General features: G+C 44.8%; 2 protein-coding genes and 1 non-coding gene across 5 annotated transcripts; 2 read left to right on the forward strand and 1 right to left on the reverse strand.

The window, feature by feature from the left end:
- Positions 1 to 6,906: 6,906 nt before the first annotated feature.
- On the forward strand, positions 6,907 to 98,332 carry PLA2G4A (phospholipase A2 group IVA). Of its 3 annotated transcripts, XM_028732514.2 has the most exons (18): positions 6,907 to 7,036; positions 44,466 to 44,595; positions 56,340 to 56,421; positions 60,979 to 61,127; positions 65,380 to 65,493; positions 69,524 to 69,561; positions 70,915 to 71,044; positions 72,471 to 72,607; positions 74,042 to 74,264; positions 76,619 to 76,733; positions 78,174 to 78,311; positions 79,310 to 79,402; positions 82,934 to 83,002; positions 88,067 to 88,309; positions 90,615 to 90,799; positions 92,816 to 93,011; positions 93,279 to 93,436; positions 95,954 to 98,332. In XM_028732514.2, exons 2-18 carry the CDS (start codon positions 44,563 to 44,565, stop codon positions 96,080 to 96,082), a joined length of 2,232 nt encoding a protein of 743 aa, XP_028588347.2. In that variant the 5' UTR covers positions 6,907 to 7,036; positions 44,466 to 44,562; the 3' UTR covers positions 96,083 to 98,332. The 3 variants fall into 3 exon arrangements, with proteins under 3 accessions (XP_028588347.2, XP_077784461.1, XP_077784460.1); XM_077928335.1 differs by lacking the exons at positions 6,907 to 7,036; positions 44,466 to 44,595 and adding an exon at positions 45,011 to 45,177; XM_077928334.1 differs by lacking the exons at positions 6,907 to 7,036; positions 44,466 to 44,595 and adding an exon at positions 55,944 to 56,196.
- On the forward strand, positions 36,716 to 36,788 carry TRNAK-UUU (transfer RNA lysine (anticodon UUU)). The gene has a single exon. It is a non-coding gene; the product is annotated as a tRNA-Lys (tRNA).
- A 3,228-nt stretch (positions 98,333 to 101,560) lies between the features above and the next one.
- LOC144327754 (uncharacterized) lies at positions 101,561 to 108,610 on the reverse strand. Its single transcript, XM_077928336.1, has 2 exons — positions 106,815 to 108,610; positions 101,561 to 103,428 (listed from the first exon to the last, which is right to left on the reverse strand). Exons 1-2 carry the CDS (start codon positions 107,494 to 107,496, stop codon positions 102,854 to 102,856), a joined length of 1,257 nt encoding a protein of 418 aa, XP_077784462.1. The 5' UTR covers positions 107,497 to 108,610; the 3' UTR covers positions 101,561 to 102,853.
- Positions 108,611 to 144,179: the final 35,569 nt, after the last annotated feature.

A 144,179-nucleotide genomic window follows, 5' to 3' on the forward strand; every position in this document is an offset into this window, starting at 1 on the left:
AGGCCAAACTTAGATTCACAAATTGTTTAGGGGTATGTGTACCCCTGCGTCGCCCCAGAAAAAAGCACTGCTCTTATTTGAGAATATATTGGCAGGCCACAATATATTGCCACCTCAATGTAAACATCAGGGAGGATTTTTTGACAACAGAGGAATCAACTCCCTCTGGAGATGGTGGACTCTCCATCAATGGAGGTTTTTGAGCAGAGGTTGGATGGCCTTCTGTCCTGGATGCTTTTGCTGAGATTGCAGGGGGTTAGACTTGATAATGATTCTATCATTCCATAAATAGTGGTGGCTGGATTGGCCAAAACAATTTGGCTGGCAACCCTGCCCTTAAATGTGATGCAATGCAGACTTGCTGAACTAGCAACTCATGAAGGCAAAAGCAGACTACCTGCATCTCACCAGGGGGCTCAGTCTGTAGGTTTCGCTGTCTGCCTGAGACTATAAAAATGGAAATGGAGGTGGGAGGGCTGTTGTCAACTGGGCAGCCCACAATATATTGTTACACGCCAGGGACGCAGGTGGCGCTGTGGTCTAAACCACTGAGCATCTTGGGCTTGCCAATCAGAAGGTTGGCGGTTCAAATCCCCGTGACGGTGTACGCTCCTGTTGCTCTGTCCCAGTTCCTGCCAACCTTGCAGCTTGAAAGCACACCAGTGCAAGTAGATAAATAGGTACCACTGTGGCAGGAAGGTATACGGCGTTTCCGTGAGCTCTGGTTTCTGTCATGGTGTCTGGTTGCACCAGAAGCTGTTTAGTCATGCTGGCCACACAACCCGGAAAGCTGTCTGCGGACAAACGTCAGCTCCCTTGGCCTGAATGCGAGATGAGCGCCACAACCTCATAGTTGCCTTTGACTGGACTTAACAGTCCAGGGGTCCTTTACCTTTATTATTATTGGTGTTACACGCCATCTCCGAGAAGTGCAAGATTTCAGGGGTACCAGGGTCTGTGTTTTCTTTTGGAACAATGAGACGCAGCAGAGTCTGTCGCATCTTTATGATATATAGTTTATTTACAAATATATTTAACCTGCATCTCAGTGGCGATGTCCCCAAATACCCAAACAGGTAATCCTGTTCCTCCCATTGCTGCAACCTCGGATTCTAAGAGACTCCAAGCACCGCTCTCTCTGCAGCATAAAACAGAGGGGCTTTCCCCATTTTCTGTTTGGCCCAGAAAGTCTCTGTTAATGGCCTTCTTAATAAGTTAATGGCTCTGCCAATCCGGTGGTTTGTTGTTGATCATCTGCCAGGCCGTTTCCTGGATATGGAAAAACTGGTTTAAACTCTAGCCCCCACTAGAGCAGGGAACTTAGGGGTTTACTTAAATACTAACCCTTTGCCAAAACCAGATGTTTTAGGGTAGTCTTGCCGCCCCACAAACTTATAACAATATTTGTGGCCTGCATCTGGCATGGTTTGCCACATGTTGTGCAGGCATTGTGAAGAGTGTCTTGATCTCGGTAATGGTGCATGCTCTAAGGGGAGAACATGCTTCTGGTCATTTTAATTTAAAATGCATCTTTTTAGGAAGTAAAATAAGTGTGCTGTTATTCTTTAACTGTAATACATGCATCAGGAAAGCCAAACAGTCTTTTGAAAACTAATGACCTGTGTTGCAATTAATAAAGTGCTAAGAGGCTACCAAATGTCATACAAGGTTATTCATACAATTCATTGAAGTAAAATATCCAATAATAGAAACTGTAACCAGCATCTGCTAGAGAAATTTAAACAACACTGGGGCCCAAGTGGTGGTTTTCAGCAACCCAGGCTTTGATGAATGAAATCTCTGCCCAAAGCAATGTGTAAAATGTGCATTTGAAAGTTTCAGTTCAAATCAGGGAAGTTATAGAATATACTTCATACGTGGAGGAAGCTGAATGTGTATTTAAAATAAAATTGTAGTCAGTGTAAATGCAGCTGACACTGTGATGCCATGCAATTGTTTCAAAACACTAACATAAAAAGAATTAATCTAAAAAGAATTAAACTTTGACAGGAAGTCAAAGTTGAAGAAAAGATTTTGGAAGACAAAAGGGGGAGAATATTTACTTTCATTATTATCATTTTGTGTGTGGGTGTGTGGGTGTCTGCACATATGTGTGTTTTTGTATGGAATGTTTGGGAGGAAATAAGACAGTAAATAACAAATAACAAACTAAATATTGATGTATGTAATTTTTATTTCTTAATTATATTTAGTGGTAGTATGGTTGTATTGTTTTTTTGTAACATAAAATCATTCAATAATTTTTTTATTTTTTTAAAGAATTACCTAATCTAAATTTCCTGGTGACACCATCATAATCCTGTCAACCAATAGGGGTTATTCTCACTTTCTCACTAGGAAATTTAGATTAATTCTTTTTATGTTAGTGCCTGCAATTGGGTTTTCTACTCTCCTTTCTCCCCACTTTTTTCCCCACTTGACACCACCACAAAATCTGGTCAGGCCCTTAAGGAAGATGGCGGCTCTGTGCCTCTCAGGCCTCCTGCCTTTGCTATTAATCTACTGCCACAAAGTAGGCCATGGAAGACTGGGAATTAATCCAGGGCCTGCAACAGGTGGAGAAACAAAATAATAGCGCCCCAATTAAATTCTGTACCCTGGATTTAAAAGGTACCCTTCCAAACAAGAAGATTTATGGCAGGCTTGACAGAAATGATGTTGTCTTAATAATATTTGTTTTACTTAATAATAGTTTTACACAAGGTGACGAGTCTTTCCAAAACTCCGTCCAGTATGTAAGAGACCATTTGATACTGAAGGAAGGTGAGGACAGGTGACCCCACCTAGGCCCGAAGTCACCCCCCCTCCCCAAAGCAGGCTCAAAGCTTCTCAAAGCTTTTCAAAATCATTTTCTCAGCAGCTAAGCATCTGCTCATTTGCTCTGCTGTTGCAAGGAAAACCGTTACTTTTTATCAGCACGCGAAGGCATCAAAAGGCTAATGAATAGGCTCTGTTCAAAGCAGGCCTGAGAAACGAATCTTATCTCATTCGGTTGGACATGCTGAACCACTCTCACTCCCCTTTCCTGGGAAGGGTGCCAAGAGTCCAAGAGTCCTAAGACAGCTTTCTGTTCATGCTCAGAGGAACTCATGGGGCAGGACTCTGGAAGAAGGGGGAGGGAACTGGAAAGGGGTATATATGCTTGTGCACATGACTGTGAACTCATGCATGCTTTTTGTGAATTATCACACTTGCTCCTTCTACCAGTTCATGGATGGTAGAAATAAAAGCTTTTTCTCTGAAACTATTCCTTGAGTGTCTGTTGACTCCCACTTCCCTTCCCCGGCCGCAATATTTTTCCCACCCGAGGGCAAAGCTTCATAAGGCTACAATACGGAATGACATTTTTGAAAATAATTATACCCAAACAAAAGTCCTGCAGAGAGATGCAAACAGTCTTTAGGGCATGTGATGGTTTTCTGATGCTCCTGGTTTGCAGACTGGTAGATATAGGACAGGAAGTTGATGTTATCTGCCCACAAATTTCACAGATGACAGAAACTGATCTGTGAGTCTAGCGAGAAAGAAAGTTAGCCCAACAGCAAATGACAGAAAACCACAAACTAAAGGCCACCTTTGTGACTACCTCTTGTTCAGCAGGATTATTAAATTTCCCATTTGCATTCCTACTACTGAAGAACTTCTAGTTATCCCCCCCGATGTTACCACAGGGATACCTGCACCATTAGTTTCACATTTTCATAAACTCAAAACTTTCAGGCTACAATGGCCATTGTGTAAGGATGGAAAGGGTTCAGAAAGACAATGTTATATTGCCAAGAGGATATGGCAACAATACTCCAGCATCTTCTTTTCCTTCCAAAACAGGTTACTTGTTTAATTGAGCTCTGATTTCAGCGAATGCAGCTTTGGTTCTCTACATAACATCACAGACATCTCCTTTTCAGCTGGCAATTTCTAGAGACAGACTTTTTCCAATCAAGTAACCTGCCGGACAGGAGATAAACAAGGACAGGAGAAAAACAACATTCAAAATTTCTGTTTTAGACCGCCTTTTCTGTGATGTAGGTGTGATGTATCTGGGGGGTGGTCTCAGGTTACACCCCTTCTGTGATGTATGTATGATGTTTCTGGGTGTGGTCTTGATCTACAGGGTGGCAATTTCAAAAGTCTTTATAAGGCTTTGCGCATCATTTTTATGGGTTCCTCCTCCTCTCCTGCGTGTGAGGGGAGCACCCTGTTGCAACAGATCAATAAAGATCAAGCTTACGAGCTGCTTTGCTTCTCAATATTCTCTGGTTGGCCTCTGTTATCTTCTCCTACCAACAGGTAACCTATGTAAGGACTCTATATGGACTCTTGGATACCCCATAAGGGAAAAGGGTAATTTTTGTTTACAACACAAGCATAGTTGGCATTCAGCTTGAATCTCCAGCAAGTTTGATCTCATAACCTACGACATTGAAGCAGCAAGGATTTTAGAGTCAGGTGACACCTCTGTTTCTAGGAAGAAAAAAGAAACCACTAGCTAAACCCAAGCAGGCCTGTCTAGTACCTCTTTGGGGCACTAACTGAAGCACCCTAAAATGTGGATTGCCCTCCCTAGTACAGGGGCAGACTTTGGTAATATGTATCATAGAACTATATCACAGCAGTCTACAACAATATGAAAAGATAAAACCAAATGTTCACATAGCAGAAAAAAATAAAAACAAGTTAAAGGCAAAAAGAAATAAAGCACACATCAAATAGACCATTGTGGTGAGCGAAGATCTACATCAGAGCAAGAGAGGACTAATGGGAGGAATAAAGATTTCCATTGGGATCTTCTGCCCTTGTGGTTCCTGCCGCCTCAGACGGTAGCTGCATGGACCAGTAACTCATAATTGCTGCTTCCGTTTTGTTTTTGCTATGTTAGCAGCACCAAAGTGATCTCTCCAGGGCACATGCCTGAGCAGTATGTAAAGGACCCCTGGATGGTTAAGTCCAGTCAAAGACAACTATGGGATTGCAGTGCTCATCTCGCTTTCAGACCGAGGGAGCCGGTGTTTGTCCCCAGATAGCTTTCTGGGTCATGTGGCCAGCAGGACTAAACTGCTTCTGGCGCAACAGAACAACGTGACAGAAACCAGAACACACGGAAACGCCGTATACCTTCCTGCCGCAGCGGTACCTATTTATCTACTTGCACTGGTGTGCTTTCAAACTGCTAGGTTGGCAGGAGCAGGGACACAGCAATGGGAGCTCACCCTGTCTTGGGGATTCGAACCACCGGCCTTCTGATTGGCAAGCCCAAGAGGCTCACTGGTTTAGAGCACAGTACCACCCACGTCCCCTCTTGAGCAGTATGTATGGAGGTCCTGGGCTACCCAGACGACAAGACGCCCCTCTTGGCCTTGTTGATGTGGGCCAAAGGAAAGCAGAGCCAAGGCGTTTGACAGCAGCTTAGGGACTCCACTCGGGATTTGTGTCGGGTTTACTCCTTAGCCTTTTCCTGATCCAAAGATACCCCACAAGGCAGCGGGTACAGATTTTTCCTTGAGGTTTACTCCCAAAGCCTTTCTCACATAGCAGTACAGTAGAGTTTCTCTTCTCCTAGATGGGCTACCTCCCCAGCTTGACAAGCTCCACCTGCCCCTCACTTCCCTCCAGAGTGCATGCAGAAACTGCCTTCTTGACATTGGACCCAAGTGTCAACAAAAACAAATGAATAAAAGAGAACCTACCCACAGGATGCTGACACCAAAACCTCGCACATACACTATGTAAAAGAACAAAAGTTTACGTCCTTCCTGCTCTCTCTCTCTCCCCCCAACTTTACACTATACAGTGGTACCTCGGGTTAAGTACTTAATTCATTCTGGAGGTCCATTCTTAACCTGAAACTGTTCTTAACCTGAAGCACCACTTTAGCTAATGGGGCGTCCTGCTGCCGCCAAGCCGCCGGAGCAAGATTTCTGTTCTCATCCTGAAGCAAAGTTCTTAACCCGAGGTACTATTTCTTGGTTAGTGGAGTCTGTAACCTGAAGCGTATGTAACCCGAGGTACCACTGTATATAACATTAAAGTCTTATGTTGCATGTAACTGATCTGTAAAAATGACTTTTGTGATATGAAAACAAAGACAATATATGTGCTTTTGTACCCCAAGAAAATCTTTAATAAAAGCAATAAACAAAATCAAAAAGAAAGAAAAGAGCGGGCGGGAAACAGCAACATAGAGGATCTATAAACATTAAAGAAAATACAATACATTCATTCGTCAGCTTTATTTGAGTGGCAGCTTAGAGGTTCAGGTGAGCAGGGGGGCCAATTTGAATAAAATATTGGGGGGCAGGCAAGTCCACGCTTGCATAATGAATCGCATGATGCAGCACATGCACACTATTTGAATGGCAATGTCCTTCAACTTTGGGGGTTCTCGGCCCCCTCAAATATTTTAGGGGGGGGGCAAATTGACCTCAGCCGCTAGGAGTTGGCTCCTATGAAAGTGAGCCTGGAGCAAGGATGATAATGAATGAAGCGTAAACGTTGGCAGCATTAAGATAAATTCAACAGTGTAAATAAGTTTTGATGGATGTAATAATGGAATACTGAATGGTTTGGTTTATATAAAATATGCAGGGATTTAGGTTATGCAAAATGAACCATGGAAAGGAGGAAGTCAAGGATATTTTAGGCTTAGATGTGTTTGCGCGAGTGTGAACATGAAGAGAAGGGAGCTGGCCCCCGTTTTAAGAAGGATTTCCTTTGTCTTTTTCGGAAGCCCAAAGCTGGGCTGCCGGGGCTTCTCCTCTCCGCAACCTGAGCGCCTTCTCGCGCCGCCTTAAAGTTGGAGGCAGCGGCCGGCTCACTTGGCCCGGGACTCCGCCCGCCCCCGCTCGGCTCGCGAATGGCAATTCGTCCCGGGCAGCCCGCCTGAGAAGGGGAGGAGACCTCAAAAGAAAAAGAGAGACACAGAGACGCAGTGCATGCGTGTGCGCGCGCGGCTCGCAAAGCGGAGATCTGCGCGCCACCGGAGGATCCCTGAGCGCTCCAAGACGGCGCTGCAACTGTAAGTAGGGCGACTTTGGAGAGGAAGGAGGCGCGCGGGGGCGCACGGGGCTTCCTTACTTAGGTTAGGGTTGGGTTGGGTTGGGTTAAGGGTAGTTCGTTCTCAAGAAGCTGGGACGGGAAGGAAATAAGGAAGCGCATCGCCCGGTCCCTTAAAAATAACTTGAGAGGGAGGAATGCAAAAACGAAACACGAATTCTGCGGTTCTGTCAGTTATTTCTGCAAACAGCTGGTCAGATTGCGATTGGCACGGGCTAGAGGAGATGTTTGGGTCGCCTGGGCAGTTGCAAACGGGGTAGGCTCTCGTGCTTTGGGTATTACGGAGCTTTGATTTGTTGCGTTTGTTTGCGTGGGTCAAGGATGGGGGGGGGGGAGTTGCATGTTATTTACCTCTCTAGGGACCAGAGAAAAGTAAGGAGCCTGTCATTACGGAGCTAATAATCGTCGATTTGTAGAGTTGGGAGGGACCACGAGGTCATCTATTGCAACCTCCCTTTACTGCAGGAATCTTTTGCCCAGTGTGGGTCTCGAACCCACGACCCTAAGTCTCATGCGCTAACCACTGAGCTATCCCAGGTGCATCCCAGCACGTGATGCTGTTCTCCCGTGCTTTTGTGGGGATGGCGATCAAGCGCGTAAAGTATCCACAGCCTTCCTTTCTACGCGAGGGCAAGCCTCTGTAGGGTGGCCTCAGCTTCTCCGCCTGCAAAATGGGAAGAAGCGATTCGATTAGAAGCCGCCCTTAACTGATGAGAGGCAAGCGCACGCATGCCTTGGCTGAAGCAACTGCTGAGCAGGGAGACTTCGGGCCAGGAGGCAAAAGGTTTCGCAACGGCCACGGAGATGTTTTAGCAAAGGAGCGGGCAGTTTCTTCATTCGCTCTGCGCAGCTTCCTAATGCAAAAGGAGGAGGGCGGGGGAAGCCAGGATTTTTGACCTGAAATTGAAAATATGCCCAGTGCGGAGAGAGCATTTCTGTCACTGAGACTGCAACTCTGCACACACCAAGAGGAAGTTAACCCCGTGGAATACGTGCAAATACTGATTGATATCTGCCTCTGCTTCCTCTAGCATCCACATAATTTGTAGATTGCTTGCGTGTTCTTTCCCTCAGTTTATCTGGTGACCCTGATGTTCACATTCCAAGCGTGACTTCATTCTCCTTTGATAAAAAACAGCATGCAATCTAATATTGATATTTGCATTTCTAGGTGCTGCAGAAAAGACTCAGGAATAGTGTGCAAAAGAGTTTTAATGCCTGAGATCTCGGTGTGGAACGTAGATTTTCAAAAGTGTTTTCAGTGTAGGGCTAAATCCAAGCCAAGATGTGCAGCCTTATAACCTAAGGAGCCCTAGTCTCTGTGGCAGGGTCATCTGAAATAATTGTGCATTTTAAATTTATTCTAATTTTGTCTTTATTCCACCTGTCCTCCTTGACCTACATTGTTCCTTCCTGCACCCACTTTTCCCCTCACAACAATCCTGTGAGGTAGGTTAAAGGTAAAGGTAAAGGTAAAGGTACCCCTGCCCGTACGGGCCAGTCTTGACAGTCTTGACAGACTCTGGGGTTGTGTGCCCATCTCACTTAAGAGGCCAGGGGCCAGCGCTGTCCGGAGACACTTCCGGCATCTGGCGAGCCAGAGCCGCACACGGAAACGCTGTTTACCTTCCCGCTAGTAAGCGGTCCCTATTTATCTACTTGCACCCGGGGGTGCTTTCGAACTGCTAGGTTGGCAGGCGCTGGGACCGAGCAACGGGAGCGCACCCCGCCGCGGGGATTCGAACCGCCGACCTTTCGATCGGCAAGCCCTAGGCGCTGAGGCTTTTACCCACAGCGCCACCCGCGTCCCTGTGAGGTAGGTTAGGCTGAGAGAAAAAGAGTCACTCTGAGTGGGCTGTTTCACAGCTGAGTGGGGATTTGAAACCAGGCCTCCCTGATTCTAGTCAGACAGTCTAACCCAGGGATTGGGAGCAGGTAGATCTGCTGATCTCTAGGCATTTGGGAGTAGATCAGCAAGGGTTTCCAACTCCTATTAATTTAATACAGTGGTACCTCGGATTATGGGATGCAGGTGGCGCTGTGGGTTAAACCACAGAGCCTAGGGCTTGCCGATCAGAAGGTCGGCGGTTCGAATCCCTGCGACAGGGTGAGCTCCCATTGTTCGGTCCCTGCTCCTGCCAACCTAGCAGTTCGAAAGCACGTCCAAGTGCAAGTAGATAAACGGGTACCGCTGCGGCGGGAAGGTAAACTGCGTTTCCGTGTGCTGCTCTGGTTCGCCAGAAGCAGCTTAGTCATGCTGGCCACATGACCCAGAAGCTGTACGCCAGCTCCCTCGGCCAATAAAGCGAGATGAGCGCCGCAACCCCAGAGTCGGTCACGACTGGACCTAATGGTCAGGGGTCCCTTTACCCTTTACCTTTTACCTTGGGTTACAGACGCTTCAGGTTGCAAACTCCGCTAATCCAGAAATAGTACCTTGGGTTAAGAACTTTGCTTCAGGATGAGAACAGAAATCGCGCAGTGGCAGCGGGAGGCCCCATTAGCTAAAGTGGTACCTCAGGTTAAGAAAAGTTTCAGGTTAAGAACGGACCTCCAGAACGAATTAAGTTCTTAACCCGAGGCACCACTGTAATACCAAGCGAAATGGCAAGTGAAAACAAAAACCTGTGACTTAGCCTTGTGCTAATTGCTTATCAACCTTTCTGTACCTCTCCTTACTGCAATTTTATGAATGTAAGTTGGTTTGCCTTTGACCAGTTCTTTTGGCACTTCCACTGGCCTGTTGGGGAGTTTGGTTCTCAAATCCCTGATCTGTTGCAACTCTGTAGTCGATTCGTACTAATACACACAGGTTATTTTGCTGTATTCCTTCTGGCATGCATAGGCAAACTCGGCCCTCCAGATGTTTTGAGACTACAATTCCCATCACCCCCGAACACTGGTCCTCTTAGCTATGGATGATGGGAGTTGTAGTCCCAAAACAGCTGGAGGGTCAAGTTTGCCTATGCCTGCCTTCTGGGATGCAGTAGAGGAGTGGCTCCGCCCCCCCTTTTGCAGCTGGCTCTGATTGGTAGTTTAAGCAGAAATGCAAACATAGCCCGAAAACCTGCCCACCCTGCTCTAACCACAGCACCACATTGGCATAAGTAGCGCCTCTAAGCTAGTTGCACATTTAAAGGCACAGATGCTGCCAATTCGGGAGTGAAATAAAACCAAAGTGACCTCTCCGAGGCGCAAGCCTGGGCAGTGTGCGTGGAGGTCCTGGGCTGCCCCCTCACTGATGTAGTCCAAAATAAAGCAAAGCAAGACATATGAACAGCAGCTAAATCAATTAGAACAGGGTTCCTCAACCGCCGCCCTCCAGATGTTTTGGGCCTACAACTCCGATGATCCCTAGCTAGCAGGACCAGTGGTCAGGGATGCTGGGAATTGTAGTCTGAAAACATCTGGAGGGCCGAGGTTGAGGAAGCCTGAATTAGAAGGTGTGGAAGGATATGAAAGACCTTGAAAGGATATGAAAGACCTTGAAAGACCTACACTGGCTCCCAGTACGTTTCCGAGCACAATTCAAAGTGTTGGTGCTGACCTTTAAAGGCCTAAACGGCCTCGGTCCAGTATACCTGAAGGAGCGTCTCCACCTCCATCGTTCTGCCGAGACACTGAGGTCCAGCGCCGAGTGCCTTCTGGCGGTTCCCTTGCTGCGAGAAGCCAAGTTACAGGGAACCAGGCAGAGGGCCTTCTCGGTAGTGGCGCCCGCCCTGTGGAACGCCCTCCCACCAGATGTCAAAGAGAAAAATAACTACCAAACTTTTAGAAGACATCTGAAGGCAGCCCTGTTTAGGGAAGCTTTTAATGTTTAATTGTTGTTTAGTCGTTTAGTCGTGTCCGACTCTTCGTGACCCCATGGACCAGAGCACGCCAGGCACTCCTGTCTTCCACTGCCTCCCGCAGTATGGTCAGGCTCATGTTTGTAGTTTCGAGAACACTATCCAACCATCTCATCCTCTGTCGTCCCCTTCTCCTTGTGCCCTCCATCTTTCCCAACATCAGGGTCTTTTCCAGGGAGTCTACTCTTCTCATGAGGTGGCCAAAGTATTGGAGCCTCAACTTCACGATCTGTCCTTCCAGTGAGCACTCAGGTCTGATTTCCTTAAGAATGGATGTGTTTGATCTTCTTGCAGTCCATGGGACTCTCAAGAGTCTCCTCCAGCACCATAATTCAAAAGCATCAATTCTTCGGCGATCAGCCTTCTTTATGGTCCAGCTCTCACTTCCATACATCACTACTGGGAAAACCATGGCTTTAACTATCCGGACCTTTGTTTGTAAGGTGATGTCTCTACTTTTTAAGATGTTGTCTAGATTTGCCATCGCCTTTCTCCCAAGGAGCAGGCGTCTTTTAATTTTAATGTTTAATAGGTTATTGTATTTTAGTTGTTGGAAGCTGCCCAGAGTGGCTGGGGAAACCCAGCCAGATGGGCGGGGTATAAAAAATTATTATTATTATTATTATTATTATTATTATTATTATTATTATTATTACTACTACTACTACTACTTATTATTATTTAGCGCAACTAAGAGTAAAAAGGAACCCATGGTGGTGCGGGGAAGTCAAACAACGTAGAAGGATAATGTAGAATATTGTGACATGGATGTACAGTGGTACCTCACAAGACGAATGCCTTGCAAGACGAAAAACTCGCAAGACGAAAGGGTTTTTGGTTTTTTGAGTTGCTTCGCAAGACGAATTTCCCTATGGGCTTGCTTCATTCTCCTTTGATAAAAAACAGCATGCAATCTAATATTGATATTTGCATTTCTAGGTGCTGCAGAAAAGACTCAGGAATAGTGTGCAAAAGAGTTTTAATGCCTGAGATCTCGGTGTGGAACGTAGATTTTCAAAAGTGTTTTCAGTGTAGGGCTAAATCCAAGCCAAGATGTGCAGCCTTATAACCTAAGGAGCCCTAGTCTCTGTGGCAGGGTCATCTGAAATAATTGTGCATTTTAAATTTATTCTAATTTTGTCTTTATTCCACCTGTCCTCCTTGACCTACATTGTTCCTTCCTGCACCCACTTTTCCCCTCACAACAACCCTGTGAGGTAGGTTAAAGGTAAAGGTAAAGGTAAAGGTACCCCTGCCCGTACGGGCCAGTCTTGACAGTCTTGACAGACTCTGGGGTTGTGTGCCCATCTCACTTAAGAGGCCAGGGGCCAGCGCTGTCCGGAGACACTTCCGGCATCTGGCGAGCAAGAGCCGCACACGGAAACGCTGTTTACCTTCCCGCTAGTAAGCGGTCCCTATTTATCTACTTGCACCCGGGGGTGCTTTCGAACTGCTAGGTTGGCAGGCGCTGGGACCGAGCAATGGGAGCGCACCCCGCCGCGGGGATTCGAACCGCCGACCTTTCGATCGGCAAGCCCTAGGCGCTGAGGCTTTTACCCACAGCGCCACCCGCGTCCCTGTGAGGTAGGTTAGGCTGAGAGAAAAAGAGTCACTCTGAGTGGGCTGTTTCACAGCTGAGTGGGGATTTGAAACCAGGCCTCCCTGATTCTAGTCAGACAGTCTAACCCAGGGATTGGGAGCAGGTAGATCTGCTGATCTCTAGGCATTTGGGAGTAGATCAGCAAGGGTTCCCAACTCCTATTAATTTAATACAGTGGTACCTCGGATTATGGGATGCAGGTGGCGCTGTGGGTTAAACCACAGAGCCTAGGGCTTGCCGATCAGAAGGTCGGCGGTTCGAATCCCTGCGACGGGGTGAGCTCCCGTTGCTCGGTCCCAGCTCCTGCCAACCTAGCAGTTCGAAAGCACGTCCAAGTGCAAGTAGATAAACGGGTACCGCTGCGGCGGGAAGGTAAACTGCGTTTCCGTGTGCTGCTCTGGTTTCGCCAGAAGCAGCTTAGTCATGCTGGCCACATGACCCAGAAGCTGTACGCCAGCTCCCTCGGCCAATAAAGCGAGATGAGCGCCGCAACCCCAGAGTCGGTCACGACTGGACCCTTTACCCTTTACCTTTTACCTTGGGTTACAGACGCTTCAGGTTGCAAACTCCGCTAATCCAGAAATAGTACCTTGGGTTAAGAACTTTGCTTCAGGATGAGAACAGAAATCGCGCAGCGGCAGCGGGAGGCCCCATTAGCTAAAGTGGTACCTCAGGTTAAGAAAAGTTTCAGGTTAAGAACGGACCTCCAGAACGAATTAAGTTCTTAACCCGAGGCACCACTGTAACACCAAGCAAAATGGCAAGTGAAAACAAAAACCTGTGGCTTAGCCTTGTGCTAATTGCTTGTCAACCTTTCTGTACCTCTCCTTACTGCAATTTTATGAATGTAAGTTGGTTTGCCTTTGACCAGTTCTTTTGGCACTTCCACTGGCCTGTTGGGGAGTTTGGTTCTCAAATCCCTGATCTGTTGCAACTCTGTAGTCGATTCGTACTAATACACACAGGTTATTTTGCTGTATTCCTTCTGGCATGCGTAGGCAAACTCGGCCCTCCAGATGTTTTGAGACTACAATTCCCATCACCCCCGAACACTGGTCCTCTTAGCTATGGATGATGGGAGTTGTAGTCCCAAAACAGCTGGAGGGTCAAGTTTGCCTATGCCTGCCTTCTGGGATGCAGTAGAGGAGTGGCTCCGCCCCCCCTTTTGCAGCTGGCTCTGATTGGTAGTTTAAGCAGAAATGCAAACATAGCCCGAAAACCTGCCCACCCTGCTCTAACCACAGCACCACATTGGCATAAGTAGCGCCTCTAAGCTAGTTGCACATTTAAAGGCACAGATGCTGCCAATTCGGGAGTGAAATAAAACCAAAGTGACCTCTCCGAGGCGCAAGCCTGGGCAGTGTGCGTGGAGGTCCTGGGCTGCCCCCTCACTGATGTAGTCCAAAATAAAGCAAAGCAAGACATATGAACAGCAGCTAAATCAATTAGAACAGGGTTCCTCAACCGCCGCCCTCCAGATGTTTTGGGCCTACAACTCCGATGATCCCTAGCTAGCAGGACCAGTGGTCAGGGATGCTGGGAATTGTAGTCTGAAAACATCTGGAGGGCCGAGGTTGAGGAAACCTGAATTAGAAGGTGTGGAAGGATATGAAAGACCTTGAAAGGATATGAAAGACCTTGAAAGACCTACACTGGCTCCCAGTACGTTTCCGAGCACAATTCAAAGTGTTGGTGCTGACCTTTAAAGCCCTAAACGGCCTCGGTCCAGTATACCTGAAGGAGCGTCTCCACCTCCATCGTTCTGCCCGGACACTGAGGTCCAGCACCAAGGGCCTTCTGGTGGTTCCCTTGCTGCGAGAAGCCAAGTTACAGGGAACCAGGCAGAGGGCCTTCTCGGTAGCGGCACCCGCCCTGTGGAACACCCTCCCACCAGATGTCAAAGAGAAAAATAACTACCAAACTTTTAGAAGACATCTGAAGGCAGCCCTGTTTAGGGAAGCTTTTAATGTTTAATAGGTTATTGTATTTTAGTGTTTTGTTAGAAGCCGCCCAGAGTGGCTGGGGAAACCCAGCCAGATGGGCGGGGTATAAATTATTATTATTATTATTATTATTATTATTATTATTATTTATTATTTAGCGCAACTAAGAGTAAAAAGGAACCCATGGTGGTGCGGGGAAGTCAAACAATGTAGAAGGATAATGTAGAATATTGTGACATGGATGTACAGTGGTACCTCGCAAGACGAATGCCTCGCAAGACGAAAAACTCGCAAGACGAAAGGGTTTTTGGTTTTTTGAGTTGCTTCGCAAGACGAATTTCCCTATGGGCTTGCTTCGCAAAACGAAAACGTCTTGCAAGTTTGTTTCCTTTTTCTTAAAACCGTTAATACTGTACCCAGGGTGCATTGCTTGAAGAGGTGCAGTTGCGACTTGACTTCGAGGAGCAACTCATAGCACGCGGTGTGGTGCTATGAGTTGCTTCTCCTATGGGAAACCGTGCTTCGCAAGACGAAAAATTCGCAAGGCGAAAAAACTCGCAGAACGAATTAATTTCGTCTTGCGAGGCACCACTGTACTCATTTATTATAAAAGCATAAAAAAGGGATGTTTGGCACCAGTTTGGTTGCAGGAGTTGCCAGAAGGAGGTGTACAAGGCGCTATCCAACTGTCTTAGGGACTCCACTCCAGATCTGCTAGCATTTTCTTCTCCCAAAGATATCCCACAAGGCAGCGGAGATTTAGGATTAGAGTTTTCCTCCTCCCAGATGGGCTACCTTCCAAGGTGGATAAGCCCCATCTGCCCCTCATTTCCCACTACGACATGTGCTGAAACCACCTTCTTGACCGCTGGACCAACTCTTGGTCTCGTCTGCTCAGTTGGCTGTCTTTGCACACAGGGGACTTTCCTAGTTCACCAAGAGCTTGAGACCCATCGACTACCATCACCTGGTTTAGCAGACCAATCAAAGCCGTTCCAGGGATGTGGCCGCTGTCACATTCTGGCAACTTCCAGGATTCCAGAATTGGATTTTTTAAAATAAAATGGTTTTGGAGGAAAAATCTTCCTAAATATCATTTTCTATTTAAATTACATTATAGTCCAGAGGCTATTCATTAGGAAATAAGTTTTTCATGTGCGCTAAAAGGCAGTCTAATTTTTTTTTGTTTTTGTTTAACCACATTAGTTAACAAACATGGATACACATGCTATAATGTTACTGTTTAAGTTAAATAAATTGTTTAAATTGTTCTTCAGGAAATGATCGTTTTTCTCCCTCCAATAAAGTACAGCAGAAAAGTCGTTCAAATATAAACAGTTAACTTATTAAACTTATTAAAGGTGAGATCTGAGTGCATGGTGGGGACCAAAGGTGGTCAAATTCCCCCAATAGAGGGACTACCCCACCCTTTACACCCCATTTTGTTCTCAAAGTACAGACAAAAACTGCTTTATTTAAAGTAGTGCTGACAGCCGCTAGCTTAGATTGTTAAAAACAAAATACTGGGCAAGTTCATGGAAGATTAGGTCTGTCAAGATGTATTGGTCATGGAGGCTAAAGAGAATCTGTGTTCAAAGCAGATTTTGGGGGCAGGTAACAGTTGAAGGTTGTGACCTTGATGCTTTGCTTGTGGCTGTCTTGGAGGCAAAACGGTGCTGGACTAGACTGACTGGTTCTGATTCAGCAGAGATCCTGTATGGCAGGTTGTCCGGGCTTGTCTTGAACTTCTGAAACCTAACTGTTGTCCACTTCTGCCCTGAGAGTTGGTTTAGGGTCAGGGTGAATAAAAATCAATGATTTTTTTAAAAAAATAAATTTAAAAAATCAGATTTTTTAAAATTTAAATCAGATTTTTTAAAATTTAAATCAGATTTTTAAAATAAAATGCTTTTGGAGGAAAAATCTGCCTAAATATCGTTTTCTGTTTAAATTACATTATAGTCCAGAGGCTATTCATCAGGAAAAAAGGATTTGTTCAAGTTTTTCATGTGTGCTAAAACTCAGTCTAAGTTTTTTTTTGTTTGTTTAACCACATCAGTTAACAAACATGCTATAATGTTATTGTTTTAGTTAAATAAATTGTTTAAATTGTTATTAATGAAATGTTTATTTTTCTCCTTCCAATAAAGTACAGCAGAAAAGTCATCCAAATATAAACAATTAACTTATTAAACCTCACCATAATTTCATTATCGGTCTATGTATTTCTAAGAGTATAATCAAATCAGTAATTTTTGATATAATTACTATTATTATTCCAGAAATGAAACCTTCATCTGGTTGTAAAGATTAAGATTATACCAGCAAGAATGAGTCTTTCTGTAAAAAAATAATGATTTAAATCAAGTCTTACTGACTAGCATTTTAAATCGTGATTTCAATCGATTTGATTTCAATCAAATCCACCCTGTTTAGGGCACAGAATTTAGGGGAGGTCCTGGGCATCAGTACAAAAGCAGCATCTCATGTCTTCGTAGGCATCACTGTCCAACCATCTCGTCCTCTGTCATCCCCTTCTCCTTGTGCCCTCCATCTTTCCCAACATCAGGGTCTTTTCCAGGGAGTCTTCTCTTCTCATGAGGTGGCCAAAGTATTGGAGCCTCAGCTTCACGATCTGTCTTTCCAGTGAGCACTCAGGGCTGATTTCCTTCAGAATGGATAGGTTTGAGCTTCTTGCAGTCCATGGGACTCTCAAGAGTCTCCTCCAGCACCATAATTCAAAAGCATCAATTCTTCTGCGATCAGCCTTCTTTATGGTCCAGCTTTCACTTCCATACATCACTGCAGTGGTACCTCGGGTTACATTAAAACATTGAAATGCAGCCTCGTTTCAATGGAAACTCAAATCAAAACCTTTTTTGGGGATGAAAACATCAGGTCCTCACCAAGGCTAAGGATCTCTCTAAGGATCTCAATGTGGTGTACAAGTTTATCCTCAGAGCAACGCTGCGAGGTAGGTTAGGCTAAGAGATGCTGACTGGCTCACGGTCACCCAGTTAGCTTCCTGGCTGGGTGGGGATTCAAAGACTGCTCTCCCAGGATTTTGCTCTCCCAGACTAAGTTGCAAATGCTATGTTAGACATGCAGTTTGCAGCCATGCCTGTTTTTTTTTTTTACTTTAATTAATTAGAGGAAGAGGAGGCGGGTTGTCATTGGACCACCACCAGCATGCAGGGGACAGAGGTGTAAGCCTCAAACCCGTTTGAGGGGGTGGAATTTTGTCCTGGATGTGTTGGAATGGTATAAGCCACCTCTTCTGCCAGTCTCTGTGGTCCCAATGATTGTTGGCTCCAGTGCCTGTAATTAAATAAAGTAAAACACAGATGTTTCTGCTTACTGCACAAATTAAAGTTAGCACCTCGTTTGGCCTTTAGCGTCAGCTGTTCAGCAATGTTCAATTTATGTGGGTCAGTAATAATCTTATGGGGACACGGGTGGCGCTGTGGGTTAAAGCCTCAGCACCTAGGACTTGCCGATCGAAAGGTCGGCGGTTCGAATCCCTGCGGCGGGGTGCGCTCCCGTTGCTCGGTCCCAGCGCCTGCCAACCTGGCAGTTCGAAAGCACCTTCGGGTGCAAGTAGATAAATAGGGACCGCTTACTGGCGGGAAGGTAAACGGCGTTTCCGTGTGCGGCTCTGGCTCGCCAGAGCAGCGATGTCACGCTGGCCACGTGACCCGGAAGTGTCTGCGGACAGCGCTGGCCCCCGGCCTATAGAGTGAGATGGGCGCACAACCCTAGAGTCTGGCAAGTCTTGCCCGTACGGGCAGGGGTACCTTTACCTTTACCTTAATAATCTTATCCCCCCTCCCCTCCCCGCCCCAACCCCATCTCATCTCTTTTGAGGACAGTACAGCAATTCAGCAGCGGAGTGGACTAGAAAACACAAAATATTATAATATTTAACATGCAAAATGCGGAAATATTTTTGGGAAGGGGAATAATTTACCTCAGCCTTGATGATACAGCGGGTTCGTGCCTCCCTTCAATGGATGAAAGCTGTGCGTTAGTTGCGAAGACTGCAATCTATCTTCTTTAGCGTTCCTTGTTACGCTAAATCGAGTTGAGCCATAAAACAGCAGATAATAAAACAGTAAAACAATAAACCATTAGGCTAAAAGCAAAGGAAACAAAATGACAACTAAAAATATAAACATAGGGTCAGAAGATGGCTAAAACTTAATTAAAAGCTTAATTGAAGACGGGAGGTTCTGGCTAGGCTGCTACCTCCGACCCCATTTTGGAGCTCCTCCCCTATTTAACATGCATTTTGCTTCATTCAATAAGATGGTCTTCATTAAAATTGACAGACTCAATGGGTTGGGGGTACTTTTGTTTTTAAAAGTCATCTACATTGTGTTGATCTGTAAAAAAGGAATATTGATAACTACATTTTTTAAAAAAGCTTCCTTTCAGTTGCCTGATTCAGCTCTTTCACCACTGACTTGAAACAGTTTATTGTGAAATATGAAGAGAAGCAGCAGGATGATTCTATGAAGAAAGAGTCTTACAAAATTTCCTGCTACGTCAATTATTTGTGAGGGAGAGAAAGATCTCGACGGCAGCTGCTGATAGCTTCTCAAATATACCTTGTAGTTTAAAGTAAGCTCACAAGTTAGGTGGGAATTATGTTCCTCAGATCACCTCTAAACATAGCTGTCAATGTTTTCCTTTTTTAAATGGAAATTCCCTTATTCCGAATAGGATTCCTCGCAAGAAAAGGGAAAAGTTGACAGCTATGCTCCTAAAGCCCAAATGGTGTATAGTAAAAACACATTGGATGCAATGGTGTCTGGGATTGCCAAAGTTTCTTTTCCTGGAAGCCTGCCCCTTTCTATTTATTATTTCTTCTTCTCCTTCTCCTTCGCATATAAAGCTGAATGTACACAAGTTAAAATCACAAAAGTTGCAAGCTTACTGTATACTAAAGCAGTGCTTCTAAAAAAAATTGAACTACCTCCACTGCCTTCTGGAATTGCCTCCTAAGACTCGGATGAAAGTGGGAGAGCACTACAGTCAAACCTCGGTTGTCAAACTTCATCCGTTCCGGAAGCCCATTTGGCTTCCGAAATGTTTGACAACCGAGGCACAGCTTCCGATTGGCTGCAGGAGCTTGGCTGTGTGTGGAGGTCCTGGGCTGCCCCCTCACTGATGTGGTCCAAAATAAAGCAAAGCAAGACATATGAACAGCAGCTAAATCAATTAGAACAGGCTTCCTCAACCTCAGCCCTCCAGATGTTTTTTTGGCCTACAACTCCCATGATCCCTAGCTAGCAGGATCAATGGTCAGGGATGATGGGAATTGTAGTCTGGAGGGCCGAGGTTGAGGAAGCCTGCTCTAATAGATCATTCTTAATAACCATGCCAAACTACATTTCCTGGGACACTGTGGGAGAAAATTGGCTAAAATTGGTATGAAGTTGATATGTAGATATACGGAGGGAGATCTTCCAGTTCTTTCTCCCAGAGGAATTGCCCCATAGTTTTAGAAACTAGGCATTAAAGAACAGATGCCATTTTTTTTTAAAAAAATCTCCAACTCATGGAGTTCTTAAATTTCTAAAGAAATGTTGTACAGTGGTACCTTGGGCTAAGTACTTAATTCGTTCCGGAGGTCTGTTCTTAACCTGAAACTGTTCTTAACCTGAGGCACCACTTTAGCTAATGGGGCCTTCTGCTGCCGCTGCACCGCTGGAGCACGATTTCTGTTCTCATCCTGAAGCAAAGTTCTTAACCCGAGGTACTATTTCTGGGTTTGCGGAGTCTGTAACCTGAAGCGTATGTAACCCGAGGTACCACTGTAAAAGGAAAAACAGCCCACCTATCATTCATCTCCTGTCATACTGCTGTCAGGTGATTGACAGGTGGACAGAACCACCCGCCTGTCAAAGATGGCCAGTGTGGGTAGGATTGAACCGCTCTACCCATCAGCAGATGGGTGAGAGACCAGTCCTGCTTTCTTCAGAAACAGAGTTTTGTATGGGTAGCAAGTGTTCACAGCAGAACCAAGCAGGACTGAACCCTCTGGCCGTCAGGTGATGTCACTTGATTGATAGGTGGTTAAAAAAATGGCTGCAAGGACCAAGCTGGAAACTTGGGCAGGCCAAGATTAGCATGTGGACTGAGGATTCCTCACCAGTGTTCTAGCTTTTGAAATGCATTCCACTTCATTCTGCAAATTCCTCTACATGTAAACGGCCAGACTAATCTAAAAAATAGCACTTGAAAAAATTGAGTCCTTTATTTGTCTAAGTTAGGTATGTGGTGCAATCCTTTACATGTTTACTCAGAAATAAGTCTTGCTGTGTACAGTGGTGCTTACTTCCAGGTGTGTATAAAATTCCAGCCTAAGAGTTTCTGGAAATGCACTTGTCAATTGGCACTGTGCCACAAGGTCCCCTTGCTAAGCAAAATAAATAAACCGTTGTGTTCATGTGATGCCAACCTCAGCTCTAACTATGTAAGGAAAAGGATAAGTACCAGTCTGTATAAAGGAGTAGCAGCTGATTTGATCTTTAGTAATAAACTGCGGAATGATCGCTTTGTATTAGCCCTAGGTTACAACAACGTGTTTCAACAGAGCTGCCTAATCTTCCTTCACCTATCTTACTATCACTCTTCTTTTATCATTTTACTGATCAGTTGAATTCTATTTTCATCCAGATGCACTGTGCCAATAAGGAACGAAAAGCATCTGTTCAAGAGGCAGGGGTCTGGTGTGCCAGTTCACTCGTGAAAGATCCTATTGAAAGCTTTATTTATTTTTAGACAATCGTAGAGGTAAAAATGCTCTATAAATACCAGGTACAAGATAATTCCCCATCTCCAAACTAAGCTATGATTTGGTTCCCCTCTCTGTCCCTCTCTAGCTATTGTTGGACTCCAATGCCCATCATCCCTAGCTAGCAAGACCAGTGGTCAGGGATGATGGGAATTGTAGTTCGGCACTAGCAGTTGGAGACCCAAGTTTGAGAAATATGACTCTACAGCCATTTACAAACACACAAAGTTACCATGTAGGTGAGAGTCCTAGCTCCATGCTGTTGCATCACCAGTTCAGACCCATTCCAACTCTTTGAATGAGACTTATATGCAGAATTCATCATGCGAAAGGCTGGGCTGGATGAACCCCCAGCCGGAATTAAGATTGCCGGAAGAAATATCAACAACCTCAGATATGCAGATGACACAACCTTGATGGCAGAAAGTGAGGAGGAATTAAAGAAACTTTTAATGAGGGTGAAAGAGGAGAGCGCAAAATATGGTCTGAAGCTCAACATCAAAAAAAACACGAAGATCATGGCCACTGGTCCCATCACCTCCTGGCAAATAGAAGAAATGGAGGCAGTGAGAGATTTTACTTTCTTGGGCTCCATGATCACTGCAGATGGTGACAGCAGCCACGAAATTAAAAGACGCCTGCTTCTTGGGTGGGAGAAAAGCAATGACAAACCTAGACAGCATCTTAAAAAGCAGAGACATCACCTTGCCAACAAAGGTCCGTATAGTTAAAGCTATGGTTTTCCCAGTAGTGATGTATGGAAGTGAGAGCTGGACCATAAAGAAGGCCGATCGCCGAAGAATTGAGGCTTTGAATTATGGTGCTGGAGGAGACTCTTGAGAGTCCCATGGACTGCAAGAAGAGCAAACCTATCCATTCTTAAGGAAATCAGCCCTGAGTGCTCACTGGAAGGACAGATCCTGAAGCTGAGGCTCCAATACTTTGGCCACCTCATGAGAAGAGAAGACTCCCTGGAAAAGACCCTGATGTTGGGAAAGATGGAGGGCACAAGGAGAAGGGGATGACAGAGGACGAGATGGTTGGAGAGTGTTCTCGAAGCTACCAGCATGAGTTTGACCAAACTGCGGGAGGCAGTAGAAGACAGGAGTGCCTGGCATGCTCTGGTCCATGGGTTCACGAAGAGTCGGACACGACTAAACGACTAAACAACAACAACAACAACATGGGACGCGGGGAACTGTTTTTTATCCGTGGAGGCTACCCACACATTTTGGAAACTTGATACTTAAATTTTTAAAAGGTTCTAAAATGTGCACAGAGTCGGCATGTTTAGAAAAGGCACCCCAAGTCACACAGTTGCCTTTTGTGAATGGATAAGGCAACTGCGCTGGGCCTTGGTGGGGCGGCAGAGCTAACTGCATCCTCGCTGCACCCCTTGCATAATAATTTTGCCAGAGAGTGAATGTCTGATGCAGCCAAATCTTGGGAGAGAAATGTGAGGTGCAAGTACTCTACAGAGTCCTCATTTCTCACAGGATGTTGCCTCGTACCGAGTTGGGTCATTTGGTCAATAGTTCCGTAACATGTGCATTATTTTAGCAGTGATTCTCCCAAGATTTCGGATGAAGCTTTTCCCAGCCCTATTTGGCGATCTCAGGGGTTGAACCTGGAGTCTTTGGCGTTCAAATCATGTGTTTTGCCCCTGCGCTGCATCTCTTCTCATCGGGCCATGTTGACGCAGTTAAGATATTATCATATCACCATTGTGTGGTGGCTTCCATGTTACGTTATGGAGAGCCTGAGAAACTCAAGTTCTAGACGGGCTGAAACGTTTTGATATACAGTGGTACCTCGGGTTACATACGCTTCAGGTTACATACACTTCAGGTTACAGACTCCTCTAACCCAGAAGTAGTACCTCGGGTTAAGAACTTTGCTTCAGGATGAGAACAGAAATTGTGCTCCGGTGGCGCAGCGGCAGCAGGAGGCCCCATTAGCTAAAGTGGTGCTTCAGGTTAAGAACAGTTTCAGGTTAAGAACAGACCTACGGAACGAAGTAAGTACTTAACCCGAGGTACCACTGTAGTTCCACTTTTCTAACTGGTTTGGTTATGATGACTAGCTTTATGTTGGAGATACTTCTCTTTTTCTGAAGCATTGATTAGCTGCAATTTAAAGGCATCCAGATACAGGAGTGTGAACATGAGCCTCATGCATGCTCAAGGTTTTGTTTGAATTGCTGTGTTCTGAGGCAGGGATGTGGAAATGCACATGTGAACCAGATTTGCGTCACATTTTACGCTGGCTGCTTTGCTTCCCGAAACAACATTTTTTTTCCCTATGGAGGAGATTCATTTTCCTCTTCACAGCAGGGGTAGCTAACCTTTTGCTCCCCAGATATTGCTAGACTACAACTCCTATCATCCTTGACCATTGGGTATAATGGCTGGGGCTCATGGGAGTTGGAGTCCAGCAGTATACAGAGGGCCACAGGTAAGTCACCCCTGTTTCAAGCAGAAAAAGCTTATTGTACTTGTTTTGAAAAAGTTGCACCCTTTGATACATTTTTTTTAAAAAAAATTCATAATAATTTTTATTAAGTTTTCCATTTAACAATCCAATCATATCACATTGATTATTCCAAATTATACCAATACATATAATAAAGTCCATCTATTTTGCCAAATTATAAAATTTTGTTGGGGGTTCCCATGCTTCGAGTTCAGTAGGGTCCAATCATCTCATATTTCTGCTGCTTTTAGTGTTCACCAGTCCCATCTTTCAATCTTCTTGTTATCCTTTTTATTCTTAATAGCCTCTGAGTTGTTTCCACAGGCGAGTTAAAGTAAGCAATATTATGCTTCTGTGTGAACTTTGTAAGGCTCTCCCTTTTTTTAAAAAAGCTGGTAAGTCTTTCGTTTGCAAGAAATCCTCACACGCTGATCCAAAAGTCCTCCTCGAGTGGCAGACGCCACATTTCTCAGTTCCGATGAAATAAAATCTAGGCGTTTGCTCATTAATTTTCTCAGACAAGCCTTTGATACATTTTAAGGTGCCAATACTCTTTGGTCCTTCTTTGTGAAGTTGATTGCGTGTACAAAATATATTTAGGCTTTTTCAGAGAGACGGATCTTGCAAGGAAAGAGGAAACACAATTCAACATATCCCTCTTGTGTGCTGGTGAATGGTATATTTGGCTTGGATTTGTGTTCAGATTTTAATTATGGGCTGATGCACAGATTTTATGGAGGTAAACTTGGGTTTGCTACTTGGGGATTTCTAATGACTTTTTATTGCTGCTGTTGAATTATTTCTCGCTGCCGTTTTAACATTCGATTGTGTGGGATATTTTACAGGGTTTCATCTTCATTGCTAGTTGCCTCGAGCTCTCTGAAAGCAAGGCTGGGTTTAAGTGTTTTAAATAAGTATGTTGTTCTCTGACTTAAGTTGTACTTAGACCAGATCCATTGAAACCGGTGGTTTCAGTTGGTCATGATTAACTTTAATCCATTGGTTTAGTTTGCGTATGACTTAGGTGGACTCTGCCCATAATATAAAAACATCTGCTCAGCTGAGAGCTGTAGCTACTGCAAGGAGACTAATGTTACATTGTGCTCCTCTGTTTTTTCTTTTTGTTGGATATGTTAAGTTTAGCCCTTTGTTCTTTGTTTGCAAATATTTGCATCCATATACAAAAGAAGTATATGGGACGCGGGTGGTGCTGTGGGTTAAACCACAGAGCCTAGGACTTGCCGTTCAGAAGGTCGGCAGTTTGAATCCCCGCAACGGGGTGAGCTCCTCTTGCTCGGTCCCTGCTCCTGCCAACCTAGCAGTTCGAAAGCACATCAAAGTGCAAGTAGATAAATAGGTACCGCTCCAGCGGGAAGGTAAACGGCATTTCCATGCGCTGCTCTGGTTCACCAGAAGCAGCTTAGTCATGCTGGCCACATGACCCGGAAGCTGTATGCCAGCTCCCTCGGCCAGTAAAGCAAGATGAGCGCCGCAACGCCAGAGTCGGTCACGACTGGACCTAACGGTCAGGGGTCCCTTTACCTTTACCGTACAAAAGAAGTAGCTCAAATGTATCACTGTAGCTCCATTTCCCAGAGCCAGAACTCTGGAAGTTGTCCAAGTTGTTGATTCCTTATGGAATCGACAAAATAAATTACAGGTGGTGACCATTTTAGGCGTGTCCAATTGACGTGTGATCGCCAGTGAGCGGGTCCTTTTGGACTTGGAAGAAGGCAGATCAGGGACGGAATATGGTGGAGCAGAACAGAATAGGGGCATAACAGGGTGTGGTTGGTCACTGCCTGTATTCAGACTATAAATATGGACACATTTATAGGCTGCCATGAATGAATGAATGAATTTATTAATGCAGTCACAGACCAGCATCCAGGCTGCCATGAAAAACGTACATTTTTTGGGAAATTTATTTATTTGGTTTTTCTGATTAAAATTTTACAGCCATATATTGAACATAGATTTCCAAGGAATCTCCTGGACTTCCATCCTCCCCTTTGTGGGTCCTATTTATTACTCATTTACTCCTCCATCTTTTGTGATGATCCAAATCTTTTACATCTCCATTATATCCAAATTTCACTATTAAATTACAAGTGATATTCCAATCCTACTAACGAGTCTAACTGTTTACAATGGTCTTTAAGATAAGTTATAAATTCCCCCCATTCTTTATTAAAAATTTGGCTTCCTGATTTCTGATTCTTCCGGTCATTTTAGCCATTTCGGCATAGTCCATCAACTTCATCTGCCATTCTTCTCTGGTGGGGACTTTATCTTCTTTCCATCTCTGGCCCAATAACATCCGTGTAGCCATGGTCATGTACATAAATAGTCTTTTCTGCTCCCTTGGGATTTCGGCACTTAGGGTTCCTAAAAGGAAGGCTTCAGGTTTTTAAAACTCCCCCCCCCCCTCAGGTTAAGAACCTCAGGTTAAGAACTCAGGTTAAGAACTTAATTAGTTCTGGAGGTCCGTTATTAACCTGAAACTGTTCTTAACCTGAGGTATCACTTTAGCTAATGGGGCCTCCCGCTGCCACTGCGCCACTACTGCGCAATTTCTGTTCTCATCCTGAAGCAAAGTTCTTAACCCGAGGTACTATTTCTGGGTTAGCGGAGTCTGTAACCTGAAGCATCTGTAACCCGAGGTACCACTGTATATCATTTCCCAAAATGGGCAAAAAATTACATTTTGGGGGGAAATGTACATTCTTGGTGTGACACTTTTTTGTTCCTGTATGGCCTGCTTTTGTGGCATGTACAAGAACAAAGTACAGTGGTACCTCTGGTTAAGAACTTAATTCGTTCTGGAGGTCTGTTCTTAACCTGAAACTGTTCTTAACCTGAAGCACCACTTTAGCTAATGGGGCCTCCCGCGGCCGCCACGCCGCCGGAGCACGATTTCTGTTCTCATCCTGAAGCAAAGTTCTTAACCTGAGGAAATATTTCTGGGTTAGCAGAGTCTGTAACCTGAAGTGTCTGTAACCCGAGGTACCACTGTAGTATCGTTCCTGGGGCAATGTGCAGAAGGAAACATGACAGCCTCCATTGGCAATCTCTACTACTTCTTCCCACAATGCTTCAAGACCATTGGTAGTGTTGTGCTATTCCCAGTGGGCATGAGGTGGCGAGGAGGTTGCAGCAGTCTAGTTAGCACCTACTCTGCTACCACTGCTTGTGGGGCAAGTCACTAAAAAAGAAATGAAACTGGTACAGCTGACACTACGATATATTTTGCATTGAAGAGCACATGAGGGGGTTGTATAGCCCTATCTTTCACTACCACATGCGCACCAGAAAAGCCCCACTGGCCAGCATATTCAGGGGCCATGTTCAGAGGCCCTATGTGTTATGTCCCAAAGTTCTCACCCTGGGCCAGCAGGGGGATACTGTAGATAGTTATGCAAATAAGGGATCGAAAGTGACGTTCAGTGATTGGATAGCTTTAGAAAATTGTTACAGTTACGTTGTACTGGAGCTCTATATAAGCAGACTGGCTGTACCCTTCAGTTCAGTTCTGTTCTGGCCTGTGAATAAACAAGAGCTGTTTGAAGAATCACTGTGTCGTCTGATGTGTTCACCCACAACTTAACACTATGCATATCCGTGTGTGTGTGTGTGTGTGTGTGTGTGTGTGTGTGTGTGTGACACAGTTACTGAATGAGTGTGACCCCTTTGTGCCTGTGATGACTGTGGGGATTGTGTGTACCTGTGAATAGCACTCAAGAGACTTCTGATAGGCTTCCTCTCTGTGACATGAGGGCAGCTTTGCCTTTTATCGTAATCAGCACCACAAAACTGCACACTCCTTTCTCCATTATGGTATAGAATAATTTTATAGTGGTACTTTAGTTGTTGAACTGCTAGATAGGTCAAGCATAACATCTTGCAATCACATGTAAGCTTTTTACCTGCTCACGTTTAGTGCAGTTCTCTCTTTCATTTTTTCAAACATTTGCGCAATAACCTCAAATATTTATCAAATATCAACCTCAGAAATCAAATACCTTGTTTCATAAGTTGACTTCCCACTCTCATTTCCACAGTGTTTTTATCCAAACCTTTTCTGTTGCAAATCTTTATCTATTATAAAAAAAAATCTTTTACAATTATTTTGTCATTCTCCTTCTGCTGCTTTTATCTCAAATCCTGCCTGTGATTTCATCTGGCTGTAATATTTTTTAATTAGTTCATCATTTTGATCTCTTAATTTCAAGTTTGCCATTACTTTCAAAAGCCACTCTTCCTTTGTTGGAACCTGTTCACCTTTATTTCTGTGCATATAATATTCTAGCTGATAGGTTTAGTGCGGTTCTTTACCTATGTCTTACTGCATTTTAAGACATTTATGTACTTGCTTAATTATTCACATTTCAACATGGTGGTTGCCTAATTGGTTTCGTAGCCAACAAGCTAGGCAGGTCTTAGCTGAACCCAAATACCTTGAGCAGAACAAAATTTCAAGCTGCTCTGCATCTTAAAGCATCTGAAAAAACCTTCTCAGACATTCTTGTTTCCAGCACATATTTTTAGATGGGTAAACGAGGTGTATAAATGCCAATAATCTCTATTTTCCAAAATTGGCAGGTATTGTGTGTTTAAACGTGCCAGGGATCTTAGTGTCTCTGTGTAAAAGGTGCATATTGAGTTGCATTGTAAGATTTTGCCTAGGGTGCCAAAATACTACCTGCTGCCCCTGGGGATTTAATAACAGGTCTGGGCCAATGCCAAGGGCTGGAATGCATTGCCCTGTGGCACCTCAGTTCCTGTTGCTGCAGTCAGTAATAAACACTGCATAGTGCTGATGGTAGAAGCAGCCAAGAGCAAGTTGAAGCCAGCCCTCCCGTATTTCTTGGGAGATTTTTGCAGCAGCAATAAGCCCTTGTTAGCTTCCTCTGTGGGTTAAACCACAGAGCCTAGGACTTGCTGATCAGAAGGTCGGCGGTTCGAATCCCCGCGACTGGGTGAGCTCCCGTTGCTCATTCCCTGCTCCTGCCAACCTAGCTGTTCGAAAGCACGTCGGAGTGCAAGTAGATAAATAGGTACCACTCCGGCGGGAAGGTAAACGGCGTTTCCGTGCGCTGCTCTGGTTTGCTAGAAGCGGCTTAGTCATGCTGGCCACATGACCCGGAAGCTGTACGCCGGCTCCCTCGGCCAATAAAGCGAGATGAGCGCCGCAACCCCAGAGTCGGTCACGACTGGACCCAATGGTCAGGGGTCCCTTTACCTAGCTTCCTCTTCTAACTAAAGAATGAAAAAGCAAATGCTGGATTGCTCATCATTTGCCAGATTTAAAGGTGGCAGCCTTATTCTAGCTGTCTGTTATAACAACCCAGCCCCTTGTAATCCGCAATAGCTGGGGCTCTTCTCATCTCAGAGGTATGTGTCATTCTTGGATTACACAATTTATGGACCATTTCCCTACAAAGCGTAACCATGATTCAGCCTTGAGGTTAAAGCTTGTGTCTGTCGGGTAGGGTGGGGAAAGCCCTCCGTCACCATTTGTAGTAGATTTTCCTGCAGATGTGATTCCTAGCACGATGCGATTTTTGGAGAGGAGTCAATAAGTCAGCCTTTTACAGGTTTTAAAAACAAGGCAGCAGTTAAACTTCCACATGTTACCGATTTCTTCCGGTTTTCTTTTTGCGGGGGAGGAAAGCGAGAGGAATCTGGATCAAGTTTTTACGTGTTTTGTGAAGTTAACTGTTGCGGACATTGAGGAAACAGAATGCTGCCGTTTGTAGAGCAGAGAGACAAAAGTGAGATTAGCATTAACAAAACGTTGGGCCAAAGCCTGAATTTTTGCGTTTTTGATCTGTCCTGTATGATAATAGTTTTAAAGTCTTAGAAATATAATAAATGTTCATAAATGTACCAACCAAACACGTACATAGATCAGCACAGGAAGACCGACCTGAAACCATTTTTGATTCCCAAACTGACCAAATGTTTTCTCTGCAAGGTCAAAGGAAAATGGAAAAGCCTCCCCATTGTCTTTTCCTTCACAAATCCCGCCTTAAGGGTATGTCTGTCTGTGTTTGAATAGGGTGAGCCTGTGACCTGGCTGAGGAACTAAGTATTTATCATTACAAAAGACTGGCCAGGCTCCCCAGGGTATCCAATCAAGTGAGCATTAACAGGCAACCTGTCAGACGAGATAAACAACAAACTCAGATTTCTGCTGTAGACCGCCTTTTCTGTGATGTATGTATGATGTATGGAGGGGTGGTCTGGAGCTCCAGGGCAGGGAATTTAAAATGTCTATATAAGGCCTTGTGCACCGTTGTTCAAGGTCCTCCTCCTTTCCTGCGTGTGAGGGGAGCATGTGTGAGGGGAGCGTGTTAGGTTATATGCATCATTTTGTTGTCCAGATTTAGCATAGGTACGCCTCTCAAGTATCTTTGGGAAGACTTCCTCTTTCTTTCTTTCTTTCTTTCTTTCTTTCTTTCTTTCTTTCTTTCTTTCTCTCTCTCTCTCTCTCTCTCTCTCTCTCTCTCTCTCTCCTCTTCTCTTCTCTTCTCTAAGAAGCGATGCTCTACTTTCCTGTAGGACTTTTGGATTCTCTGGGCTTACAGGAATTTGTGAAGCAGTAAAGGTAAAGGGACCCCTGACCATTAGGTCCAGTCGTGACCGACTCTGGGGTTGCGGTGCTCATCTCGCTTTATTGGCCGAGGGAGCCGGCGTACAGCTTCTGGGTCATGTGGCCAGCATGACTAAGCCGCTTCTGGCGAACCAGAACAGCGCACGGAAACACTGTTTACCTTCCCGTCGGAGCAGTACCTATTTATAGCAATGGGAGCTCACCCCGTCGCGGGGATTCGAACCGCCGACCTTCTGGTAGCAGACTTATATTACTATTGGGAAGCAGTCGGAGGTCTTATGAAGAGCTTCGCAGGATCACACCAAAGGGCCACCCAGCGCTTCTCAACCTGTGGGTCCCCAGATGTTGTTGGACTACAACTCCCATCACCCCTGAGCTCTGGCCTTGCTAGCTAGGGATGATGGGAGTTGTAGTCCAACAACATCTGGGGACCCACAGGTTGAGAACCGCAATGTGCTGTTCTCACAGTGGCCAGCCAAATGACTTGTCTTAGCTTAACATGGCCCATTGTGGAAGGGATGGAAAGTATGCTTCCTAGTTAATTTACAATTGTAGAGTTGGAAGTGATCCCAAGGGTCACCTAGACCAAGCCCCTGGAATGCAGGAATCTCTGCTAAAGCATCCATAACAGATGGCCAAAGAACCTCTTGGGTATGGGGAACTAGTTGCACAGATCTTGGTTTCCTAGCTGGAATCACACACTGTTCCATTACTGTAGTCAATAGGCTTGCTTATGTGTCATTTCTGTGTGGAAAAATGGAAGAAATATTCTGAAAGCCAATTTGGACTGATCGCTGCGCTACAGTGGAAGGTGCAGAAACCATTCCCAGCCTGGAGGTGGCATTCACTTCTGGCCAGCCTGCCAGGGACAGAGGCAGAATTAGTTGGAGCAATTTACACAAATCTTTCCTTTCATACACGAGGCTAGTTTTTGTGCACACTCGCATGCCCTGCTCTATTATCGATGAAGCGGTTTGTGCATTTTTTCAATTTATTTTAAAAATGTAACTTTAAGGCGACATTCCTAAATGCTGGATTGAAGTGTTCTGGAGTTGAAATGAAGTGTTTGTGCAAAATAGATTAAATGCTGGCCAAGAAAGCTAAATGCCGATTGCAAAGCAGTTCGTGAATTGTGTGAGCTGCTAGCTCCATCCAGTGGTCCAAACAAAATGGCTGCCACAGGTTCTCTGCCTGTACCCGTACAATGCTAGTAGGTTTTCTGTCCAAATTGTGCAGAGATGCTTGCCATCCTTTCCTTCGCTCTTGGCACTGTTACTTTGCCCTTCCTTACAAAGGCGATTCAAGGATTTCTTCACTGATCAATTAGGTTAGTTTGTGCCCAGTGCTGACTCCAAAGCATACATTAAAGGTAAAGGTAAAGGTACCCCTGCCCGTACTGGCCAGTCTTGCCAGACTCTGGGGTTGTGCACCCATCTCACTTAAGAGGCCAGGGGCCAGCGCTGTCCGCAGACACTTCCGGGTCACGTGGCCAGCGTGACAAGGTGCATCTGGCGAGCCAGTGCAGCACACAGAACGCCGTTTACCTTCCCGCTTGTAAGCGGTCCCTATTTATCTACTTGCACCCGGGGGTGCTTTCAAACTGCTAGGTTGGCAGGCGCTGGGACCGAACGACGGGAGCGCACCCCGCCGCGGGGATTCGAACCGCCAACCTTTCGATCGGCAAGTCCTAGGCGCTGAGGCTTTAACCCACAGCGCCACCCATGTCCCTAAAGCATACATTACTTGGACAACCCCCACCCCCCTATTATTCTGATTCATTCAATCTTAAATTTGATGTATGGCTTTGTGGGGTAATGCAAATTCTAAAATACAAGGAAATACAGTACATCCTATGCCCTTTTAAAATGTGTTTTTTGGGGGGATGGCGTGGGTGGCGCTGTGGTCTAAACCACTGAGCCTAGGGCTTGCTGATCAGAAGGTCAGCGGTTCGAATCCCTGCGACGGGTGAGCTCCCGTTGCTCGGTCCCTGCTCCTGCCAACCTAGCAGTTCGAAAGCACGTCAAAGTGCAAGTAGATAAATAGGTACCGCTCCGGCAGGAAGGTAAACGGCGTTTCTGTGCATTGCTCTGGTTCACCAGAAGCGGCTTAGTCATGCTGGCCACATGACCCGGAAGCTGTACGCCGGCTCCCTCGGCCAATGAAGCGAGATGAGTGCCAGAACCCCAGAGTCGTCTGCGACTGGACCTAACAGTCAGGGGTCACTTTACCTTTATTGGGTTGGTGTTTTTATTTTTATGATGTCTTTTGTGGTTTTATATCTTGATTTTATTCTGTGAACCGCCCTGAGACCCCCTTGGGTATAGGGCATTATATAAATTCAATAAGTAAATAAAATAAATATTATCCAACCAGGAAGTGAAGGCGTTCCAAGGACACGTTTCTAGCCAAGCAAAAAACACTTGGGGTGCGGAGCAGGGCTGGTGAGAGGATGTAGCTAGGGAGAGGGTGTGGCTTGGGGACGGTTTCAGGGGCCAGGTTGAGGGGTCTGGAGGGCCACCCCTGAGGTTTCCCATCACTGCCATAGTGGCCATATGCAAAGGGATGCAGGTATTACATGCCTTCAAGAGCTCTGTAGAAAGAAAGAATTTCGGCAAGTTCCTCTTGTGTTCATGTGGAGGTTAGAAAAAGTGCAGCTGCCAGAAATTCCCTGTTACTTACTTACTTACATGCCTTTCCACAGGTCAAACCATGCTCAAGACTGCATAACTACAACATAACCAAAGTACAGTGGTACCTTCGTTCTCAAACTCAATCTGGTCTGGAAGTCCGTTCGACTTCCAAATCGTTCAAAAACCAAGGCGCGGCTTCTGATTGGCTGATTGGCCTCGGAAACAATACCGACAACCGAAACGGACGATTGGCTTCCGGAAAATGTTTGCCAACCGGGACACTTACTTCTGGGTTTGCGGCATCTGGGAGCTGATTTGTTCGTCAGCTAAGCCGTTCGGGAACCAAGGTACCACTGTAGTCGCAAACAATAAATGAAACGTTAAACAAAAATATAAAACCAAACTGAACAATTTCCACATATATCACAACAAAATCTAAAATAAAGATACAACAAACCACCTGCAGCAACAACCCTCACCCACCAACAACTCCCCCCTCCCCATTGTGTCACTTTGCTTTGTCATTAGTGTCTCCCGGGAAGGGAGTTTGAGAAAGCCAGGAGTGACGTGGCTGGCATATCTAGTCAGGGGATCTATTTCATAGAGTGACCAAGGTTGGATAAATTAGGGGAAAGCACTTTAAAACCTTTAAAAGTACTTAATTGTGCAATACCCTATGCAGCAAAATGTGAGAAAGCTGGGTTTATTATCGAACCTCTTCAAGAGTTATCAGTTAGTCATTAGCTGTGGCTGCATGAGCCAGTCGGACTGGTTTGATTGCATTCCCAAAGGATGATGAAGACAAGTAGCCTTTAAGGATCATTGGAGTTCATTTTTAAAGAAGACTTTCAACAGGACTGGACAACTCCTGGCCCACCAAGCCAAGTGCAGCCCACCAGTTGTATTTTGTGGCCTGTTAGGTGTTTGGTACTCCCGTTTTGTTGGTCCAAGGTAAAGGAATAGGTATAACATGAGAATTCCTGGATGCCAAGACCCAGGGTTGATGCAAGCATTCTTTTGTGAGAGAATTTCAGTAGAGGTTTCAAAATAACAAGAGTTGCAAAAAAGTGGAAATATAAGCTGTTAGACCTTTAAACTATACCATTCAAAGTTCCTTCCAAAATTTCCCACTCCCCCTAGCATAGAAAAAGACCACATGTTTGGTGAGTTAAAAATGGTTTACTTACAAGCTCTCCAAAGGTCAGTTTCATGTGCGACAGAAAAGTTGCCCAGCAGTAAAACTTAGGTTATTTACAAAGTGGTGAAAGTTCCTAAATTACTGGTATAGGAACTCAAGAGTGGCTTGTGGTTGCCATATGGTCTGAGCTGGAGCAACCAGCTCAAATCTCTTTATATGTTCAGCTTCTCAGGTAGACTGAGGGTGAACAAAGGCTTGATTACTTAGTTCCTCCCAAGGTGAGGGGAAGTGGACATTGCTAAGCCTGACAGGACAGTTTACTCTATGGTATTAACCCCTTCATGCATTGGTTAGAGTTAAGCATGTTGATTATATGAAGCTGTTTATCCAACACATTTAACTGCTGAGGAGGTAAGTGTGGAAGGAGATATTCCCTAAGATAGTCAGAACCCAGGGAGATGAGAGCTTTAAGACTGAAAGCAGTACTTGGTCTGGAAACCTGGTAACCAGTGCATATTTTTCAGAATACAGAAGATACGGGTACAATATGCTGACTCTAACCTGCCAATAGTCAAGCATTTTGTGCTAGCAGGACTTTTCCAACAATTTTCAAAGGCATTCTTATGTTGAGCACAGAGCTGTGCTGCAACCTGGGAAATTTATTTGTTTGTTTGTTTATGTTATTACATGTAAAGCTCACCTGTACTCCAATTTGCTGGGCTGAGGGGCAGTGAGTGGCTCACCATCACCCAGGGATCTTCACCGCTGAGTGGGAATTTGAACCTGGGTTTCCCAAGTCCTAGTCCAGTGCTCCTAACCACTACACCACACTGGATTTCACCAGTTTGAACAATTTTTTAAAATGTATTTTTATTAAAGGTTTTATTGATTTACAAAGACATGTGCAGTTTCTCTCTATCGTTCCCCCCTCATGTAACTTTTTTTTTTTTTTTTTTTTTACAAATCAGTTTCATTTGTTGAGACATTAGGAAGAATAGGGGGAAAGAGGTGGGGGGGAAAGATGAGTGGGGGGTCGGGTGGTGATGTTTCTATTTTACTTAAAATATGTGGGGTTTTGTGTCAGCGTTGCTTGTGCAAGTTCTCTGCTGTTCACTTGTGTTCCTTTGGTGGTGAGAGAGGTTGGGGTTGGCCTAGGGTGTGGCTGTTGTTCATTTGTGGTTGGCTGTGATGGTCTTTGTTTTCATGTGTGAGTGGGGTGTGTGTGTGTTTTGGATCAGGTTAGCCATATTGATTTGTATGCTGTTGGTGGATTTTTGTCACTGTCCTGTTGGGCTGTGTATGTGATAAAGGGGAGCCATACAGGGGTGAAGGCATCTTCTTCTATTTGTCCCAGTGTCAGTTTCAGTTTACAGTGGTACCTCGGGTTAAGTACTTAATTCGTTCCAGAGATCCATTCTTAACCTGAAATTGTTCTTAACCTGAAGCACCACTTTAGCTAATGGGGCCTCCTGCTGCTGCCGCGCCGCCGGAGCACGATTTCTGTTCTCATCCTGAAGCAAAGTTCTTCACCTGAAGCACTATTTCTGGGTTAACGGAGTCTGTAACCTGAAGCATATGTAACCTGAAGCATATGTAACCCGAGGTACCACTGTATTGGTTAATTTTTCTAGTAAGGCCGTTTCCCATACTATTTGGGACAGCATGAACAATGTTGGCCGAGTTTCTGTTTACCTGAAGCAGCTGTAGCTGGCACAGGTAGCCCAGGCTACAATAGGAGCAGTGTGGAACCCAGAAGTTGAAGCCATCAACCTGAATCATATCGCCAGCCAACGGATCTACTGAGTAAAGTTCAATCCAGATAAATCAAAACTGATAGCAAAGCACTCATTAGACCAGTTGGCTGGGGATACGTCTAGTCTGGGTGGAGTCACACTCCCTTGTTATGGTTCACCCATATCCAGTTCCAGGATTTCAGCTTATTCTTGAGAAGATGCCAGCAAGTTGCAATAATACTTCATAATAAATGACTACTATAAAGGGCATAGCCTTTGTTACTTTCCTTTTCCATTTATTTAAGGAGCAGACATTTAGAGCTACCTAATGGAAATGACACAAGCTTATTTTTTAAAAATTGTGCACTCTGACCAAGGGTATCACATCATACTTCAATAAAAGCAAATATACAACTTCAAAGTAATACCATTGTTGAGTCACAATGAGCGGAAGTTCTGAATGGTGCCTGACGTACAGAGCCCTTTCTTCCATTGTTGAGTTTTACTGTTATGAGAAAAGTATTTAACCTTCTTGTGGCTAATTATCGCTGACTTAACACCTTTGAACTGCAGAGTTTTACAACTTTTGTTTTCATTCTCATGGCAACCCTGTGAGATAAGTCACTGGGAGAGGTCAATCCTAGGTGGAAATTTTAACTTGGAGTCTGCACCACATACTACTGTACAGCCCATTGGTTCTGCACAATTGAATAAAGTCATCCAGTGTCTGTTAATTGTCATTTAGTTTGGTCTCCCGAGGTGACAATGTGTAAGTGTGAAACATATGATTAGACAGTTCTTTAAGAATTCGTTGTGATTGTGTAGTTCTTTCGAAACACCCATATCGGGGGTGGCATGCAGGGGATGAATAGCTCAGTTGGTAGAGCATGAGACTTTTAATCTCAAGGTTGTGGGTTCAAGTCCCACGTTGGGCAAAAGAGTCCTGCATTGCAGGGGGTTGGACTAGATAACCCTTGTGGGCCATTCTAACTAAACAATTCTATGATTCTAGGGAGGTTTATATACAGTATTAAAGGTAAAGGTAAAGGTACCCCTGCCCGTACGGGCCAGTCTTGACAGACTCTAGGGTTGTGCGCCCATCTCACTCAAGAGGCCGGGGGCCAGCGCTGTCTGGAGACACTTCCGGGTCACGTGGCCAGCGTGACAAGCTGCATCTGGCGAGCCAGAGCCGCACACGGAAACGCCGTTTACCTTCCCGCTAGTAAGCGGTCCCTATTTATCTACTTGCACCTGGGAGTGCTTTCGAACTGCTAGGTTGGCAGGCGCTGGGACCGAACAACGGGAGCGCACCCCGCCGCGGGGATTCGAACCGCGACCTTTCGATCGGCAAGCCCTAGGCGCTGAGGCTTTTACCCACAGCGCCACCCGCGTCCCTCATATACAGTGGTACCTCGGGTTAAGAACTTAATTTGTTCCGGAGGTCCGTTCTTAACCTGAAACTGTTCTTAACCTGAGACACCATTTTAGCTAATGGGGCCTCCTGCTGCCGCCAGAGCACGATTTCTGTTCTCATCCTGAAGCAAAGTTCTTAACCCGAGGTACTATTTCTGGGTTAGCAGAGTCTGTAACCTGAAGCGTCTGTAACCCGAGGTACCACTGTACTGTATTGCAAGACTCTTGAGAACAATTGTCAAGGTCCGGTTCATGGGCGATTAAAGTCCCGGCTGGGGGCGTCGGAGCTGGGGGCTGGATGGCGGGGTGGGAGCAGGAACGGGAGTCCAGAAGCCAGGAGTCAGGAAGCCAAGAGTCCGAGGGTCAGAGAACTGGGAGTCAAGAAGGCAAGGGTCCAAGGTTCAAGAAGCAAGGAGTCATGAAGTCACAGGTCTGAGGATCAAGAAGCAAGGAGTCAAGGAACCAAACGCAGCAAGGCAGGGAATGTGTTGCTGTGGCAAAGAGCCGAAGGGAAAATGCTGACCTTATATCCCTTCCTGGCTCTTGCCACCAGGTGCTATGTGTTACCAATCGGCCTCACCTGTGCAGCCGCGCCTTGCCTCTTCAGAACAAACTTAGGAAGGCCCCAGTCCTGCAGAGTCCTATTGGTCACAGACCCTGGCTCCTGCACACACATCTGACAACAATATAGTACACTTGCATATTCTGCACAGGCTTTATTGTGCACACAGCTTTTCCTTTGGGTTTGTGCATGAATGTATACTTGGGCAAACTTCTGTTGACCCATATTTCTTGCGGCGGAGAGGGGAAGCAGGTTTTATCCCTCCCCAATAGTTGCCCTGATTGCCCAGTGAGGTAACGCAAGCAAAAGAGAACAAACACCATCTTCATGGTCCCATCTTTGGATTCATACATTGGAGTAATGTGCTACAGCAGGGCTGGGGAAACCTAAGACTTGTAGGATCTACTTTGTATTGTACTGGGACCGTGAGAGCCAAGTGCTCTTGAGCCAAGTGCAAGAGACATAGACTAAGTAAAGAATCCTGAGCCCAGGAATTTGTTCTGAAGCCCAGAACTGAATGGAGCTCATAGTCTTCCCACACACAAATCTGTTCTTGGTTACCCCAAGCTTTCTTCATTCCAGCTGTATAATTAAAGACAGAGCAGGGTTTCCTTTGGTAGATAGCTTTGCTAAACAACTGAACCTCAGAAATCCTTGCTGATCAAGCAGGAATCTAGCAGAAGATTCAGATCTGCCTTACACCCAACCATGTGTTATGATAGCGAGTTGGTTTAATATAGCGATAAGAGATGGAACTAGAAATCAAGTCAATCCCTGGTTCAACTCCATCTACTGCTATGGCGTTAGTAAGTTGGTAGCCTTAAGCAAACACACTCTTTAAGTCTCGTATGTAAACATGATGGGAGTTGTTAGAAGTCTCCTTCCACCCTCTTTCAGATCACCCCAAGCACCACAGCTCTGGATCTCTTTACCGCTAAGACCCATATAGTTTTAAAATGGAAAGTGGTGACAGCAATACTGAGGAGCCAATGACCTAAGGAGCACTTGCTGACTATTTTACTTTGCAGGAGGGTGTGAGTGCGCACACTCATTCTGTACAACATGCACCATATATGTTGGCATGGTGTAAATCTGTGAACGGCATGAAAAGCAGGAGGCATATATAAAAGGACGAACCGTGTGGACCAAAAAAATGGAGTCTCAGTGTTTTGAATTCTAGACTACAAAATGTAAGGTTATGTCTTCTGGGTCAGATAAATATTATTGCTAATGGTATGAGACTGATGGATGGGAAGACAGATCTTAGGAGTTGCTTGATAACAACAAGCAGATTTGCCTGGAGGTAATTTGTCCTGCAATGTACCAGCTCTTTACCCTAGCTGGGATCGTATTTGTTGGTGTGTAGGGAGGTGAATCTTCCATAAGATGAGGTTGGATTCAGTGACCTTTATGGTGTTCTCAACTATGTGACTTTATGAGAACAATTTTTTTAAAAGCGTAAAGAGAGTACTGAGAATTTCATGTATAAAACACTCTTACATCTGATTTTTTTTTGCTAAATTTGGTTAGAGTTTGGAAAGGGTCAGCACACCATCTTGATTTAAAATTGTATCCAAATATAGACCAGAACCACCTTGATCTCAAGAACCACTACACTTAGTGGGGTGATTATATCTTTAGGGGTGTCCAAATCAGTGCAGTTTATAATGTTTTGGTCTTCCATCTTGATCCAAAATGGCACCCAGTGGTTTCTAAACATAGAACAAAACGCACTCCTTGATCTTGGAAACCATTGTACCAAATTTGGTGATGGTCCTCTTCAGGAATGTCCAGATCATTACAGTTTGGAACATTTTGGTCTTCCAACTTGATTCTAAATGGTACCCAACATTGTCCAAACATAGACAAAAATCTGCACCTCCATCTTGGGAACTGTCATGCCAAGTTTGGCAACAATAACTCTATAGGTGTTTGAACGGACGGGGAACAGACAGATAAACCATTTTCCAAAACATTGATGTACCCCAATCTCTGAGCAGTGCAAGATTCCAAGGGTTCCAGGAGATTACCCAGGGTTCAGTTTCCTTGGAATGGGGGACAGTGGAGCCTGTGGTGTCTTTAGGATGTATATAAGATGGAGGGGTTCAGAGCTGGTGGTGCTGTGGTCTAAACCACTGAGCCTCTTGGGCTTGCTGATCGGAAGGTCGGCGGTTCGAATCCCTGTGATGCTCCTGTTGCTCTGTCCCAGCTTCTACCAACCTAGCAGTTCGGAAGCATGCCAGTGCAAGTAGATAAATAGGTATCACTGTGGCAGGAAGGTAAATGGCAATTCCATGCACTCTGGTTTCTGTCACGGTGTTCCATTGCACGAGAAGCGATTTAGTCCTGCTGGCCACATGACCCGGAAAGCTGCCTGTGGACAAACACCAGCTCCCTCAGCCTGAAAGTGAGATGAGCGCCACAACCCCATAGTCGCCTTTGACTGGACTTAACCGTCCAGGGGTCCTTTACCTTTTACCTTTTGCCTCACAGCATTAACACCCCAAGAGGGTCTTGCTTCTCCCACAGCCAAGACAGGATATAAATGAAATAAGTAAATAGTAAATAAATGTTAATATTAAGTACATGACTACCTATATTTTAGGGCTACGGGTGGCGCTGTGGGTTAGACCACTGAGCCTCTTTGGCTTGCCGATCAGAAGGTTGGCGGTTCGAATCCCCACGACGGGGTGAGCTCCCGTTGCTCGGTCCCTGCTCCTGCCAACCTAGCAGTTCGAAAGCACATCAAAGTGCAAGTAGATAAATAGGTACCGCTGCGGCGGGAAGGTAAACGGCGTTTCCGTGCGCTGCTCTGGTTCGCCAGAAGCGGCTTAGTCATGCTGGCCACATGACCCGGAAGCTGTACGCCGGCTCTCTCGGCCAATAAAGCGAGATGAGCGCCGCAACTCCAGAGTCGGCCACAACTGGACCTAATGGTCAGGGGTCCCTTTACCTTTACCTATATTTTATACAGCTTGCCTAATGCTTTTTCTCAGCTTTTTGAGTGAAACTATGGGAAACTTGTTTAGCATGTTGTAACAGGACAATCCTGTGCATGTTTACTTGGAGCTAAGTCCTTCAGTGTTCTTTTTTTTTAAAAATAATTTTTATTAACAGGCCAATCACATCACATTATCACATTGATTCCAAATTATACAGCCAAATTTTAAATTTTGTTGGGGGTACCCATACATCAAGCTCAGCTCGAGTCCAAAACAGCATCACTTATCTTACTGCATTAATTAGACAGTTCTGTCCAGTTTGATCCGGCTAGTCCTTTATTACTTCTTTTCTCTTCTTGTTGTTATCATAAATTCCTTTCTTTGCGATCTCTGATGATTTTCACAAGCAGGTTAAAAGCTGGCATTCTATGTGGATTTTGTACTTTTCCAAAAATCATATCGATCCGGGACAGCCTCTGTACAACGCTTCCATAAACAAAATTAATCTCCGATCTGTCCTTTATTTTTCTCAGGCTTACCAAATAAATCAAATGAGTCTGGGGGTTCTGTCAGGTCAAACTTACAACCAGCATTCCTTCTCATTCAAACAATCCTGATTCTCCTCCCCCAGTCCTTCTTCCTCCGGCAAACCTGTCATGGCGAGACGCCATTTTTTAACTGCGTCATAAAATTTTTCCTCTTTTCTCACCGTTCTCCAGTCTTCTTTCCTGTTATACTCCGTCCCACATAGTTCTTAAAATCCTGCCTGTGATTCATAGAAACGCAACGTTCTTGTTTCTATCTGGGGTGAAGGGTTATTAATGTCACATCATGCAGAGAAAAAAAGGGTTTTTTCCTCCACCCCCCCCTTCGTTCCAAACATACAGTCTCCTTATGGTGATTCATCAGAAGATTTACTTATCTGTCCGTCACTCCTGGTCGCAGAGATCCATTAATCAGCAGCCTTATCAGTCGAGCTTTACTTGATGTATGTGCTTTCAGCTTCATTTCCAAACGTATGTTTCCAATTATAATTCCAAGCTGCAGCAACCAGCACGCGCTAATTGGAATCGGCGTCAGGAAGATCTGACTTCACCGAGGGCCTGTGCCAAGTGTTCAGCACCCCAACACTCGTTTCAGGGGGTGCATTGTGAACACCGCTGGCAGGACAGTTCTCCCCCACATCCTGGGGGAGTTTAGGAAGGCTGCATACTTCCCATAGCAGCCCCTTAGTACCTCGTATGGGTCAGAGAGGTGTTATTGTCAGCCATCTTCCAATGCGCCACCTGGTGGCCCCCCAAGTCCTTCAGTGTTCAGTGGCACTTGTGTATCAGCTGTAATTAAATATTGGTAGTGCTATCAGAATCTAGGTAAAATGACTGGGATGTGATATGATATGTGGGGCACAGGTCATTATCTCCAGCACCTGGAAATGTGTGTAGAAATGGCATAATATAATGGTCTGTTTTGTATAGCTCTTGATATTTCCTGAAATATATGTTTGCACAATTTTGCATCTCGCCTTACTGCTTACACGGAAGATGTCTCCTTGTTTCCCCTTAATCTTTCCATTATTGTTTTGAGAGATGACTCTTCGCAACACCTCTGAACAAAGCATTTGCTGTTCAGACACCAGGAAGTAAAGCTGCATACATGGTGTACCACTACAATTTGGTTTTGCTCTAACAATAAAAGTTTCAGAAGTATGGAAATACCAAAGCTACGTCAACAATTGGCATGGGGTTGTCCTAAGAACACAAGAAGATGCCCTCTGTGGGTTAGACTAGGGTTTTTGGAAAGGAAAATTTAGAACTGCCCAGTGGTTATAATTCATGTGCAAAGTGTGTGATGATACAACACCTACGGATTTTCCTTGTGTGCATATACGGTGGTACCTTGGTTCCTGAACGGCTTAGTTGTCGAACAAATCGGCTCCTGAACGCCGCAGTGTTCCAGTTTGAGAATGTTTTTCAGAAGCTGAATGACGCAGCTTTCGCTTGAGTGCAGGAAGCTCCTGCAGCCAATTGGAAGCCGCGCCTTGGTTTTCAAACTGTTTTGGGAGTCGAATGGACTCCTGGAACAGATTAAGTTTGAGAAACAAGGTACCACTGTACATGCTATCTTGCTTAGAGTTGCATTCCATGATAATTTAGAAGCCTACAAAGAGTGGGAGGAAATCCTCAAAAATGGGTCTGTGTGTCTCTGTGGGCTCTAGAACAAGTGTGACTTTTGATGGGTAAGAAGCACTTCCAGATTCCGTATAAATGCCTCTTTGAGGTCAATACAATGTTGACTTTTGTTGCAGTGATAAATCTAGCTCTCCATTTTTCTTTTTGAAGCTCAAATTCAATAATTTTATGCTGTGGTGATACTTTCAGACATAAATGTTTCATGTAGCTTTGCCCCCAAAAGATTCCTGTTAAAAATGCCATGTTGGAGATTTTTGACAATGCCGTCCTTATCATGACATTTCAGGAAAAGGCAGTCCGTGTTCTACAGTACAATTATTTGCTTCATATTATAAATATTGGTGAATGCTCTGTGGAGAATAGCAGTGGAGTCTGTGGGGAGTGGCTCTGGCAGGGAGAAGGGAATATGGATTTGCTTGTTCAGGGTCTTCTTCCACATTGTTCCCAACAGCTTTTTTGCATCACTTAATACAATATTTGCATGGCTTGAATTATGGAACTGTCCAAGTGTTCTTTTTGAACTGCTCATAAATATGGCCGGCACATCAGTAAACAAAAGCAGCTGCTGACATCACCATATGATTTCAGGCTCCCTCAGCCTGAGAGCGAGATGAGTGCTGCAACCCCATAGTCACCTTTGACTGGACTTAACCATCCAGGGGTCCTTTACCTTTTACACATAGATCTGTCACTTCTATTGGAGATACGGTAGTTGGCTACATGCCCCACTGGACAATGAAAACCTTGCAATAGTTATCTCAGTTAATTCTGAAAGACAAGTTAGAAATATTTTTAAATATATAAGTGAAATACTTGCAGGTATAGTGACTACCTTTGAAAAACGGACAGCTGTATTTTCTGCATTTTATTCAGAGTAAGCCCCAATCAGATACAGTGGTACCTCAGGTTAAGTACTTAATTCGTTCTGGAGGTCCGTTCTTAACCTGAAACTGTTCTTAACTTGAAGCACCACTCTAGCTAATGGGGCCTCCTGCTGCTGCCGCACCGCCAGAGCGCGATTTCTGTTATTATCCTGAAGCAAAGTTCTTAACCCGAGGTACTATTTCTGGGTTAGCGGAGTCTGTAACCTGAAGCGTATGTAAACTGAAGCATATGTAACTTGAGGTACCACTGTACACTAGGGCTTCCTTCCTTCCCGTTATGCCTGCTTAATTTTACACGTGGAACTCCATAAATTTCCACCTTAGTTGAACTGAACTTTGCAAAGCCCCTTCTCAACGAAGAGAGAAAAATGAGGTCCTGGAACACAAACTTGCCACCGGGACTTTTACACTAGCAGCCCGAAAGATGGCAGGTAAGATTTCAGCCTGTAAGCCCAAACTATTGTTTTTGCTTGTCTTTCCTTAAAGCCAGCAGGAAGTTGGTTTGGCACAAGAGAGGGTTTTTTTGGTGGGTGGTGCATTAGGGGCATGGTATTATGTCTGGAGATTGGCTGCAGAAATAAAAAGAGTTAAAACTTTTTTTCTGGCTTTTTAAATTATACAGCCCTTAGAAGACTGCGTGAGTCCAGTGTGAAAAGAACATTACATCAGCAGCTGATAACATCGTCCACCGCCTGTTTCAGGCAGTTACCGAAACCAAAATGTCTTCTACAGATCCTTTTCAGCAAATTATGGTGAGTTGATTAGACTTTCTATTTCCAGTGCTCAGGATAAACTGCGGCTAATAACAATGGCATTAACTACCACAAATTATTTTAACGAGGCTTGCAATTTTAGGGATTGTGTGTATAAGCATTATGCACTGTAAGTTTGGGCGAGCCGGGAAAAATGTGAAAAAAACTTGACGTGAAAATATTTTAAGTGCACTGAGTAAGGAAAAAAATATTCCAGCTGGCTTCAATTCATGTATTTCTGAAGATAAGGGGATATAAACTCTGTAAAAAAACAACTGTAAACGCGAAAGCTGATATGTTTAGTAAGATAAATTCTGTACTAGCGTGTAACTAGGTAACTAAAACTTTAATTACAGATTAAACTCATTAGTTGAGGGGCTGAAAATAAGCAAAGACTTCAGGATTCTGGTTTGCTGTTCGCTTTTCAAGAAGACAGTTCCCCCTCTGACAAATTACGGAAACTAGATGTGGAAGGCTTGTATTGAAAACTTGCGAATGACCTTCCTTCAAGCGAGAAGAACCAAAGGCAGAGGAAGTTGAAGGAGCTCAACCGCAAGAAATAGTTGATTTCAAGTTTTAGAGGTGTAAAATTTGTTGAATTATTGAAGCCGTGGAAAAATACCTGTGCCTCAACCATGGGCGTAGCCAGGAGTTTTGTTAGGGAGGGGGCAGGCCTTTTGTTAGCTATGTATTTTTATTAATTTAGGGTGGGGGCAATTGCCCCTCCCTGCCCCCCTTTCGCTATGCTCATGGCATCAACATGGGCGTGGGGGGGGGGAGGATGACATTTTTGGGAAAAACCAAAATATCCGCTAAACTTACTTATGAACCCTGCACCATAGCTGTCAACTTACAGATTTGAAAATAAGGGACCAGCAGCCTCAAAAATAAGGGATTAGCAGCCAAAATAAGGGATTTTGCTTAGTTTATACAGAAATCCGGCACTGATGGAGCCATGCTGCTTTTGCTGCCACTAACTGTGTTTTGCAGGGGGTTGGACTAGATGATCCTAAGGGTCTACAGCTCCGACCAAAGAAGAGGGGCAGACAAAACTGATGAACGACGTTGAGATGCCAAAGCTTACAGGCAGAATTAGAAACCAGGAAGAGGACCTCTTTAATAAAGAATGGGGAAAGTTTATAATTTAGTTGAAAAGCTATTGTAAAGAGTTACATACATTGGTAGGATTGACAGAAAACTTGTAGTAAAAATTTGAACTATGGATGGACAAATGATTTATAAAAATAGAGTTATGAAAGGGATGCAGAGGGGGAAATCACTACATTAAGATGCTGCACTGGTTGGAGGGTATGCTAAAGAGCACGTCGGGGCTGCCGTCGTCCTGGCGCGAGGAGTTCCATCGGCCATTCCCTGCCCGGGGGGGGGGGGGAGAGACTCTTGCCCACGCCGCCCACGAGCCCAGCATGAGGTGGTTGCGGCGCCATGGCAGCCGCTGAAGTGCCGCCCTTCTGCGTCCCTCCCCATCCCCTCCTCTTCCTCCTCCCTCAGGACGCCTCCTCAGCCGCCGCTGCCGCCTCTGGCTTCTCCTGGCAGCGCGGCGGAAGTCTCGCAAGAGCAGGGCTGCCTGCCCGCCCACTGCCACCTGTCTCCTCACGACAAGCCCCTGAGGGGGAAAAGGGAGAGACGGAGATGCGGCAGCTCGTGTGTGTGCTCTCTCTCACGGCAGAGGACCCCGAACCGCTGCTTCCCTCCCGAGCCGGGCGAGCATGAAACCTGGGAAATTTAAGGGACATCATCAATAAGGGACAGCATTGGGAAACGGCACTGGGATAAGGGAGTTTCCCGCCAAATAAGGGACGCTTGACAGCTATGCCCTGCACCCATTTTAGTGTTTTAACTACTTAAGTGTGTTATTTTATTACTTGTTTGGAATATAAAATTGTACTACTTGGTATACAGTTGTACCTCGGGTTAAGTACTTAATTCGTTCCGGAGGTCCGTTCTTAACCTGAAACTGTTCTTAACCTGAAGCACCACTTTAGCTAATGGGGCCTCCGCGCCGCCAGAGCCCAATTTCTGTTCTTATCGTGAAGCAAAGTTCTTAACCTGAAGCACTATTTCAGGGTTAGCAGAGTCTGTAACGTGAACCATATTTAACCTGAAGTGTATGTAACCCGAGGTACCACTGTACAGGCAAAATTGCACAAAGTCAGAACACCCCCAGAATGACCACAGCCAGTGCTGAGTGGGACTTATTCCCCTCATGCAAGGTGGGTAGCTTTTTAAGCCCCCTTTGCCTTGCTTACTGGCTCTGGGAAGGTCATGCGAGGCCTCTGGAGAACCTCTCACAAGATCTTACAAGATTGCAGAAATCTTGTGAAATCTTGCAGGAGGTTCTGCAAAGGCGTCACATTATATTCCCAGAGCCCTGTAAGCTATACAGAGGCTTTAAAATGTTCTTTCTGCAGCAAGAAAGCACGTCACAGAAAGAGTTTTTTTTCTGGAAAATGTCTCTTCCCCACTCCCTAATTTTTCTGGGGCCTTTACAACTCTATATCGTTCAGATGTCATTTTACAGACTTGATCAGGAAACACCGCTTAAGATTGGGAGGGATGCCAGCTGAGTAAATTGGTCAAAAACCAATAAATAATTAGAAACTTAGCGGACAATCCTTGAGTATCTAAGGCTCTCCCTCTGTCCTTTACTGAATGGGCTGAACAAGAGTAGTGCAAATCAACTATTGTTTATGGATTATTAATTTTTAGTTAAGGCAAAATGGTTCAGTCTGAGTTCTGTTTGCTTCGGTTCAAATCATTATGGGCAAATACATTTTAACTTTTTTACTGTGAAAATTAGTAATTGCACCCTTAAATGCAGGTGTACCTTTGCTGAAATTAACACGTGGGTTCTTATTCTCTCGAGAACTGTATGAAAATATTAGCTGTAGTATATCCAGACTCTCTGGAAATAGCTGGTAGCAGGAAAAGAAAGCGGCATCTGTTGAGAGGTAGCTGCCAGATTATTCATAATAATGCTAAACTACTGGGGTGCTAAAAATACTTTTCTGTGCTTCCTTGAAGTGATCCTTTTATCATCTCTGTGGCTTTGGGTTTCCCTCCACATACAGTCACATCCTTTTCGGTGAGTCTGCTGCAAGGAGGCTGTAAAAGCGCGTATTTCACCACTCTTGTGGCTTTACCAATGGCAGTCTAATGTGTGCATGTTTCTTTGTGAGTGAGGAATGGAGGACGAACATGATCATATTAGGGGTTTATCCCATTGCAGGTTGTCACATAGTAGTAATCCTGCGCAATGGCTTGCATCTTTTCTGTAAGAGGATGAGGTTAGCTACTCCTGCCACCTCCTGGATGAAAAGTGTCACTTGGCATATTTGAATATCTGAAAGATTTACAGTGTGCTCAAACACTTCCAGCGACTTCCAGATCCAGCACTGTCTACTGTGCTGCATAAGCAGCTCATTGTTTTATTCTTTTTTGAGGTTTTATTTCAATCGAGCGGTAAATAAATGTTGTGAGATGAAACAAAAAAGCAAATGACTGATGCCAGGTAGCCAGAGTCAGGATAAAAGGTAAAGGCAAAGGGACCCCTGACCATTAGGTCCAGTTGCAGGTGACTCTGGGGTTGCGGCGCTCATCTCGCTTTACTGGCCGAGGGAGCCGGTGTACAGCTTTCGGGTCATGTGGCCAGCATGACTAAGCTGCTTCTAGCGAACCAGAGCAGCGCACGGAAACGCCGTTTACCTTCCCGCCGGAGTGGTACCTATTTAACTACTTGTACTTTGACGTGCTTTTGAACTGCTAGGTTGGCAGGAGCAGGGACCGAGCAACAGGAGCTCACCCCGTCACGGGGATTCAAACTGCCGACCTTCTATTGGCAAGCCCTAGCTCTGTGGTTTAGACCACAGCGCCGCCTGCGTCAGAATACCAAACACATAATACAAAACAGCTGAAGCTTTACATGGTAACAACAACCAACTACTATGAAGTACAGTCCTGGTCACCACCATCAAATAGCATTAAAAGGCAGAAATTTCAGTGAGTTCTGTTTTCGTTATGGTCCCTCACAGCTACTTAGGCCTGCATTTTGCTCCAAATAAAGCAAACCTCTGCAATTGTTTTAGAAATTGTCACATGTTCGATTTAGAGCTGGCGCATAAGAAGAATAGGAATCCTTTTTTTAAAAAACCCAGCCATCTTATTATCTGCATGCAAAGGACTGATTTTACTACTACGGTTCGTGTTTTGTTAGCCCCAAAATGGAAAACGAGCAAAGTCCCAACTAAAGAAGAATGGCAACTTAAACTGATGGAATATGCGCAGCTCACAGACCTAAGATATAGAATAAGAGAACAAGAAGAACATACGTTTAGAGAAGATTGGAAAAAGTTTATTGAATATATGGAGGAAAATTGTGTGTATCTGAAAACGTGGGCAGCATTAAGATGAATTTAACAGTGTAAATAAGTTTTGATGGATGTTATAATGGAATACTGATTGGTTTAGTTTATATAAAATATGCAGGGATTTATGCTGTGCAAAATGAACCATGGAAAGAGAGGAAGGGAAGTCGCTGATATTTTGAGGATGTTTAAGTGAATATTCTAAAATGTAAAACAGAAATTTAATAAAAATTATAACAAAAAAAGATGATTTTACCAATACTACCAATCCATCAGTTTAGCTGATAAATCAGCTCCTTTTGGCTCCTCCAAGCCTCAGTTGTCACCTATTAGCAACTGTTCCAATTGGCTGGAGTGAAGGGGAGAGAGAACTTTCGGGCCACTCAATTGGCTTCCTTGACAGACCAGCTCTGATTGGCTCCCCTTCTCCCTGCCTGTTTCCATTCAAGCTGCTCACTATTAAAAACAAATGTAAGAATTGGTTTGCTTGTCATGCTCTTCCTTCTCCAGACTTTTTCGCTTCTGTGTTTTGTCTTTTAGGATGTGAGCCTGCGGTAAGGGATGTCTTGATTGTTACTGTCTAAGGAACACTGGGAACCTTTTTGGTTCTAGAGCAAAGCTTTTAAAAGTTTTAAAATACATAAATAAATGTAACCACTCTTATGCAATTTTTTTTAAAATGGTAGGTTTTCCTCACTCTTTCTGTGCATGCAGATGGGTGAGGCATAGTCTCCAAATCCATATACAGTGGTACCCCGCAAGACGAACGCCTCGCAAGACGGAAAACCCGCTAGACGAAAGGGTTTTCCGTTTTGGAGGCGCTTCGCAAAACGAATTTCCCTATGGGCTTGCTTCGCAAGACGAAAGCCCATAGGGAAATCTCCGGGACAGCGGGGAAGCACAGCGCGTCTTCCCCACTGTCCTCGGACCTCCTCCCGCCGCCCGGCATCGGAACGAAGCTCCGATGCCGGGCGGCGGGGCGAGGACGCCTCCTCCCGCCGCCCGGCATCGGAACCAAGCTCCGATGCCGGGCGGCGGGGCGGGAACGCCTTCTCCCACCGCCCGGCATCGGAACCAAGCTCCGATGCCGGGCGGCGGGGCGGGGACGCCTCCTCCCGCCGCCCGGCATCGGAAGAAGCTCCGATCGGAAGAAGTCCTCCGCTGTCCCGGGGTTTTTTAAAATGCTGGGGGTGGGAAGAAAAGCCCTTGTCCCCCCCCAGCCTTCAGAAGAGGTCGGGGGACAGACTGTCCCCGGACCTGGTCTGAAGGCGGTTTCCCTAGGAACGCATTAATTGATTTTCAATGCATTCCTATGGGAAACCGTGCATCGCAAGACGAAAAACTCGCAAGACGAAGAGACTTGCGGAACGAATTAATTTCGTCTTGCGAGGCACCACTGTACCGTATTTTTCGCTCTATAGGACACACCTGACCATAGGACGCACCTTGTTTTAGAGGGGGAGAACAAGGGGAAAAAAATACCCCCCCCTCTGCTCAGCCCCCCCGAGAGTCTTGCTCTCCCGGCTTCAGCAAAAGGAACCGAGCCTGGAGAGCGAGAGGGGTTGGTGCGCACCGACCCCACTCGCTCTCCCGGCTTCAGCGAAAGCAATGCAAAAGCAGCGCTCCCTCTGAGCTTCGGAGGCTTCGCGTTGCTATCGCTGAAGCCAAGGAGCCTGCATTCTCTCCATAGGACGCACACACATTTCCCCTTCATTTTTGGAGGGGGAAAAGTGTGTCCTATAGAGCGAAAAATACGGTAGGTTAGTGTGAGTAGAGAACCAGGATGGTGTATGGATAAATGAATGCAGGCTGGAAGAAAATGATGTTGTTTATGCACATTCAAACACTCCCCTTTCCTTTTGTGCAACAACTGCTATCTGGAAAGACGGGGGAGAAGCTATTTTCAGTTCCAGAGTAATGTTGAGGTCTCTGAGTTTATCCTCTCTGAGTTTAATTATGCAGTATAGCTGGAAGAAAATTGACAGTTACCATTCAGCAGAACCTGTATTTATCTAAATCTTATTTGCAACAGAAGCATAAGCCTGCAGGACACATGCCACCTTTTATACTCACTGTAGGGGTAAATGGTTGCATTTTCCTCTGCCTAACCCTGGCATAAATGTGTGTGTGTGTGCTGGGTGTTTGTGTCTGATAGGATTGTGCTCTAACTCTGTCTTTTTAAAAAAAAGTTTTTGAGTTCCTAAGACAATAAACAGGAGCAACAGAAGTAAATATTTATAGTAGACCAAAAGAATAAGCTTAAGATAAACAGGCTGAGAAAAAGGAAGCCTGTGCAGGAGGAAAAGTGATATGATTAAAACGAGAAGTAGAATGTTCATGGAAGGTTTGGATGACATATAAACATAGAAAGCTTAGTCTGAGTGAGATGATTGATCCATGTTGCGTTCTTCTACTGAGCTATAGCCCTTCCTCTCATGAGTACACACCAGTCAGGAAGCTGGGCAAGAACTTTGAATCTTGAAGTTTTTCTGAAGTCTAGATTGAGTGATGATCTTCCATTGTTGTCAGTCAAGCGAAGTCTTGAGTACAAAAGACTTCATAGATGTTTGTGCTTACTGAGGGCTAGTGGTAATGTGGCAAAAAGTTGTAAGATGCACAGAATGGCTGAAATTCTACTGCCATAAGCTGGGTTGCATGGTTGGTCCAAGCTCTTCTGAAAAGCCGAAGTAATCAAATATACCTTGGGTTAAGAACTTAATCGTTCTGGAGGTCCGTTCTTAACCTGAAACCTGAAACTGAAGCACCACTTTAGCTAATGGGGCCTCCCGCCACCGCCGCCGCGCGATTTCTGTTCTCATCCTGAAGCAAAGTTCTTAACCCGAGGTACAATTTCTGGGATAGCGGAGTCTGTAACCTGAAGCGTCTGTAACCCGAGGTACCACTGTATTCTTCAGTTGTGCAACAATGCTATGGCCGGTAATGTCAGGCAAGGGGAGTATCTCAGTACAGTGGTACCTTGGGTTACATACGCTTCAGGTTACATACGCTTCAGGTTACAGACTCCGCTAACCCAGAAATAGTGTTTCAGTTTAAGAACTTTGCTTCAGGATGAGAACAGAAATCATGCTCTGGCAGCGTGGCGGCAGCAAGAGGCCCCATTAACTAAAGTGGTGCTTCAGGTTAAGAACAGTTTCAGGTTAAGAACAGACCTCCGGAACGAATTAAGTACTTAACCCGAGGTACCAGTGTACTCGAATAGTACGTAATCCACAAAAACCCAATAGTGCTGGGCTCCCAGCTGCTAGCCTTTTTCAAAATTTATTGGTAAGGTGTAGCGATGAATGGTTCCTTTTCTTCCGATGTGTCAGCAAAATTGTTTCTATCTTAATCATTGAAAAACAAGCAAACATGAGAGCCTGGCGACCAGATCGCTTCTGTTATCTACTGTATATGCCGTTTAACACTGTCGGAGAACTCTCAGCAGTTAGTGAGACAGGACTTGCCCTCACAGAGGCCATTTTGGTTCTTCCTCAGCAAGACTTGTGCTTGGTAATTCCACCTTTTACAATGTTTCCCACCAGTTCTTCCAGAATGGGCGTTAAGTTAACCAGCCTATAGTTTCCAAAATCCTCCCCTGCTCCCTGGATCCCTTTCTAATAATTGGTGTTACATTGGCTGCCTTTCCCTGACAAATGACTCAGTAGTTTCTCGAGGCTTTTGAGCAATTTGATAGAAGTAGGGCCCTCTCATAAACCACATTCTTCTTGGGAGTTGTGTCAGAATTGGCCAGAACAGTCTCGCCTTACAGCTGTGCTTTTGGCCCTCTGCTCTTCTCTCCTGTTGGTCTTCAATATAAGGATAATAATAATAATGGCCTACCTTGGAAATTAGTTATAAGGAATGTATGTGAAGTGTTCTGAATGGTCTATAAAGTGCTATTCGTGCATGCTAAGTAATTATTATACTTAATATATACAAGTATATAACTACCATAAGTGTTTCTGAGGAGAGCCCAAAGAGAAGGGAGCACATAACCACCAGTGCCTGAAGGAGCCCATCGGTGGCCTGAGAAGACAGTTGGAGAAAGCCCACCCGCCATTTTCCCTGGGGCCATTCAAGACCTGGGTGGCTTGAGGGAAAACAGAAGCCAGGGAGTGTCATAAGCTGCTGAAGGCCGGCTTGAGAAAAATCTGTACCTTTTTTTGCTTGTGTTAATGCTTCGCATTGTAAACTGCCTTTGGTTCAGAAAGGCAATATATAAATGTCATTAATAACCAATTAATAAGTAATTGGGAGGGACGCGGGTGGCGCTGTGGGTTAAACCACAGAGCCTAGGGCTTGCCGACCAGAAGGTCGGCGGTTCGAATCCCCGCAGCGGAGTGTGCTCCCATTGCTCGGTCCCTGCTCCTGCCAACCTAGCAGTTCGAAAGCACGTCAAAGTGCAAGTAGATAAATAGGTACCGCTCTGGCGGGAAGGTAAACGGCGTTTCCGTGCGCTGCTCTGGTTCACCAGAAGCGGCTTAGTCATGCTGGTCACATGGCCCGGAAGCTGTACGCCGGCTCCCTCGGCCAATAAAGCGAGATGAGCGCCGCAACCCCAGAGTCGGTCACGACTGGACCTAATGGTCAGGGGTCCCTTTATCTTTAATAAGTAATTATTTTATCCTTAGTTCTCTCTGTCCCTGTGCAAAGAAGGAAACGTGCTTTTGTGAAGGGAGCTGTTGAAACAAAGCTTTCCCCCTTTCTTAAACGTCTCCGTAAACTTCCTTGCTACTCCCAAGGAAGTAGAAGGAAAATGCGGGTGCGGACATGATGCGTTCAGTTTCAGCACCATGACTTAGCGTTCCTGTCACAGACACTGTGGGAACGGTATGGGCAAACTCTGGGCTTTTCCAGTAGGCCTAGAAAGCTTTGGTTGGCTTTACACTCTATCAATAGAGGTTTGAGAGGAATCATCACTCCCTTCTTGGAAACTTTTTGTTTTGTTTTGCAAAGCATATTGTTTAGACAGGCCTTTGAGGTATGAATCTTCTCTTTTTAACCAAACAGTATTTATTGATCTGTTTAAAGATCTGTTTTCATGAATGAATGGTTTTCACTGTTATACTCACATGCTGTTTGTTTGTTTTGGGGAGTTTTTCTCCTGTACTTCCTCCCCAAGGCTACATTTGAACAAAAGTGCTGATTATATAAAGAGAAGCAAGATCAGTGTGCTTTCCCTAAGGAAGTTTGCTGGTACCTTGTTAGCCATGCAGTACCTGCTGAGATAGAAGCAAAGGACCCTTCACACCCCAGATATTTTTCACTTCTGTTCATGGCATGAAGGAAGAAGAACAAACTTTCACTCCATGAAACAGGAGTGGGGACCTTTTTCAGCCTTGTAGTTGTGTTCCCTCATGTTCCCACCTTGTTCTGGGTGGACTCTTGAGGGCCAGATACAAAGGCCTAGGGGCCTGTATTTGGCCTGAGGTCTCCCACCCCTGTTATAAAAGGTTCTCTGCCTACTTACTGGAGTGGATCCTTATTTGCCCCAGGCAACTAAGCTAGTTAATAAACTAATATTCTGGCAATAATGTCAAGTTAACCCTGCCATTGTATTGTTAAAACCCAGCCTTGTTTATGGTGTTTGAGGTGCGTCAGCTGGGCAGATACTGTCGGAAAACAGGAATTCCTAAGCAGCATTTCTTTTAATTTATTTGTTTTTTATCCTCATTATGTTTTCCTCTTATCAACCAGCTCCACCCCCCCAATAAATCTGTTCCTAGATTAGCTGTTGAAAGGACAATAAAGTTGAGTGTCCTCAGTACGTTGGGGACGGCTACTCCACAAATGTGTAGGGCCTCCCAATTGCAGATTCAGTATGGTCCTACACAGTGCTGGGTTTACATATAAGCTAACAAACTATAGCTTAGGGCCCCACTCTCTTGGGACCCCCCCAAAAAATTAAAGAGGAAAAGAACTGGATGTACCTTTCCAAAATATAAGATAAAAAGACAAATAAAATAAGACCTACATACAGCAACAGTGTTTTGTGTTGTGTAGGCGCCTGTGATGTAAGTAATGATAGCCTGCTCCCTAAAATATCACTGGTAATTATTTCACTATTAATAAACTACTTCTTAATTGTATTTCACTATTCATATACAGTACTTCTTCTTAATTGTATTTCAGTTCAACAATTACTTTGATAAAATACATATTTTGTTATGTGCAAATGGCTTTAGATACCTATTAGGTCCATAAATTACCATATAGCATATCTTCTACACAAAAAACAGTGGCAATTTGTTGTTGACAAAGGACAGCTGGACATATAAAGGGCCCCATTACCTTCAGTAGCTTAATCAAACTTAAATCCGGCCCTGGTCCTACAAAATTGCAGAATATATCTTGCCAGGGTCCAAGGAGGAACCTGGGGCTATTAGAAAAGAAGCTGGTTGTTAAAGAATGCTGATGGCACAATACTGAACTTCACCCTCAGCTAAAACTCATAGTTGGGCTGATACAAGAATGCAACCCACTGTGTCAAAAGCCACTGAGAGAGGAGACCTGGAAGAGGCAACAGAAGTCAATTTCCCTTCCAGCCAATTTCCCTTCCAGCTGATGTCAAAAGCTGCCTTGATTGCGCATGCAAACTGGAAGGTGATTTGGGGTAAAGCAGAGAGTCTGGCCTAACAGGTTAGGGCAAAACGTTGGGGTACTACATCACAGAACACAGTGTTACTGGTGGCGTCAATAAAGCTGCCTGTCTTGATAGGAAAGGACATTTGCATGGTCCTGGCAAGCCGTTGTGTGGCTTAGCATGGGGTCTGAGCCGTGTCAGTGTGGAAAGGATCCTGTGAAGTTAGAAAGTTGGAAAACAACTGCTCTAGTATATGTAAGTATCCTGAATGTAAACCCATTTCCACATGCACGTAGGCATACGGTATGCCTTCTGCAATATAGTATTTAGGTATAATTGTACCTTTCCCGTAGGAGGGAATTACAAGCGCAGGGTAAAGTTAAAGGCATCTATAAAACAACTTTTGGCTTCCCCAGCCCCTGCTGTGTTTTTTGATGACTAACGAAATGTCTGTGCAATACCAGTGCTTGGAGGGGAGGAGTGTTGAATTCATTGACGCTAAAAATTAAAAACACAAAGGTGTGGTGGCGAGGGGAACGAGCAGTTGTGTAGGAGTAGTTCTAGTCAGTTACGCTCAATGTAGTCTCAATGTTCAGTAAAGCTGAAGACTTCTGATTCAGGATGCTGTGTCTTCCAGTGGGTGCTTCATTTGCTTTTGGGAAAACAAACTTGGGGAGTGTCTTAGACAAGTTGAAAATGGGTTGGAGAGGGTTGTTTGATTTATGCGCTCTGTGGCTTTTCATTTCCTTCCTAACATCAGCTGTTGTTTTGGCATGCAGGTGGAACACCAGTATTCGCACATCTTTACCGTGACGATTAAGCAAGCCAAGAATGTCACCAAAGGGTCTTTTGGCGACATGCGTAAGTATCACTTCAGCTTTGTTCCTATTGCTCTGTGGGGTATTTTGGTGTGTGCATGCGCTCCAAGTTACACATGCTGAGTTCTTCCCGTATGAGAGGGGTCTAATCTTAAGCTTGCTATTTTTATCTGGCTTTTAAATTGTAATCAGCCAGTTAGAATCAATGACTAAGGTAATGCGGGTTCCTTAAACAGCATTTTTGTTGACTGTATTTTTTTTTTTAATGATAGGCTTACTTGTTATTTTACACTTCCCAGTACAGTGGTATCTCGGGTTAAGAACTTAATTCGTTCTGGAGGTCTGTACTTAACCTGAAACTGTTCTTAACCTGAAGCACCACTTTAGCTAATGGGGCCTCCTGCTGCCGCTGCGCCGCCGCTGCACGATTTCTGTTCTCATCCTGAAGCAAAGTTCTTAACCTGAGGTAGTATTTCTGGGTTAGCAGAGTCTGTAACCTGAAGCGTATGTAACCTGAAGCGTATGTAACCTGAGGTACCACTGTAGCAGCAAAGTCAATGAGTGTGTTTGCTGCCTTTACTCTTCTTAGACTGACTTAGAATTCAGCAATTCACTTACTGAAACTTAGAGGTTGCTGCGGTCAAGAAAGGGGTGTGTGCAAAAGTTTTGCTGAGTCCTTATGGCAAAACAGAAAGTAAAGCCAAAAGTGTGCTTTTTGTTTGAAAGGCACTCTAGTATGAGCTCTTAGAATAGGAGTGACCACTGCTCTTCCTCTCGGATGTTTCAGGCTACAATTCCCATCACCCCTGACTATTGGCCATACTGGCTTGGACTGGTGACAGTTGTGGCCCACAACATCTGCTATATCCCCCCTTTAGAAATTAATGTGTGATCATTTAATTCATCAACGTGCTGCTCTTTCCTATGCATTCTCACCCTTGCTCAACAATACCAGGGGCTGAAGTTTTGAAATTTCGGCACATGTTGCTTAACTTTACTACTGATGAATTTTCAAAGTAATTGTGTGCATAGGAAACCGGGTGGGTAAGCAGAGTTATATCCCATCCAGAACCCTGTGCGTGTGTTTTTTGTTGTTAGTTTCTGATCTATTTTTCCTTCCTTCCCTGCATATATGAATATATGTTTTTTGGAATTGCAGCAGAGCTAGAGGTTTATGCAATACTTGTGGTTTCGGTGGCAAATGCTGCCTCATATTCCTTCGAATGAAACTAATTGCTTGTGAAGGGTAACGTATTCATATGGCACAAAGCACTGTGGGGCAGTCTCACTCTTGCCCTACAGATTGCACAGAGAGGCAAGTTTGCTCTCATATCGGTAGCTGATAATCTCGAGACTTTATTGATGATTGTGAAGGAGGCCAGTGATACTATTCCAAGGAAGTGTTGAGGGCAACCTTTGATGACACATTTTGCAGAAAACCTTTCTGCAAAGAGAAAAAAGTAGTCATCTAAAGATCCTTGAGAGTTGCCATTACGTCTTGGCTACCTGCTGAAGTGAAGTTGCTGCTCACCTAAAAACATTTGCAGATGTAATTGGAGTCTCAGCAACCTCAAAAGCTAGATTAGTAAATTTTGTGCAAGATGATAACTACAATGAAAAGTGATATCTTTATAAGTCCTGTAGGTACTGGGGTGGGTATGTTTGATAGCTTCTCCCTGGCAACTCTTTTGCCTTGACTGGTTATTGGTATCACCTGCTGGTGATGGGACGTGGGTGGCGCTGTGGGTTAAACCACAGAGCCTAGGACTTGCCAATCAGAAGGTCGGCGGTTCAAATCCCCGCGATGGGGTGAGCTCCCGTTGCTCTGTCCCAGCTCCTGCCAACCTAGCAGTTTGAAAGCACGTCAAAGTGCAAGTAGATAAACAGGAAGCGCTCCGGTGGGAAGGTAAACAGTGTTTCCGTGTGCTGCTCTGGTTTCGCCAGAAGCGGCTTAGTCATGCTGGCCATGTGACCCGGAAGCTGTCTGCAGACAAACGCTGGTTCCCTCGGCCTATAGAGTGAGATGAGCGCCGCAACCCCAGAGTCGTCTGCGACTGGACCTAATGGTCAGGGGTACCTTTACTTTTACCTTTATCACCTGTTGGAAAACCCTGGGAAGAAGGAGGTGGAGAACGCTGGAAACATTTGGCCTGTCTCAGGGCTCCTTGTTCTCTAGCCTTGTATACTACCAAGGCCTGTTGGGCTGCCCTGACAGGGTGACCTCAGACTGTGGACATTTTTGGGTCACTGCTTTTGCCATTTTGGAGAGAATGGTTCACTCCTGAGTGGGAAACAGGAATGGCAGACTGTGTCAGGTGTGTATTTCCAACTCAGCGAGAGGGGGAGTCCTGAGGGGGCCGACACTTCGCTGAGATCATAGTTGTGGTTATACACTTGAATAACTGGAAAGCCATCAATTCCCCCATTGCCTGGGGGATTCCAGCCATGTCAGAGCCCGGCCAGCCCATCCACTGGCCGGAGGGGCGTGGCCGGGACCATTTAAGCGGAGGCGCGAGCCGGAGGACTTCCTCTTTGGCTCGCTTCCTTAATCACTCGCCCTCCCTCCCTATTTTGCAGGTTTAGGCACTGGCTTTGCTATGGACCTTGGTTGGTCACCGTTGAGGGGTCTGGCAGGAATTTTTCCACTTGGCAAATTGGCACTGGCCATTTGGTTTTCGCCTACCACGTAGCAATCCTCACAACTTTGTTAGGGTTGTGGTGTGTGTGTGGGGGGGGAGGTGTGGCCATCACCTGCCCCTCCAAGCTTAAGGATAATCCGTTAAAGGAATCCGGGGGTGTTGATCTTTTCCAAAGCCCGGGTTGGGGGCTAGGGCCATGACATGACCCCGACGGGAACACCAGGGGGAGCTTGAGTTGGTCTGCATTGACAGGGCTTCCCCTTCTGGTGGTTTACCCTTACCAGACTTCCTGCGCATCGGGCAGGAGTCAGATATCGTCGGGTCCATTCAGTGCCTAAGCCAATACCACTCACATTCTGCAATCAATAAAGCTGTGGCCAAATTTGCCCAATAACATTAACCTAATATCCGTGTCTTTGTGTGCGTTATTTCTCAACGAGGTCGTGGCTTCGGGGTCTTGACACGCAACTCCTGCAGCCAAGCTGGTGCCAAACACATTGCTCTATTTCACTCCTGGAGGCAAACATTCCATTGTCTATCGAGACAGATGAATACCAACAACAACTACTGTTGTGAAATGGTCTGCCTGCTAAAATATGCATTGACATTCTACCAGCTTCTCAGATGAGCATTCCTTTGATCTCCTGACCTGAACCTCCTGCTTTAATTGCCGTATTAGCAATTATGATTTTTGAGCTCTTTTAATAGGCTTGTTTTATTGGATGTTTAGCTTAATGGTTTGATGGACTTGTTTTAATGTGTATTTTAATTATGTGTGTTTATATATATATTTAGGTAATTGGTTTTATACTTCTAAATCACTTAGAAGACACGTTGGCAATTAAGCGGTATATTAAGTAAATAACACCTGTTATTAAAAGGCCAGTGTGGCTGTGCCCTAAGGAAGGTTCTGGCTGGGAAAGAAAAGGCTGGAGCAGATCTGGAGCCAAGGGAGCCAGGTTTCTTCTTCCTCTGGCAGTGGAGATGCAGGGAGGTCCTCCATGTGGGGTTTCCCCAGCTTTCAGACGGCAGCTGTTATCTGTGCACAATTTTGCATATACATGCTGTCCCTGGAGTTGTGGAGTTGAACCCTTTCATAAGAGGTGACTGCACAGTAGGTGGCGCTATGGTCTAAACCACTGAGCCTCTTGGGCTTGCCGATCAGAAGGTCGGCGGTTAGAATCCCTGCTATGTAGTGAGCTCCCGTTGCTCTGTCCCAGCTCCTGCCAACCTAGCAGTTTGAAAGCACACCAGTGCAAGTAGATAAATAGGTACCACTGTGGCGGGAAGGTAAACGGCACTTCCATGTGCTCTGGTTTCCATCACGGTGTCCCATTGCGCCAGAAGCGGTTCAGTCATACTGGCCACATGACCCGGAAAGCTGTCTGTGGACAAATGCCGGCTCCCTCGGCCTGAAAGCAAGATGAGCGCCACAACCCCATATTCGCCTTTGACTGGACGTAACCGTCCAGGGGTCATTTACCTTTACTGTACTTGTTTCACGTATTTTATTGATGTTATGTGCTACTGTAGGAGCAAGGTGAGGGCTCTGAGCAAGCAAAATATTTGACATTAAGACTACTCTTTCCGTGCTAGCCTGCTCTGGCCCTTTCACTGGCAATGGTGATCAGTCAACACTGCATTCTGTGCTTCAAATCCTGTTAGTGTAGGGCCATGGTGGGAGGTGTATTGAAGATGCACCAATGTAAGGACTTCTGCCAAATTTTAGCTCTCCCTAGCCAGCACCTCTTGGGCACAGGGCTGTGCCCTTAACTCGATTTGTTGTCTTATGTGCAAAATAGCATCTGTTCAGCCCATGGCTTCATATGTCTGTGCAGAACAAACACACAAACAGAAGTGCAGTTGGTGAAGATTCTGTTGAGTGTATTTGGCCATTCGATTTACCTCCATGTTTTTGAAGAGTCTGTTACTGATTCCTGCTTGTTTTTGTGTTATTTCAGTGGACACTCCCGACCCCTATGTGGAACTGTTCATCCCAACAGCCCCAGATAGCAGAAAGAGAACGACACACATCAACAACAACGTGAACCCCGAGTGGAACGAAACCTTCGAAATAATTTTGGACCCCAAGCAGGAAAATGTTTTGGAGGTACCAGCACACATTATATTGGCTCTGGGGATCATATGTGCAGGGCTGCTTATATCTTTCGCTGGTTTGTTCCAAAGATATTTAAACTTACCTCAGGAAGACTGTAGTATTCAGAATAATTTATACAAGTTTGCATTCTTTTAAGTCTATCCATCTTTTTTTGCTGAATTTGCAAAATGGTGTCCGGAAGCATGGTTTGACAGAGGGAGGAAGAATGTAGCATTGGCAATGTGCTTGCAGAACCCTCAAGCTTCCAGTCCACAGTGTTCTAGGTATGAATTTCCTGAGTTTACAAGGGACTGAAGAAGGACTTTGCTACAGGCTGGGGAGTTCAGGAAAAAGTGAGCAAAAATATTACTAGACTAAGGCATTTCCTACAGAGACAGTACTCCTGTTTGTAGTGTAGTGAGTGATGCTGTGGTCTAAAGCACAGAGCCTCTTGGGCTTGCCGATCAGAAGGTTGGCAGTTCAAATCCCTGCGGCTGGGTGAGCTCCCGTTGCTCTGTCCCAGCTCCTGCCAACTTAGTCCGGAAGCACACCAGTGCAAGTAGATGAATAGGTACCACTGTGGCGGGAAGGTAAACGGCACTTCCATGTGCTCTGGTTTCCATCACGGTGTCCCGTTGCACCAGAAGCAGTTCAGGCATGCTGGCCACATGACCCGGAAAGCTGTCTGTGGACAAACACCGGCTCCCTCACCCTGAAAGTGAGATGAGCGCCGCAACCCCATAGTCGCTTTTGACAGAACTTAACCATCCAGGAGTCCTTTACCTTTTTACATCAGGTTACAGGTGAGAGCTCACATAATGGAACTCTTCCCCCAAAAGGTATCCTCATGTGGGAAATGAATACATCAGGCTTGGCTTGAACTCTTACCCTTTACATTGAGTTTTCTATGGTCAGCGAGTTAATTTGTTTGGAGGAACATGTGAATCCCCATCGGCAGTCTGAAGTGATATAACCTAGCCAGGAGTCCCCCACCTCGGTGAGATCTGGCTCACTCAGTATGAGGAGAGAGAGCAATCTGTTGGCTTCTTGAGAGATTTGGAGAAGAGAAGGTCATCTGAGGACCTGCCGTAGGCAACTAGCCGTCTCACAACCTTGTTCCCCATTTGTAAAAAGGTAAAGGTAAAGGGACCCCTGACCATTAGGTCCAGACGTGACCGACTCTGGGGTTGCGGCACTCATCTCGCTTTATTGGCCGAGGGAGCCGGCGTACAGCTTCCGCGTCATGTGGCCAGCATGACTAAGCCGCTTCTGGCGAACCAGAGCAGCGCACGGAAACGCCGTTTACCTTCCTGCCAGAGTGGTACCTATTGATCTACTTGCACTTTGACATGCTTTCGAACTGCTAGGTTGGCAGGAGCAGGGACTGAGCAACGGGAGCTCACTCCATCATGGGGATTCGAACCGCCGACCTTCTGATCGGCAAGCCCTAGGCTCTGTGGTTTAACCCATAGTGCCACCCATTTGTAGAATAGCTTTTATATCTCAGCAGAACTGAGCCTTTGAATTATTTTTTTAATGCTGCAACTGGAACAAACATAATGAGTAAAGAAATGAGCAACTCTGAGAACATAACTGAGTGTTGTTCTCTTCACTTAACACTGTGTAACCACATCCATTCACCACATTATCTAGGACATTATGAGTAGTAGCAAGGGGCCTGCAGAAGGTCTACTTGTGTGCTTGTGATAGAAGGAAATCCAATACTCTCATGCATGGTATATGTGTGCTGAGCTTAAATGAGTATATCTGTTCCAAATTGGGGTTTTCATTCCAGAAACATCCTGTTTTACTTCTCTTTATGCTGTTCTTAGTACGCATTATGTGAACTTCCCTTATTCTCGTAGGCAGAAAAAAAATATTGAAAGGAATTTTCTTAAGGGGCTAGCTAGTTTGCTCATTTCTGTTGCTATGACTATGGTGAATTGAAATAATTTCCCACTGGGCAGCTTTAAAAAGGAACATTTAGAAACCTGCTTTTATTGTAATAGAACTTCCTGACAGTAAGAGCTGTTCGACAGTGGAATTTGCTGCCAAGGAGTGTGGTGGAGTCTCCTTCTTTGGAGGTCTTTAGGCAGAGGCTTGACAACCATATGTCAGGAGTGCTCTGATGGTGTTTCCTGCTTGGCAGGGGGTTGGACTCGATGGCCCTTGTGGTCTATTCCAACTCTATGATTCTATGATTCTATGATTTAATAATTTAAATTGACATGCTCAGCTGCTTATGGAAACACAAGACGAAAAATCTGAAAGCTAACACTAAAGAACCAATAATGTTGTGTAGGCTGGATAAGAGTGTTTATCTGACAGTAATGCAGTGCCATTTGCAAAAATGCTTTCCCTCTACTATCACATTTCTATAATGTACACATTATTAAATTTAGTTTGTAATTCAGTGCTAAGAAACGTATCATTGTGGAGGTCTACCCTTCTCTGCTTAAATTCTATTTTTCAAGTAAATTTGTTAACCAATGTTGTTAGTTTGACAACTGAAAGAATGACGCCCATGAACTAGCTAGTGATGGGGGAAATGCAAAGCTGGTGAAATTTGAAATAAGGATTCAAAAAGATGGAAACACTCCATTCTGAGCTGTGCCAAGACCCTTCTGAATTTGGTGTAGCTGGAAATGGGCTTTGCCAGCCATTCCTACTGGTCTCATTCTCTCCCCAGCCCTATTCCCAAGCAAATAAACCTGGCCTTTGAGAAGAAGAGGGGGAAATCTAACAGCAAGAAGAGCTTAAAAGTGGCAGGCAAAACCTTGTCCACCACTCTGTAGTTGGAAATGATATTTCTGAGCATACTTACCAGAGTTCATGAAATTTAAAGTTTCCTTTACCTCTTGAATTTAATTGCCATTTACTTTCTCCTGCCTCTGGTGTATGGGGCCAGACTGAAGTATCCGCTTCAGCTGGTGTTAACTACAAAATAATAACACAAAATTTTGCAAAATTATATGGTCATCAGGGTAATGTATATGTTTAGCGTTTCATTTTACATTCCCCTGCTTTTGAGGCCGCTTACTGATGCTAGATCTCCATTCTACACTGTGAGAATGAGTATAGGAGGGAAAAGTAAAGAAATGGCTATAGATCAACATCTTTATGATGTTGGAATGTCATAATCTGTGCAACCATTGGCACACACCTGCGAGTTAATTATTTTAATAGCTGCACCACCAAGTACAGTGGTACCTTGGTAGCTGAACGGCTTAGTTGTCGAACAAATTGGCTCCCAAACGTCGCAAACTTGGAAGTGAGTGTTCCGGTTTGCAAACATTTTTTGGAAGCCGAACGTCGGACACGGCTTCCGACTGAGTGCAGGAAGCCTTGGTTTTCAAACCATTTCGGGAGTCGAATGGACTCCTGGAAGGGATTAAATTCGAGAACCAAGGTACCACTGTAGTGAGTTGTATGCATGAATGGACCATTACAGATAAGATTCACATATCACCTCAGAATACAACACTGTTTCAAGGGAATCAATTCCCACAAGTCTCAATTCATACACTGAATACCCAACTGATTAAAAATCATATCATCATATTGCATTTTTGAACTGGCCCCCAGATGCATGTCTTGGTCTCATAATACTTTCCATGCCTCATTCTAGTATGTGGCTGCTCTGACGTTTGAATAGTATGTGTCTTTGGGCACTTTTTGCCCACTATTTCAAAATGTTTTTGTCTACTGATGGTGAATCTTCATTAAGCATATTTCTGCCAGATTTTAGTATTTTGTTTTTCTTCATTCATGCTCTGTTTGTTGTACGCTAATGTATACTAATGTACACAAATGCTTGAATTTTCCTTTTTCCTGCTTAATTTCTGATTTTTTTCTACATTAGTATTTTTAAACAACCCATCATGGCTTAGGAATGAGGTGGGCAAATTTGCAGCTGTCCTAGACTCCTGGCAAGATATATTGAAAAATAGGTGGTTGGTGCATTATCAGAGTGTGCCCATTCATACTGAGGAACAGGAAGCTACCCTGAAACCAGATATCTATACTAGTGGTCTAGATATAGAACGGGACCAAAAATATATATATCAGAAATGGCAGTAGAGAAAGGCGATTGGATGACAAAAGAAGAAGAAAATGCTTAGATATATCAAGTTTGGTCCCCCTGTGCAATTGCTTTGCCATATCTGACTAATAATTGCTTGGCAAATATGTTGCCTTTAATGAATGTTATCATAAAGGCAAATAGGTGGTTTTTTAAAATAAAAAAAATGTTTATCTTTTGCAGGTCACTCTTATGGATGCAAATTATGTGATGGATGAGACAATTGGTACAGCAACGTTCCCCATATCTTCTTTGAAAGTGGGAGAGAAGAAAGAGGTCTCACTCATCATCAATAAAGTAGGTTTCAAAATGCCGCTGGTAGAATATCAGTTCCATTGATGTCAGTGGCAAAACTGGCATTGTGCAGTATTATGGAGGGCTAAGAGTGTCTCTAGTCATTAAAGTATTTCAAATCTGCTCCGCGCCTGAAGGTCCCAGGGTGGAAGTCCAGAAGCTTCAAAATCAAACTTTTCAGTAGGACTAACAGCAGCCTACTGTAAAATGAAACAAATGCAAAATACAAGTTAAAAGACAGCAGTAGAACCCAAAACATATAAATACATTGATTCAACGAGTGTATAGAAGCAGTTCTTTTATATAATGTATCCCATGTAGCCATGTCAAATGGTGATATCCTTTTTTAATCATGGTGGATTTTAGTATGACGAGAAGGATGCTATAAAGCAGGGCCCTTTCAAACAATAGTAACTTGGCTTACAAGGCTGTTGTGATTTACTTGTATAATGAGACAACGTTATTAACTGTGCTGTTAATCACAGGAAAAGATCACAGGAAAAGAGCATGATGTGATTTAAAAAATGATTAAAGCTAGATCCTTATTGCCGTTGGATTAGCTTGGTAATGCTTCCCCAGGAGAGAAAGAGCTTGGGGAAATGGCAAGGCAATTGCAACACTTTTTATACTATTAGTAATATTACCATTTTCCTTGGTGAAGACTTTATTTCCCGCCCATCTGGCTGGGTTTCCCCAGTCACTCTGGGCAGCTTCCAACAATATATATATATTAAAAAAACATTAAAACACCAGTCATTGAAAAAAACCCTAAACAGGGCTGCCTTCAGATGTCTTTTAAACGTCAGATAGTTGTTAATTTCTTTGACAACTGATGGGGGAGGGGGTGTTCCACAGGGCGGGTGCCACTATCAAGAAGGCCTTCTGCCTGGTTCCCTGTAACCTCACTTCTCGCAGTGCGGGAACCCCCAGAAGGCCCTCAGCACTTGACCTCAGTGTTTGGGCTGAATGATGGGGGTGGAGACGCTCCCTCAGGTATACTGGGCTGAGGCCATTTAGGGCTTCAAATGTCAGCACCAACACTTTGAATTGTGCTGGGAGCCAGTGAAGATCCTTTATATATATATAGTCCCGGCGGCCACTTCCAGTCACCAGTCTAGCTGCCACATTCTGGATTAGTTGTAGTTTCCAAGTCATCTTCAATGGTAGTCCCACGTAGAGCGCATTGTAGTAGTCCAAGCGGGAGATAACTAGAGCATGCACCACTCCTGCGAGACAGTCTGCGGGCAGGTATGGTCTCAGCCGGTGTACCAGGCGGAGCTGGTAGACAGCTGCCCTGGACACAGAATTGACCTGCGCCTCCATGGACAGCTGTGAGTCCAAAATGGCTCCTAGGCTGTGCACCTGGTCCTTCAGGGGCACAATTGCCCCATTCAGGACCAGGGAGTCCCCCATACCCACCTGCCCCTGTCCCCCCAAAACAGTACTTCTGTCTTGTCAGGATTCAACCTCAGTCTGTTAGCCGCCATCCTAATAACCACCACTGAGAAGGTTGATATGGGGGAAGGCACACTTCTAAAATGTCAGTGAAAAGAGAGAAGGGCGATATTTATTTTTATGATCAGCACCATCAATGTATACGGTGCTTTCAGGAGCTGGGCAGACCAAAAGAAGAAAAAAGACTTTATTTTTGCCACCCAGGGAGAAACAATTGACCTGGAGCCAGGCTGCTTGTTTGGCTCACCACTTGGCAAAGAGAGCTGGAGGGGAATCTAAGTTAAGCACAAAGGAAGGGAGGAGCTGTCGGCTGGCTTTTCGTTTGTGGTTTGCCTCTAATTATGTCTCCTTAGTGCTAAATATTTTTAAGGAGTTGGGAGCTGATGGAGCTGGGGAAGATTATCCACAAAGGGAAGAAGGCTGTGGACGGAGTCGGTCCAAGACACTTGGCTGCCCGAGGCAGAAGAAGTCAACCTTTTCTTCTGTAAACTGCCTTGGGGGAGCCTTGTTTAAAGGCACCAAACAAACAAATGACCCAACAAGAGCAGAGAAGGTGGTCCAAGTTAAGGTGGTGCTGTATTTGCAGTAGTAAATGGATACAGTGGTGCCTTGGTTCTCAAACAACTTGCAACCCAAACACTGCAAACCCGGAAGTAAGTGTTCCGGTTTGCAAACTTTTTTCAGGAGCCAAACGTGCTCCACTTTGAGTGCCACACTTCCGTTTTGAGTGTTACGCTGAGGTCTGTCTTGTTTTTGCGGTTTGTTTTGCGTTTTTGTTTTTGCGGCTCTTTTTGTTTTGTTTTTGTGACTGTGTGGAACCCAGATCAGCTACTGGTGGATTGATTGTGCGACTGCAGTACATTGTTTATTGCTTTCATTTTATGGATCAATGGTCTCGTTAGGAGGAGGAGGAGGAGTTTGGATTTGATATCCCGCTTTATCACTACCCTAAGGAGTCTCAAAGTCGCTAACAATCTCCTTTCCCTTCCTCCCCCACAACAAACGCTCTGCGAGGTGAGTGAGGCTGAGAGACTTCAGAGAAGTGTGACTGGCCTAAGGTCACCCAGAAGCTGCATGTGGAGGAGCGGGGAAGCGAACCCGGTTCACCAGATTACGAGTCCACCGCTCTTAACCACAACACCACACTGGCTCTCTTTTTTTTTAGACATCTTTACTATCTTTTAGATAGTAAAATTCATGTTAAATTGCTGTTTTAGGGGTTGTTTTTAAAAGTCTGGAATGGATTAATCCGTTTTGCATTACTTTCTATGGGAAAGCGCGCCTTGGTTTTGGAACGCTTTGGTTTTGGAACGGACTTCCGGAACCGATTAAGTTTGAGAACCAAGGTACCACTGTATAGTGAAAGTAAGGTGAATTGTAGAAGTTAAAGAGGGTATTTTGCAGCAGTTTAGGATTAAAGCACTGTCCTGGAAGTTGGAAGGCCGCTACACCAGGTGATGGTTTCAGGAACAGGTGACAGGAAAGGTCAGCAGCACAAAGCCACCAGGGCGGGAAAGATGAAGAGCAGTAGGGAGTTCAGTGCTGTACGCGCACACCAATGGAAGCATGACATGCACTGCCACCCCTTTTCTCTGGCCACTCCTGCATTGTCATAATACAGTGGTGCCTCGCAAGACGAAATTAATCCGTTCCGCGAGTCTCTACGTCTTGCGGTTTTTTCGTCTTGCGAAGCACGGCTATTAGCGGCTTAGCGGCTACTAATGGCTTAGCGGCTTAGCGGCTATTAACAGCTTAGCGGCTTTAAGAAAAAGGAAACAAACTCGCAAGAACTCGCAAGACGTTTCGTCTTGCGATGCAAGCCCATAGGGAAATTCGTCTTCCGGAACGACTCAAAAAACGGAAAACCCTTTCGTCTAGCGAGTTTTTCGTCTTGCAAGGCATTCGTCTTGCGGGGCACCACTGTAATAATAATAATAATAATAATAATAATAATAATAATAATAATAATAATAATAATTTGTTATTTATACCCCTCTCATCTGCTGGGGTTTTCCCAGCCACTCTGGGCGGCTTCCAACAGAATATTAATAACATGACAAAACATCAAACCTTAAAAACTTCCCTAAACAGGACTGCCTTCAGATGCCTTCTAAAAGTCAGATAGTTGTTTATTTACTTGGCATCTGATGGGAGGGCGTTTCACAGGGCAGGTGCCACTACTGAGAAGGCCCTCTGCCTGGTTCCCTGTAACCTCACTTCTTGCAGTGAGGGAACCACCAGAAGGCCCTCAGAGCTGGACCTCAGTGTCCAGGCTGAACAATGGGGGTGAAGTAACCTACAAGCTTTGGTCTGTTTCTTTAAACTTGCTGGAATTCTGTCTAGCCATTGTGAGAAACAGGACCTTTGGGTCTGATCCTATGAGGGTTTTATTTTTAATCTTACTTAGTAGCCCTCTTAAGTTCTGTAGTTTCTGAAAGTTTCTGCCATTCCATAGCTTAATTAATTGCATCGTTGAGTAAACTACATTTTTGTTGTTGTTGGTTATCATTAAACTGCAAAGAAAGACCATGATCTTTCCTCACAAGAATCTGATGCTATTGTAACTTGTCTTGTTTAGGTCATTACCGTTACTTTGGAGGTATCTCTTGAAGTTTGGTAAGTCATCTTGATGCAATAAAAATAGAAATTTAGAGATTTCAGAAGCAGTGTGGTTTTGAGAGTAGGTTTTGGTTGTTGTTGCCTTGCTATGTTTTGTAAATTTTAAGTGTGAAGCTGTAAAATTAACTGTGTAGAGCTAACTGTTAGAATAACTGAGCATTGAAAATATCAGGTAGGAAGTTCGTATTATCCAGCAAGCCCCATTAATCTTCAGGGGAGGTATTTGACATGTGCTTAATTATCCCACTTATTTAAACTGATGGGATTCAAATGTACCATACTAGATTCTAAGCAATATTTGCAATATTCTAAAAATGTTGCAGATTTTGGGTACATAGAACTAGAAAGCCTGGAAATCTGCTAGACTATAACCTTTCTGCAGAACACAGAATATGACATCTAACGTACAGTTCAAGTTTAAAGGGCAAATGTCTAGTTTTCATGGTGGTTGCTGTTTTCCCCCCTAAAACACAGAGGGAACAATTAAACACAGTTAAATGTGCTTGGCCCATTGATTTTAATAGGATTAAAGCTGGTTAACAGTCTTTGTGTTGAGAAAATAAAGTCTAAAAGAAGTCTCTTGGTGGTCGCAGAGTATCAGCAACTACCAGCCACTCCCATATAAAAATTTATAACAGCACTGACATATAATTGCCATTAGTTATCATAGTCATTTCCACATTACAAGTGTCATTACAACCCTGCCAATGATTTTAACTGTTTACAGTGGGTTTTTTTACAAAATAAATTAAGAATTTTACTCCGATCTTTAAAAAATCCTTGATCTTCCTGGTTTCTGATCTTCCCCGTCAGTTTCACCATCTCTGCGTATTCCATCAGTTTCGTCTGCCATTCTTCTTTTATTGTTACTTCTCCTTCTTTCCTTCTCTGGGCTAGTAGCATTCTCACTGCTGTTGTTGCATACATAAAAAAGTATTTTATCCTATTTTGGTAACTCTTCAGCTGTTAATACCTCACAAAAGGGCATCTGGTTTCTTAACAAATGTATTCTTAAACATTTTCTTTAATTCATTATATATAATTTCCCAGAAAGCCTTTACCTGTATACATGTCCACCGCATATGATAAAAACAAAATTGAACTTGTTTTATACATTTTTGCAATTTTACTTGGTGTTATGCAGGCATAGGCAAACTCCAGCCCTCCAGATGTTTGGGACTACAATTCCCATCATCCCTAGCTAACAGGACCAATGATCAGGGATGATGGGAATTGTAGTCCCAAACATCTGGAGGGCTGGAGTTTGCCAATGCCTGGTATTAAATATCATTGGTACATCTTTTTCATATAATTTCATGTTGTAAAACTTCTCTGTTTTTTGCCCGGCAGCTCATCAACAGACCTCCGTTTCAGCATGGCACTGTGTGATGAGGAAAAGGCTTTCCGAGAGCAGCGGAAAACTAAAGTAATGCACCATCTGAACAATTTCCTGGGGACAGACCTCACCTCTACCCGTGATGTAAGTTTGGAATGCTCATGTCAGTAGCCAAGATGGCTGTTGCTGTCAGAATCTCAGTAGTGAGTTTTTTAAATGCAAATACTCATAAAATGAAGTTACTGAACAGGTGTGTCTGTAGTCCAGACTGTTAAAATACCAGCAGCATATCTGGTGCTGAGCATATTTACTCAGTTGGCTTTGTTAATGCTTGGCTTTGAGATTTATTCTCTGTTCCTGCAATCTATAGTCCTGCAGTTTCTTGTTTCAAAGTTCAACACACTCATTTTTTAGCCTCTGCTGGCAAAATCTGGATGCTAGGATTTGTTTTCTGGAAGTTGTCGCATGTTTGGGACTTAATTTTAATCTTAATTTTAAACAATTAGACCAGTCTCTCCCTCCCTCCCACCCACCCTCATTTTTATTTTTCCTTTAGGCTTAGGAGAGTGGGAATCTTAGTTTAGATGGTATGATATCTAATGTAGCATCAGACTCTTTTGTATAAACCTGAAAAAGTGACTGTGGACCACCAAAAAGGGCAGTACAACTGTGGGAGTTGAGGAGAAACCAGCATCTAAATAGGATCAGATTGTTCAGCTGAGTCAGAAGCAAAACTGCTATCAGAGGTGTACCAGCTGAATACTGTTGGCAGCTTGCTTTAATTCTAAGGTAAAGGTAAAGGGACCCCTGACCATTAGGTCCAGTCGTGATTGACTCTGGGGTTGCGGCACTCATCTCACTTGGCTGAGGGAGCCGGCGTACAGCTTCTGGGTCATGTGGCCAGCATGACTAAGCCGCTTCTGGTGAACCAGAGCAGCGCGCAGAAACACCGTTTACCTTCCCGCCGGAGCAGTACCTATTTATCTACTTACACTTTGACGTGCTTTCGAACTGCTAGGTTGGCAGGAGCAGGGACCGAGCAACGGGAGCTCACCCCGTCACGGGGATTCAAACCGCTGACCTTCTGATCGGCAAGTCCTAGGCTCTGTGGTTTAACCCACAGTGCCACCCACGTCCCTGTGTTTTAATTCTACAGCACCATAAATGTATAATTTAATTTACAAAGTAACATAAAGAGGGGTTTGCTATGTATTTCCACTCTAAGGAGCTTACATTGTAAATTTTGACAACTGGGAGGGCAACAGAAAATGGAAGGGTGAGGCATGGATAGAAAAAAAGAATGGAAGAGAATGTTTTTATTTGAAGCTGAGGAATATAGTTCTCACTGACCCACAGTCTTTCTCAGAGGTGATTTTATTGCCTCTAGGTGATCCAGAAACTACTTAGGTCTGTAGGAACAAAGGAATTTCAGTAGGCATAATATTTCAGTGTTACGTTGTAAATAAAATTTCCAATAAAAATTCATTAACAAAAAAAATTCAGTAGACGGATAAACTAAGCCACACACATTGAATGTTTAAAAATCCATCTTTATTGTATGCTTATCCAGGTACCAGTGATTGCAATATTGGGATCTGGTGGTGGATTCCGTGCCACAGTGGGGTTTGCTGGGGTGATGAAAGCATTGTATGAATCTGGAATTCTGGACTGTGCAACGTATATCGCTGGCTTATCTGGATCTACATGGTATGTTTCCCCACTGAACTGTCCTCATCTCAACTTTCTTATATAATAATAACTTCCTTCAAATCTCATTCTTTCTAGATGTAGGTCAATGTATGAAAAGTTGAAATGGTTTTGAATAGGAACATCCTGAGTTCCTTATCTGCAGATCCTGTTAACCAGGTTGCAGGAATGGAAACCAATGCAGAAGCAAATCCCTTTTCAGTTAATAGTTGATGGAGCGTCTGGCTTGTGCCTCTAGGCCAGTGATGGCCAAACGTGGCCCTCCAGCTGTTTTGGGACTACAGTTCCCATCATCCCTGACCACTGGCCCTGTTAGCTAGGGATGATGGGAGTTGTAGTCCAAAAACAGCTGGAGGGCCAAGTTTGGCCCTCACTGCTCTAGGCTTTTCTGGTGCTTTGATTCTGTGATTTTAAAATGCTTTCTGAATGAATGAAATTGAAAAAAGGGACCCCTGGATGATTAAGTCCAATTAAAGGCTACTATGGGGTTGCAGCGGTCATCTTGCTTTTCAGGCCAATGGAGCCAGCATGTGCCCACAGAGAGCTTTCCAAGTCATGTGACCAGCAGGACTAAACCACTACTGGTGCATGGGGGAGTCACAATGAGTGCCAGAGTGCATGGAGACGCCATTTACTTTCCCACTGCAGTGGTACCTATTTGTCTACTTGCCCTGGCGTGCTTTCAAACTGCTAGGTTGGCAGGAGCTGGGACAGAGCAATGGGAGCTCACCCCTTTGCATGGATTCAAACTGCCGACCTTCTGATCGGCAAGCCCAAGAGGCTCAGTGAATTAGGCCACAACACCAGCGGCCTACCTACAGGAATGTAATATTGTAGGAAATTTTGTAATTGCATCTTCAGATAAAACTGAACCCCCCCCCCCAAATATGTTTGCTCCTGATTCATGTATTTTACAGTACAGTGGTACCTTACAAGACGAATGCTTCACAAGACAAAAAACTCGCTAGACGAAAGGGTTTTTTGTTTTATGAGCTGCTTCGCAAGACGATTTTCCCTATGGGCTTGCTTCGCAAGACGGAAACGTCTTGCAAGTTTGTTTCCTTTTTCTTAACACCGTTAATACAGTTGCGACTTGACTTCGAGGAGCAACTCATAGAACACGGTGTGGTAGCGTAGCCTTTTTTGAGGTTTTTAAAGACTTTGGTGGTTTTTGAAGCTTTTCCAAAACTTTCCCGACACCGTGCTTCGCAAGACGAAAAACATCGCAAGACGACAAAACTCGCGGAACGAATTAATTTCGACTTGCGAGGCACCACTGTATATCGTTTCTCTTGCCATCTTAAATCATCTGGAGGGTGGAGTTAATCAATATTCAATATTTTTACCTTGGTTCTGAAACATCTTCAGCTGCTGCTGGAAATGATTTCAGATGTTTTGCTCAGTAACTCTAAACTTGGTTGTGGCCATTTGCAGGTATATGTCAACCTTGTACTCTCACCCAGATTTCCCTGTAAAAGGACCAAAGGAAATAAATGAGGAACTGAAGAATAGTGTCAGTCACAACCCATTAAAACTGCTCACTCCTCAGAAAGTAAAGCGATATATTGAAGCATTATGGAAAAAGAAGAGGGCTGGGCAGCCTGTTACATTTACAGATATCTTTGGCATGTTGATTGGAGAAACTCTCATCCAAAATGTAAGTTTGCAAATAAAACTTGGAGGCAGGCGCAGGTTTTACTGTAGCATGGTCAAAAATCTTTTGGGCCGATTAGTTTACTTTTTGCTTTGCAAATCAGTAAATCTATCTGCGGTTTTGTATGTGTGATGTCAAGTTTTGTATTATGAGCTTATTTCTCTCTCAAACCTTCAAAAAAGTTCACAAAGTCCACATACTTATTTATCAAGACTCTCCCACAGTGTTTATGCCGTATAATAATGTTACAATTGATGAACAATTTGTGTAACTTCAGTGTCCATTGAGGCAGTGTCTGCTGTTAAAGCCCACAAGTATGGCATAAAATTCTATTATGTTGCAGTTCTAAAACAACATTTGTTTATGATGCAAACATTTATGTGGAGATGGAAAAAGGTGCCCCAACAGCTCAAGTCTGCTTTGTGCAAAATCTTTTCGCTCATTGACACTGCTGAAATATTTTAAAATTTGCCTTGGTCTTGAAGTTTCGTTTATGGAATGTTTTATGATGATCTGGTGTATAATTGGTGCTTTAATGCACATATAGGATACGTGTGGCCTTCTAGATGACGTTCAGCTCCAATTCCCATCATTCTCAAGTAGCAATGCCAGTGATTTTAGTTGTCATCATTATTAATCCAGCAACATCTGGAGGACCACAGGTTCTCCATTCCTGTTTTAATTACTGTCTTGTTGTTTTAATTAATTAAAACGTTAATTAAAATGAGCACTAGCAAATAATCAGCACAATAGTTAATTAAAAAGCCAATTGAAAGTATCTATTTCCTGTTGGACTGAATTGCACATATGCTGTTTTGTAGTTTTATTACTGCTTTAATCTTTGTATATTGTTCAATAATTGATTCTGGGCAAGGCTTTTGAGAATAGGGTGGGCTTGCTTGGCTTATTATTATTAATCAAATCTCTATACAGTGGTACCTCGCAAGACGAATGCCTCGCAAGACAAAAAACTCGCTAGACGAAAGGGTTTTTTGTTTTTTTGAGCTGCTTCGCAAGACGATTTTTCCTATGGGCTTGCTTTGCAAGACGGAAACGTCTTGCAAGTTTGTTTCCTTTTTCTTAACACCGTTAATACAGTTGCGACTTGACTTCGAGGAGCAACTCATAGAAAGAGGTGTGGTAGCCTTTTTTTGAGGTTTTTAAAGACTTTGGTGATTTTTGAAGCTTTTCCAAAACTTTCCCGACACTGTGCTTCGCAAGACGAAAAAAATCGCAAGACGACAAAACTCGCGGAACGAATTAATTTCATCTTGCAAGGCACCACTGTAGCGCTCTTCATCTGAAGATCACAGGGTGGTTTGCAATCTAAAAACACAAAAAATCATACCACAGTAACAAACAAAAACAATCTCCACCCCCAGTGTAGAAGGCAATATAGTTAGCCTGGGGGAAAGGGATTTTTTCCCCCCATGGCTCTAAGGGTTGGCGCTGTGGGTTAAACCACAGAGCTTAGGACTTGCTGATCAGAAGGTCGGCGGTTCGAATCCCCGCGACGGGGTGAGCTCCCGTTGCTCAGTCCCTGCTCCTGCCAACCTAGCAGTTTGAAAGCACGTCAAAGTGCAAGTAGATAAATAGGTACCGCTCCGGCAGGAAGGTAAACGGTGTTTCCGTGCACTGCTCTGGTTCGCCAGAAGTGGTTTAGTCATGCTGGCCACATGACCCGGAAGCTGTAGGCCGGCTCCCTCGGCCAATAAAGCAAGATGAGCGCCGCAACCTCAGAGTCGGTCACGACTGGACCTAATGGTCAGGGGTCCCCAATGGTAAAGACCTTTGAGCCTCTTGCAAGGTGAGCCTCTTGGGACAAGGCCCATTCTTGTGTCGCCACCCTCCAGAACTTTCGTGGAGAAGGCACACGAAGAAGGGACTCGGATGATGACTACAGTGTCCCTATTGGTTCATATGGGGAGAGACAGTTTTTGAGGTATTGCAGTCCTGAGTCATTTAAGATTTTACAGCTCTTAAACCACCACTTTGAATTGGGTCCAGAAACTAATTGGCAGACAGTTTAATTGAGCCAGGATTGACATTATATGCTTAGCAACCTGGTTGCTGAATTCTTCACCAGCTGAAGTTTCCAAACCATCTTCAGAGGCAGCTCCATGTACAATATGTTGCAGTAATCTAACTTAAGAGGTTTATTTATACCCAGATAGATGGGGTATAAATAATCAATTATTATTATTATTATTATTATTATTATTATTATTATTATTAGTTTTCAGTGAGTAGTTCTGTTGTCCTCTGCCTTCTTGAACGATTTCACCAAAGCGACCAGATACTAGCTGGATTGCTAACTCTATTCTTTAAATCATTTCTGCTCTCTTTTTTCCCTGTAGAGAATGAACAACACTTTGTCTGATATGAAAGAGAAAATCAACAAAGCGCAGTCTGCTTTGCCGCTCTTTACATGCCTCCACGTTAAACCTGATGTATCAGAACTGATGTTTGCAGGTAGTCAAATCGCATCGTTATATATATGTGTATCTGAATATAGGCCAGATAGAAGGATCAAAAGAGCCTTATTTAAGCCACTTCAACTTGATTATTTGTTTCTGCATGTGTCATTTGGCATATCTGTTTTAAGCACGTCTGTGGCATTGGCTACTTTTGCCTTCTGGCCCCTCTCATTTTTTTTGCCACTGTCCCTACCAGATCCTGGCATGCGTCTCCCAAAAAGAAGGTTCCCTTCCCCTGAACTTAAATAATCCTCTCTGTCCCACTTAGACTAAAAGGTGTGTTTTGAAGAGAAATAATTAGTTCTCCTTTCATGAGCTGATCTGTGAATTCTTAGGATTAATCTTGCCTTCCTTCTTGGTACTTTTGCTATTCTGTTTAAAAGAACGTTGCTTAGAAAAGCAACGGATAAAGGTATTTGCCAGCTGAGAAGAGTTTTCACAATTTTGGTTGAGTTCCCATTATCCATAATATTTTTATTCCAAGTGGGAGCTGATCACACCTACGACTGCTCGTAATTACGATGACTCAGACATAATTTAGACCTATTTCTGGAAAGCTGTTGTGAAATTTCAGGGTTTAAAATGGAAACACATGAACTGTATAGGCTGGAACAAAATAGAGGCTACCGTGGCACCTGTTGCAGCAATGGGTTTTGTGGGGACTTGTTCACAGACCTATTTTCACCTATTAATCTGTAAATATCTCTCCCCCCCACCCCAATTTCACTCACACTCTGTGTGGGTGTCATGTATAATTTGCTGAAGGGCATACCATAATAACACAGTAAAGTTCCTGGAAGAACGCAGAAAAAGATGAAAAGGGAGATGCAAGGAGGTGCAAAATGATCTGAGGAAAATAGCAGTGTCTGCTTGCCTTAGTGCAAGAAAGAATCTAGCTGAATATAGAAGGTGGCATGCAGTTCAAAAGCACGCCAGTGCAAGTAGATAAATAGGTACCACTGCGGCAGGAAAGTAAACAGCGCTTCCATGCGCTCTGGCTTCAGTCATGATGTCCCCTTGTGCCAGAAGCTGGTTAGTCCTGCTGGCCACATGACCCGGAAAGCTGTCTGTGGACAAGCGCCGGCTCCCTCAGCCTGAAGCGAGATGAGCGCCACAACCCCATAGTCACCTTTGACTGGACTTAACCGTGCAGGGGCCCTTTCCGGCCCCCCACTTTTTTTCACTTTACCACATGGGCTAGTAGTTGTTGGCATATATGACGTTTGGCAAGGAAAGACAGCAGATGGATGTCAAGATTTTGTTGAGCCTTGAGAATCTTTTGCACACCTCTTCTGTTCCTGTGCTGTATTAAAGCTCCTCCTCCTCCTCCTCCTCCTCCTCCTCTTCTTCTTCTTCTTCTTCTTCTTTTTCTTCTTCTTCTTCTTCTTCTGTTGTTGTGTGTTAACCAGTGCCCTTTTTATATTTTTCTTTACAGATTGGGTGGAATTCAGTCCCTATGAAATTGGGATGGCTAAATATGGTACCTTTATGACTCCTAATTTGTTCGGCAGCAAATTTTTTATGGGAACGGTAGTGGATAAATATAAAGAAAACCCTTTGCATTTCTTAATGGGTAAGTAATTGAGTGGATATGTGAGCATTGCCAGAAAGTGAACAATACCTAAGCATCTACCAATATCTTAACAACAATAGGCGGGGGGGACAGGTGGTGGTTATTATGATGGCGGCTAACAGATTGGGGTTAAATCCTGACAAGACAGAAGTACTGTTTTGGGGGGACAGGGGGCGGGCAGGTGTGGAGAACTCCCAGGTCCTGAATGGGGCAACTGTGCCCCTGAAGGACCAGGTGTGCAGCCTGGGAGTCATTTTGGACTGACAGCTGTCCATGGAGGTGCAGGTCAATTCTGTGTCCAGGGCAGCTGTCTACCAGCTCCGTCTGGTACACAGGCTGAGACCCTACCTGTCCGTGGACTGTGTCACCAGAGTGGTGCATGCTGTAGTTATCTCCTGCTTGGACTACTACAATGCTCTCTACGTGGGGGTACCTTTGAAGGTGACTCGGAAACTACAACTAATCCAGAATGTGGCAGCTAGACTGGTGACTGGAAGTGGCCTCCAGGACTATATAACACCAGTCCTAAAGGATCTTCACTGGATCCCAGTACATTTCTGAGCACAATTCAAAGTGTTGGTGCTGACCTTTGAAGCCCTAAATGGCCTCGGCCCAGTATACCTGAAGGAGCGTCTCCACCCCCATTGTTCAGCCCAGACACTGAGGTCCAGCACCGAGGGCCTTCTGGTGGTTCCCTCACTGCGAGGTGCCAAGTTGCAGGGACAGCAGAGGGCCCTGTAGAAGGCCCTCTCACCAGGTGTCAAAGAGAGGTATAACTACCAGACTTTTAGAAGACATCTGAAGGCAGCTCTGTTTAGGGAAGCTTTTAAGGATTAATAGATTATTGTATTTTAATATTCTGTTGAAAGCCGCCCAGAGTGGCTGGGGAAACCCAGCCAGATGGCCGGGGTATAAACAAATTATTATTATTATTATTATTATTATTATTATTATTATTATTATTATTATTATTATTATTATATTTCATTTTTTTTCAGGTGTCTGGGGAAGTGCATTTGCTATATTATTCAACAGAGTCCTTGGAGTTTCTAATTCTCAAAATAAAGGGCCTACAATGGAAGAAGAACTAGGTAATGTTACAACAATAAATTTACAAAGACATTAAACAATAGGTCCAGGACAGAACCCTACAGCACCCCATTTGCGTGTTCAGACCCAGAAACCTCCTCCCTAAATAAATTCACACTTGACTCAAATTTTGGTTTTGGTTTTTTGGCAGAATTTAGGCCACAACTTTATTGATTACAGAAAGTGACTGGTTGCATAGGCTTTGGATCGACTAGCTCCCTGCCATGCAGGTAGCGCTGACCCAGGGTTCTAGCATAGGTCAGCCAAGGGTGAACACCTGGATAAGCGGAAAGCCGGGAACGGGCTAACTCTGCCACCCAAATGTCCCCCTGGACTCAGGCATGGGCACAACCCCCTCTTGGGTTGACCAAACCATTGAGTTCCTGGATTCCTTTAACGGACTACCCTTCACCATAGGGATGGCAAGAGTGTTCTCCCATCCCTATCACCTGAGCCAGAGCCTATCCGCAACCTTACAAGTTGTGACGATTTGCTACGTGGCAGGCGAAACCCAAATGGCAGCAGCCAATCAGCCAAGTGGGGGAAATTCCTGCCATGCCCCTGTCCCAATGACAGACGACACACGACGGCATAGCAAGGTCAAGCGCAAAGCCCTAAAAGTAGGGAGAGGTGGGCGGGTGTTCTGAATGCATGCGCCGAAAGAGGAGGCTTTGGGTCACGTGCATGGGCATAAATAGGTCCCTCAAACCGTTTAGACTGCGTCCCATTGGCCAGATTGTACCCAGCTACAAGGGACCTACCAATCGGTTGTTGTGGCTGACCAATCGTACCCACCCACAACACAGGGTGTCGGTTTCCAGGTCTCACCGCAATACATGCCCTCTTTAAGGGAGGATCCGATTTGTCACTTTTTTCCAGGATGACCTGGGACCATTCATAAGCACTCTTTTGGTTTGGTCAATCAACCAGCTACAAATCCACCTCACGTTACCTCATTCAGCCCACATTTTACTAACTTCTCTGCAGTAATATCATGGGGGACTTTGTCAGAAGCCATGCTGAAATCATTATTCACTAAATCCATAACCTTCCCCTGATCTTCCAAGTTTGTAATTCTGTCATCTCCTTTAAATGTCTGTTGCTTTTCTTTAGGTATTAGCTTTTAGAATGTGAAGCTGGGAAGATTACACGAAAATATGTAAATCTGTCATTGATGCTGATCTACACAGATGTAAATTGCATGAGGGCGTGACTCATAAAAGTCATTGTAATCAAATATACTTGTAAGGAACCTATCTGGGCTGTTTTTTGGTGCAGATCTAGTTGAGTTAAACATTCCTTTGTAAGTTAATAGAACCATTTAATATTAAGCCTACCCAGTCTGAGGCTGTTTCACAAGGATCTTTTGAGATAATGTAGGAAGAGTTTCTGAAACAAGCTGAGATTTTTCCAGGATAGTAAAAAGCAATGGTCTGTTTCAGACATTTGTTCTTGGTTTCAGAATGAATGTTTTTGGAGCTGGGAATGAGAGTCAGGGCCACACATGCCTTACTTACTCCCCCCCTCTTTAATTCCTCCAGACTGGTTTGTTTTAAACCACAGTTTCCAGTTGCGTGTCAAGGTCCCCAAGACACCCCCCAATAAAACACAAGTGACACATTATTTTTGTTTAAGGTTTTTGGTATAATTTTGGCCCCAACTTTATTAAATTACAAGCAATGTGAGTGGTTGCTTAGGCATTGGTTGCGACTATCTGACCTTGCACGGGGACAGTCTGACATTCGCACCCCCTGCAAAGTCAGAAAGGGTAAGACACCCGGGGAGAGAGACGGGACTGGGAACCATGCCTCACCTCTCCCCAAATGCTCCCAGGGGCTTGCATGGCCCTAGCCCCTTGCCAGGGGGTTCGGACAAAAGCATGGCGAGCCCCTGAGTTCCTTTAACAGAAAACCCTTACAGCAGCAGCACTTTGGAGGGACAGGCACAGCCAAATCCATACCCCTCCACCAACCAATTCCCAAACCAATGCCTAACCGCAACCTTACAAGTTGTGACGATTTGCTACGCAGTAGGCAAAAACCAAATGGCACCAGCCAATCAGCCAAATGGACAAAATTCCTACCGGGCCCCTGCCCCAAGAGCAGACGACCCCATGACAGGCATAGCAAGGTCAAGCAAACAGCCTAAATTAGGGAGGGCGAGCGGGTGATCCGATGTGTGCAGTGAAAAGAGGAAGCGCAACGCTGCGTGCAGGGCATTTAAAGACTAGGGCTGTCAATCAAAAAATGGCAACATATAATACTCCCTAGCAACAGCCAGCCCTCTGCTAATGGTGGCCAAACTCTTTCCCGCCCAGCAATAGCGGGAGTGCTAGCCCCCACTGCAACACCTGCTCTCCATGAAGGAGAACACGCTTTGTATACAAAACGAGAAACCCTGGCTTAATGTCTTTTAACCTGGCTTAATATCCTAGTTATCAGATGCCAGTACAAATACACTATTTCATCTTTATCAAAGGGGATGCTGCTGTGGGAAAGACCCAAACCAGAGGCAGAGTTTAGGAAGCGCTTCCCTCTGCTGATGCTTTTTGAGCTTGGTCCATTTGTTACCTCAGCAAGGTGGTTGCTTTCCATGGCTGGCTTCTCTGTTACCAAGGTGAGATACAGACATATCTTGTTTCGTGGTCCACATTGTGTAGGTTGCTTCTCCTATCAGCAGCCCCTATGGAAGGGAGGAGGACTGATAGGACGCGGCCTACTCACATGTGAAGATGCTTTTATTTGTTACAGAGGGTAATGTGGGAGCCAGACATGGGGCAGTGGTTTTGTGGCAGGAACCACAACACCAAGGTAATGTAGAAACTCGACCTTGATGTGGTTCTGAGAGGCAGGTTTGAAGAGTTCAGCAATAGGGTGAAGTCAAGAAGAGGCTGAGAGGGGAGTTTTTGCCCACTAGCACTTTTGTAAGAGCTCTTTTTATGGCTCTTAGTATGATATTTTGGCAGCATATGCTTCAGGAAGCGCTTGTCTCCTTGATATTCCAGTTTCCTTGTTGTCAACTATGCAGCCTTTTGAGTAAAGGGGAGGGTAACAAAATGCCCCCCCCCCCCGGGAAGCATGCAAAGCAAGGCAATCCTAAACCACCATGTTGTATTTGTATTAGTTTGGAAAGCCAAAATGTTGTGCATTAGGCTGGCAACTGTTATATAATGCAAGTTAGCGGTGCTTCTCTGCTCAGGCTTAAATTAGTGTTCTTCTCTGCTTGTATGTTTTGAATTTGGCAGTGGGAGAAGAAAAACGGAGGCCTCGTCAGTTGGTCAGAAAACTTCCTTCAAAAGACAGTGCTCTGTATTGTAGTTTTAACCCTAGAGATCTCCAAATGTCCTTTAGCTTGGCGATCTGCTGGTTTTATGGATGTGGAAAATCCTTTTGTCATAAAGTTAGCTTCAGGTCATTTATTGTTTTATTCCAGCGTTACTCTCTCCTTCCAAGAACTTGTGCAGCTGCTTTGATTGCCATTTTACCAACCCAGCCATTTAAGGTACCAAAATCTTCCTTTGTTTATTTCCACAGAAAATATCAGGATGCGGCACCTAGTGAGCAACGATTCAGACAGCGATGATGAGTCACAGGGACCAAAAGGTAAGAAAGGTCACCAGATGTGATACTTCATACAACTATTTTTACTGGCGTGTCCCAATAAAGCAAGACATAATGAAAAGGAGAAAATTGAGGTGGTATTTAGGACCTGAGAAACGAATAGTCAGCTTTTTGATTAACTATTTCCTGGTGCTTCATAAAGTTAGGGAAGGTGGAGGTGGTTGGGTGGTGTCTGTGTGTGTGTTAAGATGAAATGTGAGACCTTTTTTGGTAGCAGAGCAGAACACAGTGGCACCTTGGTTCTCAAACTTAATCCGTTCCGGAAGTCCATTCCAGAACCAAAGCGTTCCAGAATCAAGGTTCGCTTTCCCACAGAAAGTAACGCAAAACGGATTAATCTGTTCCGGACTTGTAAAAACAACCTCTGAAACATCAATTTAACATGAATTTTACTATCTAACGAGACCATTGTTCCGATCCATATAATGAAAGCAATAAACGATGTACTGCAGTCACACAGTCAGTCAATCAGTAGCTGAACTGGGTTCCACACAGTCACAAAAACAAAACAAGAAAGAGCCGCAAAAACGCAAAATAAATAGCAAAAACAGACAGACCCTCAGCGTAACACTCAAAACGGAAGTGTGGGACTCAATCAGAAGCATAACACTCAAAATGGAGCACGTTTGGCTTCCCAAAAAAAGCTCGCAAACTGGAACACTTACCGTATTTTTCGCCCCATAGGGCGCACCACCCCATAGGGCGCACATTGGGGTTTTTTTGGGGGGGGGAATAATGAACACACACACACACACACCCCCGCGAAGCCAGGGAATGCAGGCAGCTCTGTGCAACCCTCGGGAGACCGGCGCGACTTCACACTGGGCTCCCTAGGGTTGCGGAGAGCTGCGCGAAGCCCTGGAATGCAGGCAGCTCTGCGTAACCCTTGGGAGACCAGCGCAACTTCACGCCGGGCTCCCTAGGGTTGCGGAGAGCTGCGCGAAGCCCGGGCGTGCTCTTCAGCGCGCCCCAGGCTTCAGGATGCAGGCAGCTCTGCGCAACCCTTGGGAGACTGGCGCGAAGTCGCGCCGGTCTCCCAAGGGTTGCGCAGAGCTTCCTGAAACCTGGAGAGTGAGACGGGTCGGTGCGCACCGACCCCTCTCGCTCTCCAGGCTTCAGCGAAAGCCTGCATTCGCCCCATAAGACGCACACACATTTTCCCTTCATTTTTGGAGGGGGAAAAGTGCATCCTATAGGGCGAAAAATACAGTACATCCGGGTTTGCAATGTTTCAGTTCCAAGGTGGTTGAGTACCAAGGCGTTTGAGAACCATGGAGCTGTTCTTCTGTGGAAGAGACCTGACCTCTGCCCCATTTCCTGGGGTTTCAGGGTGCAGTAACTATTGACCAGCCAAGGCGCTCCATGTTCCTAAGCCAGTCCATTGCCGTGTGAAGCCTGGAGCTTGTGCAGCCAAAATAGGTCTCTTCACTTTCCGTCTTGCAGGACTTTGGATGCAGCAGTGACTCCAACTAATTTTTGAAATAGTCGTAATAGTCGAAGTCACTTTGTGAATCACATGTTCTTGTTGACGAACCAGGCTGTGGTTCATTAGAAACGTCTGGGGTATTTATGAAACCTGGAATGAGAGTTCTCTTTACGGTCAAAGGAGAGCCCACCCTTCTGAACAATGTTGGGCAGGGACAGTATGACTCTGAGCATGTTATGCCTTCCAGGGGAACATTAAGACTTGCGTGTGCCTCTCTCAATTACATCAGTAACAAAAAAGTTCAGCTGGGCAGATAAGATCTCCCTTTTGGCCAGACAGTTTCCCTTTCTACTTTTCCACATGCAAATCAGTTCCATTTTCTCATATCTACTCTGGTCATGGAAGATTTTTCCTTATGGCATATCAGTAAAGTGAGGAAAATGAGTCTTCCTTCCTTACTTTTTTAAAGATGGAAGCAGATTAGTATGTTCTTTTTTATTTGTTACACAAGAAAATCTTTAATAAAAGCAAGAAGCCCTTTGAGGTTGTTTGTTTTATTGTTTGTTTGCTTTCTTGTTTGTTAAGGTATGTATTTGTATTTTGCCGCACTGAGGGGCTTTTCAGAGTGGCTCACAATAGAAAATAATAAATGATTAATCAAAACATTCGATCAGTACCTTTATGGGCAAATAACATCCAGGAAGGGAAAGGTTTTCATTAGGAAATTGTCACAGCCCCGCTATCATGGCATATGTTCCAAATTGGGACCACACAGCTGCTTTCTTGTCAGAATAAAAGTGGCCAGTTCAAGTAAACGTCTTGCTTATCGCAGCACATCATTTAATGTATAATAAATATCCAAAACCAGAAACACAGTAGCATCAGATTTCAGCCCAAAAATACTTTGCATCCTTAAAAATTATTGTGGGTGTTTTTCAGAAATTACAGCTGGAGTCCTAGGCATACTTACCTGGGAGTAACTTCTTTTTAACTTGATGTGACTTTCTTCTAAGTAAACATATATAGGATTGCGATTAGGGGTCCATAATTTTTGGCGGCCCTTGAGATAGGCCAAAGACTGGTCATACAGAGTCTTCCACTCCCCTTGGAGTCGTTTTTTCTGTTTCAGATTGCCCACTCAGCCTCTTTTAGCTCTCACGATGCCAGATGCATCTCGGCTGCAATTCTGTGGCGGGGAAGGAACACCGGAGAGAGGGGGCACTTTGAGCTGGGAAATGTCCAGAGTTAAAACGGTTCCATGCCTCACCTGCGATTTCTTCGCTTAAAATTGCAGCCTCGTGGCACTTCTTTCTTTAACAAGTGAAAGTCTGCCGAAGCATCGCTTCCTGAGTTTGTGTGTCATGTGCGGAAAGCCCTTCAGGCATCGCCAGAGCCCAAAGGCCTCCCTATTTAACCTTCTGTAGTAGAGGTAGTTTTATTAAGACATTAATTCAAGCATAGTTGTCTTGGCATGTTACATGCAGTGCCTTTTATGGCAGAGAGGCCACAGGGGTACGCATACCCCTAAACTTTTTGTGAATCCTTGTACTTTTGTCCATTTATTGTATTTGTTTTTCCCTATTCGATAGATAGAGATAGATAGATGATAGATAGATAGATAGATGATGATAGATAGATAGATAGATAGATGATAGATAGATAGATAGATAGATGATAGATAGATAGATGATAGATAGATAGATGATAGATAGATAGATAGATGATGATGATGATAGATAGATAGATAGATAGATAGATAGATAGATAGATAGATAGATAGATAGATGATAGATAGATAGATAGATGATAGATAGATAGATGATAGATAGATATAGATAGATGATAGATATAGATAGATGATAGATATAGATAGATGATAGATATAGATAGATGATATATAGATAGATGATAGATAGATAGATAGATAGATAGATAGATAGATAGATAGATAGATAGATAGATAGATGATAGAGATAGACAGACAGATAGACAGATAGATAAACAGTACTTTTTTCTAAAAAATGTTTAGGGGTACTCTCTCAAGAAAATCACCGTTTTATAGACGAAATGTACAAAAATAAAATAAAATTGTCCAGTAGCACCTTCGAGACCAATTAAGTTTGTTCTTGGTATAAGCTTTCGTGTGCATGCACACGTCTTCAGATACACTGAAGATGCACACTTCTTCAGATACACTGTAGATACACTGTGTATCTGAAGACGTGTGCATGCACACGAAAGCTTATACCAAGAACAAACTTAGTTGGCCTCTAAGGTGCTACTGGACAATTTTTTATTTTTTTATATATTTCTACTGCGTCAGACCAATGCTGCTACCTACCTGAATCTAGAACCATTTTATAGAGTACCCCTAAACATTTTTAAAGAAAAAAGCACTCTATCTATCATCTATCTATCTATCTATCTATCATCTATCTATCTATCTATCATCTATCTATCTATCATCTATCTATCTATCTATCATCTATCTATCATCTATCATCTATCTATCATCTATCTATCATCTATCTATCATCTATCTATCTCTCTATCATCTATCTATCCATCTATCTTTCCATGATTCATTTTACATATCTTAAATCCCTGCATATTTTACAGAAACTATACCATTCAGTATTCCGTTATTACATCTATCATAACTTATTTACACTGCTGAATTTATCTTAATGTTGCCAGCGTTTTCAGCTGCACACAGTTATTTCCCATATATTCAATAAACGTTTTCCAATCTTCTCTAAACATTTGTTCTTCTTGTCCTCTTATTTCATTTGTTAACTCTGCAAGCTATGCATATTCTGTCAGCTTAAGTTGCCATTCTTCTTTGGTTGGGACCTCGCTCGTTTTCCATTTTGGGTCTAACAAAACACAGGCTGCAGTAGTCGCATACATAAATAACCTTTTTTGACACCTGGGAATTTCAGTCTGAATTATCCCCAACAGAAAGAACTCTGGGGTTTTTTTGGGGGGGAAGTAGTTTTAAACATTTTTTTCAATTCATTATGAATCATTTCCCAATACCCTTTTACAAGTCCACCGCATGTGAAAGAACGTTCCCTCAACCTCTTTGCATCTCCAGCACTTATCTGATTCAGTCTTATGCTAGCCTACTTGGAGTTAAATACCACCTGTAAATCATTTTCAAGTAGTTCTCCTTCAAAGAATAACATGCTGTGAACTTAATAATAATAATAATAATAATAATAATAATAATAATAATAATATTTCTACCCCGCCCATCTGGCTGGGTTTCCCCAGCCACTCTGGGCGGCTTCCAACAACATATTAAAATACAATAGTATATTAAACATTAAAAGCTTTCCTAAACAGGGCTGCCTTCATATGTCTTCTAAAAGTCTGGTAGTTGTTTTTCTGGTGGAAGGACATTCCACAGGGCGGGTGCCACTACTGAGAAGGCCCTCTGCCTGGTTCCTTGTAACTTGGCTTCTCGCAGTGAGGGAACTGCCAGAAGGCAATCGGCACCTCAGTGTCCGGGCAGAACAATGGGGGTGGAGACGCTCCTTCAGGTATACTGGACCGTTGCCTTCAAATCACTTTTCCAGAGTTTCCCCCATATGCTGAACTTCTTTCTGCTCCTACAGGCTCAGAAAACCCTGATGCTGAGAAAGAACGTGAACAGAGCAACCAGGAGAGCTGGGTTCAGCGGATGTTTATGGCTCTGGTGGGCGACAGCGCCCTTTTCACCACCCGGGAAGGACGCGCAGGGAAAGTACACAACTTCATGCTGGGCCTGAATCTCAATACTTGCTACCCGTATTCTCCTTTGGCCAGCTACGGTGCTCAAGAATCTGTGGACGAGGATGAAATGGATACTGCTGTCGCAGGTAAGTGCATACACTTTCATTTATTCTTCCTCTCTTGTGAAAGCGTCCGAGTATGTGAACGGCAAATGTGAAACCTGGTGTGGGAGACCCATTTTCAGTGGGACTTGCTTCCCAATAGGTAAAGGTAAAGGACCCCTGGACAGTTAAGTCCAGTCAAAGGTGACTATGGGGTTGCAGCACTCATCTCGCTTTCAGGCCAAGGCAGCCAGCGTTTGTCCACAGACAGCTTTCTGGGTCATGTGGCCAGCAGGACTAAACAGCTTCTGGTGCAACGAAACACTGTGACAGAAACCAGAGTGCACGGAAATGCCGTTTACCTTCCCGCCACAGTGGTACCTATTTATCTACTTGCACTGGTGTGCTTTCGAACTGCTAGGTTGGCAGGAGCTGGGACAGAGCAACGGGAGCTCACCCTGTCATGGGGATTCGAACAGCCAACCTTCTGATTGGCAAGCCCAAGAGGCTCAGTGGTTTAGACCACAGCGCCACCTCTGTCCCTGTAAAGGCACTGGAAAGGCCTTCTGCATGGCCGGTAGACAAGCCAATGTGTTTGGTGGTGGAGGAGGAGCATTCTGCTTTGCCATCCTGGCTGGCTGTCTATTCTGTGCTGCATGCCGCGATAGGGAGCCACTTTCACATCTCATACCGTGGATGCAACAAGGTGAATTTCCTCTGTGTGTGTTTGGGTGTGTGTGCAAGAGAGAGATCGGTGTTTTGTCTAGGCCTTGGACCTGCCCATTTTGTGCCGTGTCTCCACTCACCAACAGAATGCAACCCTGAACACTTTTCCTGTGGGAATGCAGCCCTTTGGGTGGGGATATTCCCCACCCTGGTCTAGGGATGTAATTCTCACTTCAGCTGGCTCAACTCCCAAGCAACCCCCTAAAATTGGAGAAAGAGTGCCTGACTTTTCTATCAATAGCTATTATCCATTGTAAATACATGGAGCCAGTGTGGTGTAGGGATTAAGAGCAGTAGACTTGTAATCTGGTGAACCAAGTTTGCTTCCCCGCTCCTCCACATGCAGCTGCTGGGTGACCTTGGGCCAGTCACACTTCTCTGAAGTCTCTCAGCCCCACTCACCTCCCAGAGTGTTTGTTGTGGGGGAGGAAGGGGAAGGAGAATGTCAGCCGCTTTGAGACTCTTTAGGGTAGTGACAAAGCGGGATATCAGATCCAAACTCCTCTTCTTCTTCACAGGGAATATGCCTAATTGAGACATGAGAGAGTGGCCACTGCTTCTGGGCTCCGCAGATACATGTGGCTGGTCCCTGTTGGCAATAATGCATTATTTTTTTACCAAATAGTAAAAAAATATTTCTCTCTTTTAAATGGTTAGGAGTCCATTTTCAGTGAATGTACGAACTGCCCCAAGGTCACTGGAAATAGAACTAGACATTCTGTGGCACAGTGTTTACCAGTTTTCACCGCCAAGACTTACCACATTAAGATAATTGAAGTCTGAATGGGGAACTAAGCCATTTAGGTGCATAACTTAGGAAGTTTGTAGTCACGGATCTCCATATTACATCATTCATGCTTAGAGCCACCTCACTGCAGAGGATCTCAAAATAACAACAATTACGCCTTGTTTTAAAAGTCATTAGGTAAGATGGAATTTCCCTCCATCGTGCAATTGTGCTCAGATTTTGCAATAGTGCAACCTTTTGTATCTCTGTTCAGTGGGACATTCGCCCAAGTGAGCCTAAACATTCAAATAACTCAGGAACATGCAGAAAAGCACATGCTTCTCTTAAGTGGCTGTCTCATCATTTCCATCTGTGCTCTGCTAAATATTTTTTTAAACTTATTACAGATGTTTATAACTATCTAATCCTAATATTTGAAGAAAGAGTAAAAGTGGACATCCATCTTAAACAGTAGAATGCGGAAAAACAGTAGGGAAAATAGATTGGATGGCAGCTTTGGGCTTTGAGTAGATCTTTACACAATTTTCTAACTACACACATGAGGTCAGTATGTGCTTTTGGGTGGCCTGTTGACTGTGGCCTGGTTCAGAATATCTTTCAAGGCTGTATAAACCTACTAGAAATGAAAACGTGATGGTCTGTTTCAGACAATTACCCAAAGCTTCATAAACCATATTTGGTTGAATAACCCCTCATAGAGGGTTTTGCAATATTTGCTTAGCATTAGAAAATAGCTCATACCATGCATTTAATATAGTTAAATTATTTTAAATTAGCATTTCAAATATTTTGAGATGTGAGATATAGATATAGATGAGAATTCTGTTTTGAATTGTGTTTGTCAACAAATGGCATCATTTGTCTCATTCTGCCCAGATCCTGATGAGTTTGACAGGATAATGGAGCCATTGGACGTAAAGAGCAAAAAGATTCACATTGTGGATAGCGGGCTTACATTTAATCTGCCATACCCAATTATCTTAAGACCACAACGAGGAGTTGACCTTATCATCTCATTTGATTTTTCGGCACGTCCCAGTGATTCTAGCCCTCCTTTCAAGGTGAGAAATCCAGGATATTGCAATTCATGCAGAGGAAGTGCTAAATAAGATTTTTTCCCCCTCACACAAATGATGATAGGTTGTTTTACATGAAGTCCTTGTGCAAATGGAACAACAACTGCTCACCCAATGGAATTTTCTCTCCCTCTACTCCCCCTCCCGCCTTGCACCCCTCACCAACTGCACACATCCAAATATGCTCTACAGCATGGGTAGGCAAACTAAGGCCCGGGGGCTGGATCCGGCCCAATCGCCTTCTAAATCCTGCCCATGGATGGTTCAGGAATCAGTGTGTTTTTACATGAGCAGAATGTGTCCTTTTATTTCAAATGCATCTCTGGGTTATTTGTGGGGCCTGCCTGGTGTTTTTACACGAGTAGAATGTGTGCTTTTATTTAAAATGCATCTCTGGGTGATTTGTGGGGCATAGGAATTCGTTCAACCGCTCCCCTCAAAAAAAATATAGTCCAGCCCCCCCACAAGGTCTGAGGGACAGTGGACCGGCCCCCTGCTGAAAAAGTTTGCTGACCCCTGCTCTACAGATTAGGGAGGAGCTGAGGGAGGAGCAGTCCTGTTGCACAATCAGAAGTCATTCCCCCATTGTGCAACTACAGTGGTACCCCGCAAGACGAACGCCTCGGAAGACGAAAAACTCACTAGACGAAGGAGTTTTTTGTTTTCTTAGCCGCTTCGCAAGACGCATTTCCCTATGGGCTTGCTTCGCAAAACGAAGCTTGCCCCGCAAGCTCCGGGGATAGCGGGGGAAGCGCAGCGCGTCTTCCCCGCTGTCCCCGGACCTCTTTTGAAGCAAGGGGCGGCGGGGAGAAGATCGCTTCTCCCCGTTGCCAGCCCAGCAATCTCCAGGGACAGAGGGGAAGACCCCTTTTGAACCAAGGGGCGGCAACGGGGAGAAGCAATTCTCCCCGCTGCCCCTTCCCTTGCTTTAAAACAGGTCCGGGGACAGAGGGGAAGGCGCGCGGCGCTTCCCCTCTGTCCCCGGACGGTCTCCATAGGAACGCATTGATTGATTTTCAATGCATTCCTATGGGATACCGTGCTTCGCAAGACGAAAAACTCGCAAGAAGAAAAAACTTGCAGAACGAATTAATTTCGTCTTGCGAGGCACCACTGTACATAAAATCATAGAATTGTAGAGTTGGAAGGGACCACAAGGGTCATCTAGTCCAACCCCCTGCAATGCCGAAACCTTTTGCCCAACCAGGGGCCTGAACCCACAAACCTGAGATTGAGAGTCTCATGCTCTATCAATATCCTTGGACTCAACCCAATATGTGAACATGGAGCTGCCATTTTTGGTGTCAGTTCAACAGCGCCATGAGTCTGCCAGGCAAACATGGGAACTGGTCCATTATCTTGCTGCCAGCATGCTTACATGCTATTCTTGTATAAATATAAATGGCAACTCTAAATTTGTGTGCATTTGATGCATGCAGAACCACGCACACATGTGTCATGCTTGGCACTGGAAGGGAGCAGAACAGGCTGAAGGAGCGTCTCCACCCCCATCATTCTGCCCGGACGCTGAGGTCCAGCACCAAGGGCCTTCTGGCGGTTCCTTCACTGCGAGAAGCAAAGCTACAGGGAACCAGGCAGAGGGCCTTCTCGGTAGTGGCACCCACCCTGTGGAATGCCCTCCCATCAGATGTCAAAGAGATAAATAACTACCTGACATTTAGAAAACATCTGAAGGCAGCCCTGTTCAGGGAAGTTTTTAATGTGTGACATTTTGATGTATTTTTAATCTTTGTTGGAAGCCGCCCAGAGTGGCTGGGGAAACCCAGCCAGACAGGTGGGGTAAAAATAATAAATTATTATTATTATTATGCACGCTCCGCCGATGCGCAGTGACCTGGAACATAACCCTCCGCCTAAATGGAGGTTTGCCTGTATTCTCTTTTCATTATTTATAACTAAAGCGTCCACATATAATGCCATTTCTGCCTGTCCCAGCCTTCCTTTTATCATTGTTTTTTTTTTTTTTTTGCTTTCTTCTAGGAAATTTTACTTGCTGAAAAATGGGCGAAAATGAACAACCTTCCTTTCCCCAAAATAGACCCAAATGTTTTTGATCGTGAAGGTTTAAAGGAGTGCTACGTCTTCAAACCCAAGAATCCTTCTTCTGACATAGACTGCCCAACAATTATCCACTTTGTTTTAGCCAATATAAATTTTAGAGAATACAAAGCGCCAGGTCAGTAGGCTAAAACGACAACACAAAATTAAAGATAAGGTTACAGTACAGTTTAATCTTTCTCTCTCTGTGTCTTTTCTCTTAATTATTTGCATGGTTTTTTCCCACCTCTTCATCATCAACAACATCATTATTTCTCATTTTCCCCAGACTGGGACTCAAGGTGGCTTACTAATTTACTTTTACTGAATAAATATTATACTGTGGTATGTCAACTGAACAGTTTGCCCTTTAAAATGCCTACTTTCGTTGTGGTCTACTTAACAGGTGTTCCAAGGGAAACTCAAGAAGAGAAAGATTTTGCTGAGTTCGATATTTTTGATGATCCTGATACACCGTACTCCACCTTCAACTTCAAGTACCCAAATGAGGCCTTCTGCAGACTGCACGATCTAATGGAGTTCAACACCCTGAACAACTTAAATGTATGTTTAATGCACAACTTGCTTTAATTCAAAGATTCTTCGGTTGCTCTGTGGAAGTGAAGTGGTGGTTCTTAATGACTTTTCCACCCTCTGCGTGCAGATTTTTACGGGTGTGGTGCCACAACCCTCTGATTTCTGTTTATTCTTAAGAGGGCTGCTTATCGCTTTCAAGAACTGTTTTTTTATTATTACAGTGGTACCTTGGGTTAAGTACTTAATTCGTTCCGCAGGTCAGTTCTTAACCTGAAACTGTTCTTAACCTGAGGTACCACTTTAGCTAATGGGGCCTCCCACTGCTGCCGCGCCACCGGAGCACAATTTCTGTTCTCATCCTGAAGCAAAGTTCTTAACCCGAGGTACTATTTCTGGGTTAGCGGAGTCTGTAACCTGAAGCATACGTAACCTGAAGCGTATGTAACCCGAGGTACCACTGTATTTGTATTTCACAAAGAAAACATGGCCAATTAATGTGATACAAAGGAATTGCTGTAAAAGAAGAGCCAGAATACTTTTAAGAGCGGGGTTATGCCTTAGCTGTGTTCATAGCGTTCCTGGGTATGTTCTGCAGGCAGATTTGAGTGTAAAAGACTCAAATGATGGGTTTCTATTTGGCATCGTCACGTAAAGTACCTCATGTGAATTTTATTTTATTTTTTGCCAAATTTGGTTTGAAAGGCTAACAGTCATTCCTTCTCACAGTAAAATGTGTGATCTGATGGAGTACGGCAGCACAATGGAACTCTTGTGAAAGAAAATGGGTTTTTCTGATCATATGGAAGAAGCTCTGCCCTACGAAAAAGTGTCGAGAGACAAAACTAAATTAGAATCTGAGGACTGTACATACTTCCTGCTTTTGTGATACCATGAAGCTCTCTTGGCAGAAAGTGGAGGCACTGTGTGTTGGGCAGTTTGTTACGCTGATGGGAAATACGTTTGCTGCAGTCCTAATTAATCCCGCACAGTGTAGCAATCACACTATAGATTCTGTGATCCTAAGATGAAGGGCAGCAATACAAAATTAATGAAGAAAGTAGATAAATAAAAATAAATAGAGCTTCCCATCAGCCGTGTTTATGGGGTAGGAAAAATATTTAAGCACTCCTTAATAATATTTAAGCATAATATCACAACTTAAATGATTGCTGTACTTCTGGTATTACGTTAAAGACTGAATGGTTATTACTATGCAGAAGACTAGAGTTTAATATTAGATGTATGGGTTTTTTTTGTTTTTTTGCTAACAACTTAATTAAATGAAAGTAGTGCTTTTTCTGCTGTAGATGCCCAAATGGACAGTTAGAATGTGATCAAAACATGCCACCTACTGGCTAAATTTCATTCTCTTATTTCTTCTGTGAAAATACAAACAAGGATCAAAATTGCTTGGTTGCATTAAGAGCAAGAGATCCTTTCCAAGTTTAAATGGATAACATTTTCATCAGAAACATCAACATAGTTTGCCTATGCTGATGCAAATATTTTTTTTCCTATTGTATACAATCAGGTATACAATCTACCTGTATGTAGGTATGCATGCTAACGTGTGTGTGTGTGTGTGTGTGTGTGTGTGTGTGTGTGTGTAAATTGCTATCCTGAGAATACATATTTCCAGTGGTGAAACCTTTACAATTACATAGGGTCGGCTTACTTTCAGAACCTAATTACTAGTGAGTCTTGTGCAGCTGCTGTCTGGATAATAAATCTCTCCCATGAGTTCACCAGCTCTGCTGCAGGATGATAATTTCAGGCTAATAATAATAATTTTATTATTTATATGCCACCCATCTCACTGGGTTGTCACAGCCACTCTGGGTGGCTTCCAGCATAGACAGAAACATAATAAAATATCAAACATTAAAAACTGAAGGGTTGCCTTCAGATGTCTTCTAAAAGTCAGTTGTTTATTTCCTTGACATCTGATGGGCGGGTGTCATTACTGAGAAGGCCCTCTGCCTGGTTCCCTGTAACTTCACTTCTCGCACTGAGGGGACCACCAGAAGGCCCTCGGAGCTGGACCTCCGTGTCCAAGCTGAATGATGGGGGTGGAGACGCTCCTTCAGGTATACAGGACCAGGCTGTTTTGGGCTTTAAAGGTCATCACCAACACTTTGAATTGTGCTTGGAAATGTACTGGGAGCCAATGCAGGTCTTTCAGGACCAGTGTTATATGGTCCTGGCACCGCTCCCAGTCACCAGTTTGGAGAAGACTTGCTTTATAACATTTAAACAGTTTTCATTGATAAAAATGTACCCAAGGCATGCAAATCCACCTGCCATTTGAAGAAAGGGGAGGGAATGCTTGTTTATTACCTGGTTTTCCTGGTTATACAAAGAAGACAAAACGGGCAAATAGCATCTGCATCACCTTTGCTTGTTAGTTAGTTTCTTCTGCGGCATGTTTACATGCTTTGAAAAATCATCCGCGTAAACAAGCACTTCACATCCACTTAGCATGCGGTGACTTGCGGAAGAAGTGGCTACTAATGAGTTCAATGTTGTTTTGCTTCTGTTTTGCAGATAGTCAAGCAAGCAATAGCGGACAGCATTGAGTACAGAAGACAGAACCCGTCGCGCTGCTCTGTGTCCCTCAGCAGCGTCGAGGCAAGGAGATACTTCAACAAGACACAAAGCAACAACCATACATAGGGATAACACATCACAGGCTGTTACCCAGAGCAGAGTCTTCCTGGATTGGTCGGACAGACATCATGATGACGAAAATTGCTTCTGGTATAAACAGTGCAGAAACACAATGTGGGCGTTTTATAGACTTTAAAATGGCACTGAGTTCTCTTACGGTCATGACAATATCCTAAGCCACCTGTCAAGGTAGCTCATGTTACTACACAAATGTGCAGCAATAAGCGCTAGAAAATTTTGATACCATTGTCTGACGATGAGTTCATGCTAATGTGCTCTGTGTACAAAACGCCAGTTCACTCGTACATTAGCACCAGTGGGAATATAATTGGCTTCTTTAAAATGTTACTGTTTATTTTTTATTACATATACATATATATAGATATGACTGAATATTGTTTCTTGTTACTCTTTAACTTGGTTGGTAAACGGGCTAGACTTTTTCTTTTCTTTTTTCAAGCAAGGTTGAAAATTCTGGGATGGGGTCTGAAATGTCACTCAGGTGGGGGCGCAGAAAGCACTTTATCTACAACCCTTTCACTTGTCTTCTGCGGTAATATTGCAGTGTGCGAACGAGCAACGGAAAGAAAATCTCCATAAAGTGATTTCTTGGCACTTGCTAACTGTCTCAATTTGCTACATGAAACCATTCCATGCATCTTTCCTTCATGGGATTAGAACAGGCATGGGCAAACTTGGCCCTCCAGATGTTTTGGGACTACAGCTCCCATCATCCCTAGCTAACAGGACCAGTGGTCAGGGATGATGGGAATTGTAGTCGCAAAACATCTGCAGGGCCGAGTTTGCCCATGCCTGGATTAGAATCACACGAGGAGGAAACCAGGGCCCAGATGACTGGCCCTACTCCATCTCATTGCACCCCTGTCATTCCTGTAACTGTCCACAGGTTTTAAAGGAAATTCTGCAGTGGGGAGCCTGTTCCATTCATGCTGGCTTCTGACATAATTTTGAACTTTGGTCACACAGGGTTCTAAATCTTAGAGGGATCGTACACATGTGGAGTAGGCTGGCCACTTCAGACCTTCTCCTCAATGTGTGGACAGGGTGGGGGAATGCAGATGGGGCCAGTAACCATGATCCCCATTCCTTCCCTCACACTGTGGGGCATAACATCTGAATGGCGCTATAGTCTTCCCCCCTTCTATCATACTGGACGCGGGTGGCGCTGTGGTCTATACCACTGAGCCTCTTGGGCTTGCCGATCAGGAGGTCGGCGGTTCGAATCCCCGTGACGGGGTGAGCTTCTGTTGCTCTGTCCCAGCTCCTGCCAACCTAGCAGTTCGAAAGCACACTGGCACAAGTAAATAAATAGGTACCGCTGCGGCAGGAAGGTAAACGGTGTTTCTGGGCACTCTGGTTTCCGTTGTACCAGATGTGGTTTAGTTCTGCTGCCCACGTGACCCAGAAAGCTGTCTGTGGACAAACGGCGGCTCCCTCGGCCTGAAAGCGAGATGAGCGCCGCAACCCCATAGTCGCCTTTGACTGGACTTAACCGTCCAGGGGTCCTTTATACTACCATTTCTATGTAGCCCCATGCCACTGTTGGAATATGCAAGTCTTTTATTTGTATCTGATTGGTTGAATGTTTAGGTTGTTCTAAGGCTGTGTGGCTAAGGCACTGCTCATACATACCTGGAATGAGACACTTGCTGCTGAAAGCTTCTCTCTTTTTTCACTACTTGAAGCTTTGAAGAGTTAACTACAGTGGTACCTCGGGTTAAGTACTTAATTCGTTCCGGAGGTCCGTTCTTAACTTGAAGCTGTTCTTAACCTGAAGCACCACTTTAGCTCATGGGGCCTCCTGCTGCCGCCGCGCCGCTGGAGCACGATTTCTGTTCTCATCCTGAAGCAAAGTTCTTAACACCAGTGTGGTATAGTGGTTAAGAGCGGTAGTATCGTAATCTGGGGAACCGGGTTCGCGTCTCCGCTCCTCCACATGCAGCTGCTGGGTGACCTTGGGCCAGTCACACTTCTTTGAAGTCTCTCAGCCCCACTCACCTCACAGAGTGTTTGTTGTGAGGGAGGAAGGGAAAGGGAATGTTAGCCGCTTTGAGACTCCTTAAAGGGAGTGAAAGGCAGGATATCAAATCCAAACTACTCCTCCTCCTCCTCTTCTTCTTCTTCTTCTTCTTCTTCTTCTTCTTCTCCCGAGGTACTATTTCTGGGTTAGCGGAGTCTGTAACCTGTAGCGTATGTAACCTGAAGCGTATGTAACCTGAGGTACCACTGTACATGGTTCTGGATGATAGAGCTGGATGATACACGTTCTGGAAGGGCCACAGAGCCCTTTTGCATGCTGAAGATGTTTTCAGTAGCAACGGCAGGTAATACATTGGGCAGCAATAAGGTTATACTGCAAGCAAAAGAAATGTTCCTTCCTGGTTACTTACAAAGCCTTGTTTCAAACCTCAGAAAACAAAGAAACAGTGCCTTTGAGAAAAGGACTAAGGGCTAATTAAAGTGTCATATTTTAGAACTTTGTTTTCAGGATAGGTTGAAATATGGTGGACCAGTTCTCTGCAGTTGACCACGAGTCCTCTTCACCAGAGAGCTCACAGTGATCTATGAGCAAAACGATCTAGCTGATTTGCTCTCCGCAGTGGACTGACTTTCCCAGACATTCCCATAACTACTGTAAATAAGGTTTTTCATTATGCTTTCGTTGGATATTTTATGTCTAGCTGCCTCCTTTGTTTTCCCACAAAAATGCATAATGTAGTATCCATAAGCATCAATCACTAGCACTCCACCCCAGTTCTGCAAAACAAGGGTGAATTCATATACACCTTTTCCCCCCACTTGATGACTGTACAGTGGTACCTCGGGTTAAGTACTTAATTTGTTCCGCAGGTCTGTTCTTAACCTGAAGCTGTTCTTAACCTGAAGCACCACTTTAGCTAATGGGGCCTCCTGTTGCTGCCGCGCCACCGGAGCACGATTTCTGTTCTCATCCTGAAGCAAAGTTCTTAACCCGAGGTAATATTTCTGGGTTAGCGGAGTCTGTAACCTGAAGCGTATGTAACCCGAGGTACCACTGTAGTTATTTCACGCAAGCCCGATTGTTGGCGATAAATCAACACATTCAATAAATTCTGTCAGCAAAGGTAAATTTTACCCATGATGACTTTATCACCATATCCATAGCTTCTTAATTGTTTGTCTGAATTCAACCGTGGTCTTTTGTGTTAATTTGCTTTTACTGTCAGAATTTCAGCTAATGGATAATGATTCTGGTTCATCTCCCAAGGTGCCACTGGGTTGTTAAATCTCAGCCGAACAATGTTAATGGTTCATAAGCTTTCATGGCCAGAGCACACTTTTTGCATAGATACCCGGAGTTTGGAGAGGCGGCACTTTATCAAAGCCAAAAGGCCAAGCAGTCAAGGAGACAAAAGGCTTGTCATCAGGTGGAACATATTTGAATTGCTCTGTCATGTTCCTTGTTTTTATTTATTTATTTAAGACTGTAAGCTGCTTTGTGGAAGTCAGAATCAAAATAAATCCAGAATCCAGTCCAAATGAATGCAAGATCCAAACGTCTGGGTGCGACTCACTCCTGATGTCAGCCACATTGATGTGGTCTTCCATTGAGACCCCCCCAACCAAGTCCCTCACCAGCAACCCTGCTCTGCATTCTCTTTGAGTGCTTTTCCCTACCTGGAATTTAACTTCCAACCGTGATAATGGCTACTGTTAGCTTGTGAGAGCCCTTTGGTAGTAAATACCCGCTAATTTGAAACATTGATCCTGAAAAACAAATGACTTAAGCCTTCCATGGTGAGAAGTCTTATATAACCCCTTTCTACACTTTAGATGGGGATGGATGCGTTCAGATCTGGCAGGTGTACCTGATAGCTCAGTTGGTAGAGCATAAGACTCTTAATCTCAGGGATGTGGGTTTGAGCCCCACATTGGGTGAAAGATTCCTGCATTGCAGGGAGTTGGGCTAAATGACCCTCCTGGTCCCTTCCAACTCTACGATCGTTTTGATAAAGCGTGTTCTCCTTCGTGTTCTCCTTCATGGAGAGCACGTGTTGCGGTGGGGGCCGCCAGGACACTCCAAAGTTGGGGGCGGGCTAATTGATCATTGGCCAATGATACGATTGGGCTTCCCTTGTTGTTGGGAAGAAGTTAATGTTGCCATTTGTTGATTGACAGCCAGAAATGCTAAAACTCCTTGCACGAGGCTAGGGCTTCCTCTTTTCGCCCCATGCATCGGATTGCCCGTCCCCCCTCCCTATATTTAGGGTTGTTCGCTTTGACCTTTCTATGCCTGTCATGGGATCGTCTGCTCTTGGGGCAGGGGCCCGGTAGGAATTTTGTCCATCTGGCTGATTGGCTGGGGCCATTTGGTTTTTGCCTACTGCGTAGCAAATCGTCACAACTTGTAAGGTTGCGGTTAGGCATTGGTTTAAATTGGTTGGTGGAGGGGTATGGATTGGCTGTGCCTGCCCCTCTAATGCTGCTGCTGCAAGGGATTCCGTTAAAGGAATCGGGGGATAACTATTGCTTGTCCAATCTGTCAAGGGGGGTCGGGCCATATTAATGAGCTCCTGGTTGCATTTGGGGAGGGCTGAGTGCAGGTTCCCTGCGCCGACGCTACCCCAAGTTTATTCCCCTTTTCTGACTTTCGCATCATGCGGGATGTCAGTCTGTCCCCCATGGTGGGGGGAGATAGTCACAACCAATGCCTAAGCAACCACTCACATTTTTGTATTTTAATAAAAAGTTGTGGCCAAAATCATGCCAAAATCCTTAAACAAAAAATTCTGTGTGATGTGTGAGTTATTGTGGTGGTCCTGGGGACCTTGACACGCAACCAAACCTTCTGTGCTTAGGTGCCATATTGGGATTTCTTATTGCATCTGCTGGGTCAGAAATTTTGAAGCATCTAGTCTCTTGAATTCTCAACCCTGGTCCGAACTTTCTAATTGCTTTCCTTGTTTCTGTCAAAACTATAAATAACAATCATTGCTATAATGAGTTAAAGCAGTTTTCACAGTGGATTAGTAGGAGCTAAACTAAATTTGTATATGATTCTGTCTGCAGTAATTTTTTCCAACAGCTTTTCGTTTATCAGAGAGATCACTTATCCAATGTTGGCTGCATCTATAATAAACAATTCCATTTTTCAATTGTCTACAATATGTGGAACCTACAAGTAAGAACCTGGTAGAGCTGCTTTCTTTCTTAATAGCTACTTTACCACCCACCTTCAAATGTTTGTATAATACTAAGGGATTACTAAAACTCCTATCCTTGATTAATCAAGTTTTATGTTAGTTTTAATTAGTACTTGTTTAAAACTGCGAGAGTAAAATAAGCACAATGTATTTTACCGTTGTATTTTAAAAGTATTTACAATGAAACAGAAAGAAGCCGGTACTATATTTTTAGATATATCTTTTTAAATATTTTGTTCATAAATACAATAGCACTGGCTTATTCAGTTTTATACAGTTGCGTGTCGAGGTCCCCAGGTCCACCCCAATAACTCACACATCACACAGAAATTTTTGTTTAAGATTTTGGCATAATTTTGGCCACAACTTTATTAAAATACAAATTTGTGAGTGGTTGCGTAGGCATTGGTTGCGACTATCTGCCCCCACCATGGGGGACAGACTGACATTCCGCACGATGCGAAAGTCAGAATGGGGGAATACACTTGGGGGTTACGCGGAGCAGGGAACCTGCCCTCACCCCAAATGCAACCAGGAGCTCATTGCTATGGCCCGAGCCCCCTTGACAGAGTGGACAAGCAATAGTTAGCCCCCAATTCCTTTAACGGAATCCCTTGCAGCAGCAGCATTAGAGGGGCAGACACTCAACCTACCAAGGGCAGGCACTCAACCACTGCCCCTCAACCAACCAAACCATAAACCAATGCCTAACCGCCAACCTTACAAGTTGTGACGATTTGCTACGCAGTAGGCAAAAACCAAATGGCCCCAGCCAATCAGCCAGATGGCAAAATTCCTACTAGGCCCCCGCTCCAAAGCAGACGACCCCATGACAGGCATAGCAAGGTCAAAGCGAACAACCCTATTCTGGGGAGGGAGGGACGGGCAATCCGATGCACGTGCGAAAAGAGGAAGCCCTAGCCTCGTGCAAGGAGTTTTACTATTTCTGGCTGTCAATCAATAAATGGCAACATTAACTTCTTCCCAACAACAAGGGAAGCCCCAATCGCATCAGTGGCCAACGATCAATTAGCCCGCCTCCCAACTTTGGAGTGTCCTGGCGGCCCCCACCGCAACACGTGCTCTCCATGAAGGAGAACACGCTTTGCGTGTCGAGGTCCCCAGGTCCACCCCAATAACTCACACATCACACAGAAATTTTTGTTTAAGATTTTGGCATAATTTTGGCCACAACTTTATTAAAATACAAATTTGTGAGTGGTTGCGTAGGCATTGGTTGCGACTATCTGCCCCCACCATGGGGGACAGACTGACATTCCGCACGATGCGAAAGTCAGAATGGGGGAATACACTTGGGGGTTACGCGGAGCAGGGAACCTGCCCTCACCCCAAATGCAACCAGGAGCTCATTGCTATGGCCCGAGCCCCCTTGACAGAGTGGACAAGCAATAGTTAGCCCCCAATTCCTTTAACGGAATCCCTTGCAGCAGCAGCATTAGAGGGGCAGACACTCAACCTACCAAGGGCAGGCACTCAACCACTGCCCCTCAACCAACCAAACCATAAACCAATGCCTAACCGCCACCGAGCACTCAAGCTCGCCGCCAACCACTCACAACTGCAACCCCACCTTCAAACCCAACACAACAGAATTTAACCATGTGTCATTTCCCAACGGGGAAAGATGCACACCATCGTCCCTGAAAAGGACGGCCTCCTTGAAGGTGATATTGGGGTGCGCAATCACAGAACCACCATGAGCAATGACTGTTTTCATTGCCACCTTATTAACGCGCTTTCTGGCTCCTTCAGTGGCAGCTGGACAGCGACTGCCACGCCAGGTGCGCCTCTGCAGCAACTGGGACCAAAAAACTTTCACACCTGGTAAAAACTCTGCCAATTCAACTAAGTCCCTTTGAATTGTAAAGCGTAAAGAACAACAGTCTGTGGCGGGCAGATCGTTTTCCCCCAACTGGAGCACGATAGCTGAAGGGGGCCCTTCCAACTTCACGTGCTTCCGAACAAGGGGAAGCAATTCGGCCCACAGCATTCCACGTCTGGTCAGCCAGGACACCTGCACGTGATGAGGCAGGCCAAGACTGGGTCCAAGTCCAGACTCCCTCGCTCTGATGCTGGCCCAGTGGACAATGCTGTGGCCCACCATCCAAATGCGAACAGCCGCCACACCTAAGAAAGACAAGCAAATGTAAGTACAAGCAATCAACGACGGCTATGCACATAGCCGCGAAACGCATTAGACTTCCAACGACCCATGTTCTTAATTCTTTCTACAGACAACCCCCAATGAGCTGCCGAAGTGGCAGCACCAATGCGGAAAGAATGAGGGGCGTAATCTGCTGCCGTCAAACCGCAAGCTGCAATCACTTTGCGCATTACCTTGGCAAATTGATGCCTGGCCAATGGGGCACCATTCTCGTGAATAAAGAAGGGACCCTCCCCCTTAGGCCTAAGGTTCAAATATTTGGAGGTATCCTTAACCGGGCAAGGACCTTTACCCCCAGCGGCGGGGAGCCTAAGAGTAGCACCCCTGCCTAACTGGTCTGTCTTTGAATTCCGGATAGATAGGACCACCTCCGAAAGGGATAGAGTTACGTCCTGCAAAAGCAAACCCCTAGACTCTCTGCCCCGGATGACCTCCAGTACCACCTCACCTACCCTCAGGGCACCAAAAAAGGCCAAAGAAAAGGCGGCTGAAAAAAGCCGCGCTTCATATCTGGACCAGCAGACGCTCCTCAACTTCGAGCGCATGCTGGTAAGCAAATCAAATGTTATAGGCTTTCTTACCAAAGGGGGTCGCGCTCCAAGCCTCCCCCAACCTTCCAGAGCCCTGCGCACAACAAATTTGGCGCAAGGATCCTTATTAAAGAAAGCTTTACAGAAAAAGGAGATGGCCGCTGCTTGGATCCTGAGCGTCCTGGCCGCTCGACCCAATTGGAAAAGGTGCGCCAAATACTGCAGCACCTGTGAAGTAGAAGGAGATAACACAATCTCCATAGACAAAGACTGACGACAAAATTTTAAAAAGTCAGTCCAAGCTCGATTATATGAGCGCAGAGTGGAAGGTGAAATGGATGCAGCTACTCCCTGTAAGACTAATTGCTGCCAAGGTTCCAGAGATGATCCGGGAAATTTTCTGGCAGCAGATTCGCCTCTGGAGCAAGGGATCTGAACCGCTCCATCTGAAAACGGGACAGAGCATCAGCGATTTCGTTAGAAACGCCAGGGATGAATCGAGCTGAAAACACAATGTTAAAGCGCAGGCAATGCAAAACAAAAGCCCTGAGAAGGGCCGATACCCTGGCTGAACGGGACGACTGTTTTGCCAACACGTTCACAACGGCCTGGTTATCAGACCAGAAACAGACTCGATGGTCCTTGAATTCCTTGACCCACAGGTGCACTGCCACTGCAATGGGAAAGAACTCAAGAAAAGTTAAGTCCCGCGTAATAGGCTCCCCTCGCCACGATGGCGGCCAGGGCAATGCGCACCAACGACCTTTCCAGTATAGCCCAAAACCCAGAGAGCCTGCTGCATCAGAATGCACTTGGAAGTCATTATGGAGGTTCAAAGTGTCCTGCCATAATGACACCCCATTGAATTCATTCAAGAATTCAAGCCATAACTGCAAATCCGCCTTTACACCAGGTGACAGTCGCACCCGATGATGAGGGGCACGCAAGCCGGCCGTAAGCCTGGCCAGGCGCGCACAGAATGGGCGACCGGGAGCCACCACCCTGCATGCAAAATTAAGGTGGCCTAATAAGGACTGCAACTGACGCAATGTCACCTTACGTAATGGGAGCATCTCTTCTATTATCCTTCGCAAATTAACCAATTTGTCCTCAGGTAAGCGAGATGTAGATGCAACTGTATCCAATTGGATACCTAAATAAGTCAATTGAGTGGAAGGTCCCTCGGTTTTATCCGATGCCAATGGGACACCCAACTTCTCCGTAAGAGATGCGAAAGCCTGAAGCAGGGCCAAGCAGTCACCCGTGTCCCTCGCTGAGGCCAGTAAAAAATCATCCAAAAAATGGGTCACCCCATCCAGGCCGGTTTTAAAACGCAAGGCCCAGTCGAGAAAAGTACTAAAGCACTCGAAAGCTGCGCATGAAATTGAGCAGCCCATGGGCATGGCTTTATCAAAATAAAATGCCCCTTCAAACTGGAACCCTAAAAGCCAGAAATCCTGAGGATTAATTGGCAACAAACGAAAAGCAGACTCAATGTCGCATTTCGCCAGCAGGGCACCTGTCCCAAATTTTCTGATCATCTTGATCGCATGATCAAGATTAGCGTATTTTACTGAACAAAGCTCCGGGGGGATAGCGTCATTTACTGACGAACCCTTGGGGTGTGATAAGTTATGAATAAGGCGAAATTCCCCGGGGGCTTTCTTCGGAACAATTCCCAAGGGGGAGAGATGCAGATTAGCGAAAGGAAGAGCCAGGAAGGGGCCTGCCATACGACGTAAGGCAATTTCTTTCTCAATCTTTTTACGTGCCACTTCATGCCTTTCCCTAACTGACTGCTGATTAACCGGATTCCGTGCAACGGGGACCGTAGCTACCGGAATCCTAAAACCAGAAGAAAAGCCTTCCTGTAAATAAGCAGCTGCCTCACGGTTAGGGTAAAACTGCAACCAATGAACCAATTCTGGAAGCCGTACCGGCGTATAAGCTAAAACCATATCCGCCTCACTTAGAAGTGCCAGCTGCTGCTTGAGGGGGGGCCGCTTTTGCAGCTTGTGACCCCCCCTTTCCCCCACGAAAGGGCCGGCGGCCGCCAAAGCAAGTGGAGCCCGGGTGGTTGCCACCACATTTTTCGCAGACATGAGGAAACCTACATGATTGTCGCTGGCAAGAGCCTTTACTGTAATCCCAGCAATACAAGCGCTTTTTAAAACCTCCTGTTTTTGTCTTTTGAGGTTCAGGGGTCTTCTTTTCAAACTGAGGGGCCACATAAGTGGTCCATACATCCAAATCCCTCCGATCCCATCGGGCTGTGGGAATTTTTGCTGCCCTTCTTCTGAAATTCTCATCATAATCAAAGGCAGCATTCTGACCAGCCATTTCGAACGCCTTACGTACGATAGACTGGTAGACAATTAAATGAACCGCTCTCTTGGGATAACATGCTGAAACGATCCCGGCAAAAACCTGGAAACAATCCAACCAGTGCTCGAAGGTTCTATCCACTTTAGAATCAGCAGCCCGTTTCTTAGAGGATAGAACTGACTTCTCTTGGGCCTGCGAACTGTCTACTGGAGGGCTCAGTTTGAACATGTCGACATAGCGACCGTTCAATATCCTAGTTCTCAACTTCTTTGAAAGGTGACACCCTGGGATCACATCCCTAACCGAATTAGTCGACTTCTTAATATCAGGTAACAACACCCCATTTAAGTATTCCTGAGTGGCCCCATATTTTGCTCGATGGGAGTTGGCCCTCCGCTGCCAAATCCAATTGGGAAAACCAGAAGCCGATTCTCCCAGACCCCAATAAAATTCTGAGGAGGCCTCTGACTCAGACTCTGAAGTCTGTGATGTACCTGATGATGAAGAGGTGTCCCTCCGCCCTCTCTTCGCACGCTTTCCAGAAGACTTCTTGCGGCGGCGTGTGCCGCCCGAAGAGGACTTGGCTGGCACAGGTAGGCTGTCCTCCTCAGAAGACTCTGATGCTGGACCTTGAAGTGCAGTGCCTGGGACAGACTGAGAAGAGGTGGCAGGTGACTGATCAGAACCCACGGAAGTACTAGGTAAGGGTTGCAAAGCTGACCCTGGCCTAGAAGACCCCCCATGCCTAGAAGGGGCCTTTCCCCGTCGCCCCCTCCCGGTTGTGCGCCGAGAAGGGGTTCTGCCCTCCCGCGTGTGACTAGATGCAGGGGCTGAGCCTGCATTCCTAGAAAACTGAGAATCAGAAAACAAAACACCAGACATGGGCAGATCATTTTCATCGCTAGATGCGGAATCAGAAGGTGAAGAAACTGCAGCCGCAGTGGTCACCGCCGGTTGCTGGCTAGGCCCGGCGCTACAGCGTTGGATCAGGCCATCTACTTCAGAAGCAAAGCGAGCCAAAGCAGCTGGATCACCCGCCAGGCTCGAAACCAAAGATTGCAGACGCCCTGAGGCTTGACCAGTCGAGGGGGATCGAAGCGACTGAGAAGGTCCCCGAATGGTCCTTTTAGGCGGAACGGTCAAGGCAGGCTGCGCTGGGACTCTCTTAGGAGACATGATGGCTACCAAGAAAGAGAAATATCAACACGAGAAAAGAAGTTAATGCACCCCAGATACCTGGCGATCACAAAATGAACCAAATTAAAACAGTAAGCTACTTAATTAAGGAGCATCCAATTAACCAGAAGGTGCCTTTTCCTTTATTGGCTACTAGCTGGCAGCAAATTAGCTTCCCTGTACTAAAATAAAACAACAGGCTGCAATGCACAGAATGTCCACAAAGTGGACAGTTAACAGTCTAAAGTATTTCTTTATAATTAAATCAGGGAGGCAGCAATGCTCAGAATGGCCACCAGATGGCAGCAATTATGAGCCTGAATAAAGCAATAATAAAACAGGCTGCAGTGGCTCAGAACGGCCACTAGAGGGTGTGCGTGAGCAATTTAAATCAGGGAGGCTGCAATAAAGCAATAATATAACAGGCTGCAGTGCCTCAGAATGGCCACTAGATGGCCTGCGTGAGCAATTGAAGCCCGGAAAATGGCGTTCCCGCCAAAACGGAGCAGGGTAAGGCGGCTAAACACAACGGGCCTGCATCCAGGCCCAAGTTAGGCCGCGCCTGCCTCCCTGCAGCCCCGCCAGACACCAGGCCTCCCCGCTTCGCAGGGAGGGCCGCCGAGGACAAAGAAGGCCGAATCCGGCCTCAGAAATGGGGGGGGGCGGGGGGGGGGCTCGGGAAAGCCTAAGAAGGCCCAGCAGGGCCGGCGGCACCCCCGCTTTGGCGCAGCACCAGGCGCTGCCGAAAAAGGCCCTTCGTCCAACCAGGCCTAGGCAGCTGCGCCCCTGCGTGAGGCCGGGCGAACGCCCCTGCGGCTGGGCGCACTTCGGAGAGGCCTAGTGCCTCTGAACGTTAAGGTAAGCTACAGTGGGGGGGGGGGGATAGGGGAAAATTAATAGACTAAGGGGGGTGGGAATGCAAGGGTAAAAATTTTAGAAGGAGAGGGGGAAAGTTAAAATAAAATTAATAATTAACACACAGAGAGGAAACTTAATCAAAGGACAAAATTAAGAATTAAATAGAGCTAATGCAATTAAAGCAGGTCAAAGACACAAGGATAAAGGGTAATTAGTAGAAAAATACAACCGTCTCCCTTCACTGTGATCAATCCGATGCACGTGCGAAAAGAGGAAGCCCTCTTGCAAGGAGTGGCCTCGTGCAAGGAGTTTTACTATTTCTGGCTGTCAATCAATAAATGGCAACATTAACTTCTTCCCAACAACAAGGGAAGCCCCAATCGCATCAGTGGCCAACGATCAATTAGCCCGCCTCCCAACTTTGGAGTGTCCTGGCGGCCCCCACCGCAACACGTGCTCTCCATGAAGGAGAACACGCTAAAGCAATTTTGTATGCATCTTTTCTGATACTTGGAGAATCTCCTCTGGATCTGTGTTGTAATATGAAAATATTTGTTATTGTCTTGTTACTGGGTACTTAAAACAATAAAATATGAACTTCAATATAATACTTTCATTTCTCTCAAATTTGTGGTTTGTTTCGCCTGTGGTCTACAAATCAAGAGATGGCTTTGGCTACGTCTGTCTTGGTCCCTTCTCATCTTCCCAGAGGTATTGCCTCACTGCCTTTCCTTCTGGTGGCTTTATATTACACGTGAGCTGATGCAAACTAAACTAGGTTCCCTTGTGACTATGGGCTCATCCACTTTTCCAGTTGTTCCACTGCTTCCCCCCAGAGAAAACCGGCTCTTTACCTCTCAATCAGACCCCTTCTTGCAGAGAGTCACAATAGTGGAGTTGCACATGTCTTGTTCCCCAAACTGCAAGAGGAGGCTGTGGGTGTACGTCTGTCATTGAATTCTACTCAGTATTGATCCAGAGTAGATTCCAATGTAGAGTTAGCAGAGTAACAACTTAAACACATTGCAGGATTCCCAAAAAATAGACCAGAGGCAATTATATTCCATCCAGCAGAGCTTTACTGCTACTGAAGGCAAATGAGCATCATGGTCACAAATCCAATGCATCCAGGCTTGGCCCTGTCCCTAAGAAATCCAGTTGCAGCTGATTTAACTTAAACTTACAATAACTTATATTAAGACTAAACCTTAACACTAAGCGTACTGTATACAGAACACCACACCAGAAGGAAAAGAGGAAGGGAAAGGGAAACCCAGGCTCCTTCTGGCCTTGTTATTATAGTCAGTATGACCTTGACAGAAAAGATGACAGAACCAGTTTAAGCCAGCTGTACTTGGCTTCTCTGAATGAATAACCCAAACATCATGAACCTTCTGCTTGTTTCTTTCACACAGAGAAGCTTCCAGATCCCTCTTGAATTAATTAGAATAGGAAAGATCTCTACACATCAGATCAACACTTTCTGCACTAATAAATGCAAACTGACAACGTTATGAGGGAGTTGAGGCTGACTTTCAGCACTTCTGTTGGGATTCCATCCTGTCCTGGGGTTTTCTCACATGCCTGCAAGTTGATGTCATTCTTCGACGCATCAAGGGAAGAAGGCACTTTCTGCTCTTCCAAGACAGGCAGTCTGGAGGCTGTCAAGTGCTGTGTTTTCCCTTGAGTACAGTTCTTGATAGTGCTCATTGGGTGAATACGTAGTTAATAAATTTTTACCAGGTGATAGCATTTTTATTTCGTCATTAAAAATGCTCTCAATCTACACAGTATATAAATATGTAGCAATTGTACATCACGGTTAACAGATGGATACGGCAGCATAAATGTCAAATTCCATAGGCAGTGCTTGGTGGCTGTTGGTTCATCCGGGAAAAGAGAGTTTTAGATCTGACCTGGGTTACGTAAACAAGTTTTCCCTCTTGCTTACTCACGGTAGACGCAAGCAGACATTTCCTAAAGCTCTTAAAAGTCATTCCCTTGCACTTTATAGTTTTATTTGTTACGTTGCATAATAGCCAGATCTCTTTATCTGTTGATTCAGCAGGTAGAATTTAGGCCTTTCTCACGCTAGGGAGTAGGAAAGACCATAAATCATAGAAGTTGCATCGAACATTAGAAAACGAAGTGTAACTATGTGACTGATTCACTGTTGGAGTTTGGAAATGACGTTGAATGTTGTGGCGTGCATTCCAGATGAGGCTAAAGTGAGGCAACTCAGAGAACACAGTTCTGGCCTTGGTTCACTTCCAATTTTGCTGTGGCATGTAAGGTCTCACCACATCTGACTGCTCCTGGGTTAGTTTGGCATCTGGGAAATACCACTGGAGTTCCCACTTGCCTCTGTGACATGAGGCACCAAACTTTTGGGACCTGTGGGCTTAGTTGCAAACTGAAGAAACCATGCACTACAACCATACATATTTGCATAAATGTCACCCTTATGTATGCTCACTCTCTGCGCCAGCAACTAGGCTTGGAAAAAGAGTTTTCCATTTTCTCCTAAGCCTTACGGAGGAGTGGTCAGTTGGGGCGTGGGCCAGATGTGTCTGGAGAGTGCAACTGGACAGGCAAAGCCACTTCCGACCTTAGGGAGGAGGTGGTGTTGCAGGCTTCCCGCCCCCAACACTCACGCGGAGGCTGGCTCCCAGCCCCGCGCGAACAGGGGAATCCTCTGCCGCGTCATCCCCTGGCCAGCCAATCGGCTGGCTCAGGGGGTGTGGCTTGCTGAACTTAAGGCAAGTGCAACAGAGGAGCTCCCGCTGGGGGAGTGCCTAGTTGATGTGCATCAGCAGGGCTCCCCCTGCTGGTGTTAACCCTTCCCGGCCTCTCAGGCAGACAGTCTGAAGCCGGATAGTTGATTAGGACCAATGCCTAAGCCAATACCGCTCATCACCTGTAACCAATAAAGTTGTGGCCAATTTTAGCCCATTAACCTTAACTATGGTGTCTCGTGTCTTTATTTATCTGGTGGGAGGGGGGAACTCGCCACGTAAGCAATCTTCCTTCCCTGGCTGTAATTTTTAGGAGGTTCAATCCTGCCCCTGCAAGAATTATAAGAAGAATTTTATTATTTACTGGTATATGCCACCCATCTGACTGGGTTTCCCCAGCCACTCTGGGCAGCTCCCAATAAAATATTAAAAACACAATAAAACATCAGACATTAAAATCTTCCCTATACAGGGCTGCTGTCAGATGTCTTCTAAAAAGTCAGATAGTTGTTTATTTCCTTGACATCTGATGGGAGGGCACCACTACCAAGAAGGCCTTCTGCCTGGTTTCCTGTAGCTTCACTAATGACAGAGATGGAACCACCAGAAGGCCCTCAGAGCTGACTTGGAAAAAGTTCCAGCTAGGGTGGTTACTGAAGATATGGCTACTTGCCAGAGTGGTTTTAACAGGGGCGCTGTGGTGACATTCTGAGAGGGTTTCTTGCACTTTGTCTTCAACTGGGACTTTCTTAGTTCTGGTTCCTTGTCCCTGCCCACTCCTGGAGTCTCTCTGGGGTCAGATATTGGGACACTAATTCATCTGTACCTTTGGCTTGACATTCTTTATTTCCAGTTGTCAGGACTGCAGCAGGGAGAGAACAAGCTACCCCACAAGGTCAGAGATTGTTTAGGCTTCCCTCTGGCTGTTATTTATGTAAAAAACCCAACAACCTGCAATTGTGCAATATTATTGACATTCACACGAAGTTGCATCGAGGTTGGTTTTCTGATATGTAAAGCACATAATGAGTTGTCATGAAGCCTTGTCACTTTGCCTAAATGTGAGGTGCCATAAAGAATTCCCAAGTACCCTATTTTTTGCTCTTTAAGACTCACTTTTCCCCTCCTAAAAAGTAAGGGGAAATGCGTGTGCGTCTTATGGAGTGAATGCAGGCTGCGCAGCTATCCCAGAAGCCAGAACAGCAAGAAGGATTGCTGCTTTTACTGTGCAGCGATCCCTCCTGCTGTTCTGGCTTCTGAGATTCAGAATATTTTTTTTCTTGTTTTCCTCCTCCAAAAACTAGGTGTGTCTTGTGGTCTGGTGCGTCTTATAGAGCGAAAAATACGGTATATTTGTTCCGTTTGCTCCTTTGAAAAATGTTTGAATACTAACACTCCGGTGAGCAGGCTTCTTCTTGAATCTACTTTGTTTTTCAGTTTTGACTTGAACCCCAACCAGAGCCAGGAGTGAAGATGAAAGATCAGAATGCCCTTGTTGAGCACAGTCTAAGTCCACGAATTTGTTTCCAGAACCAGAACTGAACAGAGCTCACCCTCCTTTCTCGTCAAAGTCTACTCCTGGCTGGCTGGCTTCATTTCAGCAGCCTAACTGAAGTGGGGGAAGCTGCTCTATGGTTGCTATTGTAAAACAAACAGGGAGCTACAAACCCTTTCAAAAGTACTGTAAATCCTCTCAAGAACTAACAGTAGTTTCCCATCTACTGTATGTGTGGCCCACCCATGAATTAAAGAGAAAAAAAGAGCAGCTGTTGGCTATGTCTGCAGACCCAGAATCAGTTTGGATGTATAAAACTGGAAAGGATGCAGGAAGTAACCTAGAGTGCTCACAAAATATAGTGGAAATTTGCCTGAGTTTCATCACCCTGTTTTCACCTGCTTCACTCGGTATCATTTGCTTTGCAGTAGTGCACCTGTAGGGCTCCTCCAGGTGAAAAAAATTCCAAATCTCTGATCCAGCCCACAGAAAGCTATCAGGTGTAACCCAGAAACAACAGCAATAAGATGCTGTAGATGCTGCTAGCTATGATCATGGTTTTCAGATGGCCCAAGAAGAAGGGACAATAAAATCAGAGGAGTCATCTATCTACCTGAAATGAGTTGGTGGGACTAATTCTGGGCTATAATGTGTGAGGCTGGGCAAAAAGAACATACAAGGAGCACTGCTGGATCAGACCCAAGGTCCCTGTAGCCCACCCAACGCCTGTTTCTCCCAGAAGTCAACCTGTTGTCTCTCAGATGCCCACAGAAGAAAGTGGCTGTTGGTGAGTGTTGAACCAATGGACTTCTGAGCTACCAGTCTTAGCTATTACAATTTGTGAGTTCATGTACCCAAAGAACTGGTAATGACTCAACACCAAGGCTTTGACGCCCCATAGAAAGTGAAGAACACTTCCTAAGATGTTGCGGTCCTTATAAACAAAGCTGTGGGAGAGGAAGAGTGGGTAGCACATGTTGCAATTTCCGCAGAGGGGGGGGAAAACCCCTTAATAAATATCATGTTCATCAGCTGACCCTTGTGCGTCATAATCCCGTCCTTCCAATGACATGCTTAGAATTTGCGGGACGAAATCAAAGAACTAGATTAGTCTAGCCTCAGGTCATGTGACCTCAGTGTTTGTCACCATGGTGAGCAAGTCTGGATTTAACTGCTTTGTATTAAGTTGCGTGCATGAGAGCTGTTGACAAGAGCTTTAAAACAGAACAGGAACCTGATGTGAGAAACCACAGGACAAGAATAAGCCAGGCCCCCCCCCCATGGCCTTAGTAAAGTAATTGGAATATTTACATTTAAGTTGCGTGGTAGCAGGGGCTGTGTGACATCTGTTCAGCATCAACAGTCAGTCCGCAGGCTTGGAATACTCTGCCCAATGTATCCCAGTGTTCTCGGTTTCTATTCCATTAGTTGTGGAACAGCCTGGCTGTGGGAAGTGGGGGTTGAAAATAAGGGGGGAGAGAGGGGGGAAGAAATGGTGAACCTCAGGGGGGGGGAAGCAACCAGTAACCCCAAATTGCAAGGCAGAAACATTTACTATGCTGTTGTAGTGATTCTGCTCTGACAAAGGTTTTCCAGGTCTCAGAGTCTGTAATTCAAGTTTCAGGAGATTAGGCGGTAATTTTGTACCCACATATCTAAGGTGAAGGGATGCGGGTGGCGCTGTGGGTTAAACCAAAGAGCCTAGGGCTTGCCGATCAGAAGGTCGGCGGTTCGAATCCCTGCGGCAGGGTGAGCTCCCGTTGCTCGGTCCCTGCTCCTGCCAACCTAGCAGTTCGAAAGCACGTCCAAGTGCATGTAGATAAATAGGTACCGCTCCAGCAGGAAGGTAAACGGCGTTTCCGTGCGCTGCTCTGGTTCACCAGAAGTGGCTTAGTCATGCTGGCCACATGACCCAGAAGCTCCCTTAGCCAATAAAGTGACATGAGCGCCGCAACCCCAGAGTCGGCCACGACTGGACCTAATGGTCAGGGGTCCCTTTACCTTTACCTTTACCTATCTAAGGTGAAATCACCACTGAAGTCTGTCAGGCTTATCGCTGAGTAGACATGTACAAGAGTTACACTGTTAGCCTTCCCTCTCCAAGGTCAGCAGCTGATGCCAAAACCAAGGGGCAGAATATTATCTGCTTGGTTTCAAGCACTTTTTTGCCCGCATGTCTGTCTGGCTCCACTCCTAAGTTGTCAGGCTGTGTCCTCTGCTCCACCAGGTGTTGTTCTTTGCCATATTTTACAGTGATTCTCCTTGAACTCTCACCATCTGTGCTTCAAGAGATTTAGCAATCCTACTCTGGTAACATCTAGTTGGGAGGTACCATGAGGACCACAAGTGTGTACATTTGCAAATCTCAGGGGGCTGCTCATGGGCCGGTTAAACTGGCCCCGTGGGCTGCAGGTTGCTGACCCCTATTCTGTACTATTCTAATGATTGTTGAATGTTATTTTTTGATGTAGGTTGCTTATTTTAAAGTTATGTTTTATTATCACATTTTTGTATTGCATTGGATCGTTATAAGGTGTACATTCTTTGTTTCTTCAGCTTGTAAACCGCCTTGATTATTGTAAGTTAGAAAGACTGTATACAAATTAAAAGCTATGGGTGGTGATGATAATGCTTTCAGACTGCTAGGTTGGCAGGAGCTGGGACAGAGCAACCAGAGCTCACCCCGTGGCGGGATTTTGAACTGCCAACCTTCTGGTCGGCCAGCTCAAGAGGCTCAGTGATTTAGACCACAGATCCAGAAGTGACTTTTATGTCATCTGAAATCTCAACTATACAGTGGTACCTCTGGTTACGTACTTAATTCATTCCGGAGGTCCATTCTTAACTGAAACTGTTCTTAACCTGAAGCACCATTTTAGCTAATGGGGCCTCCTGCTGCTGCCGCCGCGTGATTTCTGTTCTCATCCTGAAGCAAAGTTCTTAACCCGAGGTACTATTTCTGGGTTAGCAGAGTCTGTAACCTGAAGCGTATGTAAGCTGAAGCGTATGTAACCCGAGGTACCACTGTAATGCAGAACTTAACAATTAGGGAAGAGTCTTGGAAACGGAATAAGCTGCCATGTGAATGCAGTTACTAATTTTAAACTTGAATGTTTTTGACATTTCTGATAGTGGAAGCTAATCAAAATCACAATTGTAGAGTTGGAAGTCAAGCCCACTGCAGTGCAGGAATCCTGCCCACAGCCATCCCTGGTTGGTCTTTGGCCATCAACCTTCTGGTTAACAGCCAGTTGCACCAACCCATTGCACCACCTGAGGACTAATATGCACTGCCCTTGGTCTCTGAAATAAGGTAGCATTTCTTCAGTTGGTTGAAGAACCGTTATCATTACCTTGAACAGCGCTGGTTCCTTGAGAGACCTTAAAAGATAACAGCTGATTGCACATAATTTTATAGTGGCTTCAAAAATCCCCTCTTCCCTTCCGTCCCCCAACCATCTTAGCTCAGCATCATTCTCAACAATAATTGCTGTTTCTGACAGAAAAATGTCAACTTTCCTGTCTCTTAAAGGCAGGCGTCCTGTTGCCTTCATCCTGGGAGGAGGACCTACTGAATTCAGTGGGATTTATTTGCAAATAAAGTTGTGCAGGATTGTGCTGTTCGCCGGCTCTCTGCTAGACCCTTCACAAGACCCGACTTGCTTCTCCAAATCAGGACTGTGAGCTTTGCAGCCAATTAGGTGCTCCCTCATGCAACTTTTTTTTTTTTTTTTTTTGCCGTTTCCCCAATTACAGAAGTCTTTCTCTTCCCCAGAGCAAAGGTCTGTGTGGTACTTTCACAGAACAGACAGTTTTGACAAAACAGATAAGCAAATCATTCCTCACTGGCTATCAGCAGGCAAGCAAAGACAGCTCAACAAACCCTTCAGGTAAGGGAGAGGGGTTGCGGAGAAGCTGCTTCAGTTGTGATACAACCGAACATGAAATATGCTATAAAAAGAAGGTGTAGCCATTCGCTGCTGAGGAATAACTAGCTAAAGTTGGTAAAACTCTTCGGATTCTCTAAAATTTTCTACACACACACAAACACTGATACATGTAAGTGTTGTTCAGAAATGCAAAAGGTAACAGGGAAGATAAACGCAACTGTACAGAATATTCTTGAATTTGCAGAGGAATATAGCCTTTTGAATTATTTACCCAATACATGGAATCTAAGGAAGGGACAATATGAATGGACTCTCCATGCCTTTACTATGGCAAACAGACAGGTATTGATGAACTGGAAAAATTAAAATGCAGAGCCCTTCCACGATTGGATTGAAAATATGTACAAACTCGCTACACATGAACAAGTTCATGGGTAGGCAAACTAAGGCCCAGGGGCCAGATCTGGCCCAATCGCCTTCTAAATCTGGCCTGCAGATGGTCCAGGAATCAGCATGTTATTTAAAATGCATCTCTGGGTTATTTATGGGGCATAGGAATTCGTTCATTCCCCCGCCCCCAAATATAGTCTGGTCCCCACAAGGTCTGAGGGACAGTGGACCAGCCCCCTGCTGAAAAAGTTTGCTGACTCCTGATACAAGTTGCATAGAAACGTAAACTTGCCATGGACGAATTCAATGATATTTGGAATTTGTTTTTATAAACACCATATTAGGTTACGGTCTGATTAACTATGATAACATTTTTTTTGGTAACGTATACAATTTTTTTTTTTGTTCTGTTTTGTTTTCTACATGGGTACTATTTTCTTTTCTTCTCCTTTGTCTTATCTTACTCTGTGCACTTGTAATTATGTAAAGAATATAAAATAAAAAAGTGTTCTTCAGAAATGACGATTGTAAATGCATGCATCAGTCTTGCTTCTCCATTAGCTACTGTAATAATGCAAAATGCAAAGTGTGAAGTGGTTGTGAGAAGATCAAGCAATTCATAATGATAGCTGGAGGTGACTTCAAACATCAAGGTTTGTTGTAAAAGGCCAGGAAGAGAGACATCATAAGTGGCTTCTAACCCTGATGCACCAAGAGCTTTCTTTCGAAGCTGCATAATTCAGCTTGGCTGTAAAATGTCACACTGGGGGAAGCTGCATTTATTTTCCTCTTTGCTGCATTTTGTGCTAGATCAGAATTATCGCTGCCAAGTAGATCAATCTAACCTTCAAAGTTTTAGAATTGCTATCGTGTTAAATTTAGCAGAGCAGTTTATGACTAGTTTGTGAAAAGATCACCCTTCTCACTAGGCCGAAGGACCAGATTAGAAAATGTGTGGTTTACTAGCTTCTTCTGGCATTCCTCAAGAAGCAGGCCAAGAACAGATGTTGTTGTTGGGGGAAAGGGCAAATGTTTTCAGGATCCTGGGGGATCAAGAGGTGGGCATCTGGATGAATGATTACTTGTGACAAAGGGAGATGGAAGTATGGTAGTATGCTAATAGTGCAACTGAGACCTTGAATGGGAGTTTCTCATAGGAGGCTCTTGTGTAGGAATCACATCCAAGGCAGTTCCCAGGCCAGGAGTAAGTGTCCAATGGAGGAAAAGACAGATGGGTGTGTGCAGCTCAACCTCATGATGGAAAGACACTGACAGGAATCGGTGTAATGGTCAGGTGTGGCATGTGAAAGAGCCTGCAATGACTTGCCTCCAGGTAGGCACTCAAGTAGGACCCGACTAGCATGTTCCCTCCCTCCTGGTCAATTGTTCAGGAGCTTCAAGGCTCATAGGAGACTTCTAATTACAGATAGGTAGCCGTGTTGGTCTGCCATAGTCAAAACAAAAAAAATTCCTTCCAGTAGCACCTTAAAGACCAACTAAGTTAGTTCTTGGTATGAGCTTTCGTGTGCATGCACACTTCTTCAGATACTTCTTCTTGGTATCTGATGAAGTGTGCATGCACACGAAAGCTCATACCAAGAACTAATTTAGTTGGTCTTTAAGGTGCTACTGGAAGGAGACTTCTAAGGCAGCCTTTCAGTGACTGGCTGCCAATCTCTAGTCCCACACTCTGAAAATTCCTCTTCTAGCTCTCACGAGGCTTTGAAATAAACAACAGCAGAGCTGAATATCTGCAGGGAACTTCATATCCCTCAGCTGGTCCAAATCTTGATACAATGTCCTCTCTAATTTTGCACACATCACAAGTGATGCTCTCAAGGGAGCCTAGCCGAACGAAATAGCGAGCTGAGCCAGTCCAACAGCAAAACGCCTGAAGGAAATTGCTGCAGGAGACAAAAGAAAAACATGGCCATTCACATTTATTGTTGGCAGACACTAACATTTGGTGAAGATGCATGGAGGACAGGATCATAATGAAGTGAGACAAAGTAATCTAGGAGATGTCTAGATTGGGAGAAGATATAAACTTGTAAAGTCTATTGAACCCTTTAAAAAAAAGTGGATATTTGCAAACTGAAAGGCTTGTTTTCTTTAGGAAGTAAACATTTTGGGCAAGGTTTTCCTGTTGACAAATCTAATTATAACATAGTCAGAACTAAATCAATGTTCTTCACCATCCCTTCCTCCTTCTAAACACAGCTGTGACGTTGGTGTCTTGCAGTAATTTCCCTATGGGTCGGGAATCTTTTCTGCATTATCTGCAGAGTTTTGCTAACTTTATGCGGTTGCTGAGGGGTATTCCCTCCTTCTTTTGCACTTAAAGTGTTGCGGTTGTCTGTGGCAGTCCTGTGACTCTTGGTAGCATTTTCTAGAATGTCCGAAGAAAGGACACTATGTCATGACTCTGCCTACCCTCCTGAAAGTACAGTGGTACCTGGGGTTACATACGCTTCAGGTTACATACGCTTCAGGTTACAGTCCCTGCTAACCCAGAAATATTATCTCAGGTTAAGAACTTTGCTTCAGGATGAGAACAGAAATCACATGGCAGAGGGGGGGCCCATTAGCTAAAGTGGTACTTCAGGTTAAGAACAGTTTCAGGTTAAGAACGGATCTCCGGAACGAATTAAGTACTTAACCTGAGGTACCACTGTAACTGAAAATCCTCCCCTCGTGTATGTGTATGTGTGTTTGTGTGTGTATAGTGAGCAGTCTTGAAAAATGGAAGAGGGTTGTTTCACAATCCCTGATTTGTTGTTGTTGTTGCTTAGTCGTTTAGTCGTGTCCGACTCTTCGTGACCCCATGGACCAGAGCACGCCAGGCACCTCTGTCCTCCACTACCTCCTGCAGTTTGGTCAAACTCATGCTGGTAACCTCGAAAACACTATCCAACCATCTCGTCCTCTGTCGCCCCCTTCTCCTTGTGCCCTCCATCTTTCCCAGCATCAGTGTCTTCTCCAGGGAGTTTTCTCTTCTCATGAGGTGGCCAAAGTACTGGAGCCTCAGCTTCACGATCTCTCCTTCCAGTGAGCACTCAGGGCTGATTTCCTTAAGAATGGATGCGTTTGATCTTCTTGCAGTCCATGGGACTCTCAAGAGTCTCCTCCAGCACCATAATTCAAAAGCATCAATTCTTCGGCGATCAGCCTTCTTTATGGTCCAGCTCTCACTTCCATACATCACTACCAATATTGCAGGAACAAGGTGGCATGAATAAAATTACCTGTTCTGGTCCAGCTTCTCATCTGAGCAATGCCAGTAAGGGGTGCATGCCCGCCTGCCCATCCTGATATAAGGAACTCTTCTCCCATCTTTAGGGAAATGTAGAGAATTCTATTTGTGCGTTGGTTCACATGTGAAGTGGCTAAGGTGGGCTTCACTGTTACCTAGTGCATACAGAGTCTGTGTTGAGTAGAATACCCAATTCTACCACAGCACTGCACCAAATTTGTTAGAAGTGGGCAAATTCTCTCTCGGGAAAGCATATCTCAGACTCCCCAATGTCCCTATTTGCGTGTCGAGGTCCCCAAGTCACCCTTAAACAAACACAATTTACACAGAATTTTTTGTTTAAGGTTTTTGGCATAATTTTGGCCACAACTTTATTAAAATACAAAATGTGAGTGGTTGCTTAGGCATTGGTTGCGACTATCTGTCCCCGCCAGGAACAGAACTGACACCTGCCAGCCTCTGAAAGCCAGAAAGGGAAAACATTTTGGGGAGAGAGATGGAGCTGGGTAGTTAAAGCCATGGTTTTCCCAGTAGTGATGTATGGAAGTGAGAGCTGGACCATAAAGAAGGCTGATCGCCGAAGAATTGATGCTTTTGAATTATGGTGCTGGAGAAGACTCTTGAGAGTCCCATGGACTGCAAGGAGATCAAACCTCTCCATTCTTAAGGAAATCAGCCCTGAGTACTCACTGGAAGGACAGATCGTGAAGCTGAGGCTCCAATACTTTGGCCACCTCATGAGAAGAGAAGACTCCCTGGAGAAGACACTGATGCTGGGAAAGATGGAGGGCACAAGGAGAAGGGGGCGACAGAGGACGAGATGGTTGGATAGTGTTTTCGAGGTTACCAGCATGAGTTTGACCAAACTGCGGGAGGTAGTGGAGGACAGAGGTGCCTGGCGTGCTCTGGTCCATGGGGTCACGAAGAGTCGGACACGACTAAACGACTAAACAACAACAACAACCATGCTCTCACCTCTCCCCAAATGCTCCCAGCAGCTATTGTATGGCCCTAGCCCCTTGACAGGGGTTCGGACAAGAGCATAGTGAGCCCCTGGATTCCTTTAATGGAATACCCTTGCAGCAGCAGCATTGGAGGGGCAGGCACAGCCAATCCATACCCCTCCACCAACCAATTCAATAAAACCAATGCCTAACTGCAAACCTTACAAGTTGTGACGATTTGCTACGCAGTAGGCAAAAACCAAATGGCCCCAGCCAATCAGCCAAATGGACAAAATTCCTACCAGGCCCCTGCCCCAAAAGCAGACGACCCCATGACAGGCATAGCATAGAATAACCCTAAATATAGGGAGGGTGGGCGGGTGATGTGCGCAGCGAAAAGAGGAAGCTCAACGCTCCACACAGGGAATGTAAAGCTTCTAGGTTGTGAATCAAAATTAGCAACATTAAAATCTCCCCAACAACATAGAGGAGCCCAATCACATTCGTGGCCATCTAAACTTACCCGCCCAGCAACAGAGGAATGACTTGTTAAACCCCACCACAACACGTACTCTCCATGATGGAGAACACGCCTTCCCAGGGACAGTCCTGGATTTACGGAAGCTGCCCTGGTTTCTGATTTGATCCTAGAATGCCCCGCTTTTCCTTAGGACATCTGCCTATTTTCATTGGAGAAATGTTGCTGGGTACGATATCTGCCCTTATTGACCTGCTCATGGGAAATTGCCCAATAAGCTTCCAAGTAGCACTAGAGTTCAGGCCCAAGGTCGGCAAGATGGCCACCACTTTGCAGTCCCCAACAGTGCTCCATAGCAACACTTCCTTAGGAACTGCAGGAAATTTAAAATGGTGGCTGGGCTTGCAGCCTTCTGCTGCAGATGCCAACACTACTGTTGCTGCTCGTGCCACAATGGCTGGTGAAGACATTGGAAAGGGACAACAAGTAACCCCTTTTGAGAGGTAAGGTAAAAAGGCAAAGGACCTCTGGACGGTTAAGTCCAGTCAAAGGCAACTATGGGGTGTGGTGCTCATCTTGCTTTCAGGCTGAGGAAGCCGGCGTTCGTCTACAGACAGCTTTCCGGGTCATGTGGCCAGCAGGACTAAACTGCTTCTGGTGCAACGGAACACTGACGGAAACCAGAGCACATGGAAACACCATTTATTTTCCCACCACAGTGGTACCTATTTATCTCCTTGCACTGGTGTGCTTTCGAACTGCTAGGTTGGCAGGAACTGGGAGAGAGCAACGGGAGCTCACTCCGTCGTGGGGATTTGAACTGCCGACCTTCTGATCGGCAAACCCAAGAGGCTCAGTGGTTTAGACCACAGCGTCACCTGCATTCCATCTTTTACTTTTTATCTTTTGAGAGGAGGGGCTTTAAACCTTGATCCAGCCCTGCTAGGGTTCACCAGAATGCAGCTGGATATATAGGTTTTATGAAACCGTGCCTTTAAAATACAGTGGTACCTCAGGTTACATGTGCTTCAGGTTACAGACTCTGCTAACCCAGAAATAGTGCTTCAGGTTAAGAACTTTGCTTCAGGATGAGAACAGAAATCGGGCTCCGGTGGCACGGCAGCAGCAGGAGGCCCCATTAGCTAAAGTGGTGCTTCAGGTTAAAAACAGTTTCAGGTTAACTACGGACCTCCGGAACGAATTAAGTACTTAACCTGAGGTACCACTGTAATACAGCAGTGGGTCTCCGTTTGTGCCAGAGCTTGCCACTGATCAGTTCCACTGTATGTTTTCATTACTAAGAATTAATCCTGGCATGTATGAAGTAAGAGGACAGATGCAGAGTATTCCCTTCTCTACTGAGTCACACTGTAGAAAATTCACATACACCAGGGATTTGAGGGAAGAACTTTTCGGTGCAATCATGCTGGTTACAGACAAACTTGATCTCCATCATCTCTTCTTTCTAGAAATACAATACTGTGCATGAGTAGGAAGATTAAAAACACAACCCTCTCCATATCTGCTCAGTAGTGAGTCTCTGATTTCAACGAGGCTTAGTCTTTAGTAAGTGGATTGCAGGTTATGCCGTATGATAGATAGTTGATGTAATGATGTTCCTTCCTGCAGCGAACTTTTCAGCTAGTTTATATTCCTGCTTTTAATACAGGCTTGCCATTAAAATGAAAATCTTAAGGATTTAAGCCTAAACTGTGACTGGTCAAGCAGAAAAGCAGAGGGAAATCTCCATTTCTTGTAGGTATTACAGAATTTATTTTGTATTCTGTTCAAGTGGTAAACTAAGAAGACACATGAGAACTAGTCAGTGGTTTTTGAAAGGATGCCACAGGAGAATTCCAACCTATTCTGAATAACCCAATAAATGAATACTGTATTTTTTGCCCTATAAGACGCACTTTTCCCCCTCCAAAAATGAAGGGGAAATGTGTGTGCGTCCTATGGGGCGAATGCAGGCTTTCGCTGAAGCCTGGAGAGCAAGGGGGGTCGGTGCGCACCGACCCCTCTCGCTCTCCAGGCTTCAGGAAGCTATCCACTAGCCGTGGGATACCCAGCTCTCCCAGGGCTAGCGGAGAGCTTGCCTGCGCCCAGAAGCTTGGGGCGCGCTGAGCTCCGCACGCCCCAAGCTTCGGGATTAGCGCAGTGGTCCGCTAGCTGTGGGAGAGCCGTGCGAAGTCGCGCGGCTCTCCCACGGCTAGCGGAGACCTTGCCGGCACCCAGAAGCTTGGGGCGCGCTGAGCTCTGCACGCCCCAAGCTTCGGGATTAGCGCAGTGCTCCGCTAGCCCTAGGAGAGCCACGCGGCTCTCCCATGGCTAGTGGAGACCTTGCCGGCACCCAGAAGCCTGGGGCGCACTGAGCTCCGCACGCCCCTAGCTTCGGGATTTGTGCAGTGCTCCACTAGCCCTGGGAGAGCCGCACGGCTCTCCCACGGCTAGCGGAGACCTTGCCGGCACCCAGAAGCTTCGGGTGTGCTGAGCTCCGCACGCCCCAAGCTTCGGGCTTAGCACAGCGCACCTGGGGGGGAAATAAAAATTTTTTCCCTTTATTTCCCCCCCAAAAAACTAGGTGCGTCCTATGGGCCGGTGCGTCCTATGGGGCGAAAAATACGGTAGTTGGCAGAAGAGATAAATGGTGGGCAACTTACACCCTCCACGATCGAGACCTCAATGCCTTCCATATTTGCCGCTTCAGGAAGATCTTGGGCAGAGTCTCAAACAAAGATTTGCTCTTCCAAACCCATATTCCCAGCATGTTCACACTTCTGTCTCAGTGACGTCTAAACTGGCTTGGTCATGCACATAGAAAGGAAGATACCAGGAACTCAAAGGATATTGCTCTATGGGGAACTGGCTTCAGGAACTTAGCAAAAACTCTTATGTTTCATAAGTTGTATTTCCAGTTTACATTAAATATTGAGGTGGGGTGAGGGAGAGCTTGGAAACTGGAATGAATTTTGCTTTTTAAAGATGCCCCTCCCCCCATACAATTTGTCCTGTTCACAAATGCAATTTATTTCAAATGTAAGTTATGATAAGAGATGTTTACAGGGGATTAATGATAAATGAAATGGGGAAGAGTCAACCTGGAGTAGTGCATTTTAATTTCATAATGATAAAAGATTGATTGTTTAATGTAAATAGTATTCTTGGATTCAGTATTCTTCATTATAACTAATGGGTCCACACTCATTCCAGCATTTGATGAAAAAGAGAACGAAAATGTCTTTTGGATTTAATAATAATAAATTGCTTTGGTCATCAGTCTGAGCTGAATTTTCTGTTACAGAAAAGGGAAAAGTAGAAGAGTAATTAATCATCTTTGTAATACACAAACCCTTCACCCCCCCCTAAAAACCCTCCAAACACAATTTAATTCAATGTTTTGATTTTAAAACACCCTAAGCAAGAAACTAGTGCTATATAAAAAATATGCTACTATTTCCAAATAGTCATGAGTTGTGTCTGCCAAATTATCCTTTTAAGATTCCAGACAATGTTGTAAGTTGGGACTTTGTGATCATTTGTTTGAACAGCTTTACACAGAAGGCCTCTGACAGCTATCTCTAACCAAGTGTGGAGCAGGTCAGAAAGTTGAGGTTTAGAGCTGAATTAGGAGCAAGCGCCAAAAGGAGACTTAAAGTTCGCAGTGATATTTACAAAACAGCGGCAGACTTTTAGAGGAGCAATAGAGGTGGTTTGAGTTCTGGGGTAGAGATGTTAGAAACCATGAGTGTCTCTTTGCAATACTTCAGCATAAGACAAGCCCCCTCAGATCATGACTTTTGTGAGGCTTGCAAGATAGTCTCAAGATACGTTCTGAGTCCTTCTGTCTTTGTGGCCCAAATAATACTTTGCATCTCTTAGTCATTGTTAAAAGATTGGAAGTGCACAACCTCCAGCATTTCTCAGATGAAAATAAGGGCATTTCTTACTTTTCCCCAACTCACCCTCCTTGACCCCCTCCCCATTTTTTTGCCCCCATGTCCATTGCTGGATTTACGTATAAATAAGTATAGCTTAGGGCCCCACTCTCTTGGGGGCCCCCAAAATTTAAAGGAAGTAAAAAACTGGATGTACATTCCAAAATATAAGATAAAAAAAAACAAATAAAATAAAACAGCAACAGTGTTTTGTGTTGTGTAGGCTCCTGTGATGTAAGTAATGGGCCCCGCCTGCTAGCCTGCTCCCTAAAATATCACTGGTTTGCATTATATATTTACACCTATTATTATTTCATGTTATAGCAAGTTTCTAGAGACTAGATTATGAGTCTTTGTAAATTGTGTTTCTAAAGGAACTTTTGTTATTGCCAAATGCCAATGTGTTTGCACTATTAAGTTTGTTATGAATAAAAAATCATTTTAAGTTTAATAATTATTTCACTATTAATATACTTCTTCTTAATTATATTTCCACTATGAATATACTTCTTAATTGTATTTCATTCAACAATTACTTTGATAAAATACATATTTTATTATGTGCAAATGGCTTTAGATACCTATTAGGTCCATAAATTACCATATAACATATACGGTGGTACCTCAGGTTACAAGCGCTTCAGGCTATGTGTTTTCAGGTTGTGGACTGTGGGAAACCCGGAAGTACTGGAAAGGGTTACTTCCGGGTTTCGCCGCTCATGCATGCGCAGAAGAGCCAAATCGCGTCCTGCGCGTGCGGAGGCATGGCACTGTCACAGTCCGGTCTACGGCCGATCGAAGTCCTGGCTGAGGACGTCGGGACTGGGGGCAAGATGGCAGAGTGGGAGCAGAAACAAGAGTCCAGAAGCCAGGGGTCCAAGGGTCAGGAAGTAGGGAGTCACGAAGTCAAGGGTCCAAGGATCGAGAAGCAAGGAGTCATGAAGTCAAGGGTCCAAGGGTCAAGAAGCAAGGAGTCATGAAGCCAAGGTCTTTGCTGTAGCAAAGAGCCAAAGGGAAATGCTGATCTTATATCCCTTCCCGGCTCTTGCCACCAGGTGCAGTGAGTTACCAAGCGGCCTCACCTGTGCGGGTGTGCCTTGCCTCTCCAGAACAAACGTAGGAAGGCCCCAGTCCTGCGAAGCCCTACTGGTCACATGGCCTGGCTCCTGCACACAATCCTGACAGGCGCTGCAGGTTACGAACGCTGCGGGTTGCAGACGTGCCTCCATCACGGTTTACGTCCGCAACCCGAGGTTCCACTGTATTCAACACAAAACAGAGCGACAATTTGTTGTTGACAAAGGCCCCATTACCTTCAGTAGCTTAGGGCCTCATTAAAGCTAAAACATGGCCCACAGAGCATTTCCTATCAGAAGAAGGGTGAGTCACCACCACTTAACGAATAGCACAAAGGGCACACACACTCCATCCGGAGAAAAGCTCTTAATCCCAATTTTATTTTATCTTGTTCTTTGGCAGATTTGCAAAAAGAAAAACACAGACCAATAAATAAATTTTAGAAAGGGGCAAGATTAGATGTGGATGAACAATGCCTTTTTTGAAAATCAAGACACCTTGCTCCCCCTTTTTTCCTGCCCAGGGATGCCTTGCCCTCTGCCTGCCCATCAGAGCCAGAGTTGGGCCTCGGCTGTGGAAGCCTCTCCTCCTCCTTGCCTTGGGCAGCTGCTACGAGATGCTCCCTCGTAGCTGCCGCAGTCGTCCCTTCTGCCGCTTAGGAGAAGCAGCGGCTCATCCTCCTCCCTGAGCTCAGCAGTGGCACCAGTGGGAGAAACAGGGGCATGATGGGGTCAAATCAGAAGCTGGGGTGGTTTTCATAATTCTGGGACCGTCCCTGGAAAATTGAGACACTTGGAGTGTATGGAAGTGAGCTACAAGCTTGCACATTCCCTTCCACTCCTTCCTCGGCGCTGTGGTCTAAACCACTGAGCCTCTTGGGCTTGCCGATCATCAGAAGGTCAGCGGTTTGAATCCCTGCGACGGGGTGAGCTCCTGTTGCTCTGTCTCAGCTCCTGCCAACCTAGCAGTTCAAAAGCACGCCAGTGCAAGCAGTACAGTGGTACCTCGGGTTACAGGCGCTTCAGGTTACAGACTCCGCTAACCCAGAAATAGTACCTCGGGTTAAGAACTTTGCTTCAGGATGAGAACAGAATTCCCGTGGCGGCAGCAGCAGCAGTGGGAGGCCCCATTAGCTAAAGTGGTGCCTCAGGTTTAGAACAGTTTCAGGTTAAGAACGGACCTCTGGAACGAATTACCGTATTTTTTGCTCTATAAGACTCACTTTTTCCCTCCTAAAAAGTAAGGGGAAATGTGTGTGCGTCTTATGGAGCGCATGCAGGCTGCGCAGCTATCCCAGAAGCCAGAACAGCAAGAGAGATTGCTGCTTTCACTGCGCAGTGATCCCTCTTGCTGTTCTGGCTTCTGAGATTCAGAATATTTTTTTTCTTGTTTTCCTCCTCCAAAAACTAGGTGCGTCTTGTGGTCTGGTGCATCTTATAGAGCAAAAAATACGGTAAGTGCGTAACCACAGGTACCATTGTAAATAGGTGCCGCTGCAGCGGGAAGGTAAACAGCATTTCCATGTACTCTGGTTTCCATCACGGTGTTGTGCCAGAAGTGGTTTAGTCATGCTGGTCACATGACGCAGAAAGCTGTCTGTGGACAAACGCCGGCTCCCTCATCCTGAAAATGAGATGAGCGCCACAACCCCATAGTCACTGGACTTATCCGTCCAGGGGTCCTTTACCTTTTTCACTACCTTTAACGATGTTTAATGCAAAGGAGATGATGATGAGAGCATGCTTGAACTGGTTGCTTGTTCCTGTGCCAATAAGCGCTGTTATGTCTGTTATGTCTGAACTGGACCATGTTATACTCTGCCAGACTGATATAGCTGAGTGATACAGTCCTTGGAATCAGCAGAACCGTATTCCAGCCTTGGTTTCCTTTGACTTTAGTATTGTTTTTGACCTGCTTCTGTTTGCTTAGCTTCCTCAGTCCTCAAAGCATTTCAGAGTCCAAGCACATTTGTTTAGTTTATTCCCAGTTATCTGTGGGCAAGCAAGTATATTATATCAAAATGACAGCCGGCCTGTCTCCTGAGCCTAACTTGCTAGCAGAGTTGATTTTTATTTGAGAAAGTCATTTCTGGTTTGTTCCCCAAGGGAAAAATCTTTGTGGAAATGTTAATGAGGGTTTTCTTATCTGTAGGAAGTATGCGTGTAAGTGTTTAGTCACATTCATGGGCTTCTGTGACAAATGTCAGAAGAACACTGGAAATGAGTGTTTGAAATTGTGTGCATGTGGGAGATTAATGCATAATATCATTTTCCCTTCTTGGGATTCAAATGCTTGAATGAGCAGAAATAGACTCTTGGTGTGCAGATCAATAGCAAAATGAATTGCCTGAATATTGACATGGGGTGCTTTCTTTCAAAAAAACCATATGTATCTTGGTTGAAGAAGTGAAGCAAATTAGGGAGGGAGAATAAAATCTCCAACAAAAAATAATTGTAACAGGATATATAAAGGCTAAGGGACACGGGTGGCGCTGTGGTCTAAACCACAGGACTTGCCTAGGACTTGCCGATCAGAAGGTCTGCGGTTCGAATCCCCACGATGGGGTGAGCTCCCGTTGCTCAGTCCCTGCTCCTGCCAACCTAGCAGTTCGAAAGCACATCAAAGTGCAAGTAGATAAATAGGTACTGCTCCGGCAGGAAGGTAAACGGCGTTTCTGTGCGCTGCTCTGGTTCGCCAGAAGCGGCTTAGTCATGCTGGCCACATGACCCAGAAGCTGTACGCCGGCTCCCTCGGCCAATAAATCGAGATGAGCGCCGCAACCCCAGAGTCGGTCACGACTGGACCTAATGGTCAGGGGTCCCTTTACCTTTACCTATATAAAGGCTAGAGGATAGTATTTTGAAGAGCTGAGACTAAGGACACTTCTTACTGTGTGTTTAAGGGAACCATGGATTGACTCCAAGTTTGAGGGGCCCTTCAGCAATGGGATCATTTGTGCACCCCCATGCCAGTGCCCCTCATGTTAGGGGTAGCTCCTCCTCCTCTTGTATGTCACCAGATGTAAGTGGGTGGGGCTGGTTTTAATAATAATAATAATAATAATAATAATAAATATAATTATTTATACCCCGCCCACTCTGGGCGGCTCCCAAAAGAATATGAAAAAGACAAAAAAAAATTGAACCTTACAAAATTCCCTAAACAGGGTTGCCTTCCGATGTCTTCTAAAAGTCAGATAGTTATAGTGGTACCTCGGGTTACAGACGCTTCAGGTTACAGACTCCACTAACCCAGAAATAGTACCTTGGGTTAAGAACTTTGTTTCAGGATGACAACAGAAATCGCGTGGTGGCAGTGGGAGGCCCCATTAGCTAAAGTGGTGCTTCAGGTTAAGAACAGTTTCAGATTAAGAACGGACCTCCAGAACGAATTAAGTTCTTAACCTGAGGTACCACTGTATTTATTTCCTTGAGATTCGAATTACAATTCCATTATACTTATGTAACAATTTCTTTTTTTGATTGCAAACAGCAATTAATACTAACTGATTTATAGTCACTTAAATTTTGTAGACTGGGGCCCACATCATCAGATGCATTCAAACATGAACACAGACCAGGGGCGCCGACTTATAAAAAATATTGGGGGGGCCCATACCGGGGTCCTGCCCCGGGAAGTTTTCTAAGTTCCAATGTCAGCGGCGCCCGGCAGAGCAGCCCTCTCGGCCACGGCAGCCTGGCTCTCCCAGCCCCCGGGGGCCGCCCTCCTCCCTCGCGCACCCGCAGCGTTCCCGCCCGGGGAGGCGGCGCCCCCAGGAGAGGCGGCGGCGGCAGCAGCAGCCGCATGTGGCCCGGGCTCCCCTCGCCGGCCGCGGGAGCCAAGGCGCGCAATAATTTTTTTAATTATTGGGGGGGGGGGCAGAGCCCCCCCAATAAAATTTTTGAGGGGGCTCGGGCCCCCTCAGGCCCCATGGAGTCGGCGCCTATGACACAGACACAGTTTGCCAACTGAGGATAACATAATGCATCTGACGAGGTGGGCTCTAGTCTACAAAAGCTTCTTCTGCAATAAATCTGCTACCATTTCAAGTGCCGCAAGACACTTTCGGTTTTGCTACAACAGATTAATAGGCCTACATATTCAGGATGTTTTGACCTACAGATTTCTCTTAGCATATAATAAAAATATAAGGCTGTCGTCATGCTGCACCTTACTTGACTGTCAAAGGTGATACTGTGAACTATAGCATGATGACAGACTTCTGAGAGCTATCATAGCGTTGGAGGGAGATGGAGCAGAGGAGGGAGATGGAGGTGGGCAGATTTGAGGCGAACCATGGAGGAATTGTCAGGACCGACTGAGGCAACTCCCCAGCAAGGATGCTGCTTCCCCCCTGCCTACTGCTTTACTCCTCCTTGCCCTCTGCCAGTGAGGCTGAAATGGCAGCATCAGTAGGAGGCAGGCAATATGAGCAGAAGAAGGCTGGAAGAGGTCCAAGGGGGGATGTCTGGTGAGGTCTAAGGTGAAGGGATAGGTGAGGTTTAAAGAGAGGGGCTGGTGAGGGGATGGGATAAGTGAGGTTGGCAAGCAAAATAAGCAGAGGCACAGCCCTTGGCATTTTCCATATATTAATAAAACTTCCTGAACGGGGAGCATCATAGCTCAGTGGTATATGCCCATGTTTCAAATGCAGAAGGCTTCAGGTTCTGTCGTAGGAACGAGGGCTGGAAAAGACTTTGGGGAGCTAGTCTACATCGCAATATAGACAATTCTGGGTTCGTGGTCTGACTTGAGTGCAAGGAAGCTTCACATGTTCGCATGTTGTTTTCATTTATGGAAACTTTTCAGGTGTACTAATGGGATTCAGACACAACATTGATGGCAGAAAGTGAGGAGGAATTAAAGAACCTTTTATTGAGGGTGAAAGAGGAGAGCGCAAAATATGGTTTGAAGCTCAACATCAAAAAAATGAAGATCATGGCCACTGGTCCCATCACCTCCTGGCAAATAGAAGGGGAAGAAATGGAGGCAGTGAGAGATTTTACTTTCTTGGGCTCCATGATCACTGCAGATGGTGACAGCAGCCACGGAATTAAAAGATGCCTGCTTCTTGGGAGAAAAGCAATGACAAACCTAGACAGCATCTTAAAAAGCAGAGACATCACCTTGCCAACAAAGGTCCGTATAGTTAAAGCTATGGTTTTTCCGGTAGTGATGTATGGAAGTGAGAGCTGGACCATAAAGAAGGCTGATCGCCAAAGAATTGATGCTTTTGACTAAACTGCGGGAGGCAGTGGAAGACAGAAGTGCCTGGCGTGCTCTGGTCCATGGGGTCATGAAGAGTCGGACACAACTAAACGACAAACAACAACAATGGGATTCAGGAGAATTAGCTATCCAGTTTTGGTTTGTTAAATTTATACCCTGCATTTCCAAATAAAATATCCAGGGGGGGGCAGCAACAATAAATACACAATAAAAGTAGCCAGCCCATATAATAATAATAATAATAATAATAATAATAATAATAATAATAATAATATAATATAAACACTAGAATCATTGGGAAATGACTGGTAAAATGTCAGGCAACACCAGCCAGTAAAAAGCATATTAAGATTACAACAAGAGAAGAAGAGTGAAATAATAATACCTAAGGTAAAGGTAAAGGTACCCCTGCCCGACAGGGCCAGTCGTGACCGACTCTGGGGTTGCGTGCTCATCTCGCTCAAGAGGCCGGGAGCCGGCGCTGTCCGAAGACACTTCCGGGTCACGTGGCCAGTGTGACGAAGCTGCATCTGGCGAGCCAGCACCAGCGCAGCACACGGAAACGCTGTTTACCTTCCCGCTAGAAAGCGGTACCTATTTATCTATTTGCACTTAGGGGTGCTTTTGAACTGCTAGGTTGGCAGGAGCAGGGACCGAGCAACGGTAGCTCACCCTGCCGCAGGGATTCGAACTGCCGACCTTACGATCAGCAAGTCCTAGGCACTGAGGTTTTACCCACAGCGCCACCCGTGTCCCTTGGAATAATACCTAATAGGGTGTTTTTTATCTGCTAGCATAAGGACATTGATGAGGGGGCAAGATAGACTTCCCCTTGATAGAGAGATTGGACCAGATCACTCTTGGGTCTCTTCCAACTCTATAATTCCATGATTCTATAGCAATATAATGTGCTGATATGGCATGGAGGAAGTCCAGTTAAATTTACGGTCCTGTTTTGAATGAGGCAACAGACATAATTGCTCAGATAGATGTAAATTGAAATTTCGATGAAAGCCACTAGGTGTCATTCTAGTCATGCAGACATCTATTTCTAAGTAACTACAGTGTTATGTTCTGCTTTTAAACTATGTGCGATGGTTTTTCTCAGCTTCACGTTCCTCCACCTACAGCAACTTCAAAAATAGTAATTGATTTGCTTTCCCATTGTTGGTACCTTACCTAGAGTTTACAGAACTATGACTCTTTAACTCATATAAGGAACAACAAAATTCAAGTTTCCCTATAGCCCTGGAAACATGTATCTTATTTTTGAGCAGTTTCCAGTTTTCGGATGCCATCCTTGGTCCATTTACAAGTTTCTGGCAACTTATATCCTGTGTTCTATCCGTTCACAGGAAGAACATGTACCTAGGCAAGATGTATAATTGGTTCTCAGTAAATATATCCGTCCTAAGAGAATGTTCCCCTTTTCAGCTGGTAAGTCAGCACAGAGTATGAGACCCATGGACATAAACACAGGTGGGAACAACAATCGGGATGGGTGGAATAAATGTCCCTGAAGGACTGAACTGATCTGTATGTAGCTCTCACTTCAAAACCCACAACCTCACGTTCTCCTTCCCTCCAGCAGCAGATTTAGATTTGAGAAACTCTTCCTCTTCGGTGTGATGCAATTTCAGCCTTTCCTTCCATTTTCATGTCATTCCTGTCGCAGGTTTCCTCATGTGAAAGCAGGCCCATCCAAAGGAAACTCCATGTTTTGGGTACATGAGTTAATTATGAGTACCATAACTGCTGTCTTTCTTATCAGTCCAAAATGCTTGTGAAAAGGTCTAGCGCAAGATGCTGTGTGGTGGACAGCATATGAAATATAATGAAACCAGTCCATAACGTTAAATGTATCTGAAGAAGTGTGCATGCACATGAAAGCTTATACCTAAAACTACTCAGTTGGCCTCTAATGTGCTACATTATAATTTTCAAATTCTTTTGGAAGGATTCTTTTAAAGACTTTCTTAGATCATATAACTTTTTTGAAGACTTGATTCTTTTAAGGGAGTTTTTAGGTTTTTAAGAAGAGTCTTTTTAACTACCTTTTTAAAGAATTGTTTTAATTTATTTAAACTTTTAATACTTTTTTACATAGAATTTTTAGCTACTGCAGAAAAGCGGTAGCAGCACAGGCCTTCTAAATCCAGCATAGGCAGATATAGGGCAGCACGACTGTTTTCCCCACACTGGGCGCTGAGTCTAGGGCATGCCGCAGGGCATCACAATTATGACCTTGTGAATTGAGTAAGGCAGTGGCACCGAATTTTGGCCTCACACGGGGCGCCGCTGAAATTTGAAATACCAGAGTCTGCCCCTGTCCCAAATCACCTTGCCTGGAATGCCTCACTTTGAAGAAAGACCCCTTCCCATAAGCAAGAAATGGGGACGGAGTGTTCCCAGGTGTCAAAAAAGGTTATTTATGTATGCCACTACTGCAGACCTACTGTTTTGTTAGCCCCCAAATGGAAAATGTGCGAAGTCCCAACCAAAGAAGAGTGGCAGCTTAAGTTGACAGAATATGCGCAGCTTGCAGACCTAACATATAGAATAACAGAACAAGAAGAACATACGTTTAGAGAAGACTGGAAAACGTTTATTGAATATATGGCAAATAACTGTGTACAGCTGAAAACGCTGGCAGCGTTAAGATAAATTCAACAGGGTAAATAACTTTTGATGGATGGAATAATGGAATACTGAATGGTATAGTTTTTGTAAAATATGCAGGGATTTATGATATGCAAAATGAACCACGGAAAGAGAAGAAGGGAAGCCATTGATATCTTAAGGATGTAAAAACGAGTACTTTAAATTGTAAAATAAAAAAATTAATAAAAATCACACACACACACACACACACACACACACACACACACACAGCACTTTTTCTGGGGGTACGCAGGGGTACGCATACCCCTAAACATTTTGTGAATTAAGTTTGGCCTCATTGAGGGGCAGTATTTCAATATGAGTAGGAAAATGAGAGTACCCCTAAACATTTATATATATATATATTAAGGGGGGAAAAGCGCTACACACTTGAGAAAATTGCCTGACTTTGTGTCGTGGCCGATTTCCAACTCATAACGCATACTGATGTAATTTGTTACGGACTTAGTTTACGGTATTTTGGCTCAAGCCAATGTTGTATACGTTTGACGAGGTGCTGCTGAGTGACATTATTTCATTTCATTTATAAATCGCTTCCCATGAGGCGTCCCGAAGAGATTTGTGATTTAAGCTTTCAGTCGAGGCCGCAGCCAGGAGGGAATAATGCCAGTGTGTGGCCATTTCCCCCCGGGGTTGTTTTTTTTTTTGGTGTGTGACTTAGAGTTGTTGAAACGCTGTCCAATAGTTTGGGATGGCTCAGGAGAGAAATCCAATGGACAGCGACATGCATACAAATAACTGGTTTCTGGAAGCCATACTTATATTTGGCTATTCTTAAAAAGATTTATGAAATTTATTCTAAATGATTACTGCATGAGATGGATTTGTTTCTTTGGAACCGAAATGGAATTTCTGTTCTAGTGGCTTGGACCACAGATTCACCTGAACAAACCAAGCTTATAGCAGAATGAAAAATGACAAATGCAACTGGACAATGGCCTCAAGTGTGGGAAGGATTGGTATCAGGAGGAAATATACAGGGATGTGTTTACATTTTGCAATAGGTTATTAAGTTTTATAGCATTATTATTTTCCTCCAAAATCGCCTGCCCTGAGGGAATGCTTTCCACATTGATTTGTCTGTGGAGAAACCCTTGTTTGCTTTCTACATACCTAACACTGGCATACTGTGGAGGATTCTACCTCTCTGCAAAGTGACTCAGTTAACACAGTAGGCCAGCCAATGAGCACCAGCCTAGCTTTGCTGATGCTTCATTTACATCAGAGAGATGTGGGTGGCGCTGTGGTCGAAACCACTGAGCCTCTTGGGCTTGCCGATCAGAAGGTTGGTGGTTTGAATCCCTGCAATGAAGTGAGCTCCCGTTGCTCTGTCCCAGTTCCTGCCAACCTAGCAATTCGAAAGCACACCAGTGCAAGTAGATAAATAGGTACCACTGTGGCAGGAAGGTAAACGGCGTTTCCATGCGCTCTGGTTTCCATCATGGTGTTCTATTGTGCCAGAAGCGGTTTAGTCATGCTGGCCACACAACCTGTGGACAAACGCCAGCTCCCTCGGCCTGAAAGCGAGATGAGCGCCGCAACCCCATAGTCACCTTTGACTGGACTTAACTGTCCTGGGGTCCTTTACCTTCTCCCCCCACATGCCTCTAACTCTGCTTTGCCACTGTCCATTGCAGGCAAAGATTTGTAATAGGTAACAAAGTGTCTGCCCTCATCCCCTGGCCTGCCTGGCAGCCAGACGGTGTGCCGAGACAAAGTCCAAAATCTGAGGGTCCATCAGCAAAGTCCACGACCCAAAGTCGAAGGTCAAGGAACCAGGTTCAGGGTCAACCCAAATCTGAGGTCAGGATGCAGTCCAGCGTCAAGCCCAGGGTAGAAATCCGTGGAGATCCAGGAGAATGCAAGATGAAGTCCACATAGCACCTCAGTTCTGCTGCCTGCTAATACTGTGCCTGCTGACTGCATCATTTGGGCTTCATGAGGCAGATGAGCCTCACCTGCTCTCTGCTTGCCCCAGCTGAGGAATCACATGCCTCCTTCCCCACCTGGCCAGCTAGTGAATTAGGCTGCAGGCCTTGGCCTGCCTCTGCTTCCTGGAGTGCACCACTCACTGTTCCCTATGCCTCAGGACCCACTGTGTTTGTGAGGACAGGGGCTCCTCTGGCTCTGGCAAGGGGTCCCGCTGTTCGGCTTCCTGTGCAGTGGCCCCTGGCGCCTCATCCTTCTCTGTGAGTATTACCTAAACTAGCCCTCCTTCCCCGTCTCCAGCTTGCCCCTGTGTGCCCCACACCCAGCTGCACCCCTCACCGGGATCCTCTTCCTCCTCCCTGAAGTCCTGAGGGCCAGTGTGGTGTAGTGGTTAAGAGCGGTAGACTCGTAATCTGGTGAACTGGGTTCGCTTCCCTGCTCCTCCACATGCAGCTGCTGGGTGACCTTGGGCTAGTCTTTCAGCCCCACTCACCTCACAGAGTGTTTGTTGTGGGGGAGGAAGGGAAAGGAGATTGTTAACCGCTTTGAGACTCCGTAGGGTAGTGATAAAGTGGGATATCAAATCCAAACTCCTCCTCCTCCTCCTCCTCCTCCTCTTCTTCTTCCTCTCTTCTTCTTCTTCTTCTTCTTCTTCTTCTTCTTCTTCTTCTTCTTCTTCTTCTTCTTCTTCTTCTTCTTCCAGTTCATGACAGTGTTTTTCAGGGAAATGTGTCCATCATCCCTGACCATCTCGTTTTGGATCCCCTGTTAAGCTTTAAGACACCGTCTCATAAAATTAGCACAGGTGCCGCTTTCAAAACCCGAACTGAAGGAAATGTTTTTCCAGATGAAAAGGAAAACGGTTATCACTGCAGCAAAGAGGGCGAACCCCAAACTCAGTTGCTTCCCCTTGTATCTTCATTCTCTCAAAGTTACTGTGAGCTGTCAGCTGTGTGATATGAGGTAATGCACGTTCTTCGTACTTTTGTCCATTTACTGTATTTATTTCCCCCAATTTGAACTATAACATGGTGATTTTCTTGAGTCAAAATGAGAGCACCCTTAAACATTTTTTTAATGGAAAGAAGCGCTGGTTATATGTCAGGGACTCCACAGTGCAAAAACGTGGGGGGTGGGGTATGTGAATGGGGAGCAGTTTGCCACTTGAATGGGGTGCATTGGAAGCGGCTGTTGAATGGGGAAAATTTGGTTGCTTGGAAATGGAACTTCTATGGGGAGAATGATGTGTGTGAATTTGGGTTGGAGTTATTACACGATGGGGCAATCCAGAAATAGTGTGTGCTAAGTTGGTGGCATACTGGGGCCTTCCTGCAAGGGCAGGTATTATTTTGGGGGGAAATGGGTGTGAGATGCAGCTGGATGTTTCTTGCTGAGAAAACTTACCTGACAAGGGAGACACCTTGATCATTGTTCTGTATAAGGAGCCTGCCGCTCGACGGACTGTTGCTGTTTGCCATTTATTCTTTCCCATTTTTATTGTACTTTTATTTATTGTATCTTACTCGTTTGTTAGCTGCCTTAGGAACATAAATTTCTTTAGGAGGAGAGGGTTATAAATAATGTTAGTTAGTTAGTTCCCCTTATTTAACTTTCAGTTGCTTTCTGTCATTCCAAGAGTGTAATAAATTGTCTTCCCTTTGCCTGTGATCCAAAGTAGAGCAGTCAAATGAAAAAAGAGCATTTAGTGAATAATCACCTGCATTTCAAGTGGCTGGTCAATTGAGTTTAAATAACTTTATAGATCACCGAAAGCTTTTGAGATACCGAAGAAAATGTCAAAGAGTTTCTGGATATTGAAACTCGGATAGCTTACAATTTTAACGAACAAAAGCATGCCCTCCAAGTATTCCTGTGTTCCGGGGGAAGGAACCAGAATTATGAATGCCATTCTGGAATGTTCCTATTTACCCTGCCATTGCTGCTACAAAGCTCATGGAGGAGGATGAAATAAAATCGAGGGGTTTTCTCAGAATGGTGGAGGGTTTGCATGCTGTGCTCCATTGGTGTCATGGTGGTGGAAATGTTTGGGTGTGTATGTGTGAAAAATGGGGGGGGGGTGTCTAGGAGGGTCAGTAGGAGGGGGGGTGAGAAATGTCCTTATTTTCATCTGAGGGATGTTGGAGGGTATGAAAGCAACCACCTATTATTAGAATGGAAGGCTATCTTTAATGCTTTTTTGTTTATCTCTTATACATATTGGATGATAGCTCGAGAAACGTTTTAATTGATTAATCAGACACAGCGGCCATACTCCAAAGATAAGATTGGCACAAGGCAACCCTGTCTGTTCCTTCACCTCCTGGAGGAGGCACAAGAATTATTGGCTGCGTGTAAGTTGTTCCTCTGAACTGTGGCCTTCAACTTGTGGGGAACCATGTGAAAAGATAGTTAAACCAAAAATGTCATGGCCCACGAGGCCACAGGAAGCACTGGATCTCTCTCTCTGAGGGTGAAGAGATTGTTCCAACCTCAGAGAAGATGTGTTGTCAGATTCCCCCTTCCTCTCCACTTCTGAAATTTCTGGTGTCCTTGCCTTACCAAGGACTCAATGTCTGCCTTCTCCTTAGTCCCCCTGTATAACCCCTAACGGTGCTAACTCCAGAGCTGCTGTAGTTTGTTCCTGTATATTTTTCCTAATGGAGTGGATAATTTAAACCAAACCACAAATAAAGGAATACAAGACCACTTCTCTGCCTTCACTTTAACCCTGATGGCAAGAGTCCAGCTGGGCACTGAACGCAGGGGACAAAATTGACTTTGGTTCTCCTTCTCCCCAGCCTTAAAATGGCTTCCTAAATCTGTTTCTACAGATTGGCTTCAATTAAATGAAAACCATGCAATTGTCAACTGACAATGTTCCACTAAAAATAGACATCTTTAGTTTGTACAGTGATGATTATGGAACCAATTCTTTTTTTAAAGCATTAATGAGATTATCTATGTATGTTAATATCGAAGTAAGTAGCCATCCACTGAGGAGGGGAAAACCTTTGTATCTCACTTCAGAAAAGTGAAATCTGACACACACAGCAATCAATGTTCTGAAAACAGCACTACCAAGTATAAAGCATTCTCAGATCTCAGTGTTTTTTGTTCCAGTCAAAGGAAGACATAAAAAAAGATAGAATCGCTCCCTTTGATCACATAAAGATATTTACATTTTATCTGAATCAAGGGGGGGGGGAGCACCAGTGTAACAGAGGTAGTTGCAGAATATTTAATCTTTTAAAATGACAATTTCTCTATGACTCCTGACTTTAATGTGGTTTTGGTACTGTGCGTTCAGGGTGAAATGAATTTTCCCGACTTGGTTAATTAAACTTTGAAGATGCAGCTCTTGAGAGGGGAGGAGAAGTGGAGAGAGCAAGAGACAGCTCAGTGCAAAACACATTTAGGTGTGGGGATGGAAGAACTGACAGAGTAATTACTTTTATAGAACACATTTAGGTTCAGTAACGGTGAGTTAGCAAAAAGAGCATACTGTCTCTTTTATAATAGTGAAGGCGAATACGCACACACAAACACACAAACACACAAACAGAGCTTGCTTTGTAAACCTGCAATCCACAAGTCACTTAAGCAGTAGGACGACACCTGAAGAAGTATGTAAATTGCCGCCTCAGGAGCATACCATTTTAAAATGGTGTCTTCTTCTTTGGCGATCCCTCGTAGCCGCGTAAGATTGCCTTCCATAAACACGGTTTTAACAGTGAGCCCGTAAGTGACTGTGGAAGCCAATTCTGGATCCACACACCCTTCCACAGTGGGGGCATAAGTTTCCGGGTGGGAGGTGATCACGGTGAGGGTTTGCCAAGCGTGCCTGCCTCTTAGCACGTTGCTCCCTTTTGTCCTGAGTTTGAACGCCTTCCAAGCCCATGACACCTTTGGTAAAGGCTGTTCTCCAATTGGAGCGCTTGCAGGCCAGTGTTTCCCAGTTGTCGGTGTTTATACTACATTTTTTAGATCAGTCTTGAGAGAGTCTTTAAACCTCTTTTGTTGACCACCAGCATTACGCTTTCCATTTTTAAGTTTGGAATAGAGTAGTTGCTTTGGAAGACGATAATCAGGCATCCGCACAACATGACCAGTCCAACGAAATTGATGTGGAAGAATCATTGCTTTGACACTGGTGATCTTTGCTACTTCCAGTACACTGGCATTAGTTCACCTGACTTCCCAAGTGATGTGTAAAAATTTTCAGAGACATCATTGACTTTAAAATGGTGTATCCAACCCTGAAATATACAGTGGGGGGGTGAGTTAAGAGCACTTTTTTTCTTTTCTCCCCTCTCTTTTTTTGGAAGTCCATTTGGGTCTGGTTTGTAACTATAGTAAGAAACGAATGTTAAAATATTAAAGGTGGCCTTTTCTTCCTTTAATGGTAGCTAGCTTGTGCTTATTTTTAAAATGTTTAAAATAATTTTTATTGAAGTGTAAGTAGCTTGTGTTAATTAAATTACACAGCATTCCATACTTCCTTCATCTCAGAAAGGCACATTGACGGTTGGGTGGCCTGTAAGTTAATTTAAATTTAATCAATTCATTAAGAAGCAAATGCCTGATGTATTAAAACTTATTGAATTGGTCCAGTTTCTTGCATTCATTAATATTATCTAAGTAGCTGAAATGTAAGACAATTTCCAGTTTAAGAATACTTTTACGGTGAAATCAATACTGCCCCCCCCCCCCGAAAAAGAGGTTCTGGAACTCACCATGAACACCTCCCTAATTCTTTTAGAACTCACCTGAGAGATTCCAGAACTGAGTTCCAGTGAGTTCCAGCTGAAAATAGCCCTGGGTACAATCCTGTACACTACTGCATGCACAGAGTAGAATGTGGTAGTGCCACATATCACAGCAGAGGCAGAACCTGGCACAGAGTGTTGAGGTAATTAATACTGCGCATATGGCAGCCGTTGGGTGAATAAAAACTGACTCTTCTTTGAAATAAAAATTCTCCAGTCCAAAAATATGGCTCCAAAGCTTTACTTACAGAACTTAACTCCAAAACATCTTAAAACAAATAAAGTTACATTCACTTAGTTGCATAATTTCTTATACTTGTTCCAGCACATAAAACATAATTATCTTAGATTACAAACCCCTTGAATCCTGAGCTAAAAATCAAAGCTCTGTCTCTTCCCCATACAGCCTCCATTAGCCTGAGGCTGTTTACTTGAGAACAGAGATGAACAAGTCCATTCTCTTCAGTAGCTTAAAACAAAAAGCTTGTGCAACCAAGATTAGCATATGCATACTGTAGGCCTGTAACACAATCTCTTTCCTCTGACCGAGCCAGCAGATATACAGTCCCATGACACAGCCCTACTAATGATCAACCTGTTAGGCTGTTCTTCAGCTTCAGTGGAAATGTCTAGTCATGCTTCACAGTATTCAAAACAAGCACATTATATATTTATTTTATGTTGGAAAAGATTGAGGGCACAAGAAGAAGGGGACGACAGAGGACGAGATGGTTGGACAGTGTTCTCGAAGCTACAAACATGAGTTTGACCAAACTGTGGGAGGCAGTGGAAGACAGGAGTGCCTGGCGTGCTCTGGTCCATGGGGTCACGAAGTGTCGGACACGACTAAATGACTAAACAACAACATATTTATTTTCTATTTCAATGGACATTAAACAATTATATGCAACATAGGCTATAGAAGTCTATTCTGACTAGGTGAAAAATGGGATAGGATTGTGAAAGACTATCTTCTTCACAACTATTGGTAGTTCAGGAACCCTGACTTCATTTTCAACAGCCCAGCCTAATCAGTAGATTAATCAACCCAATGCTGGGTTGATTGATTGAGCAGGGGCATTAATCAATGGGGCTGTTACTTAAAGGCATAACTTTTTTCATTCACCCCTTACAGCATTATTCTCAAACTGAAACAGCCTAAGAGAAATTAAAAGAAATAAGGCAGGTGGCCTTGCCTTTCAATAGCAAATGATAGCATTTATTAAATTGCAGGTCCTTCTGTACTTTCTTCTACATTTTGAAATGACATCCTTTGAAGTTTTGTTAATATGCAACTTTATTTATTAATTAAATATCTATCCTGCCTTTCTTCCCAAAGGACCCCAAGGCAGCAAACAACAAAGCATGATGCAACTTAAAATAAAACAAAACACATTTAAAACATTAAAAAACAATTTTAAACTTCTTAAAAGAGACACATACCTTCATTAACTAATAATTGCAATGTTGTCAGGAAAAGTATCTTCCTGCCTTCAAATGCCATTATTATTGTTTTTGTTATTAATCGATTATAGACTGTTTCCCATTCAAGGATGCTGAAGCAGTTTACAGACTAAAATAACAACGCTAAAATGTTGAAAACATAAAATCCAAATAATAAGTATTAAAAAACACAAAAAAAACCTAGTTAAAATCAACACCAAATAATGAGCAACATCAGGGATAGACACAATATCAATTATGGGCCAATGACCTACTTGGGAACTTTCTATTTACTTCATATTTAAAGTAAATCAGAGCGTAAAGTGTGAGCAAAGAAGATGTGTTTTTAGCTCCCTTCGGAAGCTGTAAACTTACTATAAACTTTTAATACTACTGAGGACGGGGCTCTTACGACTGCTGCACTTGGTTGTTATGAAAAAGGCAGCCATTACTTTGCATGTCTCCTCATTGCTCAATTGGCAGGTGCAGCTGGCAAAATAAATGTAGTCGCATAGTGACTCGTTTGCCACAGAATAGAATTACTTCCTGTATCACCAAGCATGCAGCTCTAAAATCCTTTCACTTTACGGTTACCCAGGAAACTGAAAATAAAGCAACACTGGAAGGAAGGGGTAAGATTGCATTTTAACATGTTGAGCATAATCTAGTAGATTAGATGAGATTTATCCCATTTTTATCCTGAGTGCTTCTCAGCAGAGTGGCTTTGCACAGCAGCAAATCTGGAATAGGTATTATCTTTTGGCTACCCTTGGAGATATACTACACAGGGAAGTGACTCTGTGAAGAAGCTGTTTCTGAAGCCACGGGGGGAAATCAACAGAAAATAGAAAATACAGGAGATTCCATTTCTTGGTCCTTTCCGTGAAGGGAAAAAGCAGATTGACAAGACTAGATGGGTACCCAAGAATGATCTGCTGCAGTCTGGACCTTGAAAAGAAGATGACAATCCCCACCCACTTGTCATCTACAGCTAAAACCACTCAAACTTTTAATCAGTGGTCTTCAGCCCACGCTGGACAATGATGTATCCCTTTTAAAGAGTTTTTGTGGTAGGCCTATACTTGCTTACGGGGATGCGGGTGGCGCTGTGGGTTAAACCACAGAGCCTAGGACTTGCCAGTCAGAAGGTTGGTGGTTCAAATCCCCGCAATGGGGTGAGCTCCCGTTGCTCGGTCCCAGCTCTTGCCAACCTAGCAGTTCGAGAGCATGCAAGTAGATAAATAGGTACCGCTCCAGCAGGAAGGTAAACAGCATTTACGTGCGCTGCTCTGGTTCACCAGAAGTGGCTTAGTCATGCTGGCCACATGACCCGGACACTATACACTGGCTCCCTCGGCCAATAAAGTGAGATGAGTGACGCAACCCCAGAGTCGGTCACGACTGGACCTAATGGTCAGAGGTCCTTTGCCTTATAGTTGCTTACAGACTACCACTCCTCTGGCAGCCTAAAGCTGTGATTCTTATGGCACTAATATTACATCCACAACATGATAGACCCATTCATCTGTTCATCTTCCAGTGAGTTGTATACCATCATCCGTCAGCACTGGTGGAT

The sequence above is a fragment of the Podarcis muralis genome, chromosome 5 (assembly GCF_964188315.1).
Source record: "Podarcis muralis chromosome 5, rPodMur119.hap1.1, whole genome shotgun sequence".
Lineage (NCBI taxonomy): Eukaryota > Metazoa > Chordata > Lepidosauria > Squamata > Lacertidae > Podarcis > Podarcis muralis.

Bases quoted from the DNA above. Each gene is read 5' to 3' on its own strand.
- PLA2G4A (XM_028732514.2), top strand. From the start codon at position 44,563: ATGTCTTCTACAGATCCTTTTCAGCAAATTATG. The intron at 71,045-72,470 runs GTAAGTTTGGAA...ATGCTTATCCAG, and splicing joins ACCTCACCTCTACCCGTGAT to GTACCAGTGATTGCAATATT. The intron at 74,265-76,618 runs GTAAGTTTGCAA...TTTTCCCTGTAG, and splicing joins GAGAAACTCTCATCCAAAAT to AGAATGAACAACACTTTGTC.
- LOC144327754 (XM_077928336.1), bottom strand. From the start codon at position 107,496: ATGTCTCCTAAGAGAGTCCCAGCGCAGCCTGCCTTGACCGTTCCGCCT. The intron at 103,429-106,814 runs GTACATCACAGA...TGTCTTTCTTAG, and splicing joins GGACACCTCTTCATCATCAG to GTGTGGCGGCTGTTCGCATT.